This window comes from Myxine glutinosa, chromosome 5, assembly GCF_964187855.1.
Source record: "Myxine glutinosa chromosome 5, kmMyxGlut1.1, whole genome shotgun sequence".
NCBI lineage: Eukaryota > Metazoa > Chordata > Myxini > Myxiniformes > Myxinidae > Myxine > Myxine glutinosa.
Genome location: NC_136265.1, coordinates 37,442,840 through 37,587,018, shown reverse-complemented (window position 1 = coordinate 37,587,018; position 144,179 = coordinate 37,442,840). Strand labels below are relative to the sequence as shown.

Genomic DNA, 144,179 nt, shown 5'->3' with positions numbered 1-144,179 from the left:
TAAGAGTTCTCGCGCGCGATCCGATCGATCGTCAGGGCGTGGCTAGTTTCCCTTAGTCTCACTATTGCGGCTGACACTCCTTCAGATGGATCAGGTATGTAAGTGCAACATTTTCCCTCTATTATTCCGCATACCCCTCCTTTCTCTGCCAGGAGCATGTCCAAAGCCACCCGATTCTGCATCACCATTGTACGCATGTGAATTACCGTGTCCAATAGTATGTCATGAGCCGTAGCGGTGTCGTTTGCCACCTTTTCTAGGGCCAAGGCCAATTTATCTATCCGGAAGCTGTTCATGGCTGTGCCCGCACCTGGGAAGAAGAAACCTAACACCTTTTCCCATAGGCTCCCGTGTAGTTTAGTGGTTCCATCTTCGTTCATGACTGACCTCTTATGTCGCCTGTCCAAGGACTTTGGGTCTAGCTCATCCAGTATCTCAACGTCAGGAAGGACTGAACCCAGATAACATGTGCCCCCCCAATTATTTGGTAAATAGGGGTAAGCCTTGTCGCCGCATATAAACATTGTCCCATGGGGTGGGACCAGGTTAGGTGGATAAGCACTGGAGTCCCTTTATCACCCCATTAATCCTACTAACCCCCCTAGAGAATGTTATAGCCGTTATGTTGTGGTTGTGTTTATCTTGCAGTACTATTCGTAATGTAATCCCCGAGCTCCCTTGTCCCAGCTTCCCGGGGAGAGTGTAGGCGCATTCTGATTCTCCCATACGCAAGTGGCCGGAACCCTGGAGGCAGACCGTCCCTTTCTGTGGTTTGACCCAGACGGGGGCAGGCCTCTCGGCCACATGGGCAATCATTGACGGGCGATAATTAAATTGTCGATTGCAACTCTTGCCGTTGCCGACCCCTTCTCTTTCCAGCGTGGTGACTAAACATGGGGAATCGATAGGTTGTGAGCAAAGGTCGTTGAGGGACAAAGGTAGCACTATCATGTGTATTCCTGTGGTGCCTGCTTGGGGAAAGTGCATGCACGACCAGCAGTGTGTCCTATTTTGAATTGTTGCCACCTCCCTTGCCACTTTCCAATATGTGTTTTCACCCTTCTTTGGGGCCTTATCCTGGGGTTGCGGCGTGAGTATGTATTCGCTGCATCGTGTGTATTTCTTTTCACCACCGGCCGCGCCAGGGGTCCAGACGCTGCACCGGACCTGCATAGTCATGCCTTTCTCTAGGCGTGTGCGTGTTTGTAGCTTAAAATCAGGGGTTCCCCATTGGTATCCTGATTGGGCCAAGGTCTTAATGCTAGCTTGCCCGTCTTCCCGGAACTCTCGTACCTTTCGTAGTACAATGCCAACGCGTCCAGGCCCTGCCGACAGTGCTAGCCATCTTACGGTTACCCAATTTGTGTACAGGGTTTTCTGTTCGAAACATGGTAGTGATACTCTTTGTCCCCATGTTACGGTGAGGTGTCGGGTTCCGTTTTCGCATCTATTGGGATCGGAGCTTCCCCTAGCTGCTGTCGCTATCAATAGTATCGTACCTATGATTAGGCCCATCCTTACTGTGGTTGTTGTGGTGTAGTGTCTGGTGCTTGTATGGCCAACTTACAGTGCGTGGCGTGGATCCACGAGGTCTTGCCCTCGCAAAAGACTGCCGTTGGTGTAGTCAGCAACACCTGGACTGGTCCCTTCCACCTTGGTTCCAAGGCGTTCTTGCAGGTGAAGTGCTCCACGAACACCTGGTCTTTTTCCTCTGGTGGAACATGTGGTCACCAATTTCCTAATCCACTTTTTCCAAGTGGATCCAATTTTATCCAATAGTCGATTTTTTAATTCAATCCAATTTTCTCTAATCCTTCTCTCAGCATCCCATTTGCCTGTTTCCTACATCAATTTATAATAAATAAAAATAAAAATAAACGAAAATTACTTCAGCTAGAGTTTCAACTAGAATTACCACAAACAAACCACCATTAACCTCCATGAACCTCCCCCTATTATTTATTTATTTTCACGAATAAACAAATAATAGAAATAACCTGGCCTAATTCCAATTCCAATTCTGGTCAGTTCTGGTGTCTGGTCACACACAATGTTTTTCTCACCCACTGTGATTCGCTCAAAATAGATTCTCACTGTTGTTATGTCTGAAATTCGTCTCATGAAAACCCATTCAAGAGTCCGGTGTAACAGACAGACAAACACATAGACACGCTGAAGACCCCAGGGTACCCATCAAACTAGCTTGTCCCCAGATCAACAAAACAAAATTTGTAACTTACTCAATTTTTTCTTTTCAATTGTCATCCCAATTGTCATTCCCTGTGCAAATTAGAACACTCCGGACTATGTCAACAACTGAACTTCCAAGACAACAACGATAACACACACCACCTGTCATTCACAGTAGGCAACTGCATCTCCTTCCTTTCATTCATCCAAAGCAAAACTGATGACATCTACAACGGCTCAATCACCACAACCCGCTCTATCCTGACAAACTGCACCACTGAAATAAAATCCTGGCTTCAGATCAACAACAACCGACAACGATCTCAACCACCCATAACTCTGCCCTCAACATTGATGGTTTCCCAGTATCCACCTTCCCTCACATCCGGAATCTTGGCATCATCATTGACCAAACCCTCTCCTTTGACAAATACACTAAACAGATCATAAAGACAGCCCTCTTTCACCTTAAAAAACATCGCCCGTCTCCGTCCATCCCTCTTCTCCATGGCTGCAGAAACCCTCATCCACGCTTTCATCACTTCCGAATCCATCTCCACCGCCTCTTACACTTAAACAGATCACAATTACTCACTCATACACTGTTGCATCATCGAAGCTGACTACTCCCTTCTGAGACCTGCGCTTTCCGATGTTTAATCCACTAATCTGCCACGTCCTCCACTACAGGTAACTCTTCCTCAGCGAGCTTACACTGCCATATTTCCATTACCTATAGCTTATTTATGCTATATTTCACACCTTATGTATCTAGATTTACTTCCAACTTTGATCTCGTTTGGTCCAGTCAAAAGTAGACTTTTATCAACGCATTCACCATGCCGGATGACATCATGAAATCCCAGTAGGTTGTTCTTCAATCCCAACCATCATGTGATTGTCGACGTCTCCATTTATTTCGTTCCTCATGGGTTTGGTGTTTTATGGCCTTTACCTCCTACCCAATCGCACTGCACATCATCCCCCGTCCTTGATGGATATATCTGCTAGTAGTCAGTATTTACAATTCTACATCCAGATGAGCACAGCATCCCATTTTTGCATCCAAAAACATCCCCAAAACCCCTGAAACAAACCCCTGGACTCCTTGCAGGCTGGACCAAAACCCCTGGACGAGGTTGTATCCCAGTACTGACTCTGCTGTCTTCTTGCAAATCACTTCAACTCAATGAATTTTACATGTTTCGTGAACAGAACAAAACACTCTGTAATCGTCAGATTGAAACTGCCCCAAACCAGTCCATATAAACTCCATTGTTGTCCTGTCCATCTCTCTTTGTTACATCTACCTTTCCCCGATTCATTGACCTTACATCCCATGTCCAAATTTTGTGACCATTTGAGAAGCCCAGAGTTCGATTTTCAGTTCTGGCAACCTCAGCGACTGAATTTCCTTGTGGGTTTGATCCATTCCCATGAGTATCTGGGCCCAACTCGGCCCAAGGTACACAGTACTTGCCTCCATGGAACAATGATGCCTGAGCACTCAATTAGCCCTCCATAGTACCCCAGACTTACAATCAGACAGACAGACAGACAAATAACAGAGGCGTGTCACCAGCCTCAGCACAGGACATCACCTCTCCAGACAGGCACAATATAATCCACAGTATCGAAATGCCAACTCCTATCTGGAGCCTCGCAAAGCCAAAATCGGGCATGTTCACTGCATTTCACGCAATTGTAACCTCCAACCACATGGGGTGTTCCACCCTGCTCCATGCTCCATGCATGCTCCAAGCTCCACCATGCAACCCGATCTGTACTCGGTGCGCCCCCCATAATCAGCAAGTTACAATAACCACAATACACCTGGGCACCTACCTCTTGATACCACAACTTAATCCATGTTACTTGCATCTCTTTATCCTCCCAAATGTCCTCCATTTAACATGACTATCCCCAGAGCTCGATCAAACACGTCACTGTACTCGACCCGGTTAAATTAAATTCAAAGCATACTGTACCTGACGCTTCCGGTCGGCACCGGAAATCTGTTTATTTCTTGAGTCCCCTGAATCGAGACGTCAACGACAACCACAACAACAAAAACCAGAACTCGATATTCTCTGTTCACTAATTACGTACATGATTTCAGTTTTAATCAACAGTATATGTCCCTATGTTCTCTGTTCACTAATTACGTACATGATATCAGTTTTAACCAACAATATATGTCCTTTCTTTCCAGATTTAAGTTCTATATCCTACCGTTAAAGCAACACCCAGTAGACTGACAGCCTGTCGTTCTTCCAAGGTTAGTGAATTACCTCTGACCTTTTTCCCTTGCATATCTCGAACAAAGGTCAAATAAACTTCACACGAAGAAAGGTGGTACAAACGTCGAATTGGGGTAACCAGCGCTTTCATCCCACAATGGCATCCCACAATCCCACATCCAACAATTTCATCCCACAACACATCCCACAATCCAGAAAATTGTATAATACAAGTCCGGCGACATTCCCGTCCTTGCAAGAACTCCACATCCGGACAGACAAATGACCATTATTGAGGCTCTACATCGCAAAATGCCAACACCCTACGAATCAAACGACCGTCACAATCCGCCCAGGAACTTCCGTGGGAGGCGTGCTTTACAATGCAGCACCCTTACTACCTGGTGCACACCTTTCGCACATCCCTCCTCGTTTGCACACTTCATCAACACACCTCCTCGCGCCCACTCAACTGCAGCCCCAGTGCCCACCCAGAGTGCCCAATCTGCGACCCACAATCTTCTCGGGGCACACACCTCCTCCTTGAAATCCATGCCTCGGAAATATAACTCCACAAATATAACTCCACAGTATCCACAGCAATGAAACCAGGTACAGTACACAGCGAACCAGGAATGCAATCACAACCTCCGCTCTCCCTTCAGATCAAAGGTGTGTATTTCTTTCTCTGACCGCATTTCACACCATGACCTAATTTCACACCAGCAATACACAATATAATCGTTAATCGCATAATTCCGGCCATTAAATTCAAGAAACCTTTTGCCAACCATTCACGGACCTCCCACCGTGCGGGGCACATCCCTTTTGAGTAGGCAGGTTATCACCTGCACTCTGAGCAAACTGCGTATTCTAAATTCAACTTCTGAATTCAGTTCAATTGACTGAATTCTTCAATCTGCCATTGAATGAACTCTTCAATTCAAGTCAAACACACATTTCGATTCAAATTCTGAATTTAGTTCAACAAATTCCAAATTTCTGCTCGACTGCCACTCGAAAGACAAATGCAGCCCATCTTGTAACCATCTCCAAGAAACCGCTTCATATCAACGTTCCTCCGAGTGCTTTCCTGACCCGATTTATATCAAATCGCTCCCAAACAAATGAAAATCCGGACTCAGTTAAGGACCTCACCTGGTCCCTCGGATAGACGCTAAAATCGACATTCCCGGCCTGGGTTTCCCGCACGTCAAGCAGACCACTTACAAAGCTTCACACCGAAACCCTCTGCTTTGCATAGGTCATACAGACAAATACATTGGCCAGATACACACGTCAATTAATATCCCAATATACATTCATTCCTCATTCGTATACCAGTGAGTCTCCCAGACTTCGCGCGAAAATCAGATCGACTCAAATCATGCCCCTCCTCCAGTCACTCCCATGTACAATCTTTGTTCATTCATATTACGTCTCTCATTCAAGGAAAAGGATTTTTGGGACGGGTTGGACGGGGCGGGTTGAGGTGGAAAGGGAAGGCAGGGCGGGGGTGTTGGGGTGTTGCCTAGAGCCCCGGGACTGAGCTCAGGTCTTGGGGGGGGGGGTGGGGGTGGTTTGCACGGCCCAATTCTGCGGCTGTGGAGGGGGCCCCTGCATGTTCCAATTTTGGGGAGGGGGCCCTTGTGGGTTCCTGGACAAGCATTTGCAACATGTCGTCCTTCACATCGGCCTTCGCTTCAACTAATTGGTCGGTTGGCATCAGTGCGGTGTATACCCCGGCCAACAATAGGTCGACGAGGGCATTCCAATCGACGAGGGTCTGGGCCACGGTTTGGGCCGGGGGTGGTGCTACATTTGGCCAGCGTGCGTGTATTTTGGCCTGGTCCCACACCCGCGCGGGCAATACAGCCTTCCCCATGTGGCAGACATCCCGCCAATCTGCGCCTGTATCGTGTATCCACAAACGCATAAATTCCGGTATCTGACCGGGCTCGTCGGCCAGCAAGGCTCTCACCCGCTCCTGCATAGACGCCAAATCTGATTCTCTCCAGGGTATCCTGATGTTAATGGGTGCCCCCCTGTTCAGTCCTATGGTTTTTAAGGGGCACATCCCGATTGTAGGCTGTGGGTTCTCCGATTCCGTGAACCCTTCCAATGAGGGGTACAGTACTCCTAGCCCTTCTGGAGGCGCGACCCCGCTGTCCGCCCCACTAACTTCTTGTCCTCTAAATGGATTGCCCGGGCTAAGGTGGACCTGAGGGGCGGCTGGTCTAGTTTTCTGGGGGTCTAACCCCTGGGGAAACAGGGGCGGGGGTGGGAGAGGTGGCGCCTGTGGCCCGGGGACAGGGCTCAGGGCTTGGGGGGGTAGAGGCATGGTGGCTACCTCCCCTGTCGCGGGGTCTTGGTCTGGATCCTGGACCAGCGGCATCAACCGCTGATTTACTTGCTTAACTGCTTACTTAATTGTCCTCTGTCCTTGTAGCTTCAATAACTACAGCTGTAATGCTTAAATTTTCAATATTTCAAAAACCACTTCTGTCCTTCCTACCTGTGGTTACTTGGCCCCTTGCTGTGAGCCTATTTATTTTCTCTTGTTCACCTGGTCCTGGTTTGTTTCTATCTGGATTTCTGTTGCTTGCTTCCTCTGTCCCTACAGCTTCAGCAACTTTCCTGCCCTCTTGTCTCGAGCTTAGTCTCGAGCTTCCTGGCTTGACCTCGTAGTTGTCACTACCTTCTTGTCAAGCCTACCTGGTACCTGCGCATTTCCCTATTCCTGGCCATGTTCCTTTGGCCCTCTACGTTAGCCACAGCCCTTCTTTCCCTGGCATGCAATGGCATACCCCATCTTGTCTCTGGGCTTTTCCTTCCTGGAAAGTTCTCGGTCACCGGCGCAGCTTTATGGCTGTCCGACCTCACATTTCCCCCTCCTCCTTGCTAACTGTAACGTTATCCTTAGCGTTACCCGTTACCCTCTTAACGTTATCCTGGTGAATTTTATCCTTACTGATATCCTGCGCAAATTCTACCCTTAGCCTTAGCATATATATATATATGTATATATATATATATATATATATATATATATATATATATATATATATATATATATATATATATATATATATATATATATATATATATATATGTGAAGAATCAGCTCTTCGTTTGCAAAAGAAGTCCACAAATAGCCTGAAAAATGGCGCAGCTTTATTAATAACCAACTTATACGGATCCGGAGGAGACCGACGTCTACAGCAATCTACAGCAAGAACATGCCAAGTCAAGCCTTCCTGAAAACACATTGATTCCCAGTCCATTTATATAGGGACACGTTTTATCAGGAAATCTCCGAGGGAACAAACAACACTGGGAGAGGTTCCTCCCACCGTTATCATTCGGGGGAGTCAGCCCGTCCTTATCAATTGTTTTTCTGGGCTCCGAGAAAACAGAACTGTAACTCACAAAGAGAAGAGTGTATGCTTAGCCAAACAAACCCATATATTTTATGGGTTTGTGTACATGAGTAATCCAAAGCATGTATACAGAGTCATGCGTTGCTGAGATTAAAACAAAATATATATAGTTAACGATAGGTTCATGTCATTCTACTTGCATTACGCTAAAACAAGCGCATGTGGGCGTGGTTTTATGACCAGCCTCGAAAAAAGCACACGTATACCATTGTCTAGCATGACCTCATTTTAAATGAAAGCGAAGCAAAAACCTCATTGTAACTCAGGCGTCACTGTCATTAAACAAAACAGTTAATGTTTTTGGCAATTTATCAAAGGATTTATGTCTACGATTCAAGCAGCCTACCTAAGGTTCGAATACATTTTATTAACTCATGAAATAACATTATAGAACAGCATTTTATAACATAGCTTACGTGGTAATACGTCAGTCAACCGGCATTTATAATTGAGCATTAAGCAGTAACAAATCTGAGACCTGACATTCCTTCCTCTTGTCTCGTCGAGACAAAGTATCTCAAGAGACAACGTGCCACATCGGGCTTTATTGAAAGACCATCGTGTAATGCGGGTATCTCCCAAGGGCATACCGTGCGCCCAAAGCGCCTCGCCCGTGCATTTGGCGAACGTGTCGTGTGGTGCGTGCTCGGAGCCTGAGGGCTCAGAACATGAAAGTTCATTAACGTTTCGGATCCACAACGAAGACGTCTGGTCCAGATGAGGTTCTGCTCCGCCAGAGGGTGCATCACTTCCCCTGCGGAACTGGCTCCCCCCACCCTTTGCAGACGCAGTCCTTGCAGATCTTCGAAGTTAATCAACGGTCATGCCCATGAGGTCCCTCACGTGTTGCTGTTCTGGGGAATACAAAATGTTGTCAGTATCTTGTGTCTCAATTTCCTGGTCAGGGTACAGAGCGTAAAAATCCGAATCCGAATCACTTGAAGCAAAGAGATCCGCAACATGTGGATCAAAGAGATCCGAAACATTTGGATCAAAGAGATCCGAAACATTTGAAGAAAAGAGAGGGACTTCCTTTATGTCAAAGTCTCCCATGGGCGCCTGGTCGGCTTGCGGGTCTAGGACATCCGCGTCGGGTCCCTCAACCGCCAGACCCAGTGTCGCAATCAGATCCATAGTTGGGTCGGAAGGGGGCGTGCAGCTGTCAGCTTGTAATACATAAGCAGCGTTAGCCAGTACACGCAAGGGGTTTATAGCACAAGTATCACAGTCATCACATACACCGTTACAGGCAGCAGCCCGTTCCCACATGGGATCCACACAAGTATCACAGTTGTTACAAAATTCAATGCAATTTTCTGGAGCGCCGGTCGCAACTGCCTTGTTGAAGGACCCGTTCAGGTCGACGGCCTCTGTGGTCAGAGCCATAGTTGTTGTCGGCGGCTTCTTCACTTTCCATCCTGTAAAATACTTTCTCATATAGAGGAGGACTGGAGATTTCATTAGTGCCCCCCAAATTACTACCCCGATTATCACAGCCAGTGCGGTCAATAACCACTTCACTATGGTGCCCGTCCATCCCTGGAACCAGTCAGTGAGCCAGCTAAATGTATAAGAATTTTCGCGCGCGATCCGATCGATCCAATAGTATGTCATGAGCCGTAGCGGTGTCGTTTGCCACCTTTTCTAGGGCCAAAGCCAATTTGTCTATCCGGAAACTATCCATGACTGTGCCCGCTCCTGGGAAGAAGAAACCAAACACCTTTTCCCATAGACTCCCGTGTAGTTTAGTGGTTCCATCTTCGTTCATGACTGACCTCTTATTACGCCTGTCCAAGGACTTTGGGTCTAGCTCATCCAGTATCTCAACGTCAGGAAGGACTGAACCCAGATAACATGTGCCCCCCCAATTATTTGGTAAATAGGGGTAAGCCTTGTCGCCGCATATAAACATTGTCCCATGGGGTGGGACCAGGTGGGAGGATAAGCACTGGAGTCCCTTTACCACCCCATTAATCCTACTAACCCCCCTAGAGAATGTTATAGCCGTTATGTTGTGGTTGTGTTTATCTTGCAGTACTATTCGTAATGTAATCCCCGAGCTCCCTTGTCCCAGCTTCCCGGGGAGAGTGTAGGCGCATTCTGATTCTCCCATACGCAAGTGGCCGGAACCCTGGATGCAGACCCTCCCTTTCTGTGGTTTGACCCAGACGGGGGCAGGCCTCTCGGCCACATGGGCAATCATTGACGGGCGATAATTAAATTGTCGATTGCAACTCTTGCCGTTGTCAACCCCTTCTCTTTCCAGCGTGGTGACTAAACATGGGGGATCGATAGGTTGTGAGCAGAGGTCATTGAGGGACAGAGGTAGCACTATCATGTGTATTCCTGTGGTGCCTGCTTGGGGAAAGCGCATGCACGACCAGCGGTGTGTCCTATTTTGAATTGTTGCCACCTCCCTGGCCACTTTCCAATATGTGTTTTCACCCTTCTTTGGGGCCTTATTCTGGGGTTGTGGCGTGAGTATGTATTTGATGCATGGTATGTAGTTCCTTTCGCCACCGGCCGCGCCAGGGGTCCAGACGCTGCACCGGACCTGCATGGTCATGTCTTTCCCTAGGCGTGTGCGTGTTTGTAGCTTAAAATCAGGGGTTCCCCATTGGTATCCTGGTTGGGCCAAGGTCTTAATGCTAGCTTGCCCGTCTTCCCGGAACTCTCGTTGCTTTTGTAGTACCATGCCAACGCGTCCAGGCCCTGCCGACGGTGCTAGCCAATTTATGTTCACCCAATTTGTGTGCAGGGCTCTCTGTTCGAAACATGGTAGTGATACTCTTTGTCCCCATGTTACGGTGAGGTGTCGGGTTTCGTTTTCGCATCTATTGGAATCGGAATTTCCCCTAGCTGCTGTCGCTATCAATAGTATTGTACCTATGATTAGGCCCATCCTTACTGTGTTCTGGGGGTGTGGTGTCTGGTGCTTGTATGGCCAACTTACAGTGCGTGGCGTGGATCCACGAAGTCTTGCCCTCGCAAAAGACTGCCGTTGGTGTAGTCAGCAACACCTGGACTGGTCCCTTCCACCTTGGTTCCAAGGCGTTCTTGCAGGTGAAGTGCTCCACGAACACCTGGTCTTTTTCCTCTGGTGGAACACCTGGTCCACAAGTCTCCTGGGAGCGCCTGGTCTACAGGTCTCCAATTTCCTAATCCACTTTTTTCAAGTGGATCCAATTTTATCCAATATTCAATTTTTAAATTCAATCCCATTTAATCCAGTCCAATTCAAATTAAATTCCATCCTTCTCTCAGCATCCCATTACCTGTTTCCAACATCAATAAAAATAAAATTATAAAATTAATAAAAAATCAATCATCTCAACTCTCAAATCGAATCAAAAAATAAAAATAAACGAAAATTACTTCAGCGAGAGTTTCAACTAGACTTAACACAAACAAACCACCATTAACCTCCATTAACACAAACAAACCACCATTAACCTCCATTAACCTCCCCCTATTATTTATTTATTTTCACGAATAAACAAATAATAGAAATAACCTGGTCTACTTCCAATTTCAATTCTGGTCAGTTCTGGTGTCTGGTCACACACAATGTTTTCCTCACCCACTGTGATTCGCTCAAAATAGATTCTCACTGTTATGTCTGAAATTCGTCTCATGAAAACCCATTCAAGAGTCCGGTGTGACAGACAGCCAAACACATAGACACGCCGAAGACCCCAGGGTACCCATCAAACTAGCTTGTCCGCAGATCCACAACACAGCGAAACATGTAACTTTACTAAAATAATCACTTACTCATAACTAATACTCATACCACTAATTACTCATAATAGCTCATAATTACTTATGTAATTACTCATACCAATACTTACTTAAAATAATGTAATATCCCAATCTTCACCCTTTATGCAAATCGAAGCACCCCGGACAACCCACAACCAATATCAACCACTGTAGCCGCCTTCCCCTCCAGGCAGCCACACACAGCCTCATACATCTCCACCCACGTCACACAAGACAACAGCCAACCAGTGTGTCCACCACACAGAAACCTTTGGCAATGCAACAACCGAACTCCCAGACAACCAACAACAAAACCCAATCCATCTCCATGGCTCATCAAGCAGTTCCAACTTAATCCAGCTTCACATACCGATTTCCCCAAAAACTCGTGAAACTTCACCCCCATTTTGGAAAAACCCTGGACTAAACCCTGACACCCTAAATAACTTCAGACCCATCTCCAACCTACCCTTTCTGTCAAAAGTTTTGGAACGTGCTGTGGCCACTCAACTCAAACATCACCACTCTGCCAATAACCTGTATGAAACATCCCAATCCGGATTCTGCTCCAGCCACAGTACTGAAACTGCTCTCCTCAAAATCACCAGCGACCTTCTCTCTCCTCTGACGCCGGCAACCTCAACATTTTCATCCTCCTCACCTCAACGCCTCCTTTGACATCATCAATCACACCATCCTCCTCACCCTGTTTAGACCAGCTTGTGCCTATTAAACCCAAATTAGTTCACCCCCAAGCTTCACATGGACCACCTACTACTCTCAAATTATCCACTCTGGCTCCGGAATCCCAAAAGCACTCTTCTCTACAATAAACAAACTAAATAAACAACCTTTACAACGTGAACAAACTCCTCAGCTCCCTGGATACCACCACCTTGCTCCACACACCTGTTGGTGCACACCTGTGCACTCACACCTGGTGCCACCTGCACCCTCCTTCCTTCCTGGACCATTCAGGTTCAGTTCTTGGCCCCCTCCTCTTCGTCCTGTACCTATCCCCCCTTGGTCACTTAATCCGTCATGCACCATAGCCAATGCACCATGGTCTCCAATTCCACTGCTTCACCGATGACATCCAGCTTTTTCATCTCCACCAAATCGTGCTCCACCACCACCCACTCTATCCTGACAAACTGCCTAACTGAAATAAAATTCTAGCTTCAGATCAGCTTCCTCGAACTTAACTACGCTAAATCTGAATTAATCTTCATTCCCCCCAACATCGATGGTTTCCCAGTATCCACATCCGGAATCTTGGCATCATCATTGACCAAAACCCTCTCCTTTGAAAAATACACTAAACAGATCATAAAGACCTTAAACCTTAATCATAAAAACTGAAAAATGCTTCGCCATGGAATAGTCCACCACTCATGTAAATAATCATAAGAGTTCTGCGAAACATCTCCATCTTTAAAACTTAGCCAACCAAATTTAAACCACATGTTTTCCCCCCAAAAAACAAGTCACATTCTTTGTATATTGCCAACATTGTTCATCGTTTAAGTATCATCCAGAACTAAATTTTTATAAACCATCAACTTGTAGATGCATTTATTTATATCCCATTAACCCAAGAACTCTCAATTGCTTGGTTATATTTTAGTAATGTCATATATCCATATTTCTTTTCCAAATTGTTCCTGATATACACATTAATCCCATCTGTCTTCGTTTCCAGATGAACTCAAATCAGGAAATCAACACAAATCCTTATTACCTCCAATCAATTCAAAATTAAATCAAACAATTCAAAACCAGATCGGATCAGCGATCAGAAATCACTTTTCCAATCAACACATTCCAAGCAACAATTCATTCAAAGACCAAGCTTAAAAACACAACTCTCATCTTACTGTGACAAATAAGCAACCAACCTAACTTTTCATCACCCCTTTCTTCTCCACCGCCTCTTACACTTAAACAGATCATAATTACTCACTCATACACTGTTGCCCATCACCCAGTTGCCCCAGACCCAAACACAGGTTTGAAATCCCAGTAGGTTGTTCTTCAATCCCAACCATCATGTGATCCCAACATCTCTCCATTTATTTCGTTCCTCATGGGGTTGGTGTTTTATGGCCTTTACCTCTTACCCAATCACACTGCACATTATTCCCCGTCCTTGATGGATAATTTTACATCCAGATGGGCACAGCATCCCATTTTTGGCGACCCAGCCCTAAAACAAGCCCCTGGACTCCTTGCAGGCTGGACCAAAACCCCCGGACCTGCCTCCATGGAACAATGACGCCTGAGCACTCAATTAGCCCTCCCAGTACCAAAGACTTACAATCAGACCGACAGACAGACAAATAACAGAGGCATGTCGCCAGCCCCAGCACAGGACATCCCCTTTCCGGGCAGGTACAATATAATCCACAGCATCGAAATGCCAATTTCTATCCGGGGCCTCGCAAAGCCAAAATCCATGCATGCGTGCTCCATCATGCAACCCGATCTGTACTCGGTGCGCCCGGCGCCCCCTATAATCAGTGAGTTATAATAACCACAATATCTCTGGCACCCAACTCGTGATACCACAATTTAATCCACGTTACTTGCATCTCTTCATTCTCACAAATGTCCTCCTCTTGACATGACTTAAATTAAATTCCAGCGTACTGTACCTGACGCGTCCAGTCGGCACCGGAAGTCTGTTTATTTCTTGAGACCCCTGAATCGGGACATCAACGACAATTACAACGACAAACAGGACTCGATATTCTCTGTTCATTAATTACGTACATGATTTTGGTTTTACCCACAATATATGTCCCGATATTCTCCCCAGATTTAGGTTCTATATCCTGTCGTTAAAGCAACACCCTGTAGACTGACTCCGCCTGTCGTTCTTCCAAGGTTAGTGAATTACCTCTGACCTTTCCCTTGCATATCTCGAACAAAGGTCAACTAAACTTTAAAAGGTCAAACTTCGAATTGGGGTAACCAGCGCTTTATTATCCCACAAGTAATGCAAGTCCGGCGACAATGGACAAATGACCATTAATGTGGCTCTACATAGCATAATGCTAACTTCTACGAATCCAACAACCGTCACAATCCGTTCAAGGACCTTCCGTACGAGGCGTGCTTCACAATGCCCATCGCACATCCTTCCTCGTTCGCACAACGCTTCATCAACGCACCTCCTCGCGCCCACACCTTGGCACAAGCCACACCACATACCGACAGTTGAAACCTCGACCGTCCTCCTTCCTCGGATCAGCGTTCTGTTGAAAACGTGACATTTCTGCCTACCTCAATCAGAGATCTCTCTGAATCTCATTTATTCGCACTGTATCTCACTTACTGTATGAACAAGACTTTTTGGCTCCGGAAATTAATTACTCTGTCTAGAAATCGTTTAATTTAACCATCCTAAATAAATCCATCCATCTATCCATCTTATAAATCCATCTTAAATAACGTATTCGTCCTGTGACATTGCCTGGCATATATGTCACAGCCGGCCACTATTCCGACATGGCTCATGACTCATGTCTAATTCTGACAAGAAGATGAAGGATGAAGGACATGATATGAAGAAGAAGATTCTGACAAGATACTGACATGTGAACGTCCGACATCCAGCAAAGTCGAAATGACCCACAATGCATTTGGGCACACACTTCCTCTGAGAGTGGGCGAGTTATCGCCGGCACTCTGAGCAACCTCATCGCACCCGACCCCAAAATGCACTATATGACACCAATTTCAAAGGTGAGCTGCCTCAGCGATACATCCCACACATACAATCCACAATATCTGCCATTGAATGAACTCTTCAATTCAAGTAAAACACACATATTGATTCGAATTCTGCAACCATCTCCCAGAAACCGCTTCATATCAACAGTAGGTCGACAAGGGCACTCCGGGTGCTTTCCTGACCCGATTTATATCAATTCGCTTCCCAAACAACTCCCAAACAGATGAAAATCCGGACTCAGTTCAGGACCTCGCCTGTTCTCTCGGATAGACGTTAAAATGGACATTCCCGGCCTGAATTTCCCCCAAGTCGAGCAGATCGCTTACAAAGTTTCACACCGAAACCCTCTGCTTTGCACATGACACACAGACAAACACATTGGCCAGACACACACGTCAATTAACATCCCAATATACATTCATTCCTCATTCATGTTACGTCTCTCATTCAAGGAAAAGGATTTTTTGGGACGGGTTTGGACGGGGGGTGGGTTGAGGTGGAAAGGGGAGGCAGGGCGGGGGGTGTTGGGGTGTTGCCTAGAGCCCCGGGGCTGAGCTCAGGTCTTGGGGGGGGTTGGGGGCATGGTGGCTACCTCCCCTTTCGCGGGGTCTTGGTCCGGATTATGGACGAGCGGCATTAGCCGCTGATTTACTTGTTTAACTACCTCCTTAATTGTTTTGTCCTGAACTTTGCTTCCTGAACTTGCTTCCTTTGGCTCTGAAGCTTCAAATTCCTACAATGCAGCTCCTGCTTCAATTTTCAATATTTCAAAACCTAACCTGTCCTTCTCACCCTGTGGTCACCTGGCCCATTTCCTGTGAGCTTATTTATTTTCTCTTGTCCACCAGATCCTGGCCTGCTTTATCTGGACCTCTTGTCTAGAACTTAGTCTAGAGCTTCCTGGTTTGACCTCGTAGTTGTCACTACCTTCTTGTCAAACCTATGGTACCTGCGCATTTCCCTTTTCCTGGCCATGTCCCTTTGGCCTTCTAAGTTAACCTATGGCCTTTTATCTAAGTTTAGCCACAGCCCTTCGTTCCCTGGCATGCAATGGCATACCCCATCTTGTCTCTGGGCTGTTCCTTCCTGGAAAAATCTTGGCCACCTGGTTTCAACCTATATGGCTGTCCGACCTCATTTTCCCCTCCTGGTGCTAACTGTAACTTTAAGCTTACTGTTAAGTCCTTACTGGTTTATCCTTACTTGTTTATCCTGGCTTTAACAAAGCTACGTCATTCTGAGGCCTAAATGAGCCTCTACTTACAATTTCTGTTCGAGTGCAGACAGCGGGGAAGACAAGGAGACTGAACCCGCGCGAGGGAGGAAGGTACGAATTTGGAATAATAGCCCTCTGATATAAAACAACTCCCACCTTTAGTCAAATCAACGTGCCGGCGCCGGCCTCAGGTCAGCCTTCCTCCTGTCCCTCGGGCTCCGTTTCCCGTCCTCCGCGTCTGTTGACACCCCACTCCTGGTACCATCTGTGAAGAATCAGCTCTTCGTTTGCAAAAGAAGTCCACAAATAGCCTGAAAAATGGCGCAGCTTTATTAATAACCAACTTATACGGATCCGGAGGAGACCGACGTCTACAGCAATCTACAGCAAGAACATGCCAAGTCAAGCCTTCCTGAAAACACATTGATTCCCAGTCCATTTATATAGGGACACGTTTTATCAGGAAATCTCCGAGGGAACAAACAACACTGGGAGAGGTTCCTCCCACCGTTATCATTCGGGGGAGTCAGCCCGTCCTTATCAATTGTTTTTCTGGGCTCCGAGAAAACAGAACTGTAACTCACAAAGAGAAGAGTGTATGCTTAGCCAAACAAACCCATATATTTTATGGGTTTGTGTACATGAGTAATCCAAAGCATGTATACAGAGTCATGCGTTGCTGAGATTAAAACAAAATATATATAGTTAACGATAGGTTCATGTCATTCTACTTGCATTACGCTAAAACAAGCGCATGTGGGCGTGGTTTTATGACCAGCCTCGAAAAAAGCACACGTATACCATTGTCTAGCATGACCTCATTTTAAATGAAAGCGAAGCAAAAACCTCATTGTAACTCAGGCGTCACTGTCATTAAACAAAACAGTTAATGTTTTTGGCAATTTATCAAAGGATTTATGTCTACGATTCAAGCAGCCTACCTAAGGTTCGAATACATTTTATTAACTCATGAAATAACATTATAGAACAGCATTTTATAACATAGCTTACGTGGTAATACGTCAGTCAACCGGCATTTATAATTGAGCATTAAGCAGTAACAAATCTGAGACCTGAGCCTTAGCATATATATATATATGTATATATATATATATATATATATATATATATATATATATATATATATATATATATATATATATATATATATATATATATATATATATATATATATATATATATATATATATATATATATATATATATAAATATATATATATATATATATATATATATATATATATATATATATATATGATATATATATATATATATATATATATATATATATATATATATTAGGGTGGTGCTCAAAATAATTTTTTAACAATATTTACTGGGACATGGCTTTATGTTGTTCCATTTGTTCCAAAATGAAAAGACACCAAATATGAAAGCAATCTGATTTTATTTAGGGGTGCCACATCAGCCTTCAAACTAAAGGTGTCTACAAACTTTTCTATATATGGATCGAAAGCAAAACCAGAAGTTTGTTTTATGAAAATCCACCCTCCACTCACTTCCTTTGTATTCTAGCAAACACAAGTTACAATAGCTGCACAAATAGCACTATATTGCTATGAAAACTCAAATTCAATGATAACAATCCAAATGTTCAGTTCATAAAATGAAGAGACACCATATCACATAATCTATCTATAATTCCAGTAATCTCTGTGTGTATGTTTGTTTGTATGTTTGTATGTTTGTATGTTTGTCTGTGACCGCTGTTTCTCGACAACTACCGGTCCGATATACTTGAAACTTGCCAGGTATATTGCTGGGGACCCGAGGATGTGCCTTTTCAAGGTTTTAAATTAATCGCAGAAGTAGTTACCGAGCTATGTCCAAAAAACGATTCAACCAATCAGAGAGCAGCGAGCTATCACGTGTGCCGAACGTGGCGAACAGACTCTGCCTCGGATGGCACATTTGAGAGCGTATTCATTTATTTCCCGTCGGCAAACTATGTTGCCGTTAAACTATGTTTTAAAACTAATTAAAACTAATTTGCGATCGCAGAAGTAGTTACCGAGCTATGTCCAAAAAACGATTCAACCAATCAGAGAGCAGCGAGCTATCACGTGTGCCGAACGTGGTGAACAGACTCTGCCTCGGATGGCACATTTGAGAGCGTATTCATTTATTTCCCGTCGGCAAACTATGTTGGCGCTATGTTGGCGTTAAACGATGTTTTAAAACTAATTAAAACTAATTTGCGATTCTTTCGCTTTCCTGCGATATGCGACCTTCCGGAGCTCCTGTGAGAGCGTGCGCTATTACGGATAGTACGGGTACGGGCATGCCATATGTTGGCGTTAAACTATGTTTTAAAACTAATTAAAACCATTTCATGTAAATAGAGGGGGGGGGGGGGGGATTGTCACTGTACTCGCAAGCCGTTCGCCGTTCGCTTTGGCGTTGCGAATGGACCAAAACATTTCATGAACCAAACCATTTCATGTAAAGCGTTCGCCGTTCGCTTTGGCGTTGCGAATGGACCAAAACATTTCATGAACCAAACCATTTCATGTAAATAGAGGGGGGGGGATATAATTTTAGATATATATATAGTACGGGCATGCCCTAGTATTAAAAAACCCAAATATAATGAGAAATGTAACTCCTATTTCTGGGCCTGTTTCACCACTGTTGCCTTCTTGGCATCGGGGTACATCTTCCTGTGAGCAGCAACAACTTGGAGCAGAGCTTGCTTTTGCTCTTCATCCTTTGTAAGGAGCTTATTGTAGTCTTGTATCAATGCGACACCCCTTTCTGCCCTGTCGTTCACCACGACTAAGCCACTGGCGGCTTTCTTTGCTTCCTGAAAGCTGGTTTCTTGCTCCCATGAACCAGGATCCTTATCCATCCAATCAGTTGGGGTCCCTAGGATGCTGAAGAAATGCTTGGTGTGTTTTGTTATGAGGCCAGCGATTGACCGGGCGGTTCCTCGTTTGATAGCTGGTCTCTTTGGAGAGGGGTTTTCACCGTCATTTTTCAATGCTTCAATCATATTGATCTTGCTTTCTTTGTCAATTCTGGTGTCAAAGAATGCAAATGCCACTAGTACTGGGCTCATGTACCACGTGTGGCGGCCAAGTGCCTTCAAGGCTGCCTGAGCCATCTTCTGATTGATTTGTTCAAACTTTTCCAACTTCTTGAAGAGGTTAATGTCATTCAGGGGAGCCTCAATAGCTTGTGGAGCCCGAAACCAAGCCTGTACATACACAAGGCAGACAAAAATGTTGAAGGCTCGGAGTTCTCTCGCCTCTCGAAGTGTCAAGTGGAACTCTGACCGAAACATGAACACCTGTAGTGAATATAGTGCTTTTGCCATCCATCTGGCTCTGTGCATTGCTCCTGGAGCCATGATCCGGATTCCATGAGGTGGGATTCCTCCCATGTAGATGACAGTCAGTTCTAGGAGTTCACGATAATCATCTCGTGGCTGCTGATCTTTCAAACACACAAGAACGTTTTTGCTTCCAACACAGTGTCTACAGATCCCATTGAAGCCTTCCTCTCTGAGAATTGATCGTGAAGAAACTTCCTGTCCTCGGGGTTGGTGATTATGGCCTCCGAATCTGCATGCCTAAGATCAAACGTCTTCTCCAAGGAGGCCTTGAAGGATGCTTCCTTTTTCTCTTGGGTCGCACCACCCCGCTTTGCACCTTTTTGGAGGCTCCTCCATTCTTCATATAGCCTCTCCAAACGATGGATGCAGTGCTGCTTCGTCGTTGTAGGTAGGTGAGCTTTTTCCCAGAACTTCACAACCTCTTCAATGGTGAGAGTTGCACTCTCCCGGGCAGTGCGATTCTCCTTCTTCAGGTGATGGAAAAACAGGACAAGAGATTGATGCACAGTCGGGAGCTTGGCACCTTTGATGGCATCTCCAGAAGTGGACCCAATGAGATACACATTATCCTGAGCCCGAGTTTTCAATGAAACACTGGTACTAGCACATGCCATATCTGCAAAATAAGCAAGAATGTGGGTAAAATCCTGTTAATTCTTACTCCACAGGGTCACTCTCTACAAAAGAGCCACAGTCAATAAGTTAGGCCTACATATTACACACTAAAAAAGCGTACCCCTGACCCCGGGAACCTGTACAAAACATGCATGAAAATTGCCCAGATAGTGATCATAGGAAGTCTCAAAACTGTATGTATAATATATTGTATATATATAATGTATAATGTGTATTTATGTATATTTATTATTTAATGTATATTTACTATATATTTATTTTTAATATTATATTTAATGTATATATATAATTATGTATTTATTTTGTGTATATACAGCCCAAAAAATGGGAATTCCTATTTTTGCATGGGGGAAAATTCATCACTGATGTGGCACCCCTAAATATTGTAACGATTTTGAGAAGTGTGTAACGAATTTGAGAAGTGTAACGGTTTTTGAGAAGTGTAACAATTTTGGAGGAAGTGTAACGAATGTGAAAACGTTACAATGTGAACGTTTCAAACGTACGGTACCACCCTGTAATGTAAATAATGGTCGCAGTCAGCGTCCTAGTTAAATTGCATGAAAAGTACACGCAGGCCACGATATATCTTTTAAATAGTGTATTTCCTTATTCCATGTAGGCTAAGTATGTGTTTTCCCACTAGATTGACTTTGCATTGTATCAAACAAAATAAGCGTAGGCCCTTCCAATTTCCCCAAAACCTCCCTTCCAATTGCCTTCCGCATTTTGGCCGGTTTTCTTCAAACCACCATTGGCCACGAGGTAAGGTTGGGGAAGAAAGGCGTGTCTCCACCTCGTCATAAGAGGGAAGGAGTGAACCAGCCCTAACAGCCAATCAACACCGCGGTGAGTGACCCGGTAGGCGTGCCCTCGGAGTCGGCGGCTTGATTTCGCTCGAGGTGATAAAAGCGACTGCAAGGGACTGCTTTGGGAGATGAGCTGGAGATGACCCGGAGATGACCCTGGGAGAGGAGCAAAGAGGCTGCACCAAAGAGAGGCGGTGAGATGCGAAACGCTCCAAGCAAAAGAGGAGAGGTACTCGGCAAGGAGACCAGCTTTGGAGAGACGCGCTGAAAGGAGGGAGACGGCCCCACCCCAGAAGAGGAGCAGGTGTGCCGAACCAGCGCGTGCCGTCGACCACAGCGGATACACGACGAGGGTTTCCCGCCAAAACCGCGAGGAATTGCGAACGGCGGCCTCCCGACCTTGCCTCCATCTCAAGCCTACCTGCCTGCAATTATCCCCTGTGTAAGTGTGAACGTCCTGTCCTGCTCGTTTGTCTTGGGGCTAAGTAAAAATGAATAGTGTAAGTTAAGGATTCGCTGTGTTACTGCTTCTTCCATCCATTGCTTGTGTGTGTATAATAAAACCTGTTCTTCCTCCGTATTCTTCTTCTTCTTCTTTTTCCTTCTCTTTCGGTCGCTTTAGAGATTTCCCGATTGAATATCTGTGGGGCGATCGGGTCAACGTCGGGTGGAATCGGGTTTTAATCGGGGAGGAACTGTTCGGACGCGGTTAAATACACCACCGCTCGGTCAATATAACATCTAAAAGCCGCGTCAGTAACAATATTATTGGATTCCATTCAGATTTGGTGTGGTTTCCTTTGACACCAAAAGGAACAAATATAGACCATGTCCCGGAGAAAATCTGCATTTTGCTTTTTTGAAGCCCACCCTAATATATATATATATATATATATATATATATATATATATATATATATATATATATATAATATATACATATATATATATATATATATATATATATATTGTTACGGAAATGGAGTACGGCACTCCCCTTAGGGGGGGGGGTTAATCCCCCTTCTATTTTCACTGGCCGTCTCCGCTCCTGACGCTGCACAGCTACCTCCGGAAAGGCAGGTGCGCAACCCCGTTCGCGTCCGCGGACAGATGGTAATTGCCGAGCGGTTTAGCAACCGCGGCACGAACTATTAACAAGGACTGACCCGATCCTTAACGTTGGCCAAATCGTGCCACAGGTATTCAATTGGGGAAAAGACAAAGACGAAACGGATGTAAAGGAAAGAAGAACAAAGGTAGGAAATACAAATATGATTTATTTACTAACTATTTACACAATTCAAAGGAACCAAGGAAGAAGGAAGGATAAGAAAATAAAGACAGAAAGAAGCAAGGAGACACAGTGCAAATATTAGCTTACCTATAAACAGTCTTACTTAACCCAGGACAAGACACACAAAACAGACTACAAGCACACTTACACGGGGGATGATGACAGGAATGGCAGAAGGTGGATGGCTGGAGGGAGAGGCAGGTTCAGCTGGACGCTGGCTGGAGCTTGATCCCGCACGGGACGTCGGGCTGGACCTCGACGGCCACCGATGCCACCGCTATCTGGTTCCCGCTTAGCAGCGGGTCGAAGCTGCGTGGTCTCAAAGCTGCGTGGTGGATTCAAAGCTGCGTGGTGGAGTCAAAGCTGCGTGGTGGAGTCAGAGCTGCGTGGTGGAGTCAAAGCTGCGTGGTGGAGTCAGAGCTGCGTGATGGAGTCAAAGCTGCGTGGTGGAGTCAAAGCTCATCTCATCTCATCTCCTCTCATCTGCTCTCATCTCATCTCAGGTGGGGGGCGTCCCGCCGCGGGTTATATTGACCACACCCCCGAACCTTCGCGAACCTCCCCGATCATTCTCTCCCCGCCCTCTCAAGCCAAACCCCTCGCTCTTGGTGGTTGTTCGGGGCTGGCTCACTCCTCCCCTCTATGACGAGGTGGAGACACGCCTTTCTTCTCCAAGACGGAGCACGTGGCCAATGGCGGCAAATGCAGAAAACCACCCAATGCAGTTGGCAACGGAGGCTTTGGGATATGGAAGGGAACTACCTTATGTCATCTGATGCAATGCAGTGTCAACTAGTGGGAACAGAGCCTTCAACTACATAGAATAAGGAGATAACTATTTAAGAGGGTATATGATTGGCTACGTGTATGTATATGGAGTAACTAGGAGGACGACCTTTGACCTTTACACACCAAACGGAGATATTTACAAGGAATTCATTACACTTACAGAGGGTGATATTTACAACAATTCTCAAATCCACAACAATATATATATATATATATATATATATATATACACACATACATATATAAGTTCAAAACACACCTGGTCACAAGTGTGCTGCACTGACCGGGTCCTCAGTCGAGGTCCTCAGCATCATCCCGTTTTGGCCCTTCAACCTCGATATGGGCAGCTAAGGTGGGCTAGCAGGGGCACATACACATCCACATGCAGCAACTACACCTGGATGCGTACATACCCCCACCCCCAGCCAGTGCGAACGCAGACTACAACAGCAACACCTCCACATCCAGAATCCACATCACCAAACAAACAGATGTTTATGTGTATATATATATATACAGTCACGTGAAAAAGTAAGTACACCCCATGTAAAGTTTTGACTTTTTCACCATATTTCAACATACAGCTATTTGATCTTCATTTCAACAATATTGATAGATAAAGGTGATATAATATAACAAATATCATGAAACATTTACATTTTGTAGTCCATTGTATAATTTAAATAAACATAAATGCAAATTTCGCATCTGGAAAAAGTAAGTACACGCTTGGCTCTAATTGGTGGTATTGCCCCCTTTGGCAGAAACAACCTCAAGTAGGCGTTTTATATAACTGTCTACCAGTCTCTGACATCGACTGGGAGAAAATTTTGCCCACTCCTCCATGCAGAATTCTTTCAGCTGTGCGATGTTTGAGGGGTTTCTTGCATGCACAGCTCGTTTCAAATCCCACCACAACATCTCGATGGGATTTAGATCCGGGCTTTGACTTGGCTATTCCAGAACCCTCCATTTCTTTCTTTTCAGCCATTCCTTGGTGGATTTACTGGTATGTTTAGGGCCATTGTCATGTTGCAAGGTCCACCTTTGGTTGAACTTCAACTTTCTGACAGATGGCCTCACATTATCCTCCAGCACCCTCTGGTACAATGAATAATTCATAGTGGATTCTATGATGGTGAGCTGCCCAAGCCCTCATGCAGCAAAGCTGCCCCAAACCATAATATTTCCACCACCATGCTTTACAGTTGGTATCAGGTTCTTGTGGTCAAATGCTGTCTTTGGTTTTCGCCAAACATGTCTTCTGGTACTGTGGCCAAATAGCTCTACCTTTGACTCATCTGTCCAGAGCACATTGTTCTCGAAGTGCTGGTCTTTGCCTAGGTGTTCATTGGCAAACTTTAGTCTTGCCCTGATGTTCTTTTTGGACAGCAAAGGTTTCCTCCTGGCACACCTCCCATGTAGATCAAATTTGTGCAGCCTCTTTCTAAAGGTGGACTCGTGCACTTTGACATCAACATTGGCAAGAGCTACCTGTAGGTCCCGTGATGACATTCTGGGGTTCTTAGAGACTTCTTTCAGCATCTTGCGGTCTGCTCTCGGGCTGAACTTGCTGGGGCGGCCTGGCCTGAACAAGTTGGCAGTTGTTTGGAATCTTCTCCACTTGTAGATGATCTTCCGGACAGTCGAATGATTGATTTCAAATTGTTTGGAGATCTTTTTAAATCCCTTCCCAGACTCGTAGGCATCTATAACCTTATTTCTGAAGGCCACAGAGAGCTCTTTTGATCTAGGCATGGTGACGCCGCACACTTCAACAACAAAGAGCAAACCAAACTAAATGTCTGAGGTTTAAATAAGACAGGTTCCTCCAAGGTCCTCTCTAACGATGTTCTAATCATTTGCACCTGAGCTGGTGCCCCTGATTCTAATTTTAGGTATTTGAAGGAGTGATAAATGTAGGGGTGTACTTACTTTTTCTACATGCGAAATGTGCATTTATGTTTATTTAAATTATACAATGGACTACAAAATGTAAATGTTTCATGATATTTGTTTTATTATATCACCTTTATCTATCAATATTGTTGAAATGATGATCAAATAGCTGTATGTTGACATATGTTGAAAAAGTCAAAACTTTACACGGGGTTGTACTTACTTTTTCACGTGACTGTATATATATATATATATATATATATATATATATATATATATATATATATATATATATATATATATATATATATAATATATATATATATATATATATATACAGACTTGGCATTTAATATGGAATATTTTTTTTGTGGCGGTGAACTTACTTTTCAAGATGTCTTAGAACCAAAAGTTCATTGGAATTATGTTGAAATTATTCTACATTTTGTTAATGTGACCTTTAAAAGAAACAAAAACCACATTTGACATTTCGAAACAAATAAATTGATCCTTGAAAGTGATGTAAACTGATATCGAACTCAATTCATGGACAGTACTGTGTTAAACTTCTGTACGTTTTCCAGAAGTATCTCTTTATTTTGCACATTAGCCAAAATTTTTTTTAACAAAAACAAAAGTTAAATTACGACTGGGATTACGGACAGTAAAATTACAGTTCAGTACTTCGTGTAACCCCCACGAGTATTCAGGAGAGTACGTACACGTTGAGGCATGCTGTTCACGAGATTTGCCAAGGTTTGGACAGGAATCGCTTGCCATGCAGTGACAATAGCCTGCTGCAATTCATGCACAAAGGTCGGCTGCTGGTTCAAGTGGTCGACTTGACGCGTTAATTCTGCCCACAAGTTCTCTATCGGATTCATATCCGGGGACATGGCAGGCCACTCCATATGCTCTACACCATGGTCAGCAAGAAAGTGTTGGATCATGTGAGCACGATGAGGCCGTGCATTGTCATCTTGGAAGACAAAGTTTCCTCGAAAGGCTGCACAAGCAAATGGAAGCAATGTTTCTTCTAGAATGGCCCTGTACTTGAACTGGTTCAGGTTTCCATTCAGAACAACCAGGTCAGTTTTGCCCCCTGCATGAAAAGCATCCCAAACGGTCACCCCACCACCTCCAGCTTGGACTCTTGGCACTATACAATCTTTGTTGTAGGCTTTATGCACTTGTCTGCACACTCGGACGCAGCCATCTTGACGATAGACCAGAAATCTAGACTCATCACTGAAGATCACGTGATTCCAGTGTCCTGGCTGCCATTGACGGTGCTCTCTGGCCCACTGCAATCGGCGCTGGTGGTGTTGTCTGGTCAGGCGTGGCTTTCTCAGGGGACGCCTGGCACGATAGCCTGCTTGAACCAGTCGTTGGTTGACTAGCCTTCTGGATACAGGAACATTTGTCAGTTGCTGCCACTCAGCCCTAAGCCGATTAGCTGACTTGGTATGGCCTTTGCGGACTAACCGGTGCAGCTGGCGTTCATCCCTCCTTGTGGTTTTGCGGGGACGTCCTGGCCTCGGTATTGGAGTAGGGACACCCCTCTGAGCATTTCGTTTCAGGATCTTTGACACCTGACCTTGAGTGATGCCATACTGCCGAGCAATAGCACGCTGTTTCATGCCGTAATTTCGTAAAGCCACCACTCCATGACAAACAGCATTGTCGAGTTGACGGACCATCTCCAGAGGAAGCGGCAATAACTTTTGGAGATGTGCAGCAGTTGTTTTCCACTGATACAGAACGCAACAACCTTTGTATACCCGACTGTGAAGCCAATCATCAAATGCACCTGTCCGTACATTTTGCCACGCCACCTGTGATATAATCCTGTTGTTGACTTCTTGCTGCGACAGACAATCAGTGACATGGTTCTCTTAACAAATAAATCATCAAAGTGTAAAAGAAACCCACCAGATTGATATACTGAGTTAAGAAAGTAAACCCAAGCCAAGAAAAAAAAAATATTCCATATTAAATGCCAAATATATATATATATATATATATATATATATATATATATATATATATATATATATATATATATATATATATATATATATATAAAGATATTGTTGTGGATATGAGGATTGTGTTTTTTTTGTTTTTTATTGCTTTATTCTGGACCCTCCTGCCTCCAGTCTGTGTATAAAGGTCAAAGGGCGTTCCCGTAATTAATTCCATAAAACATACACGAAGGACACCATATATCCCTGTTCAGTAGTTATATCCTTATTATGTGTATTAGTGTAAGGCTTTGTCTCCCATTAATTAATACTCCATTGCACCGAATCAATTAAGAATAGCTCCCCTTCAATAATTCCATTTCCCAGCCAAACTCTCCATCTCTGGGTAAAGCAGTTCACAAGCGTGGGGTGTGCGCCCTCTCATTTCGCTGCTATAGTGAATATGTGCTCTGTGCTCTGTTTGAACAGGAGGGGCGGGGTCGCCAGGGAGAGGCAAGCCCAGGGCGCGCCACGAAGGGCGGGGCTGTTCAGCCCCATGCCCAAATAAGGAAACAAGCCCGTGGCTCGCCACGAGGGGCGTGCCGTCGGCGCCATGCCCAAATAAGGAGACAAGCCCGTGGGATTGCCATACAAGGTCACGAAACAGAGCACGGGGGGGGGGGGGGGAGGGCGGTACCAAAACCGACGAGGGCGTGTCACACCCACGCTGAAGGTATGAGAGAAGGGTGCGACGATCGCTGTGAGAAGATACACCAGAGATACGGCAGATGAGTCCAGGTGCGTAAGAGGGTTGGCAGTTCACCGGGAGAGAGTTGAGAGTTGCACCGGAGTTGCGTGAGTGGACCTGCTTGCTGTGCCCTGTGATTCCACCTGCTCATCCCTCCAAACGATGTAAAGGTGTAAAGGTGTAAAGCCGAATACAAGGAGCTGCCGGCTCCTCGCTTCCCACCCGGAGTGGACCTGCTTGCTGTGCCCTGTGATTCCACCTGCTCATCCCTCCAAACGATTCCTGCCCTTCCATCCTTTTGCGTACGTGAGTTTGTTTTGTTTGTTCTGTCCTGGGTAATAAGTTAAGCCTGTTTAGATAAGCTAGTATTTTCACTGTGTCTTTCTGGTCCGTCCCTCTTTCTGCTTTATTTTCTTATCTTTCCTTCTTCCTTGGTTTCTTTCAATCCTGTAAATAGTAATAAATAATAATCGTATTTCAAACCTTTTTGTCTCTTTCCTCTTCTTCTTCACATCCGTGTCGCCTTTGTCGTTTCCCTATTGAATATCTGTGGCGCGATTTTGGCCAACGTTCAGGAATCGGGTTAGTCGGGGTAACTGTTCGGGCGCGACGGCCATCCGCTCAGCAAACAACATCCTAGCCGCGTCCGTAACAATATATATATATATATATATATATATATATATATATATATATATATATATACATACATACATGTTGTGCATTTGTGTGAGTGGTGCATGTCATACTGGTAGGTGGTCGGCTGTTTTTTTTTTGGTGTGTGAGTGAGTGGATGGGGCTGTGGATTCTGGGAATGGAGGCGGTTTTGAAGGGGGATTGGTACGAGCGAATTTGGTCCCGAAACCCTATTTGGTGCTGTCCGGAAGGGACGTAATAGGTCTCGGGTCGCACCAGGTCATTAAAGACAGGGGGATTAATCCCCCCCCTTGATAAAGGGAGAAGGCCGGCGACAGATCCACAACAATTGGTGTCAGGAATGGGATTTGTAACCTGTGACAAAAAAATTTAGACAAAATTTTGGACACCAATTTTACATATTGGCCGCAACAATTGGTGTCAGGAGGTTGGGATAGGACCCGAAGTGCGCTTAACGCACTCCAAATTACGAGTGACCAAAATTTAGTTTTTAAAATCCAAAATTTTAATTTGTGCCATGGCTAGCCAAAGCGGTCGAATTCCGGTGGGGGTAGATGAGGAGAGAGAATCAATAACCCATGACCCCCGGGAAGAACTGGGAGAAGAGGAGGACATTGATGAAGGGCCGGCAGCAGGGGTAGAAAATGGCGGTGCCTCACACATGGCCGCGGTAGCCGAGCCCGCGGTGCCAACGGACTGGGGCCTATTTATGGCACAAATGAGGGCCTTTATGGTCAAGTCGGGTGAAGACATGAAAATGGAGGGGGACAAATCAAGAGCAGAAATGAGAGAATTGGGGGACAAATCCACCCGGGACATAAAAAAAATGGGTGATGAATTGGAAAACAAAATGGGGGGCAATTGAAAGAAATGGGGGGCTAATTGAAAGAAATGGGGGACAAATCCACCTGGGACATAAAAAAGATGGGTGATCAATTGGAAGAGGTGAAAAAGGGGCTGGAAAGCAAAATGGACAAAAAAAGAACGAATTGAAAAAAATGAGGGTGGCGTCTAAGAAGGAAATAAAAGAGGCAGGGAAGGACATAAGGTGCAGGTTGGGCGAAGAGGTCGCAAAGGGACGCGACGAGGTAAAGCAGTGCGAGAAACGCGTGGAAAGCGAGCTTGGGCAGAGCGCAGTCAAGTTGACCAAGGGAATAGAAATCGCGACTCGGGGTGTGGAAAAGCCGGCGGCCGCCGAATTGGAAAAGCAAATTTTAAGCGCACCGGCGGTTGTCAAGGAAAAGGAAATAATCATAGTTGAAATTGTGGCCGAAGAGACGGCAGAAATAGAGGAAATAGCATCGAGGGAAGAAATGGGATGCACTCAAAGTCTGGATTTGCATTGTGATGTCGTGCTTCCTAACAAAAATGAAAGTTTGCAGGTGCTGCTGGCGGAGATGAGAATCCCGAAGGTGAGTAGGGGTGTGTATGGCGCGAAAGTGTTTGGCGCGAAAAGATTTTTGGCGCGCTTTGGATCCCGACGAAACCCGGGCGCTCGTAGAAGGTCCGTGGTGTGATGTACGCGAGTGAATGGCGCACGTGTGCAAAAAAAGTGCGCACCGAAGCGCGAGTGTATGACGGAGTGTGAGTGGGAAGAGTGTGTTGAAGAAGAGTGCGATACGGAGTGTGCGATGGCCAAGAGTGAGAGCGAATGCACACCGGAGCGTGTTGTAGGGAGTGTGCAGGGGTGCATACCAGAGCGCGTGATTGGGTGTGTACCCGGAGAGTGCACACCCGTGGACGTTCGGAGTATGTAATGGAGGAGTGTGCGCAAGAGTGTACGCAAGGGTGTGCGATGGCCGAGTGTGTAACGGAATGCGCGAGTAGTATGAGTGCGCCAGGGTGTGCACAAGGATATGTGATAATGGAGTGTGCGAATGGTATGAGTGTGCCTGGGTGGTGTGCACCTGAGTGTGTAAGGGAAGAGAATGCACGGGAGAGTGCTGTAATAGAATGCATGGGGTGTATGGGAGGCGCTGGAGCGCCGCGTTGTGCGAGTGTGGAACGGGTTGCGTGGGGTGAGAACGCGGCCCGAGCATCGACGCAGACCGGGGCAGCGTTTAGCGTGACGTATAGCCGACGCGAGCCCTCGGTGTGTGGTGTGCTTTGTGTGCTGCGGGGACCGGCGGGGATCGTTGCCATGGCGGTTTCACAAGGAACGCCATGCACGATTCTTGCCGGGCCCAACCCTGTATGGTCGGTGCCGCGCCTTGGCGGGAAAGGCGATCGGCACGGTTCAAGGGGGGGTAGGAGAGTTCGGAGCTGTGTCCACTGGCAGCTGCGGTGCTCCGACCGTGGGCGGTTGGGCCATCGTGCATGGGACCGCAAGGCTCCACGTAGAGATGGCGCCTTGAAACTTGGACCAACAAAACCTCCTCCCCTGAATCGAAAATGCCGGACGGACCCAACCTACAGGCGACCAACCACTCGCATGCATTGCTCGGCTTTTCGAAGCCGAGCGGTGAAAATGTATTTCCGCACCTAGCGGCTCAAGTGGAGTGGATGAATGGCGATAGTGTTGGCGAATGGTACCCGGCGTAAGGGAGTGGTGGTTTTGCCATCCCTCACAAGTGGGGCACATGGGCAGTAGATTATGGGGTGGCAGTGTAAACTAGCCGAGGGCGGGCTAGGTTAATTGTTAGGGATTTAGTAAATGACGGTCGGGACAAGATTTAAGTAGGGACATTGGTACAGGTAGAGGGGACGTAGTTAGCGTAGGTGGATGATAATGACGAGGGAGTGCTTAGTGTAAGGGAATACAGGGGAGCACGAGTATTAGGGCGAGAAGTAGTTAGTTAGATGATGTGTGTAGTAGTAGTGTGGAGAAATTGAGCTTGAGAATGAGGCGCAAATGAGGAATTGGTTGGGGATAACCAGAGGTGGTGTATTGAGGACGAATGGAGTGTGTTGAAGTGAATTGACTTGCATGGCGTGCAAGTGGGGAACAGGTGTGTGAGCACAAGAGGTGTGCAAGAGAGCTTGGTGTGTGTGGAATAAATGGTGTGGAATGAGTGGTGTGGAATGCTTGGTGTGAGATAGAAGGTGTGGAATGCATGGTACGAAGCAGTGAATGGGGGAAGATGGACCCCTTCACGAATACCCGGGGTGGGTAGTTTAAAGTCAGGTAGAGGGTTTAGGTAAATTGTTTGGATATTGACATCTGTGGTGCAGGAAGTAGTAAGAAGTGCTTGGATGGGTGCATGAGTCTATGAAATGGCTGGGCGTGTGGGCTTTGTTGGTGCGTATGGTTATTGGAGCACTCCGCCATTGGTAGTTTGTCGGCCAGGTGAGGCTGCAGGTAGGCTCTGGGAGTCAGTCAGTTAGGGTCGTGAGTAGTGTTCAGTGGGGCCCGAGGATCCAGGAGAAGGACCCGGGTAGCCCAATGACGAGGAGGGTATCAGGGGGTGAGAGAGCCAGGAGGGGCCTTCCCCAATTTAGGTAGTCGCAAGGAGCAAGGTAAGCTCGGGTGGCGACTTCAGTGGCGGAGGTGCGCATGTAGGTAGACCTGCTAGTGGAGCCACATGACCCAGCCCCGAAATTGTGCAAAGGCACAGTAAGAAAAATTGGGGAGTGAGACCCAAATTCGTAAGGCACCAGGTGGTCAATAGGAATTGGTTTTTAGAACCACATCGTGTAAAGAGGCCGATTGGCAGGGCATGACCCCGGGTAGTGTAAATGAGTTAATGTCGTTAGTGTAGTTAGGAAGAGAATTCCCTTCGCGCCATCCACATCCATTCACCAAGGTGACAAAACTCCACACCAGCACCAAGGCTTTGTAAATGATTTGAGTGAGTAAGACGCATCTCGACGTGATGTGACATTGTGTGTTATTCCATTCCTTCCTTCTTGGGAGGGATGAATTTGGCTTAGAGGGGGATATGGGAGACAGGACGTAGAGACGGATTTGTAATTTGTAGATACAAGGAGGGGCCAGGGTCGTGTAAGCTGACATCGGGGGGGGGGGGGGTACGAACGGTTAGGGATGAGCTTGCTCTGCTCGCTCTCCCACGCCCCTCATGCTCCATTGCCTTGATTGATGTGTACCCTTGCGCCCTTTTATTTGCTGACTGTGCTTTGTCTTCCTCCCCACCCATGGACCCACTTTGGAGTTGTGCAGCAACCTCGAATTGCGCAGCTGCACCTTGCTACACCTGTGCGGCTGCACCTTGCTACGCATGTGCAGCACCCCCTGCTGCACATTTTTACACCTGTGCAGATGAACTGCGTGGTGCTTTGCTGCCGTACTCTTTATTATAACTTTGCTGCACATGCACAGACACTTTGCTGCACCACATTACACAATCATGGACCACACGTTTTGTGGCTTTACACTTTGCTGAGCAGTCATTTGCTGCAAACGTACCTTGCATCTTCGGACCACTGGTTTTAAGTGGCATCAATGTCACGCAGTTGGACCACATAGGGTTGGCCCTGCTGACAAATAAAAACGACAACACGGGTTCTTGTACATTTTATTATTGGTGTGCCAGGAAAGAAGAACTTTAAGTTTTTATTGCACACAGAAGATGAAGCAAGACGAAGATGCGGCCCAGCTGCAAATGGTGAACTGTGAACTTTTTGAACTGTGTTATGTGTATTGGTGCATTGCTGTGCTTTCTCTCCCCTCCAATCTTCTTTCCACAAAAAGAACAGGTCCTGGGTTATAGAGATGTAAATAATTAGGTTCTGTGATTGTAAGTAAGATGCTACCCACCGGCTTTATGTGTAGTTTGAGAATTAATTCCTCAATTTGGTTAGTTGTGGGTGCGAGTCTGTTAGTTAGTGACACAACGCAGTAGGTGGGACATATCTAGTGTTGTAAAACTGTCACATACACGGGTTAGAGTAAATGTTAGGGGGATCCACATCTAAGTGTCACACATAATTAAAAAGTAGTCCCAAGTCTTTCTCAAAACCGGTCGCTTCTACTTGGGTAGGTTCGACTCGGGGACGAGTCTGATGAGGGAGGGGGGCAGTGCTACGGTTTTAAGATGTGTAAAGTGAGCTTCATAAAGGTTAAAGGTTTGCCCCCCATAGATAGTCACACGTGCAACATGTAGCCTCATTTGTAATATAGTTATGTCTTAGTATATGTGAGAGTAGGCCCCTTCCAGTGTTAATCCTGCGTTGTGTAAAGACAGGAGAATAGGTCCTACTCCGGAAAACCATCCTACCTCGACTCCGGAAAACCATCCTACCTCGGTAGGCGCAATCCATTTTGCTGCCCTTTGCTCACTCACTAGTCGAGTTAACACGAGGTAGGCCTAAAAGGAAGGGTGGGGCCAGCGTTGAGGTCTAGGCGGAGTCGAGGCAGAGCGTCAGAGGCGATGACGGTAAGCATGAGCTACCAATCAGGGCTCACAGCATGTGGCTGCAGCACTGCGTCACAGAGCGTGGTTGGAACATCGATCGGGCTAAGAGGGTTGGCAATAAAACCGATTGTGTGAAGCCCCCACCTCAGTTATGAGAAGGGAGAGGTGCTCGTCAAGTTATGAGAAGGGAGAGGCGCTTGAACAGTCTGAGAAGGGAGAGACGCCTGAACAGGACTTGCAGAGGATAAGCGCGTTGTGAAGGACTTGCCGAGGACTGGCAGAGGAGAGAGAGGACGCGCTTGAAGAGGATCACTCGCACTGTATGAACTTGGTTACGAGGGATACGTGGGTGCAGCCAGGGCGTTGATAACCTGCACGGTTCAGCCAAAGCAGGTGAACGTGGCTGAATAACCACCAGCCGCACTAAGTCCGCCCTCTACCGTTCGCCCGGAGATTACCCGTTTGTTCGAGCGACACGATACGAGTTCCTGCCTTCGCCTACCTCCATCTCCGCGGGACGTGCCGGGGACCGTGGAGAGCCGGACGGGGCCGATCCTGGACGACCACCACGGTGCTGGAGAACTCCTGCCCATCTGCAATCCCCGTGTGAGTGTGTCAGACGGGCCCATTGTCTTTGGGTAGTAAGAATAAGACTGTATAAGGATTTCCCTGTGTCTCTTCGTCCTGTACTGTATATACGTGCCATAATTAAATCTATCTGTTCTTTCTTTTTTCCTTATTCAATCGTCTTTGTGATTTCTCCATTGACTATGCGGGCATGAGTAAAACCGCTTGAATCGGGGTCTATTAATTATAACTGCGCAGGTCACGTGTACGCAAACCGCTCGGCGTATTACCATCACACGTGGTTCGTGCGAGGCTTATTTCCTCGCTTCCAGGGCAGCACTAGTACTTAGGTACGAGCGAATTTGGTCCCGAAACCCTATTTGGCGCTGTCCGGAAGGGACGTAATAGGTCTCGGGTCGCGCCAGGTCAGTAAAGGCAAGGGGATTAATCCCTCCTTGATAAGGGGAGAAGGCCGGCGACAGATCCACAACAATATACAGACTTGGCATTTAATATGGAATATTTTTTTTGTGGGGGTGAACTTACTTTTCAAGATGTCTCAGAACCAAAAGTTTATTGGAATTATGTTGAAATTATTCGAGATTTTGTTAATGTGACCTTTAAAAGAAACAAAAACCACATTTGACATTTCGAAACAAATAAATTGATCCTTGAAGGTGATGTAAACTGATATCGAACTCAATTCATGGACAGTACTGTGTTAAACTTCTGTACGTTTTCCAGAAGTATCTCTTTATTTTGCACATTAACCAAAATTTTTTTAACAAAAACAAAAGTTAAATTACGACTGGGACTACGGACAGTAAAATTACAGTTCAGTACTTCGTGTAACCCCCACGAGCATTCAGGAGAGCACGTACACGTCGAGGCATGCTGTTCACGAGATTTGCCAAGGTTTGGACAGGAATCGCTTGCCATGCAGATACAATAGTCTGCTGCAGTTCATGCACAGAGGTCGGCTGCTGGTCCAAGTGATCGATTTGACGTGTTAATTCTGCCCACAGGTTCTCTCTCGGATTCATATCCGGGGACATGGCAGGCCACTCCATATGCTCTACACCACGGTCAGAAAGAAAGTGTTGGATCATGCGAGCACGATGAGGCCGTGCATTGTCATCTTGGAAGACAAAGTTTCCTCGAAAGGCTGCACGAGCAAATGGAAGCAATGTTTCTTCCAGAATGGCCCTGTACTTGAACTGGTTCAGGTTTCCATTCAGAACAACCAGGTCAGTTTTGCCCCCTGCATGAAAAGCAGCCCAAACGGTCACCCCACCACCTCCAGCTTGGACTCTTGGCACTATACAATCTTTGTTGTAGGCTTTATGTACTTGTCTGCGCACTCAGACGTGGCCATCTTGACGATAGACCAGAAATCTAGACTCATCACTGAAGATCACGTGATTCCAGTGTCCTGGCTGCCATTGACGGTGCTCTCTGGCCCACTGCAATCGGCGCTGGCGGTGTTGTCTGGTCAGGTGTGGCTTTCTCAGGGGACGCCTGGCAAGATAGCCTGCTTGAACCAGTCATTGGTTGACTAGCCTTCTGGATACAGGCACATTTGCCAGTTGCTGCCACTCAGCCCTAAGCCGATTAGCTGACTTGGTACGGCCATTGCGGACTAACCGGTGCAGCTGGTGATCATCCCTCCTTGTGGTGCTGCGGGGACGTCCTGGCCTAGGTATTGGAGTAGGGACACCCCTCTGAGCATTTCGTTTCAGGATCTTTGACACCTGACCTTGAGTGATGCCATACTGCCGAGCAATAGCACGCTGTTTCATGCCGTAATTTCGTAAAGCCACCACTCCATGACAAACAGCATTGTCGAGTTGACGGACCATCTCCAGAGGAAGCGGCAATAACTTTTGAGGAGGTGCAGCAGTTGTTTTCCACTAATACAGAACGCAACAACCCTTGTATACCCGACTGTGAAGCCAATCATCAAATGCACCTGTCCGTACATTTTGCCACGCCACCTGTGATATAATCCTGGTGTTAACTCCTTGCTGTGACAGACAATCAGTGACATGGTTCTTTTAACAAATAAATCACCAAAGTGTAAAAGAAACTCACCAGATTGATATACTGAGTGAAGACATTAAACCCGTCAAGAAAAAAAAAATATTCCATATTAAATGCCAAGTCTGTATATATATTGTTGCGAATATGGAATTTGGCCTCCATATCCGCTTGTAAATATTCCCCTATTTTCCCCAATACTCCCCAACTATCCCCAATCCCCCATTCCCTAGTCCCATTGTCTGTAAACAACAATCAGTAGAGCCGACCTTCCCCTTATTCCCCCATTAAATGTCGTGCCCAGGTCCACCGCACCACACGTAGACGACTTTCGGACATCTTGCTAGTTATTCTTAGTCTATGTCAGTTAAGGCCTCGTTTCCATTAATTATGACTCTTCGTTGCACCAGAATGTGATTATATGGCATCAGTAGTGAGTTTAGGACCTTTCCCATACCTCCTTCCATCTTCTTCCCCAACAATTACAACAACAACAGAGGAGATGGCGGCGGCGCGGGGGAGGATGCGTCCTCACACCGGCTCGATTAGCGCCATTGACCACGCGCTCCACGGGGTTACCACGGAGGGGCTGGCTGTCAGCTCCTCCTCAAGGGCGGAGCCTGGTAACCCCCCGCACCCAATCAGAAGGGCGGACCGATTCCATCTGGGGCGGCGCTAACGAGCCGAGGGCGTGTCACTCCCCGCCGGATATACGCGGCCCCGCGCCGGATGTGACGAGAGATGCGCCCCCAGCTGGAGAAAGAGGTACCTGCGAGCGCTGAGTCAGATGCGCCCCGCCTGAGAAAGAACGTTGCCTGCGATCGCTGAGAGAGAAAGACCCGCCTGAGAAAGAACGTCCCCTCCGAGCGCTGTGACCTCCCCGCATCTTTGGACCGGACTGTACCCTGCTTTGAGCCAAGAGTGCACCTTGAGCCATCGATACCCGCTTTCCTGCCATCAACCCCCGTGTGAGTCAGCCTTGTCCCGTTTACCTGTCGTCTGTCCGGGGATAAGATAAGCCTGCGTCTAAGTGCCCATCTTTTCTGTGCTTTACCTCTAGCCCCTGTAATCTAACCTTTCCGTACGAATACAATTGAGAATCGAAACATTGGTGTCTGTCATTATAACCCAGCCGGGTGTCTTCTTTTTCTTATTGAGCCAGCGTAACGCGACTTCGTCAACGTCGAGTATAATCGGGTAATTTGTGCGGACACGACGGCCATTCCGCTCGGCCCACTTTAACATCAAAGTCGTGTCTGTAACAATTGGTGTCGAGGAGTGAGATTCGGACCCGGGACTAAATTAGTTAGGCCCAAATTTTGGGAGGGAAAATCGATTCGGAGCGCGTACTGCGCTCGACAAAATCGAGCCGGAGCGCGGTCCCGCGGTTACTGCGCTCGCCGAAATTATAACGAAAAAAAAAAAATTTGGATTTGTTTTACGAAACTCGAATTTTGCAAGTCGCGCTATGGCGGATCAAGGCGGCTGGGGTCCGGTAGCGGAGAGTGAAGCAGGGTCGGTCCAGGACCAAATTGAGGGACATGAGGGACATGAGGAGAGCGAAACAGCGAGGGTAGCAGGCACGCAAAATGGCGCCTCGCAAGAGCGCGCGGTAGCCGAGCCCGCTGTATCAACGGGCTTTAACATGCAGCCGATTGACATACAGGCCCTCATTGCGCAGCTACAGGCAGCTGTACAGATGAGTATGGGGAGCCAAATTGAGCGATTGGGTGAGCGATTGGAGGGCCAAATGGGGGTAATGGGGAACCGGATGGAGGCTCAGAGTGAGCAAATGGGGGTAATGAGGGACGAAGCGAGGGGTACCGGTGAGGGGTTAGACAACGGGATAAAAGAAGTGAAAAATGGGTTAATGGGGGTAGAAAATAGAATGGCTGCCCAGGAGAATCAGATAGAGGGAGTGAAAAATGGGTTAGAGGGGTTAGAAAACAGTATGGAAGGCAAATTGAGGGACATGAGGGACCAAGCGGAAAGGGAAGTTAAACAAATGGAGCAGCAGATAGAGGGGGTCAGAATGGGGGTAGAAACGAAATTGGATGCTCACAGGGAGGAAATGGAGCAGATGAGGGTGGCATCTGGGCAGGAGATGCAAGTGATGGGAGAAGAGATCAGAAGAGGTGTGAGTGAGGAGGTCGGAGGAGTGCGCGAGGAGGTGAGGCACTGTAAGGAGCACATGGAGAAGGAGGTGAGAAAGGGGACTGTAAAGTTACAGGGGGGCATAGAGGTCCTGACGCAGGAGGTGGAACAGCTGACGGAGGGACAAAAAGAACTAACGGAGCAGGTTCAAAGGAACACTGCGGTATTAGGAGGTTTAAAAGCGACACAAAACGACATAAAAAACGACTTGATAGCGACAAAGAGGGAATGTCAGATGGTACGTGAGGGACTGACAACGAGGTTGGACGAGGTGATAGAGGTAATGGAGACGAAGGACCGGCAGGTGAGGACGCACCTGGAAACGGTCAAGGTAGCCTTAGAGGATGAGCTTGAGGAGACGTACCGGGGAATAAAAGAGGTGAAGGACAAATTAGAAGAAGTGGAAGAAGGGGTGAGCGAAATTAAGAAGCGACGGAGAGGGGATAAGAAGGAGATAAAAGAGGAGATAAAAGAATTGGTCCAAAGTCTGTGTTTGGATCGTGATGATGTGCTCATTAACCGGATGAGGGATTCGCAGGTGATGGAGGAGAAACGAAGAGGAAGAGGACCCGGTGTAAGTGGTGACCAATATGGTCGTGCGTATGATGCGCCAGGGGATTTAATAAGCTTGGGGGTCGAGATGGACCCGGGTGTTCGTGAGAGGCCATTGGTGAAGTGTGCGACAGGTCTGGTGTGCGAAAAAAGAGGTGTGCGAGAATGTCCGACCATGGGGTGTGTGCGGAAAAAGTGCACGCCGAGGAGTGAGTGTGCCGTCAAGAGTGAGTTGGTCGAAGCGCGTGTGCGAGGGGGCACAGGGAAGCGCGGTGTGGTGAGTGTTACAGAGGGTGTAACGGGAGAGTGTGCGCGAGAAAGGTGTGTGACGGACAGGTGCATGAGGAAAGAGTGCGCTGTCAAGAGTAAGGGTGAGTGCGCTGTCAAGAATGGTGGTGAGAGTATTGAGAGTGACAAGGAGCGTGAGTTAGTTGTGACAGGTGAGCGAGGATGTACACCTGGGATGGAAGGATGCACACCTGGAATGGTAGAGCGTGAGTGGGAATGCACGCTGGAGTTGGTGGTGAGGCACGTGGTTGGGTGTGCGAATGAGAGCACACCTGTGATTGTCACAGAGGAGGTGACGGAGGAGGGGGCGCGAAGCGGTGTATTGGTGAGGTGTGCGAGCAACGAATGTGTGCCAAAGTGTTCGGTGGTCAGGTGTGTGACCAAGGCTGTGAGTGGAATGGGTGTACCGAGGTGTGTAAGGAAAGGTACGAGGGGCATGGAAACGGCTGGATGTGTGAGCAAGGAACGGGCTGCGGGGTGTAAGCGTCCAGGTGAAGCATCGACGTTAGATGGGGTAGAGTTGAGAACGACTTATAGCCGAATCGGGCCCTCGGTGCGTGCTGGGCCTCGCTTTGAACGGCCGCGTCCGTGCTCCATTAGGCGGAGCGGGCGGCCCGATAGAAAGGGTCGTCATGGCGACCACTTTTTGTTGAGGCATTCCGGCAGGTCGAGATCGGGACATTGGATGGCTCCGTGCCGAGATGGTGCGTGGGATCTCGGCACGGGTAAACCCCCGTCCCTGCACCGAGTGCCGGACGCATCCAGCCGCTGGCACAAAACAACCAGCATCCATTGCTTGGCTTTACGAAGCCGGGCTTTGGACAGGGATTGGCGCACCGAGAGGTATTAGTGAGTCGACTGGGTGATGAGGTTAGTGTTTTGGACCCAAAATTAGAGAAAAACAAAATTTGACGATTGGCAAGGGATTGGCAGTAGTGATTGGCAGATGATGGGCAGTGATTGGCAAATTTTTGATTTATTGAAATTTGATGTGCAAAATTGGTAGTGAGAGACCCCCGATGTGGTGGGATGGCAAATCCACCATCCCTCACAGAAGTGGGGGCAAAGGAGCTATAGCTTATGGGGTGTATGGCAGTGAAAACTAGCCCGGGTGGGTTAGGATATTGTGTGTAGGGATCTAGCGAAGATGACAGTAGGTAACGTTAAGGTTAGTTAGTGACTGATACCTGTAGTGGGGACGCAGGTAGTTTAGTGTGGTTGATAATGACGAGGGAGCGCAATAGTTAAAGGGACGACTGGGAAGCGCAAGTTTCAGAAGGGAGTAGTTAGCTGAGATGATGCTGTGTGTGTGAGGATTGAACAGGTGTGATTGCACAGGTGTGCAACTGGACAGGTGTGTGGGGCAGTGTATGAGTAGTGAGTGTTGTGGATCAGCGCGAATGCGCTTGGGGAGAGAAGGGTGCCGGTGGCACCAGGTGTGAGAGCACAGGTGTGCAAGTACAGGTGTGTGGAGAAAGTTGGAGTAAGTGGTACGGAGTGGTGTGCATGGTGCGAAGGTGTGGATGGGGGAAGAGTGGACCCCTTTCACGAGTACCCGGGGCGGGTAGTGTAAGTGCTAGGTAGAGGGTACAGGTAAGTTGTGGTTGGATATTGGCATTTGTGGTGCGGTTGCAGAATGGTGTTGTGAATGGGTGCATTAGTGTTGTGGAAATGGTGGGGCGTGTAGCCTGTTAGTGTGTGTAGTTGGTTGGGCACTCCACCACTGTGAGGATGTCGGCCAGGTGAGGCCGCAGGTGGGCTCTGGGAGCCGGTAGAGTTGTGGATGGGGCCCGAGGATCCGGAGGATGGACCCGGGTAGCCCAGTGCCAGAGAGGGCACCGAGTGGGGAGAGTGCCAGAGGGCCTTCCCCAGGTAGTTAGGTTAGGGCAAGGAGCAGGTAAGCTCGGAGGCAACTGCAGTGGTGGAGGTGTGCAGGTGGGTAGACCCACTGGGAGAGGTACACGCCGCAGCCCAGAAATTGTGCGAGGGCACCGGGAGATGAATCGGGGGAGTGAGACCCCAAATTGAAGCGCACCACAGTTTGGCCAATGGGAATTGGTTGTTAGAACCCATAGTGTAAGAGGGCCAATGGTTTGGCCGGAGAAATACCCCGGGTAGTGTAAAGTTGTTAAAGTCATTTAGGAGATAGTTAGGATTGATGAACCTGTCGCACCATACGCAGCCACTTACCTGTGGTGATGATGATGACTCCACACCTGTGTTTTCTTTGTTTTGTTGCAGGAAATGAGATTGCTGTGGATTTGTGAGACGCATCACGACGTGGATGAGACATTGGGGTGATTCCATCTCTCCCTCCCTAGGAGGGACTGATGATGAATTGGTAATGGCAAATTTTGATGTGCAGTTGGAGATGGCAAATTTTGATGAGAGTTGAAAATGGCAAATTTGATTGGTTAGGAGGGAGAGAAGACGAATTTGGTTTATGGGAGGAACGGGGAAGACAGTAGGGATGTTTGTTGATTTGTAAAGTAGATGTTTATGGGTAGTGTTGTGTTTTGTGGATACAGTAAGGGGTAAGGGAGGGGCCATGTAGGTTACCTGGTGGGGGGGGGGGGGGGCGTACGATAGGAACGTACCTGTCTCACCTGGTTCCCATGTGCCCCCAGTGTGCATCACCTTACATTGCGTGCACTTTTGCGCCCTTACCACCTTACTCACTTGTCTGCTTCTTTTGTCTCCCACCTCCGAGGATCTGGCTTTGGGGTAGAGAGAGAGGAGAGAGAGGTGCTGGCTGTGCAGTTGTGGGCCTGCACTTTCGCTGTTTGCTGCCGGGATCGATACACCATATGGACCGCAATGTTTGTGGCCACCCACAATGGACCGCAGTTCGTTTGCGGCCAAGCACCACCCGGGGATGGACCTATGGGTCAACGTGGCACCTATGCCATACAGGTGAACCACTTTTAGTTAACACCAAGTGCACCACAAGAAGAGCAAGAGACACCTGCAGGGTTAGGGGTTGTCGAATTTATTTTTATTCCAATGAACAATGGTGACTGCACCGATTGGTGGTGGGGTGGTGCTTTTGATGCTCGGGAAGGGTGCTCTGCACGTTATTAAAGGCCGTCGGCCACAGAGCACTCGTGGGTTGGTGTATCGATGTTGGCAAGCGCGCTCTCTCTATGCATAACATCTGCATGTGTTCCTCCAAAAACAGGTCCTGGATCGTAGTGTAAATAGCAGCGTAGTCTTGTAAATAATGCTCCCTACCGGCTGTATGTGTAGTTTGCGAATTCTTTCCGGATTCGGTTATCCTGTGGGTGTGTTTCTGTGAGGAGAAGGGTGCAACGTCGCAGGGGGACATATTTACTCATTTGTGAATATCTGTAAAACTGTCGCACTCAGGGTAGAGTTAATAGTAGAGGGAACTACATTGCGTGCCACACTAAAGTAGGTAAAAATTTATCGGGTCGGGACGCCCCGAGGGTAGAGAAGGGTGCAATGTTGCGAATATGGAATTTGGCCTCCATATCCGCTTGTAAATATTCCCCTATTTTCCCCAATACTCCCCAACTATCCCCAATCCCCCATTCCCTAGTCCCATTGTCTGTAAACAACAATCAGTAGAGCCGACCTTCCCCTTATTCCCCCATTAAATGTCGTGCCCAGGTCCACCGCACCACACGTAGACAACTTTCGGACATCTTGCTAGTTATTCTTAGTCTATGTCAGTTAAGGCCTCGTTTCCATTAATTATGACTCTTCGTTGCACCAGAATGTGATTATATGGCATCAGTAGTGAGTTTAGGACCTTTCCCATACCTCCTTCCATCTTCTTCCCCAACAATTACAACAACAACAGAGGAGATGGCGGCGGCGCGGGGGAGGATGCGTCCTCACACCGGCTCGATTAGCGCCATTGACCACGCGCTCCACGGGGTTACCACGGAGGGGCTGGCTGTCAGCTCCTCCTCAAGGGCGGAGCCTGGTAACCCCCCGCACCCAATCAGAAGGGCGGACCGATTCCATCTGGGGCGGCGCTAACGAGCCGAGGGCGTGTCACTCCCCGCCGGATATACGCGGCCCCGCGCCGGATGTGACGAGAGATGCGCCCCCAGCTGGAGAAAGAGGTACCTGCGAGCGCTGAGTCAGATGCGCCCCGCCTGAGAAAGAACGTTGCCTGCGATCGCTGAGAGAGAAAGACCCGCCTGAGAAAGAACGTCCCCTCCGAGCGCTGTGACCTCCCCGCATCTTTGGACCGGACTGTACACTGCTTTGAGCCAAGAGTGCACCTTGAGCCATCGATACCCGCTTTCCTGCCATCAACCCCCGTGTGAGTCAGCCTTGTCCCGTTTACCTGTCGTCTGTCCGGGGATAAGATAAGCCTGCGTCTAAGTGCCCATCTTTTCTGTGCTTTACCTCTAGCCCCTGTAATCTAACCTTTCCGTACGAATACAATTGAGAATCGAAACATTGGTGTCTGTCATTATAACCCAGCCGGGTGTCTTCTTTTTCTTATTGAGCCAGCGTAACGCGACTTCGTCAACGTCGAGTATAATCGGGTAATTTGTGCGGACACGACGGCCATTCCGCTCGGCCCACTTTAACATCAAAGTCGTGTCTGTAACAATATATATATATATATATATATATATATATATATATATATATATATATATATATATATATATATATATATATATATTGTTGCGGGTTTGTAATAAAGGTTAATTCCCCCTCTTAGTTACACTACAACATGTAGCCTCGCTTAAGTTCAGTTATTTCTTAGTAAATGTAAGCGTAGTCCTTTCCTGTGTTAGTTTTGCGTTGAGTAGGCCAGTGAAAATTAAGTGTCCTTATGGCGCTTTGGTTTGGTATTGGCGCTGAAATACCACGCGGCAGGCCTGACCAAGTCGACCGAGGCGGAAGGAAGGCGGAGGAGGAGCCATCGGTAAGCACGAGCCACCAATCAGGGCTCGAGGGGAGTGACTTACCACTGCGGCAAGAGGCGGGGTTTGGAACATTCGAGTCGGGCTGGGGCGGGGCCATATAACCCCGTGCCCGAGCCCCCCCGCCTCAGATCGGGGACGAGTTCAGTTGAGGTCCGGAGCAGATGAGTGGAGGATGCGCGTCAGTATTGTCATATTGTATGAACTGAATTACCCTGTTGTACACGAACTTGCCCTGCTCCCCACGCTCAGCGCAGTATTAATCGCGCGCTGTAAAAGACGACCCACGCCGGGCCACAGACGCGCGATTTTCCTCATGCCTGCCTTTGCTTGAATACGCGCTGTGAGTATTTTCCCTCCTGCCTGCCTTCGCCGGGATACTTGCTGTGACCGCCAGAGGGCCACGCCGGGTGAGCTGTTCCTGGAGCGACCGAAGCAGGCGCGTTTGGGCGCGAACATCCTTTCCTCCAGCTCCCCGTGTGTGTAAGTGGGCCCATTGTCTGGGTAGAAGTATAAGATTGATTAAGTTCTGCCCTGTGTCTCTTTCCTTCTACCAATTCCTGTGAATAGTGTAAATAAATCTGTTCTTCCTTCTGATTCGACCGGTTCGTCTTTTCCATCATTGGTCTCGCATGGTACGAATTAGATCGCTCTAATCGGGTTCCTATAGAAAGGTAACAGCACGAGTCACGTGGTACGCATGCCACTCGGGCGTACTCAATCACGCGTGGTTCGTGCGAGACTCGATCCCCGCTGCCGCTGCGGCGTGTGTACTCAAGGTACGTGTGAAATTGTCCCGAAACCCTTTTCCACGTTTGCCCAGAAGTGGCGACTCTGTCTCGCGGTTTCGAAGACCCAAGGAGAAAAAGGGGCTTAATCTCCCCTTTGTAATGGGAACGGGCTTCGAAGATCTGCAACAATTTGGTGTCAGTGGAGTGGGATTTGAACCCTAAAATTTTTTGGGCGAATTGGCTCCAAATTACGAGCGAACGAAATTTAGTTTGTAAAATCCAAATTGTATTCGTACCATGGCTGGCCAAGGCGGTCGAATGCCGGTAGGGGTAGAAAAAGTAGAATTGATAACCCAGGACCTGCATTCACAGTTGGTATTGGAAGCTGAAAAGGGTGCGGCAGCTGGTAACAAAAATGGAGGCGCCTCATACATGGCGGCGAGAGCCGGGCCTGCAGTGCCAATGGATATGGGCCTATTTATGACACAAATGATGGCCTTTATGGTCAAGTCGGGTGAAGAAATGGAAAAGATGAATGGGAAGATGGACGCCCAAAGTGACAAATCCACCCGTGAATTGGGAGAAATGAAAAATGGGTTGGAAAACAAAATGGACACTCAGAGAGACGAAGCAAGGTGTGATATGGAAAAATGGAGGGCAGAATCAAAAAGGGACATGAAAAGGTGGGGGAGGACATTAGGCGCGGGTTGAGCGAGGAGGTCGCAGTGGTACGCGACGGGGTGAAGCAGTGTGAGGAACGCGTGGGGAGCGAGCTTGAGCAAAGGACAGCCAAGTTGACCGGGGATATGGAAATCGCGACGCGGGGTGTAGAAGAGCCGACGGTCGCCGAATTGGACAAATACATTTCATGGGCGCCGGCGGTCGTCGAGGAAAAAGAAACAATTGGGGGAGGAGAGACAGAAGAACCAGAAAATAAATCACGGGAGAAAGTAATGGAATGCGCGCAAAGTCTGTATTTTCACCGTGATACCGGGCTTGCTAACTCAATAAAAACTTTGCAGGTGCGGCCGGGGAAGGAGGACCCCGAGGTGAGTGGAAAAAATGGCGCGAATGTGTTTGGCGCGAACGGGTTTTTGGCGCGCTTGGGAGAGAGACGAGACCCGGGCGTTCGCGGAAGGTCCATTGTGCGGTGTACGAGGGCGACTGCCACGGAGTATGAGAGGGAGTGCGTGGAGCGCGAGAGTGTAGGAAAAGAGTGTGTTACAGAGTGTGTAACGAGGGAGTGCGCACCTGGGGGTGCGGAAAAAGAGTGTGTGATGATTGAGTGTGCGATGATTGAGTGTGCAAAGGAGGAGTGCACACCCGAGAGTGTGGAAAACGTGTGCGATGGCCGAGGAGAGTGAGCGAGAATGCACAACGAAGTGTGTGGGGGGCGCATGTGTGCCTGGTTGTGCGGTAAAGGAGTGTGTGAAGGAAAAATGCACACCAGACTGTGTGTGGGAAAAGTGTGTACTGAAGTGTATGAAAGGTGGAAGTGCGCCGAGGTGTACAGGTACGAGTATGGAGTGTGAGGGAGAATGCACACCAGAGGATGTGGAAGGAGAGTGTGCAGTAACGGGATGTGTGGAAGGCGCGGGGGCGCCTGGGTGTGCGAGTGCGGAGTGGGTCATGAGTAGTGAGGACGCGGCTCAAGCATCGACACCGACCGGGGGGGGGGGGGTAGCGCCTAGCGGGACGGGTAGCAGACGTGAGCCCCTGGTGAGTTTGTGTGCAGCAGGGACCGGAGGGAATCCATGCTGTGTCGGTCTCCCAAGGACCGGCTTGCACGATTCGTACCGGCCCCCGCACTGTGTGGTTGGTGCCATGCCGTGGCGGCAAAGGCAATCGGCGAGGTTCAAGGGGAGGTAGGAGATTTCGGAGCCGCGCACCCTATCGGGTGCTGTGCTCCGGCCGTGGCCGGTTGGGCCATCGTGCGTGGGACCGCGAGGCCCCGCGCCGGGATGGAGCCCTGCACCTTGGCCCATCCATATCTCCTCCCTTGGATCCAAAATGCCGGATGGACACCCCATACAGGCGACCAACCACCCTCATGGATCGCTCGGCCCTTCGGGGTCGAGCCGTGACAATGTACCTCCAGAGATGGAGAGGCTCAGAGTGTAGCGGACTGTGGAGAGCAGTGTAACCCACGTGGGGGAATGGTGGTGTCACCATTCCTCACACAACAGGGCCCATGAGCATTAGTTTAGGGGGATGGCAGTGATAGGCACATGGAGGTGCCAGCAATGGTTGCCTCCATGGGGCACCGAAGCTAGCCGAGGGAGGGCTAGGATAATGTTAGGGTATTAGAAGACCTTAGGGACAGAGATTTAAGTAGTGACACCTGTGCTGCAGTGGGGACGTACGTAGTTTAGATGGTTGTTAAAGAAAAGAGAGTGCATAGTTTAAAGGGATGACGGGGAAGCACGAGTATTAGGGGAAATAGTCAGCTAGATGATGCTGTGTGTGTGAGGAATTGTGTTGAGACAAATGGAATTGCATTGAGGTGTATGGAAAGTAGTGTGTGAGATAAAAGGTGTGTGAGCACAAAAGGTGTGCAAGATATTTGGTGTGTGAAAGTAGTGGTGAGTGGAAATAATTGGTGTGCGAGATAAGTGGTGTGGAATGCTTGGTGTGGAATAGAAGGTGTGGAATGCATGGTGCGAAGTAGTGAATGGGGGGAGGTGGAACCCATTCACGGACGCCCGGGGGTGGGTAGTGTAAAGCCAGGTAGAGTGCATAGGCAAAATTTGTATGGATATTGACACCTGTGGTGTGGGTAGTGGAAACGAAGTGTTTTGTTGGGTGCATGAGTATGTGGAATGGCTGGGCGTGTGGCTTAATTGGTGCGTATGGTTATTGGGGCACTCCGCCACTGGTAGTTTGTCGGCCAGGTGAGGCCGCAGGTAGGCTCTGGGAGCCGGTTAGTTGTAGTTTGAGTGGGGCCCGAGGATCCAAGGGAAGGACCCGGGTTGCCCAATGCCAAGGTGGGCATCAGGGGGTAAAGTGCCAGGAGGGGCCTTCCCCAGTTAGGTAGTCGCAGGAGCAGGTAAGCTTGGGTGGCGACTTCAGTGGCGGGGGTGCGCAGGTAGGTAGACCTGCTGGTAGAGCCACATGACCCAGCCCCGAAATTGTGCGAGGGCACAGGGTGAAAATTTGCGGGAGTGAGACCCAAATTTCAAGGGCACCGCAGTGTGGGCAATGGGAATTCGGGTTCTTAGAACCACATCGTTTAAAGAGGCCGATTGGCAGGGTACGACCCCGGGTAGTTTAAATGAGTTAATGTTACTAGAGTAGTTACGATATGAGAAATCCCTTCGCACCATCCACAGCCAGTCACCAAGGAGGACGAAGCTCCACACCAAGGCTCTGTAAGCCATTTGAGTTGTAAGACGCATCATGATGTAATGTGACATTGTGCTTGTTCCATCCCTTCCTTCCTGGGAGGGATTGGAAGACAAATTTGGAGATAGAGGGGGATATGGGAGACAAGACGTAGAGACGGATTGTGAATACAAGGGGGGCTAGGGTAGTGTAGCCGACGGGGGGGGGGGGGGTATGAACGGTTAGGGACGAGCATGCTTTGCTCGCTCTTCCGCATCCCTCGCACCGCGTTACCTTGTTTTCTATGTGCCACTGTGTGCTTTCCGCTTTGCTTGTTGTGCCTTGTCTCTCCCCCCACCCCAGGATCATTTTGGAGGTGGAACTGTGTAGCACCATCGATCTGTGCAGCATTCCTTCTGCACCTTGCTATATCTGTGCAGCCGAACTGCACAGCACTTTGCTGCCATATCCTTTTGCTGCACCCTTGTTGCACCTGTGCAGCACTTTGCTGCCAACCCCTGTGCTGCACCTTGTTGCACGCATGGACCACAAGCCTTGTGGCCTTGCACCTCTGCTGTGTAGCATTTTGCTGCAAAATCATCTTGCACCTTCGGACCACTTGTTTGAGTGGCATTAATGCCACGCAGTCGGACCACATGAGGTTGGCCCTGCTGGCAAAATAAAAGCATTTTTATGCATTTCATTGTGGTGTGCTCGGCATGAGAAGATGTGTAAGTTTAGATAGCCCTGAAGATTAAAATGGCCTGTATGCCGGTCCGGGGGCTAGCCGGTTTGATATATGCACACAGAAGAAGCAAGAAGCAAGATGCAAGAAGCAAGCAGCAAGTGTCATGATTTATGAGTGTGATTTTGCTGTGTTTTCTCTCCCCTCCAATCTTCTCTTCCAAAAAGAACAGGTCCGGGTCATAGAATTGTAAATAAAATTAAGTTCTGTGTTTGTAAATATAAGAATGCTGCCCACCGGCTATGTGTTTAGTTTGAAATTCCGGAAATACTTGGGTAGTTGTGGGCATTAATCTGTTATGAAGCTGCTCAACGCAATAGGAGGGACATATCTAGTGTTTAAAACTGTCGCACACATGGGTCAGAGCAAATGCTAGGGAGAACCACACCTATGTGTCACATTTAAATGTAAGGTTAATTTTGCTGCACCTTGTTGCTGCAATTAATTTAAATGTAAGGTCATTCTCTACCGGTCGTTCCATTGGTGCTTTCGACTCGGGACGAGGGTGACGAGGGAGGGGTGTAGTGTTGCGGTCTTGTAATAAAGGTTAATTTCCCCTCTTAGTTAGTTACACTACAACATGTAGCCTCGCTTAAGTTCAGTTATTTCTTAGTAAATGTAAGCGTAGTCCTTTCCTGTGTTAGTTTTGCGTTGAGTAGACCAGTGAAAATTAGGTGTCCTTATGGCGCTTTGGTTTGGTATTGGTGCCAAAATACCACACGGCAGGCCTGAACAAGTCGACCGAGGCCGAAGGAAGGCGGAGGAGGAGCCATCAGTAAGCACGAGCCGCTAATCAGGGCTTGAGGGGAGTGACTTACCACTGCGGCAAGAGGCGGGGTTTGGAACATTCGAGTCGGGCTGGGGCGGGGCCATATAACCCCGTGCCCCGAGCCCCCCGCCTCAGATCGGGGACGAGTTCAGTTGAGGTCCGGAGCAGATGAGTGGAGGACGAGCATTAGGATTGAGTCATATCGTATTAACTGAATTACCCCCGTTGTACACGAACTTGCCCTGCTCCCCACGCTCTGCGCAGTATTAATCACGCGCTGTAAAAGACGACCCGCGCCGGGCCACAGCCGCGCGAATTTCCTCCTGCCTGCCTTTGCTTGAATAAGCGCCGCGAGGATTTTCCCTCCTGCCTGCCTTCGCCGGGATACGTGCTGTGACCGCCAGAGGGCCACGCCGGGTGAGCTGTTCCTGGAGCGACCAAAGCAGGCGCGTTTGGGCACGAACATCCTTCCTCCATCTCCCCGTCTGTGTAAGTGGGCCCATTGTCTGGGTAGAAGTATAAGATTGATTAAGTTCTGCCCTGTGTCTCTTTCCTTCTACCAATTCCTGTGAATAGTGTAAATAAATCTGTTCTTCCTTCTGATTCGACCGGTTCATCTTTTCCATCATTGGTCTCGCATAGTACGAATTAGATCGCTCTAATCGGGTTCCTATAGAAAGGTAACAGCACGAGTCACGTGGTACGCATTCCGCTCGGGCATACTCAATCACGCGTGGTTCGTGTGAGACTCGATCCCCGCTTCTGCTGCGGCGTGGGCACTCAAGGTACGTGTGAAATTGTCCTGAAACCCTTTTCCACGTTTGCCCGGAAGTGGCGACTCGGTCTCGCGGTTTCAAAGACCCAAGGAGAAAAAGGGGCTTAATCTCCCCTTTGTAACGGGAACGGCTTCGAAGATCCGAAACAATATATATATATTATATATATATATATATATATATATATATATAAATATATATATATAGTATATATATATATATATATATATAGGTGTGTGTGTGTGTGTGTGTGTGTGTGTGTGTGTGTGTGTGTGTGTGTGTGTGTGTGTGTAATGTTACCGATAGACTCCTAAACGGAGAGGCTTACGTGCTTGATATTTGACATAGACATGGCCATTGAGCGTGGGACGAACATGGCCGAACTCAAAATATTTGACGATCCATATTTTTATTCATATTTACCTCAGCGCATTTCAGCGAAGTACCCGCTAATCTCAGCCGGTTCCAGAGCAGCTCGCTGATTCGCTCAGAGCGAATGTACGGGTTGGGAATGTGCGGGTCTCCCTTCCCCGCCCGGCAACGCCGGTACTGGAGGACGTCACAGGATCGGTGAGTCTCCAAAATCCGCTTCGTGCTGTTGCGAATATGCAGGACTATGTCCGATTGTTGTGCTGCTCTCCGACCATGAGAACTGCAACGTCATTGTTGACTGGCCATCCCCTTCCCTCCCCCTTCCCCCTCCGTCCCCCCTTCCCTTCCCCCTCCACCCTACCCCTCCCTTCTCCCCTCCCCCTCCATTTTTCCCCTCCCCCTCCTTTTCCCCCTCCCCCTCCCTTTTCCCCCTCCCCCTCCCTTTTCCCCCTCCCCTCCCTTTTCCCCCTCCCCCTCCCTTCCCCCTCCACCCATTTCCCCCTCCCCCTCCCTTTTCCCCCTCCCCCTCCCTTTTCCCCCTCCTCCTCCATTTCCCCCCCTCTCCCTTTCCCCCTCCCCCTCCCTTTTCCCCCTCCTTTTCCCCCTCCCTTTTCCCCCTCCCCCTCCCTTTTCCCCCCTCCCCCTCCCTTTCCCCCCTCCCCCTCCCTTTCCCCCCTCCCCCTCCCTTTCCCCCCTCCCCCTCCCTTTCCCCATCCCCCCTCCCCCTCCCCTTCCCCCTCGCCCTTCCCCCCCTCCCCTCCCCCTCCACCCCTCCCCCTCCTACCCACTCCCTCTCCCCCCTCCCACCCCCTCCCATCCCTCACCCTCCCCATCCCCCCCTCTTCTCCCTCTCCCCTCCCCCTCCCACTCTTCTCCCCTCCCCCCCGTTCTCCCTCCCCTCCCCTCCCCCCCGTTCCCCTCCCCCCTCCCCTCTTCCCTTCCCCCTCGCCCTTCCCCCCTCCCCTCCCCTCCACCCTACCCCTCCCCCTCCTACCCACTCCCCCTTCCCCCCTCTCCCCCCTCCCACCCCCTCCCATCCCTCACCCTCCCCATCCCCCCCTCTTCTCCCCTCTCCCCTCCCCCTCCCACTCTTCTCCCCTCCCCCCCCGTTCCCCTCCCCCTCCCCTCCCCCCCGTTTCCCTCCCCCCCGCCCGGCAATGCCGTGTACTTCTGCTAGAAGAGAAGTACCTGCTTTGTACCTGATTTGAAGGAGGAGCGGGTACTTGCGAAATTTTACTTGCCAGCCTTTTACTTGCCAGCCATTTTTATCAAATGCGGTTTAAATTAATGCAAAATCCCCAAAAATCACAATATTTGACCTTGGAATTCAAAATTGAGGGTGGCATCCACCTACATGTTCTTCCTCGTCATACGAATGATTGATCTAATATGGATACCTGCCATTAAAAAAACAATGCCGTTAATTGTTTTTTTTCTGGAAGACTTTCTAGTTCGGCTGCCATCACGTGTGTCATTCAGTTTTCTTATTTCTTCTGCAACTTCAAAGGACCCGCATTCTCCATCTTTGGTGGCTTCGCTAGGTCACCTATCGGTGTCTGTTTACCTCAAAAAGAAGGTTTTACCTTTTTTTACCTTCTATACCTTTTTTTTAAACCTTTTACCTTCCCCCCCCCCCCCCCCCTTTTTTACCTTCTGTTTACCTTTTTTTATTTTACCTTGCTTTACAACTTCAAGGAACTCCATGTTGAATAATCTCTCAGGAACATGGACACAGATAATCTGTAAAACAATCAAATCAAATCAAATGAAGGGAGTTGTCTTTAACGCGAAGAATCTTTACTTTATTGATGCTTTATGGATGAGTTTAATCGACAGCCACTCAATATTTGACCCAAATATAAATAAATCAAGAACTCTTGTAATTGGTTAAACTTGCATTGCAGGTGTCAAATGTCTAAAATATTGAATATCGAAATAAACATGATTATTGTTTCATCGTCATTGTTATATGTATTGTGTCATGGAAATGCACATCATTGCATAACTGGTTCATTACAACATGTCACGGCATGCTCCACACATCATTCAATTAAAAAATATATATCTACAGGAAAAACAAAATCTAATTTGCCCACAAACTTTTTCAGCCCCAAATTTCTAAAGCGCCGTTTTCCGAGTGGCATCCGGCCTTGCGCCGTTGCGTCGCCATCTGCAATACAAACGAAGCCCGGATGCCGAGCGGTAACATTATTAGGCCTAAAATTCCTTAACGAAGCATGTATTCTGGGTCTACTGAAGAAGGAATATAGATTCCTCATAATCCATTGTTTCACTTAGCAGCCCAACTTCTGAAGCTAATTAACACTCTTCGCTTCTCTATCAATTTCCAAGCTCTCGAACCCTGCACTCGTGCACTATCTATCACTTCTCTATCGATTTGTACCCCTCACGCGCGAAGCGTAAAGCAGGGTTAAGCGATCGGTTGAATGTGTACGTGTCTGCGTTTTTTCTCGGCAAACGTTGAGATCCGATTGACGTGTAAATTTGCAACGTAGGAGCGCCTCCTCCTGTAGAAACATTTGGTGATAAATACGACGTCATAGGTCACGTGGTACAGACGCCATCTTGGAAAGTCGTCGCACCTCCATATCTCCGAAACCGCTCGATGGTAAAAATTTAAACAAGGCTCATTGTCCAGTACTCACCATGGACGTGGACGTGGAATTTTCCCCATAGGAGCGCCGCCACGGACCACGTGGTACAGGCGCCATCTTGGAAAAACCGAAAAACGTTGCATCTCTATATCTCCGAAACCGGTCCATGGAAAAATTGGAACATGGCTCATTGGCAAGAACTTCCGCATGGGGAATAGGTATCGTTAACGATGACGTCACTAGTGCCTTAATCACAACGTCATAATTCAACAAGTACAAGGCTTAGTCTGATAAGTTTTAAATTTATAGAGTGTGATCTATGCAACAATTATATTGGAGAATGTAAATGTGTGATGTCATTGGTCACGTGGTCTGGCAGCCATATTGGATCAAAGGAAAAGAAAACCTTAAAAAAACAAAAAACAGAAGAGTTGGCTCGCACCAAGATGTTTGCGCGAGGTAAGTATTCTATGAATACCATCTAGTTTGATCTGTAGTAGTGCAGGCCAGGGCAGTCTTCTGAAACAATCAAATTCTGCCTCTCAAGTTGGAAAAAATAAATAAATAAAACTTCTACCGACTTGCTGCTTGGCGTAAAGAACGTTTGCAGGAGGCGATGTTCCGTTGATTGCGAAAAGAGCAAATGTGGATTGGATCATAAAGTGTTTGTCTGTTCAACATGACATTTTCACAAGCTCACCCAAAGTGAACAAAGGACCATAACAAAAAGGTCACACAAACGGTGTACAATTCCCCAGTGTTCTTTTACAGGCATACAGTGTTATTGGAAACAGTTCGACTGTTTAAAGTTTGCACAAAGTAGGAAAGACCACATGGAAAAAGCAATATCTGCAGCAGTTTATAAAATGTCAAAATGCCCTGAGAGGGAGCAGGAGGGAGAGATAGAGAAAAGTAAAATGAAAGGTAAAATCACTCGATCAGCATTTTTGAAGGCATTGACCACGGAGATCACACGAGGTCCAGAGGCAGCTGCTCACTACTGCATGGCAAAGACACAGGTTAAGGTAACCCTGAGGTGAGAGAGAGAGAGAGAGAGAGAGAGAGAGAGAGAGAGAGAGAGAGAGAGAGAGAGAGAGAGGCAGTAACTCCAAAATCTCAACCAAGCATCAATGGCCTCATCCGACATGTTGACTTTTGGGTTACCAAGGACGAAGACTCTTGGTCTTTCCTAATCCTGGTGCATACAAAATATCTAGAAGATGTGAACAAAGGGAATAAGGTTGAGTGCAAGCCATCAATTGGTACTTGCCTATTGGTGTCATGTTTCACACTTTGACCATGACATGCCTCGAAAACCATGATAGCGGCACGACCATTGTACACGTCATTGGGTGTGCTGATGCTGAGAAGTCTGAGAATCCTTTTTTCGAGGAGTAATGGATGATAAGCTCCTGTGGAGCATTCCCTCATCCACAAGTTCTGGTGATAATGGCACAAATCTGTGAACCGAACTGAAGGGAGAAACTCGTATGCCTCAACTTCATCACATAGCCAAAGCATCAGCATAAGTCCTGAGGAGAAAAGAGAAAAGCAATATGAGACCTGATCATCATCATCATTTTGTATGCAGCCTATGGCTACACACACACACACACACACACACACACACACACACACACACACACACACACACACACACACACACACACACACACACACAAACACACACACACCTAAACACACACACACATACATATACACACACACACACACACACACACACACATACACACGCACATACACACACATGAACATACATACACACGCACATACATACATACACACATACACACGCACATACATATAAACGCACATACATACATACACACACATACACACACACACACACACACACACACACACACACACACACACATACACACGCACATACACACACGAACATACATACACACGCACATACATACATACACACATACACACGCACATACATACACACACATACATACACACACATACATACATACACATACATACATACACACACACACACACACACACACACGCACATACATGCACACGCACATACATGCACACGCACATACATGCACACGCACATACATACACACGCACATACATACATACATACATACACATACATACATACATACACTCACACACATACATACATCCACAGTGGCGTAGTGATTGGTCGGGGGGGGGGGGGGGGGCGACCACACCAGGCACGCAGTGGATGGGGCGCCAAATGAGACCCTCAAAAAACTGTTTCATGCTCCATTTGTTTGTATTGTACATACATTATAATACAACTAGAACGCCACTCAGTAGAGCGCATACTCCCGCCGTGGGTGGCCGCTGCTGAGCCCTATCTTCCAATGGTAAAAAAATCCTTCAAAAAATTCCTGGATCCAGAATAATATCCTGAGCTTCACCAAAAACGAATCAATTCTTCCTTATCCCAAGGGCAATCATCCCACCAACTTTCATCCAAATCCGTTCGGAACTTTTCCATATATCTTGTTCACGAAAACACAAACATATGAACACACACACACACACACACACACACACACACACACACATGGACGGACACGATCGAATGCATTAGTCCCTGGCCATTAACCATTAACCGATTCAAACGTTTACCGGATTCGAACCATTTACAGATTCAAATGTTGACCGGATTCGATTTTATTTTACCGGATTCAAACCTTTACTGTGTTCGAACCATTGCCCTATTCACGTCTTACATTATGTTTCTCAGGCCTTTACAGGATTCGAACCATTTATCGGATTACCATAGTCCATAATTTACCCTATTTACGCATTCGCCTTTTGTACAAAGAAATCCACAACATCCCCCATTTTTGTAATGGTACAATCCTAACTTTGAATCGGGTAAAGGATAAAGGGTGCTAACTTCACGGACATCTCTCATTGTAAATAAATCCGTGTTCCGGTGTTGCTGCTGCGTAGATCTCTCATCTTGTATAATGAGATTTAATATGCACTCGGTAACATGGAGATCGCCCATTGGCCCAAGGGATGGATGGGTGCAACTGTTGGACATTTGTTATTTAATTACGTCGATCAAATCTCGATATCTCACGGTGTATGTTCCAATCAGCAACGGCCAGGATCACGGGTCAAGTGAGTTCTTTAACTTCCTTGTCTTCCTCTGCTGCTCTGTCTCATCAAGCTCTAGTCTCTATGCCATAGAAATACCACACCTTGCTACATGCATGTTTGATGTAGTTTTTGTTAACTACCTTGTAGCATACCTATCTGCTCTAGAGTCCCTGTATAAAGAGAGTTGCGCCATGCGCTGACCCGAGATTTCTGGTCACGTGATTTCGTGGCGCCATTTTGTGTCTAACTTCACCGTGCGTGAACGTCAGCTTGGTACGGGAATGTTGTTTATTGCCAAACAAAATGACTGGTTGTTCTGCTTTTGGTTGTTCAAACCAATCTGGGAAATATAAGATGTATAGATTTCCATGTATAGATGAAGTGTTGGTCTGGTCAGAGTGTTGTATTACGGGCAGAGTTTTCTTACGGTCTGAATGTATGAATCATGTTCTGTACTGAATGTATGAACCAAGTTTTGTACTGAATGTTTACTGTGTTGGCCTCATCGTGTTCCTGGTGAAATTAAACAAGTTATGGTGAATACGACGTCGTATCTGTGCTTTTCCATATCTGTTCGACTAGACGAACCGTGCACACTGCAGGTATTTTTAAAAGTTTTTTCTCTGTTTAATTACGGCTTGGCGCAGTCGAAAATTAAGTGTTAATTAAGTCGCCAGCTATGAAACATATTAATCGATCAGGCAATATCCATCAGAGTTCTGGGCAAGGGTGTAGTAATAAATGAACGTCCGAAATGTAATAAATGTAATAAATGTAATAAACCGAACGTCCGAAATAATGTAAACGTCCGAATGTAATAAACCCGGCCAAAGCGCCCCCTGGCGATCGGCGGCGTCCGGGGTGCAGGGATGCCAGGTGGGATGCCCCTGGCTGCCCCTTGGATGGGTGCAGGACCGGGGGGCGGCGTGGCGGCGGAGCTGGGCGGTGCCGGGGGTCCGCCCGCAGGGGGGCGGCCCCGACGTGGGGGTCGGGCCACTGGCGGTGGATGGTCCACGTCGAGGTGGGCCGGCTTGAGGTGGTCTACCGAAACGCGGTCGGGAGTACCGCCGATGTCCAGGGTGAAGTGCTTCGACCCGGTCTCCAGCACGCGGAAAGGCCCGTCGTACGGGGGCCGCAGTGGTGTCCGGTGGGCATCGTGGCGGACGAAGACGTACTCCGCCGTGCGAAGCTCCGGGGCGACGTGCGGCGGTGGGTGCCCGTGGCATGCCGTTGGCACCGGGGCGAACCTCTGGGTGGTCTCTTGCAGAGCGGAGCGCTGCTGTGCCGCGGACCATGGTGCCGTGGAGTCGGGGAGGAACTCGCCCGGCACCCGCAGCGGTTGCCCGAAGACCAACTCTGCCGCGGATGCGCGCAGGTCCTCCTTGGGCGCCGTCCGGAGGCCCAGCAGGACCCAGGGGAGCCTGTCGACCCAGCCACCGTCGCGGAGGGTGGCCCGGAGCGCGGCCTTCAATGAGCGGTGAAATCGCTCACACAGGCCGTTAGCCTGGGGGTGGTAGGCCGTGGTTCGGTGCAGCCGGACCCCGAGCCCCTGCGCGACCGCCCCCCAGAGCGCCGAGGTGAACTGGGGGCCGCGGTCGGACGAGATGTCTGAGGGGGCGCCGAACCGGGCGACCCAGGTGGCGATGAAAGCCTGCGCGACATCGGCCACCGTTGTCGACGCCAAGGGCACGGCCTCCAGCCACCGGGTGGTGCGGGCCACCATGGTGAGGACGTGGGTGAAACCCCGCGAGGGGGCAGAGGTCCCACCAGGCCCACGTGGACGTGGTCAAACCGGCGTTCCGGCACCGTGAACGGGGCCAACGGGGCCTGGGTGTGCCGGTGCACCTTGGCGCGCTGGCACGCGAGGCACGTCCTGGCCCAGCCGCGGACGGCCTTCCGGAGGCCATGCCAGACGAACTTGTCGGCGATCAGCCTTTGGGAGGCCCTCGCGCCCGGGTGGGACAGGCCGTGGATGGCGTCAAACACCTGGCGCTGCCAGCCCGCGGGCACGATGGGGCGAGGACGCGCGAGGGAGACGTCGCACAAGAGGGCCGCGCCCGCGCCGTCGAACGGCACCTCGGTGATGCGGAGGCCCGTGACGGCGGTCCGCAAGGCCTGGACGTCGGGGTCAGCGGCCTGGTCCGCTGCCATCCGGGCATAGTCGATGCCGAGGTGGACTGCGTGGGCGACGGCCCAGGAAAGGCAATCCGCCACCGGGTTGTCCTTCCCCGCGACGTGCTGGATGTCCGTCGTGTACTCGGACACGGCTGAGAGGTGACGCTGCTGCCGGGCCGACCACGGCTCGGTGACCTTGCCCATCGCGAAGATCAGCGGCTTGTGGTCGACGAAGGCCGTGAACGCACGGCCCTCGAGCAGATGGCGGAAGTGCCTGACCGCCAAGTGAAGCCCGAGCAACTCGCGGTCGAAGGTACTGTAACGGCGTTCGGGCGGGTGAAGCTGCCGGCTAAAGAACGCCAGCGGTTGCCACGCTCCATGCACCCATTGCTCGTGCACCGCGCCCACCGCGTAGTCCGAGGCATCGGTGGTGAGGGCGATCGGTGCATCGGGCGCCGGGTGCGCGAGCATGGTGGCGTTAGCCAAGGCGAGCTTCGCGCCCGTGAACGCCGTGTCCATCTGCTCGGTCCAGGTAACGTCGCCTTTGCCCGGCTTACCTCGGAGAGCTTCGTGCAGGGGGCGCAGGAGCTGGGCGATACGGGGCAGGAACCGATGGTAAAAGTTCACCACGCCCAGGAACTCCTGCAGCCCTCTGATCGTGCGGGGGCGCGGAAACCCCTTCACCGCCTCCACCTTGGCCGGCAGGGGGACGGCTCTGTGCCTGGTGACACGGTGCCCCAGAAAATCGATTATGGCGGCGCCGAACCGGCACTTTGCGGGGTTCACAATCAGGCCATGCTGGCCCAGGCGTTCGAAGAGCGTGCGGAGGTGGCGTAGGTGCTCTTTGCGGGATGCGCTGGCGACGAGGATATCGTCCAGGTAGACGTAGACAAAATCCAAGTCGCGCAGGACGCTGTCCATCAGTCGCTGGAACGCCTGAGCCGCATTCTTCAGACCGAAGGGCATGCGCAGGAACTCGAAGAGTCCGAATGGCGTGATGACCACCGTCTTCGGGACGTCCTCCGGCCTGACGGGGACCTGATGGTAGCCGCGTATGAGGTCCACCTTCGAGAAGAAGGACATACCCGCCAAACGGGCGGAAAAGTCCTGAATGTGCGGGACGGGGTAGTGGTCAGGAGTCGTGGCGTCATTGAGACGGCGATAGTCCCCGCACGGTCGCCATCCCCCGCCGGGCTTCGGCACGATGTGCAGCAGCGACGCCCAAGCGCTCTCTGAGCGCCGAACGATGCCGAGTCGCTCCAGGGTAGCGAACCCCGCTTTTGCCACCGCCAGCTTCGTCGGCTCGAGGCGGCGTGCCCGGGCGTAGACCGGTGGCCTGACGGTGGGGATGTGATGGGCCACCCCGTGCTTGACGGCCCCCGCCGAGAAGGTGGGCCGCGTGAGGGCCGGGAAGCCGGCGAGGAGGCGGGTGAATGCGTCCGCTGCCGGAAGCGTACAGACCAACGTGGCCGGAACCGAACCGTTCGGCAAGCCGCTTGGCAAGCCGCTCGTTGAGCTGCTCGACGAGCTGGGCAACGCACAAGCGAGCGAGCTGAACGTCTTGGCCTGGACAAGACGTCTGTGCTTGACGTCGACCAGGAGCCCATTAGCGCACAGGAAGTCCACGCCAAGCAGTGCCATGGGCACGTCGGTGGTGACGAACGTCCATCGGAAAACCTGCCCTCCGAACCGCAGAGAGAGGCAGCGTTTTCCGTACGTACGGATGGGCGTCTCGTTCGTGGCAAGCAGCGCGGGGCCCCCACCCGCGGCATGCTTGTCTGACGTGCCGGCGGGAACGACACTCACCTGCGCTCCCGTGTCGCACAGGTAACGGCGCCCGGAGAAGGTGTCCGTTATGCACAGCAGGCTGCTCGAACGGCCGGCGCTCATCGCCACTATTGAGTGCCGGCCCGGGCGTTTCCCGACCTGTTGAAGGAGCATGGCGGATGACACTGCCGAGCTTCGTGGCCGAACTTGGCGTGGAACCAGCACCAAGTGGTGGAGCTGGAGCAGCGCGGCTGGCTCCGCCAGGCCGGTGGAGTTGGCGGGTTTCCCCGCGGTGGCGGTTTTCGCCACGGCGGTGGGCGGGGCGTGGCGGCGGTCACGAGGTGCGTATCAGCATGCTGCGTATGCTGTATAAGCTGATGCTGTGGATCAGCAGCATCAGCAGCATCAGCAGCATCAGCCACGAGGGCCGTGACGGCCACGCCGACTCTCGCCCGCGTGTCCGAAGCGGCGAAGTACTTGTCCGCCTCGGCTGCCAATGCTCGGGGTTCCGTTAGCCCGGTCCCGGCCAACGCGAGGCGAACCTGCGCTGGAAGTTGGCGACGGAAAAGCGCCCGGAATAGAGAACCGGGGGCTTCGTCGCCCAACAGTGACAGCATATGGTCCATTCGGACCGATGGGCGCGTGTCACCGAGCTCGGGGAGATCCAGGAGGCGGTCGGCCCGTGCGTCGTCCGTGAGGCCGAACGTGGCTAGGAGTAGCCGCTTGAGTGCCTCGTACTTGTGGCCGTCCGGTGGGTGGCGAAGGACGGACACAACTCGAGCGGCCGTGCCGGGCCCGAGGGAGGCGACGACGTGGCAATAGCGCGTGTCATCGCCGGTGAGGCGCCGAAGCTGAAATTGGGCTTCGGCCTGGACGAACCAGACTTCGGCCTGAGCCTCCCAAAATTCGGGAAGTTTGATGAAGTTGGCCATGGCAATGGTGTCGCATGTGGAAGGATCGCTCCGGCAGATCCAACGTCGAGGGGGTCACCAGTAAAGCGCGGCGTTACGCACGCTGCTTGCGAGCAAGGAGGAAACAGACAAGCGGTAACTTATAAGCGTCTTTATTTCAGGAGCTCACTGTAACACTAGCCCGCTCTGGGCTGCGCGCCCCGTGTATATCCTCAGGCCACGCCTACCCCTCGGGCGTGGCCCTCGCCCACTTGGTGCGCGGAATGATGTCACCACGCCAGTGGGCTTTTGTGTCCGCCACAAACGTTTCAATCTTACTAGATGCCGATGACGTTTTCCTTATGTCAGAGACAGAAGCTGACTTGCAGCTTGTTAAATCATTACAATGGAAATTGAATATAAATGTCGATAAAACTAAAGTTGTACACTATAGAAATATGGCAATACCACGTACAGAATTTGTTTTAAGTGTGTTAGACTATATGTCGGCTGGAAGTCCTACACCGGAATTGCTCTCGGCACCCTTTAAAAAATATTGGATATGCCCACACTCCTTTCTAAAAGTTATTAAAATTCAGAGAACGACAGCATTGGTTTGTCTTACTTATAATGTTAGCTCTTATATGCAGTGTTGGCTTGTAATATGCATTGCCATACCACTTTTAATATCACCACACAGCTCTTTTTCACGGCAATAGCTGAGTTTTTGACAAAACAAATATCACCTGTATGTAATAATAAGACTAAATATGTGTAGTAAATTTTTTTTTAGCAGGTTTAGAATATATCACCCCATATCGCGAATGTACATGTATATCTAATCCGACACACTTAGACACAAAATGGCGTCCAAATTTGAGTTGACACAACTCTCTATATACAGGGACTCTAGTCTGCTCTACTGCTTCAGCACTAGTTTACCTTTCACCAAGCCCAGGTCTGCTGGGACCAGGGCGGGGACTATACGTTCGTTTTATTATTGCCAAATGATACGAATACTATTATTGTTGTTAATATTATTAGTATTAATAAATGCTTTGTTGCAATGTTATCATTGTTTTTGTTATTTCATTTTTAATAGGAATACCATGCCATGGAAGGACCTATTAAACTACTCTATACACCTTAAAATGGCGCGTGTTTAGAGACATTGGAATTCTTCCGGATTCTTTGTAGTTAATAAGACGAATCATCTCAGGAGATCATCTCTATTATATTAGCCGTAGGTGATTCTGTCTGTCTGTTGGACGTCTGTCCGGGGGTGTGGCTTACTCGGTTTGCACTTGCAGAGTAGCTCCACCCACTCCTTCTCGAATAGCTTTGAGGCCTGTTTAGTTAGGCCTGTGCTGTCTTTCTATCTCACACGGGTTTATTTCAATTCTAATTCGATATATCATTTCATTTTTTGCAGTCGCTAACATAGTTTTAGACTCGGTTGAAAAAAAACGGGAAGAAAATCCGATCCGATCCTTCGGATCTTGAGTCTCTCTCACGCCTTTATCTCCAATCTAACTCACCATCTGATTTCATTTTTATTGATGGTTTTAGACTCGGTGTCAGCAACGCGGGAAAACGCAGAGATATATTTTTTAAAATACACCATATCACCGCCCAACAGCCAACAAGTATCATACACCGCCCAACATGACACAGACGGCAACATGTCGACATTATCGCTTTTTCTTTAAACCGAGTGAACCGAGCCGAACCGAATAAACCGAGTGAATTCACCGAGCGAATTTCATCCAATTCCACCGAGTTTCATGAAATTACCGAGAGATATTTCTTCGTTTTTATTTTATTAGTTACCAGCAGAAGTACCCAGCGTTGCCGGGCGGAGGAGGGGGGAAGGGCACGTACACTTTAAACATGTATATACATGTGGGATGTGGGATATATACATGTGGGACATGTGTACGTGTGTGTGTGTGTGCACGTGCATATATGTGTGTGTGCATATATGTGTGTGTATGTGTATGTAGGCTAACCCCCGCTCTAGCAGGGAAAATGGCCTTAAAATGCATGTTGTTGTTGTATGTGTATATATATGTCTGTGTGTGTGTGTGTGTATATATGTGTGTGTGTGTGTATATGTGTCTGTACGTGTGTGTGTGTGTGTGTGGAGATGTATATGTGTATAATGTGCATATATGTGTATATATGTGGATACATATGTGTATATGTGTAATGTGTATATGTGTTTGTACGTGTGTGTGTGTGTGTGTGTGTGTGTGTGTGTGTGTGCATGTGTGTCGATGTACGTGTATATGTGTGTGGGTGTATGTGTGGGTGTATGTGTGTGTGTGTGTGTGTGTGTGTGTGTGTGTGTGTGTGTGTGTGTGTGTGTGTGTGTATGTAAACATGGGCCGGTGTGTGTGTAAAGTGTGAGGAGGTATTGGAGAGGAAAATGCAGAGATATATTTTTAAAACTCGCGCCATGATGATAAACGAAAATACACCGCCTAAAATAACAGTCGACATATATTTAAAATTCGTCACACACATCCATGCCCGTGGGATTCCCACGGGTGACCCCGCTAGTAACTAAATATACTCTCATTTTGAACAGGTTCGAGGGCTCTGCTGCTGATCCCGCTGGGGAAGTTTAGAGCTTTCATATGGCCCCTCAATAGGAATTTCTGACTATGTCAGTGCCTGCAGGGGGCATGATTTTTGGCCTTCGCCCCGAGCGCCACAAACCATCACTACGCCACTGTACATACATGCACACATCCATACACGCACACATACATATACACATTCGCATCCATACGTATACACACACACACGCACGCACACACACACGCACGCACACACACACACACACACACAAACACCCACCCACACACACACCTCCCCTATCTTGCAGTAAAGATAATTATCATTTCTAGGTCACATTGAATATGGGTCGTTTTTGAAAGTGGAGATTGTGGTATATTTGAAAGTGAATATAGTATTTATAAGAAGAGGGAAAATTGCTTTGCAATACATGTCCTCTACCGATCCCAATATTTTGCACAGTCAAGCCGTAAATAAAATTTTAATTGATCAATTGCCCCGAAACTCAAACTTGTTCTGTAACTTGTCATAATAAAGGCATGTACCAAGTTTCAGTTGAATATGTTAAAGGGTAAGGGGAAAAGTCTGGAATACACAGAGTTGTGCTATCTAGGTAGGTGGGACAGACAGACAGACAGACAGACAGATGGAGAGCAAACTTATAGTCCCCTCCGGTGAAACCACTAGAGGATTAATAACGAGCACCTCATGCTGCTGTTCATTCAGTAAACAGTTAAATATTCAAAACTGTCTCAAACAGGTTTTAAAATCCCACTCCTGCTTGTACGTCAATTCCCGACAACACCGTCTGATCATCCAAGCTGCCAAAACAATCAAAAGCAAACTACTTGGCAAGCAACAAAGTGTCTGTTAACCTCAATCTGAGCCTCCATTTCTCCCCAAACACGACCAGTGCCAAACATGCCACATTAGCCAATGCCAGTTTCCGTGATGCGTACCTATGAATCCAGATGAGGGAGGGTTTCGAGGAAGTTCCTCATTTAAGTTCTCCCGCAGTATGTCCCACAGGCCCCAGTAGAAAGCTGGGTGGATCAAGTAGAGGTATTGATTCGGTTGCCGCTGTCGTCGTCGAAGAAATGTCGGGAAAAAATCAAAGTCGGGATGGTGGAACCACTAAGAAATGCAGATGAGCTGGAGGTTAGCATTCGCAGAAGCACAACTAAGTTACAATTAATATTAGGGTAATTATTACGTAAAAACTGAACTGAACAATATGAACGTATTGAGTATGACAGATTACGCGGGGAACATATTGTGATGGTATCGGCCCAAATCAAAGTGAGTGTACCATACTCAGATCGAGAGGGCATTGTCAATGTGACCCCAACACAATATAAAGCACAAAGTGAACAAAAAAGCATATGCAAAACTGATGACAAATCGGTGTCAGGAACGAAAGGGGGCTAGCATGATCTCCACAACCCCAAAACACAGTGCCAATTTGATACATACACCTGAATGAAGAAGTAAATGTATTTTTTTGTCAGATGTAGGGCGCCCCTTTATATGAACTTTTCTGGAGCATTACTTGGTTCTTCCGAAGAACACAAAGGTAGTACAGCATGCACACGATATTTTTTGAATGTCCCTTCGTCTCTATTGTTCGACATTTTCTATAAGCTATGGAATATCCCTGCTTTTCTCTACTTTGCCACATGGCACATACCCTTTTATAAACGGGACTTTTCTGTGCCCCTGGCATTTTACCCAAGAATATAATATACCAGTAGAAGCCAGCAAACAAATTTTCAGTCCCAATGTTAAAGTTGCATACACAAAAACGATACCATAAAATGGAGGGGAAGTTTGCGCCTCCCTTTGATTAATCAAGAGAGACGATATAAAATACTTCAAAAAGTAAGAAGAAAAAAATTACTCAACCCAGATGGGACTCGAATCAACACCACTGAGCTTAGGAGTCTGATAACTTATCCATTAGACCATTAAGCCAGCACATTAGATTTGGGTAATAACATTTTGAAGAGTTATAAAGTATTGTTGTGGTTTTTAGAACCCTCCACTTTGTAAATATCTGTAATATTCCCTTATAAATAATCCCCTGTAAATATTCCCATTTTTGGTGTAAAGGTCAAAGGTCGCACCCTAGTTAGGCCACGAGCAACACGTAGCACACCACAGGCTTCTTCTTTAGTTATTTCATTAGTATGTGTTTCAGGTAAGGATCTGTTTCCAATAGTTGAATCTGCGTTGTATTAATCAAATAACCTAGGCCCCTTCAATTATCCCCAATCTCTCTCTCTCTCCAAGTGCCAATAGCACCTTCAACGGGGCTTGTCCTTCCCAATGCTGCCACATAATCGTATTGCCGTCGTCGCTGCCTTTTGGTTTGTTCCTGCCCGCCGCCATAAGCCACGTGGCAGAGTGGGAGAAGAAGGGAGGAGCGGCCAGGAACATAGGCGTGTCCCCATCAACGCGTCACGAGGGGAGGTACCAATGAACCCTCGCGACTAATCCGGGCCGAGGCGTGTTCACGAGTAGGCGGAGCGAAGCGGACGCAGCTTGATACGCAAGGCTTGTAATAAAAGTGCCGCCGCGGACTACTTCGGCAGATGGGCAGATGCAGGGGAGATGAGCGAATGATCGGCAGATGGAGATGATCGGCAGATACTGAGAATACAGCGCAGAAGCGGCGGATGATAAGAACACTACGCAGAGGATCGCTTGGAATGATCGTTTGATACGAACTGCCATTTGATTTTGAGAGCGTTCGGCACGCTATACGTACGCCGCATTCCAGCCCCTCGCATATGTAAGGTCCGGTCGCGCGCCAACGATACGCGAAGCTGCCTGCCGTTCTTCGCCCGTGGACCCGGAGCCTGGACGGATCCCATCACCTGGAACCATCTGCCTGGACCTTCCTCCCCTACCAGCCACCAATCCGTGTGAGTCTGTCCGTTTGTCCTGGGGTCGTGATAAGTTAAGACTGTTTAGATAAGCTTGCCCTATGTCCTTTTATTTCCTTCTTTTGTATATTCTTGCCTTTCGTTTCCTCTTTTAGTGTAGTTAATAAATCATATTTGTTCTTCCTTCACCCTTCTTATTCTTTGGTTCCTCTCATCCGATCGCTTGCGTCCTGTCCCCAATTGAGTACCTGTGGCACGATTTGGCCAACCGCTTTTAATCGGGTGTAGTCCTTTTGTTAACGGCTCGGATCGTGGATTGCTAAACCGCTCGGCAATTACCATCACATCCGCGGTTCCAGCAGGGACTCATCTCCCTGCTTTGCGGATCGATTGGTGAAGGTATTTGGGAAACCGTTGACCAATCAACCTGGCCAATCTCACCCCGCAAAGGAGCGGGATAGTTCCAGGACCGGAGACCGCCAGCTTAACAAGACAAGGGGATTAACCCCCCCCCCCCCTCTTGCTAACGGGAGTGCCGTACTCTGAAATCCACAACAGTAAGTATATATTTTTATATATTTATTTCTGTACATATATTTTTATACATTTAATTTTAAAACAAAAACTATAGCACTTAGGTAGAATTTGTTTCGAAAGCCATTAACTAGACCTATTGGCCGATGTATATTCCAAGTTTCAGCGAGTTTCAATGTATAGCCCTTGAGATGTGAGCACCAACACATTTTGGTGGACGGACAGACAGACAGACGGACGGACGGACGGACAGACACCAACGTGATTTCGAGGGTTTTCTAAATAAAACTCAAGAATGTGGAAACAGATGTTGCTGAAATTTGTAACATATTACCTCAATGTACAAATAATTTACTTCTGAAATTTGCAGCCGATGTCATCCAGTAGAAGCTGAGAAATGTATTTTCAGTCCCCATACAGAGAAACGATCCCTTATATAAAGGGAGGGGCGCCTCCCTTTGATACAGAGTTATTAGCACATGGAATGGTCTTCCAAGGAAGGTGGTAGAAGTAACAGGTTCTGTTGATATGTCTGAATTGGAATTGGATTTGGATTAGAATTACTTCGAAGCAATGGGCACAGGTTTTAAAATGGCGTGCAGGAATGTTACTTGCCAGAAGATGAGCCTGGAGTGAAGGCTAAGTTGGAGATTGCACATTTATTTGCATGCCATGGCAGGTGGGATTGTGTACATAGGGTGAGGGGTGGGGCAGGGGTTGGGGTCATGGTAGAGATCTGACATTGGCTCGATGGGGTCATGTGATGTCCTCCTGCATCTCATTTTGTTTGCACATGGAGACGCAAGCTAGTGTTTCATTGTCGAGTCTAAACTTACATCATTGTGAACAAGTTATTCAAACACTTCCTCCTATTACTGAACTTAATCTTATTTTCGTTTCACAACTATTCAAGGGGTCGATTTGCTCTTTCTATCCAGTTTTAAGTTACTAAGACAACTTGATGCGATGCCAACATTGAAAGCCAATCTGTACAGTACGAGAGAAAAAGTAAAGAGAAAAATTTGTTTCACTAATCTGTCCTTTACATTCTCAAGTCTATCTCGACTTTTCCATCCTCTAACTATAGGGCTTGGGGAAACTGCAGCCAATATGGAGGAACATCTTGTTTAAGCTTCTAACAGCAAACAAAAAAAAACCAACAACGACTCACAAACAACGACTAATGACGACAAGCAACATAAAGATAATTATTCGTATAATATTTACAAGGGATTATCTCAACAATACTCGTTACCGTTTAACAAATGTGATCAGTGCTTCAGATCTATTGGTATTAGAAATTGATCAAGATGATCTTGTTCTCTGGATTCCACAAGACTTTGTTCTCTGGATTCCAGATGACTCTGTTCTCCGGATTCCAGATGCCTTTGTTCTCTGGGTTCCAGATGCCTTTGTTCTCCGGCTTCCAGATGTCTTTGTTCTCCGGGTTCCAGATGTCTTTGTTCTCCGGATTCCAGATGTCTTTGTTCTCCGGATTCCAGATGCCTTTGTTCTCCGGGTTCCAGATGACTCTGTTCTCCGGATTCCAGATGCCTTTGTTCTCCGGGTTCCAGATGCCTTTGTTCTCCGGGTTCCAGATGTCTTTGTTCTCCGGGTTCCAGATGACTTTGTTCTCTGGCGTCCATATGACTGTGTTTTTCTGCATTCCAGATGACTTTGTTCTCTGCATTCCAAATGTCTTTGTTCTCTGGGTTCCAGATGACTTTGTTCTCTAGGTTCCACAAGACTTTGTTCTCTGGGTTCCACAAGACATTGTTCTCTGGATTCCAGCTGACTCTGTTCTCTGGATTCCAGATGCCTTTGTTCTCTGGGTTCCAGATGCCTTTGTTCTCTGGATTCCAGATGCCTTTGTTCTCTTGATTCCAGATGCCTTTGTTCTATGGGTTCCACAAGACTTTGTTCGCTGCATTCCAGAAGCCTTTGTTCTCTGGGTTCCAGATGCCTTTGTTCTCCGGATTCCAGATGCCTTTGTTCTCTGGATTCCAGGTGACTCTGTTCTCCGGATTCCAGATGCCTTTGTTCTCTGGGTTCAAGATGCCTTTGTTCTCCGGGTTCCAGATGCCTTTGTTCTCTGGGTTCCACAAGACTTTGTTCTATGCATTCCAGATGACTTTGTTCTCTAGGTTCCATATGCCTTTGTTCTCTGGGTTCCAGATGCCTTTGTTCTCTGGGTTCCACAAGACTTTGTTCTCTGCATTCCAGATGACTTTGTTTCCTCGGTTCCATATGCCTTTGTTCTCTGGGTTCCAGATGCCTTTGTTCTCTGGATTCCATATGATTTTGTTCTCTGGGTTCCAGATACCTTTGTTCTCTGCATTCCAAATGTCTTTGTTCTCTGGATTCCAGATGCCTTTATTCTCCGGGTTCCAGATGCCTTTGTTCTCTGGGTTCCAGATGACTTTGTTCTCTGGGTTCCAGATGACGTTGTTCTCTGGGTTCCATATGACTTTGTTCTCTGGGTTCCAGATCACTTTGTTCTCTGGGTTGCAGGTCACTTTGTTCTCTGGGTTCCATATGACTTTGTTCTCTGGGTTCCAGATCACTTTGTTCTCTGGGTTGCAGGTCACTTTGTTCTCTGGGTTCCATATGACTTTGTTCTCTGCATTCCAGATGCCTTTGTTCTCCGGGTTCCAGATACCTTTGTTCTCTGCATTCCAAATGTCTTTGTTCTCTGGATTCCAGATGCCTTTGTTCTCTGGGTTCCAGATGCCTTTGTTCTCTGGGTTCCAGATGACTTTGTTCTCTGGGTTCCAGATGACGTTGTTCTCTGGGTTCCATATGACTTTGTTCTCTGGGTTCCAGATCACTTTGTTCTCCGGGTTGCAGGTCACTTTGTTCTCTGGGTTCCATATGACTTTGTTCTCCGGGTTGCAGATCACTTTGTTCTCCGGGTTGCAGATCACTTTGTTCTCTAGATTCCAGATGATCAGCACTGATTGGGAGATAGTTATTCAGGTGAACAGGTAGACTTACTCCCAGGTGCCTGACACTCAGGGTGTTTAATTACATTGTGCGAGGAACCTCAGTGAAATTCTTCATGAATGACCCAAAGATGTATTTTCAGTGCAGTAATTATTATTCTGCCATGAAAGTTCTCCATCATTAAGCAGAACCATCCCCCTCCCCCCCCCCCCCCCCACACCCCAACAAAAAGAACCACACGTGTGTTTGACCAACCAGGTATTTACAATATATCAGAATAGTTTTTATAACATTAATCAAACATATAGCCTACCTTGATTTGGATTTGGAAGGCCATTCCCATAGCTCCAATTTAATGCTTTATAATTATTGACCGTGTTAAAATGCTTTCCAAATGAGCAAATAAGTGTGTTTTCTTTCAAGTAACAATGTGTGGTATTCAAACTGCATACTTTTAGAACAATGTCATAACTACTTAAGCTTTCAAGTGTTCTTGACAATCTGCAGAATCAGCACAAGATGAAGCACGTTTGCATTTCAATTTGCTTTCATTGCGAGCATGCACAGCGATGGAGGCCAAGAATGACGTAATTTCATTACAACCGAGCCAAGTAAAGCTATAGGCCTGTTCCAAAGAAATCTGAACAAACGGGCAGCAATCCCAGCAGCAGATGCCAGGCCATCACTTTCCTCTTCAATTTCCAGCTGTATGCCTATTTGCTGAATCATAACACTTGGCATCATGTTGGCACAGAGAAAAACCTGCTCATAAAGATGGCGTCCTTGTGGTAGATTTTGATACAATATACAGATATGTGATTGTTAGCCGCGTCGCAGACGCTGCTCATAGAGTGCCCTCTGCTGTTGCTGTTGTTGTTGTTGTTGTTCTTCTTCTTCTTCTTCTTCTTCTTCTTGTTCTCGCAGAGAAGACAAAACCTCAAAGCTCCACCCATTCTGGGAACCATAGCTCCACCCATTCTGGGAGAGCCTTCATATAAACAAATATCCACCATTTTATTAACTCGCATAGCTTTGAGGCCTGTTTTGTAGGCCCGTGGTGTCTTCCTCTCTCACACAGTTTTATTTCAAATCAAATTCGATATATCATTTCATTTTTCACAGTCGCTAACATAGTTTTAGACTCGGTTGAAAAAAAACGGGAAGAAAATCTGATGAAAGTTGCCCTTTATAGAACAAAATGAATTCTCAAAGGCCTGTAACTTCAAGTCCATTGAGATATTTTTTTTTAAATCGCGGCATGGTCAGTCATACACCGCCCGAAATAAGAGACGGGAAAATGCCGAGATATATATATTTTGTTTAAATCGCCGTATGGTCAGTCATACACCGCCCGAAATAACAGACGGGAAAATGCCGAGATATATTAAAAATTCGTCCATTTGATGACAATCGTCACGATGAAATATTTAATTTATACGTCGTCACAATAATGTGGAGAGAGGAGCATAGCTTCGTTCACGTGTCGCCACACACGGGAAATTGCCGAGATATATTTTTTTAAAATCGCGGCATGGTCAGTCATACACCGCCTGAAATAACAGACGGGAAAATGCCGAGATATATTAAAAATTCGTCGCCACACACGGGAAATTGCCGAGATATATTTTCACTTTGCACAAAAATAACATCAAGTAATCGAATCAAAAGGAATGTCCTGTGCCTATAACATCGACGTTATAGGCACAGCTGCATCTAGGCATTGTGTAACATCGACGCGGCTTTTGTTTTAATTAAAACTTTTTGTACTTGTTTTTACATATCAAGCTGTATTGAGAGCATCTCAGGAGGTCATAAGTGTTCTAAGTAGGTATTGGATCTCCTGCAAAGTTTTATCGCTTGTACACCTGTCCGAAAGAATGAATATGCGCTGACAGATTAATGGAAGGACCCCAGCCTCTAGCCTTTCCTTCCTAATTGCACATAAGGAACTGGGATAAATAAATAAATAAATAAGAGGGAGAATTGCTTTGCTGTACATGTCCCCGACCGATGTGATATTTTCTAAGTCAAAAAAGGGTTCCGTGTCTGATAGAAGGATGTGTAATTATGTTGGAACTTCAATTATGTCATTCACAACGATGATCAATATAATTATGTAAATCACAACAATGATAATAACACCCAAATTGTCAATACAATTATGTAAATCACAACAAGGACAACACAAAACTGTCAATATAATTATGTGAATCACAACAATGATAATAACACCCAAACTGTCAATATAATTATGTAAATCACAACAAGGACAACACAAAACTGTCAATATAATTATGTAAATCACAACAATGATAATAACACCCAAACTTTCAATATAATTATGTAAATCACAACAAGGACAACACAAAACTGTCAATATAATTATGTGAATCACAACAATGATAATAACACTCAAACTGTCAAATAAATAATGTAAATTACAACAATGATCATAACACCCAAACTGTCAATACAATTATGTAAATCACAATGATAATAACCCCCAAACTGTCAATATAATTATGTAAATCACAACAATGATAACACTCAAACTGTCAATTAAATGATGTCAATTACAACAACGATCATAACACCCAAACTGTCAATTCAATTATTATGTAAATCACAACAATGATAAATAACACCCAATCTATCAATACAATTATGTAAATCACAACAATGATCATAACACCCAAACTGTCAATTAAATTATGTAAATCACAACAATGATAATAACACCCAATCTATCGATACTATTATGTAAATCACAATGATAATAACACCCAAACTGTCAATACAATTATGTAAATCACAACAATGATCATAACACCAAAAATGTCAATACAATTATGTAAATCACAACAATGATCATAACACCCAAAATGTCAATACAATTATGTAAATAACAACAATGATTATAACACCCAAAATGTCAATACAATTATGTAAATCACAACAATGATCATAACACCCAAAATGTCAATACAATTATGTAAATCACAACAATGATCATAACACCCAAAATGTCAATACAATTATGTAAATCACAACAATGATCACAACACCCAAAATGTCAATACAATTATGTAAATCACAACAATGATAATAACACCCAAACTGTCAATACAATTATGTAAATCACAATGATAATAACACCCAAACTATCAATACAATTATGTAAATCACAACAATGATAATAACACCCAAACTGTCAATACAATTATGTAAATCACAATGATAATAACACCCAAACTATCAATACAATTATGTAAATCACAATGATAATAACACCCAAACTATCAATACAATTATGTAAATCACAACAATGATAATAACACCCAAACTGTCAATATTGTCGCGCGGACCCTCCCGGTTAATACCAGGGACCCGCGGAAGGCAATTATGCAAATCACAACAATGATAATAACACCCAAAGTGGAACATGGTCAAACAAGTGGAACATGTCTTTCAATTCTGACAAATCCCACACTCTTACTATGTCTCTCCGAAAAGACCGACTGGACAATCCTTCCACCTACTTTCTCAACAATCCCCTCCAAGAAGTTCTGTCGCTCAAGCTTTTGGGTCTCACTATCTGCCATGATCTTTCTTCGGAAAACCACATTTCCAAGCTGGCCTCCAAAGCCAGTCGCCGACTGGGCATCCTCCATCGTGCGAAGTCCTTCCTTGGCACACCTGAGCTCCTCACCACATACAAGGCTTTCATCCGCAGCTCAATGGAATACTGTTCCCCCCTCTGGGCCGGTGCTCCTGCCTCACACCTAGCTCGGCTTCACGCTATTGAAACCAAAGCGTTCAGAATCATTGGAATCTCCCGCGATGAAGCTAACTCCGAGGGCCTTTCACTCACTCACCGCAGGCAGGTTGGTGGTCTTTCTGTCTTCTACCGACTCCTCTCCGGCCTTGCTCCCCCAGCTCTCTCTGTGCTCTGTCCCCCAAATATTCCTACAGGTCGCACAAGATCTGCCTGCAACCCTCTTATGGTTAAACTGCCAAAATCAAGACTCTCTGCTCACCTTCACTCCTTCATTCCTCTTTTCTCCCGCCTCTGGAACAAACTCCCCCAGTCCCTTCAATCCCACTCCTCCCTCCAGGTCTTTAAAACAGCTGTTCACTACCATCTTATCTTTCCCCATGCAAAACCTTGATTTTTTCTACCCCCGCTAATTCACCCCAGATACACTTTTTTTTTGAAATTCCAACTTCTTTCCTGGAAGTCCTTGTATTGTCCATATGTTTATACCTCTCCCACCCCCCCCCCCCAAGCCCTCTCCCTCCCACAGCTCTCTCGATGTCCGTGCTCTCAAATGTTGTGTTTGTGTCCTTCCCCCTCTCTCCCCATCTTGTCTTCCGCTCCCCTTATTTTGTGTTTTATGTGTCGGTTTGACTTTTTGTGTGATTCATGTTAGCTCTTTCATGAGCCTCGATCTTGTATACGAAAAAAACCAAAAACTGTCAATACAATTATGTAAATCACAACAATGATCATGTCAATACAAGGGGTGATATTATAACGCAAATGATTCAAGCATTGATAAATTAGTGTTCATATCCCTTTGAGTATCTGAAATTCCATGAATTTCCATGACTTTCCTTGACTTTGCCCCGACTCCTGACTGATTTTCCATGACCCTACACAGGCATATTTTACTCACCCCCTACCTCAAAACACATCAGCAATATTATGCAAATTGTATCTGGGATTTAAAGTTGACCACTATCCTGCTTCAGTTGACTAACAGATTCGGTAAGTCACTGTTAACATGACAATGTGGTGGGTTACACATAGAAGACCTGCAAAGAACAAAGCGGGATAGATATCAAAACCTGACGATAGATGAGAATCCTTAGTTGAGCTGTCCTGATCTGCAGTTGTCAATGGGAAAATTATCAATGGGAAATTGCGTTCCGAGTACGGAACGAAAGATTTAGGAACGATTCTCAGGAACGTAGCTCGTCCGTACACATTTGTTTTATTCTGAAAAATAACAGAAAACACACTCGCTTTCAATTTCCACGATTTTCCATGACTTTCCAGGCCTGGACAAGCATTTTGTTAAATTCCATGGCTTTCCAGGATTTCCATGACCCGTACGAACCCCTTGTTTGGCGCAATGGATACCACATATTAAATCCACCAAAGCTTAGTATCATGTATGTTCCATGAAATTTTGTTGGATAGTGTAGTTATAAGAGAAAAATGGTACACAGTAACAGAATAACAAGATTCTTAAACCATATACTCCCTCTATCAAAGGAAGACAAGCTTCTGACTATGTAGACATTAAGACATGGCACAAAGAAGATGTTGCCGCTCACTACAACTCCTTACATAGGTTGCACTGCAGCGTCATGAACACGACAACATTACATTACACTCTTAACATGTATCGGCCAGCTTGCTTGGGAGAGGGGGTATGTCTGGGGGGGAGTAAGGTAGCTTGGGGGGGGGGGGGGGTGGGTAAGGTAGCCGGAAACAGTTTGTAAATTTTTCCCCTTCCCCAGGTGAACTAGATTGTACAGGGGGGGGGGGGGGTAAGGTAGCCGGAAACAGTTTGTAAATTTTTCCCCTTCCCCAGGTGAACTAGATTGTACCGGGGGGGGGGGGGGTAAGGTAGCCGGAAACAGTTTGTAAATTTTTCCCCTTCCCCAGGTGAACTAGATTGTACCGGGGGGGGGGTAAGGTAGCCGGAAACAGTGTTTGTAAATTTTTCCCCTTCTCCAGGTGAACTAGATTGTACCGGTTCAAGCTTGTCTCATTGACGCTGCAGTGCAACCTCCCTCGTGGGGTTGTAGCAAGTCACAGGTCAGCGAATAAAGAACAAGAAATAAAAATAAATCGCGATTTAATAGTTGCGACTTTTTAGGTATTTTTTGTTTGAGGCGGGAGGATAAAAGTAAAAGTCACCCAGTGATCTTTGCAAAGTAATGATGAATAATTGAATTACGTGTTTCAGACCTGTTTGAGGTCGAGACTTTGGGGCGCGGGGTCCCAGACCAGCAAGGGAATGTTTTTGTAAAGACTGCTTTTGGTAAAATTGAAACTTTTCTTTGCCAATATCTGGAAAAAGGAAAAGGGTAAAAAAAAAAGTTGGATTGACAGGTGAGAAATGGAAGGCACAACATAACAAGTCACTGCAGTAGAATTACAGAGGCAATTATTGGGGAAATAGGAAAGGTGAAAATGCTGCAGAACAATTAAATGTGCTAGTAGCAAGTGAACAAAACAAAAGAGAAGGCAAATAAAACATAACAATTTCACTTCATGCACATTATTCAACGTAATCTAAGATGAAGTTTTTGATTCAAAAAATTAATATAATTCACCATTCATATGAAGCTACCCCTAATCAGCCACAGATTGCTACAGCAACAGCGCTGCACAATGAGGGACGATATGATTTACCTTTATAATCAGCTAATCTTAAGCCAAAAACAAATCTAAATTGTTGGAAGGAAGGAACGATTCATCTTCCTATAATTCACCAAATGTCTGCCTGTCTGTCTGTCTGTTCCCAGGTACCGCTAAAACGGCTGAACCGAACGCAACGAAATTTTGGGTGGGTAATCGTGGGACCCCCTGGAGTAAAATAGACTATATTGTTTTTCCAATGAGGAATTTTTTCCCAATTTTCAAATTTTTCCAAACACGATGGAATAATATTTACGGATATGAACAGTGATGTGGCTTTTATTGAAATTCTACAAATACTGTTTAGATTTTGATGATTTGCGTGTGATATGATTAACGGATGTTTATATGAATCGTTTAAAATTTTAAAAAAGCCTTCAATTTCTGATATTTTGCCTTTTCATTTGGGGCTCCCAATTGAAGCCCCGCCCGTAGGGCGGGTACCGTTGCTAGTCATAATAATATGACAGAGCAAAAATTACAAGATGGAGCAAAAAGCAGGAAATACGAGGAAACTTTTACAGATAAAGTAAAAACTCTTTTATCCAGAAATCCAAACACCGGAAACACCAATTATCTGGGAAAAAATAATCATGGCATCTCATGCATTAACGATTATGCGCAAAATCATTCATCTTTCGGAATCGCCACCGTAGTTCCGGTAGCCATCTGCTCCACCATGCGGTGCTACAGTTGGTAGTATAATTAGTGCTGTAAGTGAAGTGGGTTTCCGAACTGCAACTCACCGGTGTATGCACTTCCGCACTGAGCTGGGCCTTGTGGCCAACCCGAGGTTGACTAACTCTGAAAAGCACTTGGTAAATGAGTTGCTGTCCTCAAAGCCAAACATATTTGCCGAATACCTTAAGTTTATTTGCCACCGTTGGACTTAGTCTGAAACGGGGGCTTATGGATTGGGTCTCGTCCGTCCATGTGTCCGCAATCATATCTCGAATATGTATGGCCTGATTTTGTTCATACTTTGAATAAAGACAATACATGATAGCATACATAAGCACATCATTTTGTTTCGCGATGCGATCAAAGATGGCCGATTGGCCGCCATTTTAGTTGCAAAAGACCCGATGTTGAACATGTCCTCAACCATTTCTCAGACATGCATTTACCGATGTTGTTCAAGCTTGGCACACAGATAACGAATGATGGCTTACACATGCACGTCATTTTTTTTGGACATCAGATTGGCAGCCATTTTGTTACTTAAACGTGCCCCCAACCATTTCTTGAACATGCATGGTCTGTTTATGTTAAACTTGGCAGATGCACAGTACATGATGGCATACACGTGCACCTCACTATATTTTGCGATATAATCAAAGATGGCCGACTGGTGGACTCACGGCCATTTTAGTTGTAAATAACCAGATATTGACCACATCCTCAACCATTTATCGGACATGCATTTGCTGATGTTGTTCAAACTTGGCACACAGATAATGAATGACGGCTTCCATATGCACGTCATGTTCTTTCGAGATCAGATCCAAGATGGCAGACAGGCGGCCAATTTGTTACTTAAACGTGTCCCAATACAATACAAAGCCAGTACATGAGAGTGGAGATGTCTCAGATTAGATATTAGGATTTATTTTACCTCAACATTTATTTTATTCCCATGCTTTATTTCATTAAATTCATTATTGTGCATTTCATTTGTTGTGTTGTTTATTCGTTTTGTGGGTTTCGGATAAAACCTCATGAGCCCTGTGCAGGTAAGCACTTTGGTTCCTTCGGTGCCGCACGCACAATAAAAAAAGTACCGCCAATTTTCGGCCGACCGGTTATCCATCTAAGGCTGGTTTTCTTCGGCTACGGACTTCACAGTATCGAGAGCTATGGAGTAAGAGGAAAGATGGACAGTTGGAGTTGAAAGTGGAAGAGACTGGATAAAGGAAGTAGATGTTACTTGCGAATTCATGAGGCGAATTGATGTTTTCCTTCCAACATCTTTTTCAAAGCCAGCAGTAGGTGCAGAATTGAATCGCATGACATAATCATGTGTATCTGAATGATAAAAAGGTTCATCAGATAATTATTGTCAACTACAAGTTAAATATCTCGTCACAGGAAATTAACAGTTGAAGCAGCCATGAAAAACTTGATATAAGCTCAGCTCGCCATATTGTGAATTACCATCCGGCATGATATATACCGCCTTTAGAGGCCATTATCCGGCATGATATGATTTGTGATATATAAAACAAGAAATATGTTATGATCGCCACACCGTACACACCCAAACCCACACCCTACACACTCAAACCTTCCTCCTCACTTCATCACAACCCAAAGCCTCACTTTGCCCCCAACAAAGCCTCCCCCCATCCTGCACCTTCCCAACGCCTCCTCCTCTATCTTTAACTGCATCGGCCTCAAGCGTCAGAGGTCTCGGCTCTAACCTGACAGATCTCTCAATGTAGGCTACTGCTGACAAACCAGACATCATCTGTTTAACAGGATCCTTCCTCCCACAGGACGTCCCTAACTCCTTATTGTCTCTCCCAGGTTATTGTCTCCTCCAATTTAATAGGCCTGAAACATGCCCTGGCGACGGAGTTGCACTTTACATCAATAACTCAGTTTCTCACTGCCCTTGTACTGATCTTACACATCCCAACTCTGAGGAGTACCTCTGGCTGCGACTTCCACACCACACCCACTTCTTGTTCATCTGTGTGTTGTACTGTCCCCCTAACAGTGACAATTCCATCTACATCTCTCTCTCAGACAACATAGACAAACCTTTAACCACTGATCCAAACTCTCTCTCTCTCTCTCTCTCTCTCTCTCTCTCTCTTTCCTCATACATGGTGATTTCAACTTGGTTGGTTGTGGGTACCTCTCTCACCAACGGTGGCACTTCAGCAAAGGACTGATGGGAATGACTCAATATGTGAACTATCCAACACGGATTTCTCCCAATGGCAAATCCTCCCTTCTGGACTTGGTGACTGCTCTTCCTCTGCTCCAATGGGTTCATCTGATCATATGTTTGTGAAAGTCACCATCTCTCTGGCTATTCTCAGAGAGCCGCCTCAGTGCCGGCAAGTCTGGCATTTCACTCAAGCAGATTGGCAGGGGCTGCAAGCAGCTATCTCTCTTCAGGACTAGTCTCCCATATATACTGACCCTGATCAAAAACTTGGAATATGACTTTCAATCCTGACAAATCACACAATGTCATGATCTTTCTCCAAAGGACTGTTTGGCAAACCCTCCTATCTATTTTCTTTATAATCCACTTGAGGAGGTTCAGTCATTCAAACTTCTTGGTCGCACTATCAGCCATGATCTTTCTTGGGCAAACCACATTTCAAAGTTGGCCTCTAAAGCCAGCCGTCGATTGGGCATCCTCTGTTGTACAAAGTCCTTCCTTAGCACACCTGAACTCTTATCCACCTACAAAGCTTTCATCCACAGGTTGATGGAGTACTGCTCTCCCCTCTGGGCTGGCTCTCCTGCTTCACATCTTGCTCAGATTGATGTGAACACCAAGGCTCTCAAGATTATTGGAATGTCCCATGATAAAGCTGAGTCTATGGGCCTATCACTTGGCCATTGCAGACAGCTCAGTGGTCTCTCTGTCGTCTCCCGTCTCCTTTCTGGTCTTGCACCCTCTGCTCTTTCTGTGCTCCCCCATCTCCCAGATTTATGCACGGCTCACATGGTCCACCATCAACCCCCTTCTGGTGAAACCACCTAAATCGGGGATCACTGCTCACCTCCATTCATTCGTTCCTTTTATGTCCCACCAGTGGAACCAAGTTCCACATGCTCGTCAATCTCATTCTTCCCTCCAGGTCTTCAAGACAGCTGTTCACCACCATCTCAGATCGTCCTCAAAGCAAAACATGACCTTTTCTACCCTCAAACATCTACTCTCCCTACCCACCCTGCAATCCCTCCTTCCAAATTTCCAGTTTCCTTCTGTATCCAACTTGTCCACTCCATGCATCCTCTCCTGCCCCCCATTATCTATCTGCACCCCTCTGTCTTGGGGTTCGTATATACTGTTGGTGTTTCCACCCTCTCTCTGCTGTTTCTTTTGTACTGTTGCATCCTGATTCCTTCAGCATACTTGTCCTAGCTCTTCCATGAGCCTCGACTATGTATACCAAAAAAACAAAAAAAGAAACAAGAAAAAGAGCAATCAGAGATTGCAAACCCTCACCAGGATGTATTTTCAGTGGTTTTTTAAGGTTGTTGTGTTAAAACAAATATGGCGGCCGAACGACGTGATCGATGACGTCATTATTTTTTCTCCACCAAATTTTTGCCTACATGACGCTCAAGAAATTTCATCTTGATGGGATGTTTTGTACTTGTCGAATTATGACATCATAATGGAGGCATCATCATAAAATGGCCTCTAAAGGTGGTTATTTTTTTTATATTTTAATGGAGGCACCTATGACATCATCAGTAACATATTTTATTCCCCATGGAGAGTTCTTTACAAGGAGCCATGTCTCAATTTTTTCTATTCAGCGCTTTCCGAGATATAAAGGTGCAAATTTTTTCGATTTTTCCAAGATAGCGGGCAAACCACGTGACCTATGACGTCATAATTATCATTAAAAAAATTATACAGGTGGAGTTGCACCTATGGTGAAAATTCCCTGTCAATCGGACCAACGGTTGCAGAGAAAATCATATTTATTCTGTGCGGACAAACAGACAAACAAACGGACTCAAATGCAATACCCTCTCCTCTGGCGAGGGTAAAAACAACAAATACAAACACACCGATTTCAGAGCCGAGGTTGGAGCCAAGCAGAGCACCAGCCGAAGAGACGACAGCACAGGTGCGATGGTCATCCTGGTTTGCTCCCATCGCCTTGTCCAACCTTGGCTGCTTTAGTGCATTCACCCAGCTGGACATCTTTGAAAATGGCGGTTCACTGCTATTTATTGTAAAAGGTAAGGAGGAAAGTTTGCGGAATATCTTGCAAGCCAGCTGGTGCTGCATGGCTGCTGCAGTCCTTTTATTGCTGGTGTTAAACATTCCAGAAGACATCACCTTCATGGCAAACGAATCCCGTGCTTGCTGACTACCATTGTATATGTGTGAAGACAAGATCCAAAGATGGTGGCCGATTTGGTTCCAATTTAAATATCCTGACATCATGGAACATGTGACTATTGCAAAAATGGTGGAAAAAAATAGAATGAAATGAAGTCCTCTAAAGCTATGGAGGTTTGGCGACCGTGGCCGCAGAGGTCTGGCGTCAGTCATGGCTTTATTGCTGAGGTGAGGGGGAAGAAAGGGGGGGGGGGGGGGAGAGGGAAGCGTAAATCAAGAAATCCTTCCAAGGTCTTCTATTTCAAGGCCTAATGCTATAATCATACTTTCACACCAACCAATCTGATTATTCACTACCCTGACAGCAGAGTAGCTTCGCCAGCCTGAGAAGTCTTCCATCCCTCACCATTCCATGTATTCACCCACACACACCAACCGAGCCTCACCGAGTTACTCACCAAGGATCTTGGCTCAACGCACCTCATCCCAAGATTGTGAAAAGTCATGGTCAAAACCTCTTCTCTCAAAAAGCCTGAAAAAAAGATCAATCGAACCAATGACCGATAACGTTATAAACATTTCAGCAAGGGTTCTATTCAAGACATTCAAACTCAAAATGCTGGTATTTTGAATAAAAATGGCGAGGCTTATGGAGGAACAAGAGGGACAAAATGACTGAAAGAAACAAGAAACGCAGTGTGACGCAGGGGCAGTTACATTTCAATATGAGTCTGCGAGGGATAGGCAGGAAGGAAAAGCATTGGTCAGTTTTGAAACCCTACTGTAGGGGAAAAGATAAATCAAAACAATGATTAACAACCACATTTGTAAAGCAAGACTCATGATGGCAGCCACCCCGCACATTCATATATTCCTGAATCACAGTTGATACAAATAGAATGGAGAGGGAGATATCTCTCCAAAGAACAAATGAAGAATGACAACTAGAAGGGCACTCAGTAGAGCGCAAACCTCTGCCTGGCTCACCTGTTTACGTTTTGTACCACACGATGCTGAAAGCATAACCTTGGTCCACCTTCGGTGGCAGAGGTACTAACTTTCTAAAGTCTATGGAAGAGATTTGCTCAGTAATTAGATATGAATGGGTCTATCTTCTACTGATGCAATGTTCCACCAGGACTGTAGCATGAACTTCCAAAACATGAAACAAATTCCATGGGAGCAAAGGACACCAACCACCTTTAGAGGGCATTTTTTTCCCCGCAGGGCAGGGGTTGGCCTTTTTTTGGGCACCGTGGTCCTATTTTTGAAGCAAAGTTTTATGGCCGGATACCCTTCCTGCCGCCAACCCTGTTAGTCGCCTCTTGCGACACGCAGGGAATTACCAGTGAACTGGTACTCAATTTGCGGACCTCGGAAGGATGACGGGCTGCGTCAACCCCCCTGGTGTTAATTCGGCGATCGACCGGGATTCGAGCCCAGGATCCTAGGATCCCAAGCCGGCACCCTAACTGCTACGCCAACACCAGGCTGAGCTATGAGCAAAGGACACCACACAAACAAAAAAGGGAAGGTAGGCCACACGACACAGAGCTTTCACGGTGGTAGTTCAGTACCTACAAGGAAACAATGATGATTTTTTGAGTGACTGATAATTATCAACCATTTGGATTCTTAATTTGTGGTGGCATCATTGGCTGAGGGTGTGGCTATGCCCTCTGCTGGTTAGGGCAGAAATTTAGAATCCCTTCATCGTGCCGGAGATGAGTCGCCTATTCTTCACGAAGGACACCATGGGATCTTTAACATCCACCAACTAATGCTGGTAGACGGGACGCCCATGCAGTTCAATGTCCAACCAAGGGATGAACCACACATGGATGAATCATCTTGCCTGTGAAACACCGGGATGACACTTTATAACTGGGTCGGGATTCAAACCCAGGCTAGACAGCTTAGAGACAAGTGTGCGTACCTCTAGGCCATCCTGTCAGCCCGACCATTTGGATTCATCTCCATGAAATCCAGACTATTGTATCATTCTGGTGACAAAGTTGTTAGACTTAGTCCAAAATGGGGGCTTATTGATTGGGACTTGTCCGTCCGTCCGTGCGTCTGCAACAATATCTCGGAAAGGTGTGATCCGATTTTGTTCAAACTTGGCATACCTTTTGGACCTTTTGGACCCGAGGACCTTTTGGGTCCTCGGGTACATGATGACATACAGATGTGCCTCACTTTATTTTGCGATCTGATCAAAGATGGCCGACTGGTAGACTGGCAGCCATTTTCGTTGTAAAAAACCCGATATTGAACACGTCCTCAACCATTTCTCGGACATGCATTTCCTGATCTTGTTCAAACTATGAACGCAGATAATGAATGATGGCTTACATATGCATGTCATTTTTTGAGATCAGATTCAAGATGGCTGACTGGCAGCCATTTTGTTACTTAAACGTGTCCCCAACCATTTCTCAGACATGCATGGTCTGATTTTGTTCAAACTTAGCACAAAGACAGTACATGAATATACATATGAAGATTTTGAAGATTTTGCTTTGTAATCCAAACAAAGATGGCCGACTGACGGCATTCAACTCCGTACATCAAAATTATTAAAACCATGGGGTATATGGCATTTTATGTCTTTTTCTTCTTGTTTTTGCTGAAATCAATGGGAAATCCCATGTTGTTACATCTAGAGGCACAGCTGAGACTAGTCTCCATGATTTATCCTCTGTGCCGATGATTGATGATCCTGGAGCAGATAAAATGCATACCTTATCAACGACTGTGCAACTATCAAACAGGGCTTGGATATCAAACAGGGTTTGGATTTTATTCCACAGTCACTAAAGCGTCTTCTCCAATTTATTACGTTTGGAAAGGATACAAATCTCAAAGTTGCATCCATTGGTCAAGCTACAATACAACCTGCAAGGCCAAGAGTTGTTTTAGCCCCACTGCACATAGGGCTTGGCTTGCAACTGCACCGCCATTTTGGATCAAGGTTTATAATTGACACTTTCTATCAACATGGCCTTTGTAGCTCCTACAAAGAAGTAAAGATGTTTGAAAGAAGTGCAGCTGTCACACGCAAGCCCTCAATATATCCGACTTACCTCCCGGGACAGTTTGGTCAATATGGAGCCGATAATGTTGACCACAACACTTGGAACACTGATGTGCTGAGCACCTTCTGTGCAGTAGCGATCATCACCACCACAACACCAGGATCCACCACTTGTAGTAGAACTGTTCCAAGAGTTGTTTTAACCAAAGATGACAAAGTAGAAGTTGGAAGAACTGAGATTCTCCAATTTAAACAGACTGTGCAATGGCCTTGATTCTGTATAGTGGACAAAATCGGTCCATACATCTCCAAAACATGGTTGTGGACGGACGGACGGAACCAAATCCATAAGTCCCCATTACAGACTAAGTCCAACGGGGGCTAATAAAATCACCAGGCCATTATGGCCAGTTATGACACACGCTGCCAAAAGAGATCGTCCAGGTAAGTCAACCATCCATCTCTTGCTGATGACCAACCATCCAACTCTTGCAACCATCCATCTTCTGCTTGTGAGTAAACAGACTAGCAAATATGGCTTCACACCCATGACCCATCATTACGCTTGACCAGCCTTTGTGGCGGGAGGCAATGGCAATTGTCGTGAGCAAACCAGAAGACAGTGATCCAAAGTTGATTGTGCTTTGGCTTGGTGCGCGACATGTCCAAATGAGTTTCTTGGCTTGCATTAGCCATTTGATGGCAGCGTCTGGTTTGGAGGAAGTCCTTCAGGTAAGCCTATGCTGTAAAATTACAGTGGAAAACATGCTCAGTGGTGAAACAATTTCCAGAGTAATCTGTGGTCGCTTTCTTGTTTATGCACATTGATTACCCTCAACACATTGATTGCCTCAGCTGCATTTGAAATACCATACATTTAGGATACACTAGGGGGCCCGTTGGTCCATTGGACTAAATTTTCATTGGTGTGCATGGCCTTGTAGCATACCTGCCTGCCAGACTCGGGGGTATTTTGGGTCCTGGGAGTCTTTTGGGTGCTTGGGAACTTTGTGGTCTTTTGGGTCCTCGTGGACTTTTGGGTGCTCTGGGTCTTTTAGGTCAGTGGGGACTTTTGTGTCTTCTGGGTCTTTTGGGTCCTCGGGAACTTTGTGGTCTTTTGGGTTTTCGGGGACTTTTGGGTGCTCTGGATCTTTTAGGTCAGTGGGGACTTTTGTGTCTTCTGGGTCTTTTGGGTCCTCAGGAACTTTGTGGTCTTTTGGGTCCTTGGGGACTTTTGGGTCCTCTGGGTATTTTAGGTCAGTGGGGACTTTTGTGTCTTATAGGTATTTTGGGTCCTCGGGAACTTTGTGGTCTTTTGGGTCCTCGGGGCCTTTTGGGTGCTCTGGGTCTTTTGGGTCCTCTGGGTATTTAGGAGTCTTTGGAGTTTTAAAGGGTCTTCAAAAGTTGAAGGGGTCTCATAAGTCTAAAAGTTAAAAGGTATATTTCAATGCTACGTAATACGTAATTAATTAATAGACGTATGCAATTAATAGACACGAAAATATGCCTCACCAACGCTCACACACACACTCATCCGTTTATAGTAGACGTACCTGACTTTGTGGGTGCAGCAAATACTGACAAGAAACAGTGTGTATCCGCCAATCTTGAAAGATTATGCATGCTGAAATGTGGCGTAAACAAAGATGTTGTTGTAGCACCTGTTTTTCTTGATACGTTGCCAGATAAGTTGGCATGCATTGAGCCATCACAGTTACCTCGGGTTCGTGAAAATATATGCCATAAATTATAGCAGGTCAAGGCATCCATGAGTCACGACCGCACAACTTTGTTGTGGCTTCAGTATATGGATATTGTTATGGTTTTGTGGGGTTCAAAAGAGCTCCTCACATAGTTAAAGTTTGTTATTTCATATTAATGTATACTGTATTGTTTAGTTTAACTATCTAAAGTCCATGTTGATTAATCTGCGTTGCGATTGTGTAGTTAGAAATCCAATATGTGTAATTTTCCTTTTATACAAGCCATTTGCTTTATTATCTCTGGAGCAACTCAAATAAAAAAGAAAAAAAGAAAAAACGAAGAGTACAAAAATATATAAATAAACAAGCCTTACGCCTAGGTCCCCCGTCGGGGAAGTGATGTTAGTTGACAAAGTGGAAGACGCAGAAAACATGCTATGATATGATATTTCGCTCACAAGGTTCAGACATACATGGAGGCGGCCATCTTGGATTTTGACGTGGCGACCCAATTTCCAATAGCGTTCTTCCTTATGCCGAGATACACCCACACACCAGATTAGAAGTTGGTACATACTTCGCTTATTATTCAAGATATTCCGCTCACAAGGTTCAGACATACATGGCGGCGGCCATCTTGGATTTTGACGTGGCGACCCAATTTTCAAAGGCGTTCTTCCTTATGCGTAGATACACCCACACACCAGATTATAAGTTGGTACTTCGCTTATTTTTCAAGATATTCAGCTCACAAGGTTCAGACATACATGGCGGCGGCCATCTTGGATTTTGACGTGGCGACCCAATTTTCAATAGGGTTCTTCCTTATGCCTAGATACACCCACACACCAGATTAGAAGTTGGTACTTTGCTTATTTTTCAAGATATTCCGCTCACAAGGTTCAGACAGACATGGCATCAGACATACATGGCGGCGGCCATCTTGGATTTTGACGTGGGTTGCACCCACACACCAAATTCGAATGCGGTCCTTCGCTTATGCACGCACGCATGTAAGCATGCACGCACGCACGCACGCACGCATGGACAGACGGACGGACGGATGGACGGACGGACACACGGACGGAGGGGAAAACCATAGTCCCCCTTTCGCTCCGCGGTGCGACGGGGGACAATAAAACTCGATAGCTATGTTCTCTGGCAGCACAATCCCGACCAAGTGTTTCTTTTTGGCACTTTCCTTTGCGCTTGATCTATGCCTCACCACTCACTATCTTATCTTCACTATTTGTTGTTCGTTCTTTCTGGAATTTCCTATCTGTCCTTTCATTATCTTCCTTATTTACTCGCGCTTCTGCCCTTGTTCATCTTCTCCATCACGTGCTGCGTTGCTGGACCCTCCATCTACATCACCCGGGCATCCTGTAAAGGGACGCATTTAAGACATTCCGCGAGGGAAGTCACTGGCCCTCCGGGAAACCCCAGAGGCACAGCCATACAAGAAGCGGGAGAGGAGTGAGAAGAGTTCCAGTTTCAATCAAGAAGTGGGACCCACAATCAACAAGCAACACCGGCCCCACTGCACTGGTATGAGGTGTTCAGGAGTCCGTACTGTCCTCATCTCATCGTACTTGCCAATCACTCATCTCTCCCTTCCACAATGGATGCATGATGCTGATCTACTGTAGAGTGATAAGTCACCGTTAAGGTTCCGAAGGTGGATATATCAGATAGCCCGTAGGGGATATTTTAAGAATGTATACGTGCTGAGATTAATTGTTGTACATTTCTGCCACTTGATTGTTTTCTCTCCTTGGATAGTACTTGCATACTTGAATACTTGCATTTCTATTACTGCCACTAAAAGCGATTTCCTCAAGAAACTGTATCCTGACTTGTTCTGTGTGTTTTGATGGCAGCATGAAACCAATAGTAATTAGTGATCGAAGTTAGATCTCAGATGCGGTTCGCAATGTTGGTTCTGCTAGGATCTGTTGCGTGACCTCCGGCATAGTACCCGCTCGCACTCGGGCTTTTGTGTATGGCAACACGACTCTAGGCGTGGGATCCTGCAGGAAATTCCGGGTCAACTGGTATTCCTGGTCTCTTAAGGACACGCCGTCTTTTCAGAGTAATCCAGAGGCGACATCCGTCGCAATATGATTGATATTATACGTCAATTTATCAAGGCTGAACACAAGAAATTGGAGACTACTTCTTCATGCTGTCATAGAAATGCTGCCATATTTAGCTGCATCCGGGTCCATGACTAACGGGTCCATGTACATGACAACCAGTGCAAAGTGGTATTTAATGGCGACTCAGCCACAACTTCTATGAAAGACGTCACTCAGAGGTTGCACAGTTAGTTGAACAAAATGAAATTTGAAACATTATCTAGAAGATGAAAAAAGAACAGTTTTTGTCAACCATGATTATGAAGCAAAGATTCATTGCAGCACTCTGTTTCACAATAGAATGTTCCAGAATCCAAGCAAAACAAGATGCAGATCTCCTTTTTCATCAAACTGCAGTCCAGGCATCATATAAAACTAGGGCATGCCCGTACTATATATATATCTAAAATTATATCCCCCCCCCTCTATTTACATGAAATGGTTTGGTCCGGTGGCAATCCCCCCCCCCCCTCTATTTACATGAAATGGTTTGGTCCATTCGCAAAGCCAAAGCGAACGGCTTGCGAGTACGGTGACAATCCCCCCCCTCTATTTACATGAAATGGTTTGGTCCAAAGCGAACGGCTTGCGAGTACGGTGACAATCCCCCCCCTCTATTTACATGAAATGGTTTGGTTCAAAGCGAACGGCTTGCGGAGTTTGGTAAAGAAATCGCCATAGCTCGGTAACTACTTGTCCGATTAATATGAAACCTTGAAAAGGCACATCCTCGGGTCCCCAGCAATATACCTGGCAAGTTTAAAGTATATCGGACCCGTGGTTGTCGAGAAACAGCGGTCACAGACAAACATACAGACATACATACACACAGAGATTACTGGAATTATAGATAGACTAGGTCGTGCCCGTACGTGGGTGCCCGTACGTGCGTGCAAAAAAGCATGCGTGCAAACAACAACAACAAAAAAAAACTTTGAAACCACGTGGCAGTAACGACCACAGAACCCCCCCTCTATTTACATGAAATGGTTTGGTCCATTCGCAACGACCACAGAACCCCCCCCCCCCCCCTCTATTTACATGAAATGGTTTGGTCCAAAGCGAACGGCTTGCGGAGTTTGGTAAAGAAATCGCCATAGCTCGGTAACTACTTCTCCGATTAATATGAAACCTTGAAAAGGCACATCCTCGGGTCCCCAGCAATATACCTGGCAAGTTTCAAGTATATCGGACCGGTAGTTGTCGAGAAACAGCGGTCACAGACAAACACACACACACACACACACACACACACAGACACACACACACACAGAGATTACTGGAATTATAGATAGATGTCAACTGCGGGTGTGGGTGATGATACCGATCTCCCAGTGCTTCTATTTTACCATGCACTTTTAAACAACATCAATGTTTATTTCAGGCCAGAACTAAAAAAGGTACAGGAATGTCGAAGACTTTCGACATCAAGCAAATCAAGAAACTCTCGGCACTGAGGTTTGCAGGTTTCTACTTCACGTATGCCATACTAGGACGTGACCTATATGGATTTGGCAAAGCTGTAGCATTGAAAAAGAGAAGGAACGTTGTTGTTGTTGTTGTTGTTGTTGTTGTTGTTGTTGGTGTTGTATAGTGCCGAACAGTTCTCTCGAACAAGCCGGCAGCACGGATACAGCCGATTCTACATTTCTTGCCAATTACTACGTGAAAATTTTGTGTCAATCGGACCAACGGTTGCTGAGACCATTAATTTTAAATTTTTTAAAAGTGAATGACTGGAAAATACGAATTTTTTTCGGTAAAGGTAAAAGAAAAACTCGGTAAAAAAGAAAAAATTTCGAAAGAAAAAGAAAAACTCAGGGAATAATAATAGGTATTCCTCTGCATTTAAATGTCAATAATGAATTATCAGCAAAAGTTAGGATCGATTCCTAGGTCTTTGGATGGACATAAAAGTAACAAAAAACGAAACAATTAGGGGAGAGGCAGGTTAGTTGATGCACTTTTCAGTTATGTTGGCCTATAAATGAAGACTGTTAGCTCGACAGGATTCATGAATTGTCCAAAATAAATATCAGGGTCTTGTACATATCTGTGAAGCATGCCAGATCCGCTGCATTATCAAACTTGGAATGGTGGCTCACAAAAAACTGTTTGTCAAACATATCATCTGACCTGACCAAGTGGATTAGTTGATACACCTTCGTAGGTTAGATGATACATTGATTTATATGGTGAATGAGTTAGATGATACATCGATTTACATGGTATTTCTGCCAATGGTAACAAATCAGCATGCACATAATTACAGATACACATCAAACATCATTTCTGTGTAATATTTGTACTAATGGTATTTTCAGAGTCAATGAGCACTGTTAATTAAAGCTGTTTATTTGTTATTTATTCAGTTGTATACCTTTTTTTTGTATACAAGATCGAGGCTCGTGAAAGAGCGAACATTAATCACACAGAAAGACGAACAGACACATAAAACAAATAACATCGGGAGCGGTAGACAAGATGGGGAGAGAGGGGGAAGGACACAAACACAACATTTGAGAGCAGGGACCGAGAGACATGGAGACATCGAGAGATCTGTGGGAGGGAGAGGGCTTTGGGGGGGAGGCAAGTGAAGGGGGGCGGGGGGGTGGGAGAGGTATAAACATATGGACACTGCCAGGATTTCCAGGAAAGAAGTTGGAATTTCAAACAAGGTGGATCTGGGGTGAATTAGTGGGGGTAGAAAAGATCAAGGTTATGGATGGGGGAAGATAAGAGATGGTGGTGAACAGCTGTTTTAAAGACCTGGAGGGAGGAGAGGGATTGAAGGGAGTGTGGGAGTTTGTTCCACAGGCGGGAGAAAAGAGGAATGAAAGAGTGAAGGTGAGCAGAGAGCCGAGATTTCGGCAGTTTAACCATCAGAGGGTTGCTGGCAGATCTTGTGCGACCTGTGGGAATATTTGGGGGACAGAGCACAGAGAGAGCTGGGGGAGCAAGGCCGGAGAGGAGTCGGTAGAAGACAGAAAGACCACCTACCTGCCTGCGGTGAGTGAGTGAAAGGCCCTCAGAGATAGCTTCATCGCGGGAGATTCCAATGATTTTGAACGCTTTGGATTCAACAGCGTGAAGCCGAGCCAGGTGTGAGGCAGGAGCACCAGCCCATAGGGGAGAACAGTATTCCATTGAGCTGCGGATGAAAGCCTTGTATGTGGTGAGGAGCTCAGGTGTGCCGAGGAAGGACTTCGCACGACGGAGGATGCCCATGACAATCATGGTTCCCTTTTGAGGCAATGTTTTTATGGCCGGATGCCCTTCCTGACGCCAACCCTGGGTCACGCTCTTACGATGCGCAGGGATACGGTGTACCTATTCTAAATCGGGGTACACACCGTGATCATTCATCCCAGCAAGCTGGTACTCAATTTGCCGACCTCGGAAGGATGACAGGCTGAGTCAACCCCCCTGGCGTTAATTCAGCGATCGACCGGGATTCGAACCCAGGATCCTAGGATCCCAAGCCGGCACCCTAACCACTAAGCCAACACCAGGCTTATGTATACATAGGTAATGTCAAGTATATCTAACAATAGGGATAAAGGTTAAGTTAGAGAGAAAAAAAAGATCTGCCAAACAAATGAATCAGTAGGCATGAAATATCAGGAAAGGAACAAGATTCACAACTCAGATGGACACAACTCTTATATTCTAAAGATGTACAGTGTAGGCTATATCGGCCTACATATATTATGATATATGAAGCCCAGTTATAAATGGCTACAGCATTGTCTTGTAAAAAAACAAAAATGAATGGGTTACTTGATACAGATCGGTAGGGTTAGTTGATACGCGTATCAACTAACCTACTCAGACTGTATCATCTAACCCAGCATTTCCCAACCTGGGGGAAATTTTAGGATTCCAGGGGGGAAACTTATTCCAAGGGAAATACAATATTAGCATTCGTGTAATATTGTGCTTTCGTGAATAAATCTCAAATCTTTAATTCTTTTGTTCTTCGACTTTTTATTTAACATCAACATTTATAACATCATCGGTAGGCCTAAATATAAATTTATATACAATAAAAAAAATTCATAAAATTTATATGTGTGAGTATGTATGTGTCTCTCTGTGTGTGTAGGTTTGTATGTAGGTGTAGGAGTGTGTGGATGTGTGTGTGTTGCTATATTTTAATGTTATTTATTATGTTATTTATGTTATTAAGTGACTACATTTTGTGTTTTGGCTACTTTTTTCCTTGTTCATATATATATATATATATATATATGGGGGGGGGGGGGGAGGGGTGGGCTGGAAATCCGGACGGTTGAACTGGTTGAAGGGGGAAACGACAGAAAAAATGGAACAACTGATCTAACCCATCCATGGGTTTTTTGAAACACATGTTGCCCACATGCTTCCGTGTATTATCCTGGCAATCAAAGCAGCGAAGGCTGAAAGCCACTTTCGCAAGGTATAATCAACCAATGAGAACTCATGTGAAATCTATGTAGTATCATCACAATAAAGGATCTTAGGAGGACACAAATCAGGTTTTTTTGGAGAATCACACCGTTTCTTTGTAACTTCTTGACCTACTTATCAATGATATGTAATGCAACTATGCAATGAATGGATTTCTCTCATCTCCCCTTCCTGTTCAGGCTGGAGTTCCCCAAGGCAGTGTGCTGGGCCCTGTGCTTTTTCTGGTCTTTATCAATGATCTCTCCGACTCTCTGGAAAATCCTCTCTATCTCTTTGCTGATGACTCCACTCTCTGCCGCTCCATTCCTCTTCCCTCAGATCGGCAGTCTGCAGCCTCCTCACTCTCTGAAGACCTGGACAAAATCACAGACTGGTCAAACAAGTGGAACATGTCTTTCAATCCTGACAAATCTCACACTCTTACTATGTCTCTCCGAAAAGATCGACTGGACAACCCTCCCATCTACTTTCTCAACAATCCTCTCCAAGAAGTTCTGTCGCTCAAGCTTTTGGGTCTCACTATCTGCCATGATCTTTCTTGGGAAAACCACATTTCCAAGCTGGCCTGCAAAGCCAGTCGCTGACTGGGCATCCTCCGTCGTGCGAAGTCCTTCCTAGGCACACCTGAGCTCCTCACCACATACAAGGCTTTCATCCGCAGCTCAATGGAATACTGTTCTCCCCTATGGGCTGGTGCTCCTGCCTCACACCTAGCTCGGCTTAACGCTGTTGAAACCAAAGCTTTCAGAATTATTGGAATCTCCCGCGATGAAGCTATCTCTGAGGGCCTTTCACTCACTCACCGCAGGCAGGTAGGTGGTCTTTCTGTCTTCTACCGACTCCTCTCCGGCCTTGCTCCCCCAGCTCTCTCTGTGCTCTGTCCCCCAAATATTCCTACAGGTCGCACAAGATCTGCCAGCAACCCTCTGATGGTTAAACTGCCGAAATCTCGGCTCTCTGCTCACCTTCACTCCTTCATTCCTCTTTTCTCCCGCCTCTGGAACAAACTCCCACACTCCCTTCAATCCCACTCCTCCCTCCAGGTCTTTAAAACAGCTGTTCACCACCATCTCTTATCTTCCCCCATCCAAAACCTTGATCTTTTCTATCCCCACTAATTCACCCCAGATCCACCTTGTTTGTAATTCCAACTTCTTTCCTGGTAGTCCTGGCAGTGTCCATATGTTTTATGCCTCTCCCACCCCCTTTCCCATGCCTCCCCCCAAAGCCCTCTCCCTCCCACAGATCTCTCGATGTCTCCATGTCTCTCGGTTCCTGCTCTCAAATGTTGTGTTTGTGTCCTTCCCCCTCTCTCCCCATCTTGTCTACCGCTCCCGATGTTATTTGTTTTATGTGTCGGTTTGTCGGTTATGTGTCGGTTTGTCGGTTTGTCTTTCTGTGTGATAAATGTTCGCTCTTTCACGAGCCTCGATCTTGTATACAAAAAAAAAAAAAAAAACAAACAAAAAAAACTAGCTGACAACAGAGGGCAGCATTTATACTAGTTTCATTTCTGAGGCCTAGGAGGAAGGTTGTATCAACGAACCTGCCTCTCCCCTATGTGTACATTTAATTAATCGGAAGGGTAATAGGTCAAAGCTAAACCACAGAACCTTCATGAGGCGGCTCGCTGGTATTCCAAATATTTAAATTAAGAGATAATGTATAAAATCAATTCCTTCAACTTAATTTGCCGCAAATGTGAACATGGAGATTCCTACCAAGTTAGAATATGTTTCTACTGGAGGAAAGCATAATATCATGTTTTTAAACTGTTAAACTCTCTCTTACCAGGCACAATCTCTCTCCACCAATATAATACACCCTTTCACCACTCACCAAATTAATGGAAAGCGCACCTACTACGCAGGTTCCCACATGCTTTCCTTCACCGCAACATGAAACCACACGGACTGCTTCTTGCAATATATCACACCACTTGTCTGTTGCACAAACAACCACTCCCTATATTTCGTCTCCTCGATTCCGAGAGCGGAGCCACTCCCCCAAAATCAGATGCCTCATTATAACCGGTCTTTTGCCCTTTCCCTTGTTTTAAGCACAACAGCTACTAAACACTCAATTCGTACCCACTTCTCCATCTTTTCAATGCAATGCTCTCTTCAAGCTAATCATTTCTCTGTGGCATCCTCTGCATCGCCCAATCAACATAAATTTCTTATCATCGATAAAAGCCCACACCAATCATGGCCCTTCTTCATCTTTTTTCAAATTCATTATTATAAGATACTTGCGCACAGACCGGGATCGGACCAGGAACTCACCGAGCATGGTGAGCAAACATGCCGGAGAGTCTGGTGAGCACCATGGGGTGACGACAGACTCCGGCGGCTCGAACAGAACCGCGGCGTCGGAGAACAGAGAGAGAAACAGAATGCACACGGATGGGAGGAGGAATGAGAAAAAAATAAAATATGGGAGGAGAGGGAGGAGTATAGACAATGAATAGGAACAAAGAGGATGGAGGATGGGGGGTTTGGAGTGGAAGCGTACGAATTAAAACAGGATAATGGAGAGGAAAGCAAGCCTCTGGGACATTCTTCGGTTCTGTTTCACAGTCGCGTGTCGAAAGAGAGCTGTGCAGTGCTACATGGTGGAGTATTTCATTCTTTGGATGGGAAGGAGAGGACGGGCATTGTAACCTGACCTAAAACATTTTTTTATTTTTTTCCATTTACCTGCTTTTTTCTGGAAATGATGAAATGTATTATTTACCATGCAGGGACTGTGGGCAAAACATCAATTGACCTCGCCATGTTTTTTTTATGCAAAATATGCATATCATGATGATGTACGCATGAGGACGTGTGACAAATTAAGGAAATTAAAACAGTAAAAGAAAACAAAAAGCGGATTATATTTGGTCAAATTTTATACATAAACAGAAGGCTCCTGTACTGTCAAGGCTGATGCTGATAGCACCAGATATCACAAGTATCTCCATTATTGATACATACTAGCGTCACTCGGCGCGCTCCGCACGCCTCACCACACGTCGTTTCAGAGGGGTAGGCATCTTTGTCCATTTCAGTGTCTTTTGGGTCTTCATGGTGTTTTGGGTCTTCAGGGCCATTTGGGTCTGCAGGGTCTTTTGGATCCTCTGGGCCTTTAAGGGTATTTTGGGTCTTTGAGGTGTTTTGGGTTTCAGGGTATTTTGGGTCTTTAAGGGTCTTTGGATCTTTTTGGGTCTTCGGGGTCTATTGGGTCTTCAGGGTATTTTTTGTCTTCGGGGTCTTTTGGGTCTTCGGGGTCTTTTTGGTATTCGGGGTCTTTTTGGGTCTTCAGGGTATTTTGGGTCTTCAGGGGTCTTGGTGGTCTGAAGGGTCTTGGGGGAATGAAAGGGTCTCAAAGGTCTGAGGGGTCTCAGCAGTCTTAACGCAATTAAGAGGGGGGTAATTTTATTTGAAGAAGAAGAAGCCGTTATCGTTGCATATAAACATAGCGACATACATAACCATATACGTTTGCTCTATTATAATAAGATTATAATAAGATATCTACCCAGGCGCGTCGAGAGCCAGCCCGGCCCCCGAGGCAAACAACCTTGGGGCCCCCACCACCACCCTTTCTCTCTTTTGTAACTTTTTAAGGAACTTTATTTCATGGAAAAAAAAAAATTTCAACAAAAGGTTACTTTTATTTAGCCATATGATCGGAAATAAAGGAGATAGCTGGACGTTTGGACCGATCGAATCAATTCGCACCCTCGACTGTTGAAAACTATTTCTCCATACGATTGGCAAAAAAAAAACGTGACCGGACCGTGACGTGACCAAAAAAAGATCAATCGAACCAATGACCGATAACGTTATAAACATTTCAGCAAGGGTTCTATTCAAGACATTCAAACTCAAAATGCTGGTATTTTGAATAAAAATGGCGAGGCTCATGGAGGAACAAGAGGGACAAAATGACTGAAAGCAACAAGAAACGCAGTGTGACGCAGGGGCAGTTACATTTCAATATGAGTCTGCGAGGGATAGGCAGGAAGGAAAAGCATTGGTCAGTTTTGAAACCCTACTGTAGGGGAAAAAATAAATCAAAACAATGATTAACAACCACATTTGTAAAGCAAGACTCATGATGGCAGCCACCCCGCACATTCATATCCCTGAATCACAGTTGATACAAATAGAATGGAGAGGGAGATATCTCTCCAAAGAACAAATGAAGAATGACAACTAGAAGGGCACTCAGTAGAGCGCAAACCTCTGCCTGGCTCACCTGTTTACGTTTTGTACCACACGATGCTGAAAGCATAACCTTGGTCCACCTTCGGTGGCAGAGGTACTAACTTTCTAAAGTCTATGGAAGAGATTTGCTCAGTAATTAGATATGAATGGGTCTATCTTCTACTGATGCAATGTTCCACCAGGCCTGTAGCATGAACTTCCAAAACATGAAACAAATTCCATGGGAGCAAAGGACACCAACCACCTTTAGAGGGCATTTTTTTCCCCGCAGGGCAGGGGTTGGCCTTTTTTTGGGCACCGTGGTCCTATTTTTGAAGCAAAGTTTTATGGCCGGATACCCTTCCTGCCGCCAACCCTGTTAGTCGCCTCTTGCGACACGCAGGGAATTACCAGTGAACTGGTACTCAATTTGCAGACCTCGGAAGGATGACGGGCTGCGTCAACCCCCCTGGTGTTAATTCAGCGATCGACCGGGATTCGAGCCCAGGATCCTAGGATCCCAAGCCGGCACCCTAACTGCTACGCCAACACCAGGCTGAGCTATGAGCAAAGGACACCACACAAACAAAAAAGGGAAGGTAGGCCACACGACACAGAGCTTTCACGGTGGTAGTTCAGTACCTACAAGGAAACAATGATGATTTTTTGAGTGACTGATAATTATCAACCATTTGGATTCTTAATTTGTGGTGGCATCATTGGCTGAGGGTGTGGCTATGCCCTCTGCTGGTTAGGGCAGAAATTTAGAATTCCTTCATCGTGCCGGAGATGAGTCGCCTATTCTTCACGAAGGACACCATGGGATCTTTAACATCCACCAACTAATGCTGGTAGACGGGACGCCCATGCAGTTCAATGTCCAACCAAGGGATGAACCACACATGGATGAATCATCTTGCCTGTGAAACACCGGGATGACACTTTATAACTGGGTCGGGATTCAAACCCAGGCTAGACAGCTTAGAGACAAGTGTGCGTACCTCTAGGCCATCCTGTCAGCCCGACCATTTGGATTCATCTCCATGAAATCCAGACTATTGTATCATTCTGGTGACAAAGTTGTTAGACTTAGTCCAAAATGGGGGCTTATTGATTGGGACTTGTCCGTCCGTCCGTGCGTCTGCAACAATATCTCGGAAAGGTGTGATCCGATTTTGTTCAAACTTGGCATACCTTTTGGACCTTTTGGACCCGAGGACCTTTTGGGTCCTCGGGTACATGATGACATACAGATGTGCCTCACTTTATTTTGCGATCTGATCAAAGATGGCCGACTGGTAGACTGGCAGCCATTTTCGTTGTAAAAAACCCGATATTGAACACGTCCTCAACCATTTCTCGGCCATGCATTTCTTGATCTTGTTCAAACTATGAACGCAGATAATGAATGATGGCTTACATATGCATGTCATTTTTTGAGATCAGATTCAAGATGGCTGACTGGCAGCCATTTTGTTACTTAAACGTGTCCCCAACCATTTCTCAGACATGCATGGTCTGATTTTGTTCAAACTTAGCACAAAGACAGTACATGAATATACATATGAAGATTTTGAAGATTTTGCTTTGTAATCCAAACAAAGATGGCCGACTGACGGCATTCAACTCCGTACATCAAAATTATTAAAACCATGGGGTATATGGCATTTTATGTCTTTTTCTTCTTGTTTTTGCTGAAATCAATGGGAAATCCCATGTTGTTACATCTAGAGGCACAGCTGAGACTAGTCTCCATGATTTATCCTCTGTGCCGATGATTGATGATCCTGGAGCAGATAAAATGCATACCTTATCAACGACTGTGCAACTATCAAACAGGGCTTGGATATCAAACAGGGTTTGGATTTTATTCCACAGTCACTAAAGCGTCTTCTCCAATTTATTACGTTTGGAAAGGATACAAATCTCAAAGTTGCATCCATTGGTCAAGCTACAATACAACCTGCAAGGCCAAGAGTTGTTTTAGCCCCACTGCACATAGGGCTTGGCTTGCAACTGCACCGCCATTTTGGATCAAGGTTTATAATTGACACTTTCTATCAACATGGCCTTTGTAGCTCCTACAAAGAAGTAAAGATGTTTGAAAGAAGTGCAGCTGTCACACGCAAGCCCTCAATATATCCGACTTACCTCCCGGGACAGTTTGGTCAATATGGAGCCGATAATGTTGACCACAACACTTGGAACACTGATGTGCTGAGCACCTTCTGTGCAGTAGCGATCATCACCACCACAACACCAGGATCCACCACTTGTAGTAGAACTGTTCCAAGAGTTGTTTTAACCAAAGATGACAAAGTAGAAGTTGGAAGAACTGAGATTCTCCAATTTAAACAGACTGTGCAATGGCCTTGATTCTGTATAGTGGACAAAATCGGTCCATACATCTCCAAAACATGGTTGTGGACGGACGGACGGAACCAAATCCATAAGTCCCCATTACAGACTAAGTCCAACGGGGGCTAATAAAATCACCAGGCCATTATGGCCAGTTATGACACACGCTGCCAAAAGAGATCGTCCAGGTAAGTCAACCATCCATCTCTTGCTGATGACCAACCATCCAACTCTTGCAACCATCCATCTTCTGCTTGTGAGTAAACAGACTAGCAAATATGGCTTCACACCCATGACCCATCATTACGCTTGACCAGCCTTTGTGGCGGGAGGCAATGGCAATTGTCGTGAGCAAACCAGAAGACAGTGATCCAAAGTTGATTGTGCTTTGGCTTGGTGCGCGACATGTCCAAATGAGTTTCTTGGCTTGCATTAGCCACTTGATGGCAGCGTCTGGTTTGGAGGAAGTCCTTCAGGTAAGCCTATGCTGTAAAATTACAGTGGAAAACATGCTCAGTGGTGAAACAATTTCCAGAGTAATCTGTGGTCGCTTTCTTGTTTATGCACATTGATTACCCTCAACACATTGATTGCCTCAGCTGCATTTGAAATACCATACATTTAGGATACACTAGGGGGCCCGTTGGTCCATTGGACTAAATTTTCATTGGTGTGCATGGCCTTGTAGCATACCTGCCTGCCAGACTCGGGGGTATTTTGGGTCCTGGGAGTCTTTTGGGTGCTTGGGAACTTTGTGGTCTTTTGGGTCCTCGTGGACTTTTGGGTGCTCTGGGTCTTTTAGGTCAGTGGGGACTTTTGTGTCTTCTGGGTCTTTTGGGTCCTCGGGAACTTTGTGGTCTTTTGGGTTTTCGGGGACTTTTGGGTGCTCTGGATCTTTTAGGTCAGTGGGGACTTTTGTGTCTTCTGGGTCTTTTGGGTCCTCAGGAACTTTGTGGTCTTTTGGGTCCTTGGGGACTTTTGGGTCCTCTGGGTATTTTAGGTCAGTGGGGACTTTTGTGTCTTATAGGTATTTTGGGTCCTCGGGAACTTTGTGGTCTTTTGGGTCCTCGGGGCCTTTTGGGTGCTCTGGGTCTTTTGGGTCCTCTGGGTATTTAGGAGTCTTTGGAGTTTTAAAGGGTCTTCAAAAGTTGAAGGGGTCTCATAAGTCTAAAAGTTAAAAGGTATATTTCAATGCTACGTAATACGTAATTAATTAATAGACGTATGCAATTAATAGACACGAAAATATGCCTCACCAACGCTCACACACACACTCATCCGTTTATAGTAGACGTACCTGACTTTGTGGGTGCAGCAAATACTGACAAGAAACAGTGTGTATCCGCCAATCTTGAAAGATTATGCATGCTGAAATGTGGCGTAAACAAAGATGTTGTTGTAGCACCTGTTTTTCTTGATACGTTGCCAGATAAGTTGGCATGCATTGAGCCATCACAGTTACCTCGGGTTCGTGAAAATATATGCCATAAATTATAGCAGGTCAAGGCATCCATGAGTCACGACCGCACAACTTTGTTGTGGCTTCAGTATATGGATATTGTTATGGTTTTGTGGGGTTCAAAAGAGATCCTCACATAGTTAAAGTTAGTTATTTCATATTAATGTATACTGTATTGTTTAGTTTAACTATCTAAAGTCCATGTTGATGAATCTGCGTTGCGATTGTGTAGTTAGAAATCCAATATGTGTAATTTTCCTTTTATACAAGCCATTTGCTTTATTATCTCTGGAGCAACTCAAATAAAAAAGAAAAAAAGGAAAAAACGAAGAGTACAAAAATATATAAATAAACAAGCCTTACGCCTCGGTCCCCCGTCGGGGAAGTGATGTTAGTTGACAAAGTGGAAGACGCAGAAAACATGCTATGATATGATATTTCGCTCACAAGGTTCAGACATACATGGAGGCGGCCATCTTGGATTTTGACGTGGCGACCCAATTTCCAATAGCGTTCTTCCTTATGCCGAGATACACCCACACACCAGATTAGAAGTTGGTACTTCGCTTATTATTCAAGATATTCCGCTCACAAGGTTCAGACATACATGGCGGCGGCCATCTTGGATTTTGACGTGGCGACCCAATTTTCAAAGGCGTTCTTCCTTATGCGTAGATACACCCACACACCAGATTATAAGTTGGTACTTCGCTTATTTTTCAAGATATTCAGCTCACAAGGTTCAGACATACATGGCGGCGGCCATCTTGGATTTTGACGTGGCGACCCAATTTTCAATAGGGTTCTTCCTTATGCCTAGATACAGCCACACACCAGATTAGAAGTTGGTACTTTGCTTATTTTTCAAGATATTCCGCTCACAAGGTTCAGACAGACATGGCATCAGACATACATGGCGGCGGCCATCTTGGATTTTGACGTGGGTTGCACCCACACACCAAATTCGAATGCGGTCCTTCGCTTATGCACGCACGCATGTACGCATGCACGCACGCACGCACGCACGCATGGACAGACGGACGGACGGATGGACGGACGGACACACGGACGGAGGGGAAAACCATAGTCCCCCTTTCGCTCCGCGGTGCGACGGGGGACAATAAAACTCGATAGCTATGTTCTCTGGCAGCACAATCCCGACCAAGTGTTTCTTTTTGGCACTTTCCTTTGCGCTTGATCTATGCCTCACCACTCACTATCTTATCTTCACTATTTGTTGTTCGTTCTTTCTGGAATTTCCTATCTGTCCTTTCATTATCTTCCTTATTTACTCGCGCTTCTGCCCTTGTTCATCTTCTCCATCACGTGCTGCGTTGCTGGACCCTCCATCTACATCACCCGGGCATCCTGTAAAGGGACGCATTTAAGACATTCCGCGAGGGAAGTCACTGGCCCTCCGGGAAACCCCAGAGGCACAGCCATACAAGAAGCGGGAGAGGAGTGAGAAGAGTTCCAGTTTCAATCAAGAAGTGGGACCCACAATCAACAAGCAACACCGGCCCCACTGCACTGGTATGAGGTGTTCAGGAGTCCGTACTGTCCTCATCTCATCGTACTTGCCAATCACTCATCTCTCCCTTCCACAATGGATGCATGATGCTGATCTACTGTAGAGTGATAAGTCACCGTTAAGGTTCCGAAGGTGGATATATCAGATAGCCCGTAGGGGATATTTTAAGAATGTATACGTGCTGAGATTAATTGTTGTACATTTCTGCCACTTGATTGTTTTCTCTCCTTGGATAGTACTTGCATACTTGAATACTTGCATTTCTATTACTGCCACTAAAAGCGATTTCCTCAAGAAACTGTATCCTGACTTGTTCTGTGTGTTTTGATGGCAGCATGAAACCAATAGTAATTAGTGATCGAAGTTAGATCTCAGATGCGGTTCGCAATGTTGGTTCTGCTAGGATCTGTTGCGTGACCTCCGGCATAGTACCCGCTCGCACTCGGGCTTTTGTGTATGGCAACACGACTCTAGGCGTGGGATCCTGCAGGAAATTCCGGGTCAACTGGTATTCCTGGTCTCTTAAGGACACGCCGTCTTTTCAGAGTAATCCAGAGGCGACATCCGTCGCAATATGATTGATATTATACGTCAATTTATCAAGGCTGAACACAAGAAATTGGAGACTACTTCTTCATGCTGTCATAGAAATGCTGCCATATTTAGCTGCATCCGGGTCCATGACTAACGGGTCCATGTACATGACAACCAGTGCAAAGTGGTATTTAATGGCGACTCAGCCACAACTTCTATGAAAGACGTCACTCAGAGGTTGCACAGTTAGTTGAACAAAATGAAATTTGAAACATTATCTAGAAGATGAAAAAAGAACAGTTTTTGTCAACCATGATTATGAAGCAAAGATTCATTGCAGCACTCTGTTTCACAATAGAATGTTCCAGAATCCAAGCAAAACAAGATGCAGATCTCCTTTTTCATCAAACTGCAGTCCCAGGCATCATATAAAATGTCAACTGCGGTTGTGGGTGATGATACCGATCTCCCAGTGCTTCTATTTTACCATGCACTTTTAAACAACATCAATGTTTATAGTGTAGCAGCATAGCAAACCTGTTATGCATTTTGTGATACAAGCACCAAATTTGGCACAAATGTACATTAATATGTTGCGAACATTTTCAGATATTGGCCCACTTGAAATTCCGTAATTTTTTTTTTCAAATTTTTTCAAATTTCGTAATTTCAAATTTTTCGGGTGACACCGTCACAATTTCGGTCTTCGAGGCCGGCCGATATAGTGGGGTGGCTTAGCCCAAATATTCAAAAGAATTGTGCATTTTGTGATACAAGCACCAAATTTGGCACAAATGTACATTAATATGTTGCGAACATTGTGTGGTCAGCAATGAAGACGAGAGTCTGAATTACATGTATGCAAAAGACCTTGTGAACCAGTGAAGCAAATACACGGGTAAGCATGAATTAAATCTAGGGCATGATATAATTTCCATGATGTTTACCTCTACACTCAATGGTGGAAGGAGGTAATGTTTTGATCCCAGCTTGTCTGTATGTCTGTTTGTCTGTTAGTCCACAAAATTCCAGACAAAGCTTGTAGTAGTGGTAGTTGTAGTGGTAGTGGTGATAACAGAAATTGTTATATAGAACTGAACTTATATTATTATTATATGCAGAAAATAACTTCATTTCTATATGCCCTGCAGTGGACAGGTTAATTGGTTTATGCACTGAAGGGGTCACCCTGGTGTGCACTGCTGTGTTCTGCCTCACTGAGTTGTTCAGGTATGATGTACTCAGCACAAGCTTCCGGTCGGCCCGGAGGTGGGGGTGCGAGGCCTGTCACGGAACGTCAAAACAAACGGCCTGCCGGGGCCGCCCAAAAGTCGGGCGTGAGGGGCGCGTCCACTAATGGAACGCCTCTCGCTTCCCAGATCGAGGGCCACGTGGTCAGGAGAACCTCGTCCCTTCCGGTCACACTTTGCCTATCGGCCGGCCTCGAAGACCGAAATTGTGACGGTGTCACCCGAAAAATTTGAAATTACGAAATTTGAAAAAATTTGAAAAAAAAAATTACGGAATTTCAAGTGGCCCAATATCTGAAAATGTTCGCAACATATTAATGTACATTTGTGCCAAATTTGGTGCTTGTATCACAAAATGCACAATTCTTTTGAATATTTGGGCTAAGCCGCCCCACTATTATTTCAGGCCAGAACTAAAAAAGGTACAGGAATGTCGAAGACTTTCGACATCAAGCAAATCAAGAAACTCTCGGCACTGAGGTTTGCAGGTTTCTACTTCACGTATGCCATACTAGGACGTGACCTATATGGATTTGGCAAAGCTGTAGCATTGAAAAAGAGAAGGAACGTTGTTGTTGTTGTTGTTGTTGTTGTTGTTGGTGTTGTATAGTGCCGAACAGTTCTCTCGAACAAGCCAGCAGCACGGATACAGCCGATTCTACATTTCTTGCCAATTACTACGTGAAAATTTTGTGTCAATCGGACCAACGGTTGCTGAGACCATTAATTTTAAATTTTTCAAAAGTGAATGACTGGAAAATACGAAATTTTTTCGGTAAAGGTAAAAGAAAAACTCGGTAAAAAAGAAAAAATTTCGAAAGAAAAAGAAAAACTCAGGGAATAATAATAGGTATTCCTCTGCATTTAAATGTCAATAATGAATTATCAGCAAAAGTTAGGATCGATTCCTAGGTCTTTGGATGGACATAAAAGTAACAAAAAACGAAACAATTAGGGGAGAGGCAGGTTAGTTGATGCACTTTTCAGTTATGTTGGCCTATAAATGAAGACTGTTAGCTCGACAGGATTCATGAATTGTCCAAAATAAATATCAGGGTCTTGTACATATCTGTGAAGCATGCCAGATCCGCTGCATTATCAAACTTGGAATGGTGGCTCACAAAAAACTGTTTGTCAAACATATCATCTGACCTGACCAAGTGGATTAGTTGATACACCTTCGTAGGTTAGATGATACATTGATTTATATGGTGAATGAGTTAGATGATACATCGATTTACATGGTATTTCTGCCAATGGTAACAAATCAGCATGCACATAATTACAGATACACATCAAACATCATTTCTGTGTAATATTTGTACTAATGGTATTTTCAGAGTCAATGAGCACTGTTAATTAAAGCTGTTTATTTGTTATTTATTCAGTTGTATACCTGCTATGTGTACATAGGTGAATGAATGAATGAATGATCGTTTTTAAGGCCATGTTCCCCGCTAGAGCAGGGGTTAGCCTTGCAGGCCCCATGACAATCATGGTTCCCTTTTGAGGCAATGTTTTTATGGCCGGATGCCCTTCCTGACGCCAACCCTTGGTCACGCTCTTACGATGCGCAGGGATACGGTGTACCTATTCTAAATCGGGGTACACACCGTGATCATTCATCCCAGCAAGCTGGTACTCAATTTGCCGACCTCGGAAGGATGACAGGCTGAGTCAACCCCCCTGGCGTTAATTCAGCGATCGACCGGGATTCGAACCCAGGATCCTAGGATCCCAAGCCGGCACCCTAACCACTAAGCCAACACCAGGCTTATGTATACATAGGTAATGTCAAGTATATCTAACAATAGGGATAAAGGTTAAGTTAGAGAGAAAAAAAAGATCTGCCAAACAAATGAATCAGTAGGCATGAAATATCAGGAAAGGAACAAGATTCACAACTCAGATGGACACAACTCTTATCTATCTATAATTCCAGTAATCTCTGTGTGTCTGTCTGTGTGTCTGTGTGTCTGTGTGTTTGTCTGTGACCGCTGTTTCTCGACAACCACGGGTCCGATATACTTGAAACTTGCCAGGTATATTGCTGGGGACCCGAGGATGTGCCTTTTCAAGGTTTGAAATTAATCGGACAAGTACCTACCGAGCTATGTCCAAAAAACGCTTCAACCAATCAGAGAGCAGCGAGCTATCACGTGTGCCGAACCGTTAATGCAATGCAAGCGTTAATGCGTTAATGCAAGGCTTTTCTTTTTTTCCCTCTTCTCTTTCTACTTTTCCTTGCGATTAAATTGCAAACAGCCAAAATACGTTGGCGCTAATTGAATAATTGGCCATTAACACTAAAATAATCGTAACTGCGATATGCCAACTTCCGGACAGTGCAGCCTTCCCTGTTGTTGTTGTTTGCAGCAGCTGTTTGCAGCAAGGCAAGGCTTTTCTTTTTTTCCCTCTTCTCTTTCTACTTTGCCTTGCGATTAAATTGCAAACAGCCAAAATACGTTGGCGCTAATTGAATAATTGGGCATTATGTTTTACAACTAATAAAAACGAATTTGCGATTCATTCGCTTTCCTGCGCGTTTGTGTACGCGATGGCGATTTCTTTACCAAACTCCGGAAGCCGTTCGCTTTGGACCGAACCATTGCATGTAAATAGAGGGGGGGGGATTGTCACCACTCGCAAGCCGTTCGCTTTGGACCAAACCATTTCATGTAAATAGGGGGGGGGATATAATTTTAGATATATATATAGTACGGGCATGCCCTAGTATTCTAAAGATGTACAGTGTAGGCTATATCGGCCTACATATATTATGATATATGAAGCCCAGTTATAAATGGCTACAGCATTGTCTTGTAAAAAAACAAAAATGAATGGGTTACTTGATACAGATCGGTAGGGTTAGTTGATACGCGTATCAACTAACCTACTCAGACTGTATCATCTAACCCAGCATTTCCCAACCTGGGGGAAATTTTAGGATTCCAGGGGGGAAACTTATTCCAAGGGAAATACAATATTAGCATTCGTGTAATATTGTGCTTTAGTGAATAAATCTCAAATCTTTAATTCTTTTGTTCTTCGACTTTTTATTTAACATCAACATTTATAACATCATCGGTAGGCCTAAATATAAATTTATATACAATAAAAAAAATTCATAAAATTTATATGTGTGAGTATGTATGTGTCTCTCTGTGTGTGTAGGTTTGTATGTAGGTGTAGGAGTGTGTGGATGTGTGTGTGTTGCTATATTTTAATGTTATTTATTATGTTATTTATGTTATTAAGTGACTACATTTTGTGTTTTGGCTACTTTTTTCCTTGTTCATATATATATATATATATATATATGGGGGGGGGGGAGGGGTGGGCTGGAAATCCGGACGGTTGAACTGGTTGAAGGGGGAAACGACAGAAAAAATGGAACAACTGATCTAACCCATCCATGGGTTTTTTGAAACACATGTTGCCCACATGCTTCCGTGTATTATCCTGGCAATCAAAGCAGCGAAGGCTGAAAGCCACTTTCGCAAGGTATAATCAACCAATGAGAACTCATGTGAAATCTATGTAGTATCATCACAATAAAGGATCTTAGGAGGACACAAATCAGGTTTTTTTGGAGAATCACACCGTTTCTTTGTAACTTCTTGACCTACTTATCAATGATATGTAATGCAACTATGCAATGAATGGATTTCTCTCATCTCCCCTTCCTGTTCAGGCTGGAGTTCCCCAAGGCAGTGTGCTGGGCCCTGTGCTTTTTCTGGTCTTTATCAATGATCTCTCCGACTCTCTGGAAAATCCTCTCTATCTCTTTGCTGATGACTCCACTCTCTGCCGCTCCATTCCTCTTCCCTCAGATCGGCAGTCTGCAGCCTCCTCACTCTCTGAAGACCTGGACAAAATCACAGACTGGTCAAACAAGTGGAACATGTCTTTCAATCCTGACAAATCTCACACTCTTACTATGTCTCTCCGAAAAGATCGACTGGACAACCCTCCCATCTACTTTCTCAACAATCCTCTCCAAGAAGTTCTGTCGCTCAAGCTTTTGGGTCTCACTATCTGCCATGATCTTTCTTGGGAAAACCACATTTCCAAGCTGGCCTGCAAAGCCAGTCGCTGACTGGGCATCCTCCGTCGTGCGAAGTCCTTCCTAGGCACACCTGAGCTCCTCACCACATACAAGGCTTTCATCCGCAGCTCAATGGAATACTGTTCTCCCCTATGGGCTGGTGCTCCTGCCTCACACCTAGCTCGGCTTAACGCTGTTGAAACCAAAGCTTTCAGAATCATTGGAATCTCCCGCGATGAAGCTATCTCTGAGGGCTTTTCACTCACTCACCGCAGGCAGGTAGGTGGTCTTTCTGTCTTCTACCGACTCCTCTCCGGCCTTGCTCCCCCAGCTCTCTCTGTGCTCTGTCCCCCAAATATTCCTACAGGTCGCACAAGATCTGCCAGCAACCCTCTGATGGTTAAACTGCCGAAATCTCGGCTCTCTGCTCACCTTCACTCCTTCATTCCTCTTTTCTCCCGCCTCTGGAACAAACTCCCACACTCCCTTCAATCCCACTCCTCCCTCCAGGTCTTTAAAACAGCTGTTCACCACCATCTCTTATCTTCCCCCATCCAAAACCTTGATCTTTTCTATCCCCACTAATTCACCCCAGATCCACCTTGTTTGTAATTCCAACTTCTTTCCTGGTAGTCCTGGCAGTGTCCATATGTTTTATGCCTCTCCCACCCCCTTTCCCATGCCTCCCCCCAAAGCCCTCTCCCTCCCACAGATCTCTCGATGTCTCCATGTCTCTCGGTTCCTGCTCTCAAATGTTGTGTTTGTGTCCTCCCCCCTCTCTCCCCATCTTGTCTACCGCTCCCGATGTTATTTGTTTTATGTGTCGGTTTGTCGGTTATGTGTCGGTTTGTCGGTTTGTCTTTCTGTGTGATAAATGTTCGCTCTTTCACGAGCCTCGATCTTGTATACAAAAAAACAACAAAAAACAAACAAAAAAAACTAGCTGACAACAGAGGGCAGCATTTATACTAGTTTCATTTCTGAGGCCTAGGAGGAAGGTTGTATCAACGAACCTGCCTCTCCCCTATGTGTACATTTAATTAATCGGAAGGGTAATAGGTCAAAGCTAAACCACAGAACCTTCATGAGGCGGCTCGCTGGTATTCCAAATATTTAAATTAAGAGATAATGTATAAAATCAATTCCTTCAACTTAATTTGCCGCAAATGTGAACATGGAGATTCCTACCAAGTTAGAATATGTTTCTACTGGAGGAAAGCATAATATCATGTTTTTAAACTGTGAAACTCTCTCTTACCAGGCACAATCTCTCTCCACCAATATAATACACCCTTTCACCACTCACCAAATTAATGCAAAGCGCACCTACTACGCAGGTTCCCACATGCTTTCCTTCACCGCAACATGAAACCACACGGACTGCTTCTTGCAATATATCACACCACTTGTCTGTTGCACAAACAACCACTCCCTATATTTCGTCTCCTCGATTCCGAGAGCGGAGCCACTCCCCCAAAATCAGATGCCTCATTATAACCGGTCTTTTGCCCTTTCCCTTGTTTTAAGCACAACAGCTACTAAACACTCAATTCGTACCCACTTCTCCATCTTTTCAATGCAATGCTCTCTTCAAGCTAATCATTTCTCTGTGGCATCCTCTGCATCGCCCAATCAACATAAATTTCTTATCATCGATAAAAGCCCACACCAATCATGGCCCTTCTTCATCTTTTTTCAAATTCATTATTATAAGATACTTGCGCACAGACCGGGATCGGACCAGGAACTCACCGAGCATGGTGAGCAAACATGCCGGAGAGTCTGGTGAGCACCATGGGGTGACGACAGACTCCGGCGGCTCGAACAGAACCGCGGCGTCGGAGAACAGAGAGAGAAACAGAATGCACACGGATGGGAGGAGGAATGAGAAAAAAAATAAAATATGGGAGGAGAGGGAGGAGTATAGACAATGAATAGGAACAAAGAGGATGGAGGATGGGGGGTTTGGAGTGGAAGCGTACGAATTAAAACAGGATAATGGAGAGGAAAGCAAGCCTCTGGGACATTCTTCGGTTCTGTTTCACAGTCGCGTGGCGAAAGAGAGCTGTGCAGTGCTACATGGTGGAGTATTTCATTCTTTGGATGGGAAGGAGAGGACGGGCATTGTAACCTGACCTAAAACATTTTTATTTTTTTTTCCATTTACCTGCTTTTTTCTGGAAATGATGAAATGTATTATTTACCATGCAGGGACTGTGGGCAAAACATCAATTGACCTCGCCATGTTTTTTTATGCAAAATATGCATATCATGATGATGTACGCATGAGGACGTGTGACAAATTAAGGAAATTAAAACAGTAAAAGAAAACAAAAAGAGGATTATATTTGGTCAAATTTTATACATAAACAGAAGGCTCCTGTACTGTCAAGGCTGATGCTGATAGCACCAGATATCACAAGTATCTCCATTATTGATACATACTAGCGTCACTCGGCGCGCTCCGCACGCCTCACCACACGTCGTTTCAGAGGGGTAGGCATCTTTGTCCATTTCGGTGTCTTTTGGGTCTTCATGGTGTTTTGGGTCTTCAGGGCCATTTGGGTCTGCAGGGTCTTTTGGATCCTCCGGGCCTTTAAGGGTATTTTGGGTCTTTGAGGTGTTTTGGGTCTTCAGGGTATTTTGGGTCTTTGGTGTCTTCAGAGGCTTTTGGGTCTTTAAGGGTCTTTGGATCTTTTTGGGTCTTCGGGGTCTATTGGGTCTTCAGGGTATTTTTTGTCTTCGGGGTCTTTTGGGTCTTCGGGGTCTTTTTGGTATTCGGGGTCTTTTTGGGTCTTCAGGGTATTTTGGGTCTTCAGGGGTCTTGGTGGTCTGAAGGGTCTTGGGGGAATGAAAGGGTCTCAAAGGTCTGAGGGGTCTCAGCAGTCTTAACGCAATTAAGAGGGGGGTAATTTTATTTGAAGAAGAAGAAGCCGTTATCGTTGCATATAAACATAGCGACATACATAACCATATACGTTTGCTCTATTATAATAAGATTATAATAAGATAATTGCTGGGTTTTGGGTCTTGCTGGCGACGGTTCGTTTTTTCGCAGGTCTCCACGCTCTCCATCGAAATCGAAGTTAAGTCATTGTTCCAATTTGTATTTTCGTTATAACTGTATTTCTTTTATGGTGTATGTACGTATATTGTCCCGTCAAAGATTTTCGGTGCAAATCTTTCATACCTGTATTGAAAATCGCGTTAATTCGTGTCGTCTCGAGGTCTTGTACAGTGTACACTGTACAACCTTGAGGCTTTGTTTTTCTCTCAGCGCCTGTCGTTTGTGATCCAGTAACTTTCGTTCTCTGTTTTCGCAGTCTTTCCACCCCAAAGCCTACTTCCTTATGTAAATCTCAACTCAAAAAAAAACAAAAAAAAAAGACTACCTTCTCTGTGCTCATTCGTTTATTCATTCTTATTCGTTCGTTCGTTCTTCGACCACGTGTTTCTCCCCCATTTCCCCAGATAGATTGTCAAATTTCAATTCGTTATTTTATCGTCCATGTGATATTGTTTGATTATAGTTAGTTTTGGTTTGAATTTCCTGTAACTCGTAATTAATTAATCGTTTTCTGTCCTTGTGTGTGGCCTTGTAGTTGTACCCCCGTCGGTGTTTTGTTAACTTAAGTGTGTTTTGCTTGGCTCTTGGTTTTTTCCCTTCTACCCCGAACATAATACTGTCTAACGTTCTAATTCCCCCCCCCCCCCCCCCCCCAAAAAAAAACAAACAAAAAAAAACAAAAACATTTATTTTATTTTCTCCACGTGTACTGTTGTCTCATCCTGTATTTTCTGTCCAGGTGTGCTGTTCGCCACACCCCCATTATCTCCTTGCCATCCACCGTTTGCCCTGTTCACGTGACTCGTGGTGGTCCCTCTCGGCTCTCCCCCCGTTGGTATTTTTGTGCATATAAGATTGTTCATAGTTCTGTTTAAATATTTTTAAATATGTTTAACCTTTCCCCTTCTGTTTTTTATTCAGTGGTATATTACAACACGCTGTTTTTCTTCCTATTTAAAAGGCTTTTCTCAATTTCCTCTCCAACTCATTCCACTTCAAAAAAAAGAAATTCAATATCTTATACGTCTCCCTCACTACATGGTCTAAATTCACATTCATTCCATCCCTCCTCCATCATCCTGAACCGGATTGCTAACTTGAAAATCACAACAAACCCAATTTGTTATCAATGTTCGTCTTTCATTAATCATCCACTTTCTAAACTCCCCTCTTGCCCCTCCCATCCAAATCCCCCCCCTTGCACCTACACTCTGAAACTTCCCCCTTGCCCCTCCACTCTTAAACTCCCCCCTTGCCCCTCCACTCCTGAACTCCCCCCTTGCCCTTCCCCTCCTAAACTTCCCCTTTGCCCCTCCCCTCCTAATCCCCCCCCTTGCCCCTCCACTCCTGATCTCCCCCCTTTCCCCTTCCCTCCAAAACTCCCCCCTTGCCCCTCCCCTCCTAAACTCCCCCCTCACTCCTCCCCTTCAAAACTCCCCCCCAAACCCTCCCATTCAATTCTCCCCCCATACCATTCCTCTCCAATTCTCTCTCCTCCCCCCTCCTCCTCCAAGCTGCCTCCTCCCCACTTCGTCTCCCTTCTATCTCATACCTCCACCCCCCCAAACCTTCTACTTTCCTCTGCCCCCCCTCAAACAACCCCTCACTGTGCCGCATCCCTTCACCAGCAAACCTTTCATCCTCCTCATCCTTCCCTCTCTTGGAACTCTTCTGCAACATCTGAAACACTATCAACTGCTCTCCCTACCTCCCCCTCTCATCCTTCATCTTACCCTACTCCTCCCCTCCCCTGTCCTGTACCCGATGCTCCCCCTCTCTCTTCATTAACGGTATGGACCTCAAACATCCGGGGCCTTCGCTCAAACCTGACTGATCTCTCCATACAGGTTGCTTCTGACAATCCAGACTTGATCTGCTTAACAGAGACTTTCCTCCTTCAAGATGTCTCTGATTCCTTAATAACTCTTCCTGGTTACTCCCTCCTCCGGTATGATAGACCTGAGCCTCGGCCTGGTGGTGGGGTGGCTATCTTTGTCAAAAACTCTCTTCCTCACTCTCCTTGCACTGCTCTCTTTCCTCCTCACCCGCAGGAGTACCTCTGGTTACGGCTTCCTCTCCGCTCCCACCTTTTGTTCATATGTGTTCTGTACCGTCCCCCAAACAGTGATGACTCCATCTACATTTCAATGTCTGACAACATGGACCAACTTCTATCCACTCATCCCAACTCTCTCTTCCTCATATGTGGTGACTTCAACTGTCATCATGCCACCTGGTTGGGTGTGGGTTCCTCTCTCACTAGTCATGGCACCTCAGCAAAGGACTTCTGTGACTCACTGGGATTGACACAATCTGTCAATTTCCCGACCCGGATCTCAGCCAATGGAGTATCTTCTCTTCTAGACTTGGTTATGACAAACTTCCCTGCTAATGTCTGCTGCTCTTCTTCTGCTCCAATCGGTTCTTCTGATCATGTGCTTGTCAAAGTGGACATCTCTCTGGCCATTCTCAGAGAGCCTCCTCAGCGTCGACGAGTCTGGCATTTCACTCAGGCCGACTGGGACGGTCTTCAAGCAGCCATCAATCGTCTGGATTGGTCTCCCATCTCCACTGCCTCTGACATCAATTCTTCCTGGGAATTCTTCCAAAGCAAACTGATCTCTCTCATGCACAGATTTATCCCATCTCGCCTTCAATTGTCTTACCCTTCCTCCCGTCCATGGTACACTGAATCTTGTGGTGAGGCAGTTGCCCTGAAACAACTTGCCTTTGCCTCTTGGAAGGCTAATCCAACTGAAGGAAATCTCAGTTCCTTCCACCAAGCTCGGAACAAGTGTGTGTCTACCCTCAGGAGTGCCAGGAAGCACTATCTCTCCTCACTCAAGAATGAACTCTCAAACCTGTCTCCTTCCTCCAAATCCTGGTGGCGTCTGGTCAAATCCGTTTCTGGTGTTTGTTCCCCCTCCATCCCCTCCCTTACCTCAAATGGCCACACAGTTGACATCGCACGTGACAAAGCCGAATGCCTCAACTCTGTGTTCGCCTCGAAATCCTTAGTCCCAAACCCATCTCTCTCTGTTCCCACCTTTCCCAGTCGAACCCAAATGCTCCTGGACTCTGTGTCCTTCTCTCCTGACAAGGTGGAGGAGTTTTTGTCAAACCTCGACTCTGATTCTGCAACTGGACCAGACGGCATCAGCCCACGGGTCCTAAAATCCTGCTCTGCCGCTCTATCTCACCCTCTCTCTGTTCTTTTCACCCTATCTTTTGCTCAAGGTCATCTGCCAGCATCCTGGAAATCAGCTAACATTACCGCTTTACACAAAAAAGGTGCAAAAACAGATCCTTGCAACTACAGACCAATCAGCCTGCTCCCAATTATCAGCAAAGTCATGGAATCCATCATTGCTTCGGATATGAAATCTTTCCTCTTCTCCAATGGCTTGATCTCTGATCATCAATTTGGTTTCAGACCAGGTCACTCTACTCTGGACATGCTGCTTCTGCTGTCTCAACAATGGATGGAGGTCCTGAATGCCAAACAGGAAATCAGAGCTGTCTCCCTTGACATATCAAGGGCCTTTGATACGGTCTGGCACCCAGCTCTCCTCACCAAACTCTCCTCCTATGGTATCCATGGAAATCTCCATGCATGGCTTGCGGACTTCCTCTCTGGTCGTAGTCAACGTGTGGCCCTGAATGGATTTCTCTCATCTCCCCTTCCTGTTCAGGCTGGAGTTCCCCAAGGAAGTGTGCTGGGCCCTGTGCTTTTTCTGGTCTTTATCAATGATCTCTCTGACTCTCTGGAAAATCCTCTCTATCTCTTTGCTGATGACTCCACTCTCTGCCGCTCCATTCCTCTTCCCTCAGATAGGCAGTCTGCAGCCTCCTCACTCTCTGAAGACCTGGACAAAATCACAGACTGGTCAAACAAGTGGAACATGTCTTTCAATCCTGCCAAATCTCACTCTCTTACTATGTCTCTCCGAAAAGATCGACTGGACAACCCTCCCATCTACTTTCTCAACAATCCTCTCCAAGAAGTTCTGTCACTCAAGCTTTTGGGTCTCACTATCTGCCATGATCTTTCTTGGGAAAACCACATTTCCAAGCTGGCCTCCAAAGCCAGTCGCCGACTGGGCATCCTCCGTCGTGCGAAGTCCTTCCTCGGCACACCTGAGCTCCTCACCACATACAAGGCTTTCATCCGCAGCTCAATGGAATACTGTTCTCCCCTATGGGCTGGTGCTCCTGCCTCACACCTGGCTCGGCTTCACGCTGTTGAATCCAAAGCTTTCAAAATCATTGGAATCTCCCGCGATGAAGCTATCTCTGAGGGCCTTTCACTCACTCACCGCAGGCAGGTAGGTGGTCTTTCTGTCTTCTACCGACTCCTCTCCGGCCTTGCTCCCCCAGCTCTCTCCGTGCTCTGTCCCCCAAATATTCCTACAGGTCGCACAAGATCTGCCAGCAACCCTCTGATGGTTAAACTGCCGAAATCTCGGCTCTCTGCTCACCTTCACTCTTTCATTCCTCTTTTCTCCCGCCTGTGGAACAAACTCCCACACTCCCTTCAATCCCTCTCCTCCCTCCAGGTCTTTAAAACAGCTGTTCACCACCATCTCTTATCTTCCCCCATCCATAACCTTGATCTTTTCTACCCCTACTAATTCACCCCAGATCCACCTTGTTTGAAATTCCAACTTATTTCCTGGAAATCCTGGCAGTGTCCATATGTTTATACCTCTCCCACCCCCCCCCCCCCTTCACATGCCTCCCCCCCTTCACATGCCTCCCCCCTTCACATGCCTCCCCCCCAAAGCCCTCTCCCTCCCACAGATCTCTCGATGTCTCCATGTCTCTCGGTCCCTGCTCTCAAATGTTGTGTTTGTGTCCTTCCCCCTCTCTCCCCATCTTGTCTACCGCTCCCGATGTTATTTGTTTTATGTGTCTGTTTGTCTTTCTGTGTGATTAATTTTCGCTCTTTCACGAGCCTCGATCTTGTATACAAAAAAAAAAAAAAAAAAAAAAAAAAAAAAAAATGATATCGACCCAGGCGCGTCGAGAGCCAGCCCGGCCCCCGAGGCAAACAACCTTGGGGCCCCCACCACCACCCTTTCTCTCTTTTGTAACTTTTTAAGGAACTTTATTTCATGGAAAAAATTTTTTTTCAACAAAAGGTTACTTTTATTTAGCCATATGATCGGAAATAAAGGAGATAGCTGGACGTTTGGACCGATCGAATCAATTCGCACCCTCGACTGTTGAAAACTATTTCTCCATACGATTGGCAAAAAAAAAACGTGACCGGACCGTGACGTGACCAAAAAAAGATCAATCGAACCAATGACCGATAACGTTATAAACATTTCAGCAAGGGTTCTATTCAAGACATTCAAACTCAAAATGCTGGTATTTTGAATAAAAATGGCGAGGCTCATGGAGGAACAAGAGGGACAAAATGACTGAAAGCAACAAGAAACGCAGTGTGACGCAGGGGCAGTTACATTTCAATATGAGTCTGCGAGGGATAGGCAGGAAGGAAAAGCATTGGTCAGTTTTGAAACCCTACTGTAGGGGAAAAAATAAATCAAAACAATGATTAACAACCACATTTGTAAAGCAAGACTCATGATGGCAACCACCCCGCACATTCATATCCCTGAATCACAGTTGATACAAATAGAATGGAGAGGGAGATATCTCTCCAAAGAACAAATGAAGAATGACAACTAGAAGGGCACTCAGTAGAGCGCAAACCTCTGCCTGGCTCACCTGTTTACGTTTTGTACCACACGATGCTGAAAGCATAACCTTGGTCCACCTTCGGTGGCAGAGGTACTAACTTTCTAAAGTCTATGGAAGAGATTTGCTCAGTAATTAGATATGAATGGGTCTATCTTCTACTGATGCAATGTTCCACCAGGCCTGTAGCATGAACTTCCAAAACATGAAACAAATTCCATGGGAGCAAAGGACACCAACCACCTTTAGAGGGCATTTTTTTCCCCGCAGGGCAGGGGTTGGCCTTTTTTTGGGCACCGTGGTCCTATTTTTGAAGCAAAGTTTTATGGCCGGATACCCTTCCTGCCGCCAACCCTGTTAGTCGCCTCTTGCGACACGCAGGGAATTACCAGTGAACTGGTACTCAATTTGCAGACCTCGGAAGGATGACGGGCTGCGTCAACCCCCCTGGTGTTAATTCAGCGATCGACCGGGATTCGAGCCCAGGATCCTAGGATCCCAAGCCGGCACCCTAACTGCTACGCCAACACCAGGCTGAGCTATGAGCAAAGGACACCACACAAACAAAAAAGGGAAGGTAGGCCACACGACACAGAGCTTTCACGGTGGTAGTTCAGTACCTACAAGGAAACAATGATGATTTTTTGAGTGACTGATAATTATCAACCATTTGGATTCTTAATTTGTGGTGGCATCATTGGCTGAGGGTGTGGCTATGCCCTCTGCTGGTTAGGGCAGAAATTTAGAATTCCTTCATCGTGCCGGAGATGAGTCGCCTATTCTTCACGAAGGACACCATGGGATCTTTAACATCCACCAACTAATGCTGGTAGACGGGACGCCCATGCAGTTCAATGTCCAACCAAGGGATGAACCACACATGGATGAATCATCTTGCCTGTGAAACACCGGGATGACACTTTATAACTGGGTCGGGATTCAAACCCAGGCTAGACAGCTTAGAGACAAGTGTGCGTACCTCTAGGCCATCCTGTCAGCCCGACCATTTGGATTCATCTCCATGAAATCCAGACTATTGTATCATTCTGGTGACAAAGTTGTTAGACTTAGTCCAAAATGGGGGCTTATTGATTGGGACTTGTCCGTCCGTCCGTGCGTCTGCAACAATATCTCGGAAAGGTGTGATCCGATTTTGTTCAAACTTGGCATACCTTTTGGACCTTTTGGACCCGAGGACCTTTTGGGTCCTCGGGTACATGATGACATACAGATGTGCCTCACTTTATTTTGCGATCTGATCAAAGATGGCCGACTGGTAGACTGGCAGCCATTTTCGTTGTAAAAAACCCGATATTGAACACGTCCTCAACCATTTCTCGGACATGCATTTCCTGATCTTGTTCAAACTGGTTAAGATGGCTAATAATTTTTTTTGTTTAAATGTACTGTTTAAAAAAAAATACAGGAGAACCACGGGCCCCTCAACGGACCCCGCGCCCCAAGGCAGCGACCCCCCCCCCCCCCCAACCTCTCTTCTCGACACCCCTGTATCTACCATCTAAAACAAATTGTCAGTTTGTGTGTTTTTACAGGCGTCTGTCCCTCTTCATAAGGGTAGGTTTTAAAGGCCAATCTTTTGACACGAATGTGTGTTCAGTACAGTATATTTGTTAGGATAAAACAAACTCGAAAAACATTTTCCATAAAAGAGTAATTTGGTCTCTTCTATTGGAATTGTAGATGGTGGCTTGCCAACTGAGCCTCAAGGGCAGTGTACAGAAGAGTTAAAAAAAAATACAAGGCACAGGGAGTTAAAATTCGCTGCATGTGATGTGCACACTCACAGAGTAAAACAAGTGTTCATTTACATACAAGTGGCAGCTCCGATCCTGCAGGGGATTAACTCAAACGAACACGGGTTTAACAAGGGATGGAAAGTAATGCAAGGGTTTATTTTAAATAAAGGTCGGGACAGGGAAACACGATGATAAATCTAATAATGATCCTAAATTGGGATCCCACACACCGACTTCCAAACACGAGACAGGGGAAAATGAATTAACAAAAGAACACGTTCGTCGTGGGTTTGTGTAATGTGGTGCGAGCTTATCTGTCCGTCGTCCAACGCAGCCCCGTCCAGCTCCAAGCTTTGGCGCGAGGAAACCCTCCGTTCGCCCGCTCGCACACTTCGCCAGGCCCCGCGCAGCCCGCACCGCTCCAAGCTCCGAGTCGATCGCACACGAGGCCCCAGCACCACTCCAAGCTCCGAAACCACCGAGAAGGACCGCTCCAAGTACCACGCAGATGGCGAACCAACGACCACCAGGACCTCTCAAGACGAAGAGCCAAGAGCCAAGGACGAACAACGACAAGCGAAGAAGCCAAGAGAGAGAGATCTTCAATACAAAGGGGTCCAGCACGAAGAGAGCTAAGAGACAAAATGTCGTCCAGCGAGCCGTTTTGTAGCTTTGCCATGTGACGTCAGTTCTGGCGCGCCACCAACCAGAGCCTCGTAGCTTCCTGCCGTCCACCGAACCTCCTCGCGCCTTCCGCGCTGAATGGTTCCAGGTTCGCGCCTTCCGCACCAACCAATCACAGTCCTCCTGGGCATGGTTACAGCTCGTCTCACACGATGTTGCTAGGCCAGCTGGTGGTGCGGCTGGCGGCGGCCATCCGGCGGTGCCCCAATCTGGCTTCCTGCCTGTGTTCTTCCAAGGTCATTGTAAGGGAAGGGAACTAATTAATGTGTGCACTAAGGACCTATCTAAGTGTTTATATGAGTGCGTTGCCATAAGGGACAAAGGAATGATTACCAGGTCTGACACACAGGGGTTTATCTTAGTCCCTACAACTATTTAACACACGAACATCCTTGTATGTTCACAGGTATACTCTTACCCCGACAAACCACCTAAAAACACAGAACTTATTACAGGGTAGATTCCCTATCGCGACAGTCGAAGCATGTTACCTATACAGATCTACCTGGCTCTAGATATTCCTTTACCCCCCGACATAACAATACGTAGGATGTCAAATAAATAAAGAAGATATAAGCATGTTACCTATACAGATCTACCTGGCTCTAGATATTCCTTTACCCCCCGACATAACAATACGTAGGATGTCAAATAAATAAAAAGATATAAGCAGGCTTCAGACTTTGGCACGCTCACGAGGCTGCACCGTCGAATAAACTGTTCCAATCCATCATTTTTGATGGGCTTTTATACTTGTATAATATCGTTGTTTGTCAGTGTTTGTCCATTTTAAATGCTGAGCGTCAAACATGGAAGCAGCACGTACCATTTTTAAAGCCTTTTGCAGGATTCGGCCGGGATTCGAAACACCGACCTCCCAGACTCATAACGGATGCTCGAACTGTTACGTCACCGTAACCGAGCTTGGTTAACTTCGTGTCCAGTGAGGTGAAAGGGTAGTGTGCACAACACCCCTCCAAGCACGTGTTTACATGGGTCGACAGGGAACCCCGGAAGTTACCTTGGAATACAAAGGTCGTGGTGCCGAGAAATGAAGCGGAGAGCGAATGCTTCCCTTACTTCAAGGAATTCAGGGCACACGAGATGATCACGTAAACCGTTTAATTTAACCGCAAACCTCCACGCAGCCATTCCTTACCATGACGTGCAAACAGAACCCACCTTCATGCTCATGACAGCCACACGTTCACGACACCAAACACATCCAGCAGCAGCCAAAAATACATCAGATCATCAGTAGCCCGGGAAACAATCGGATCATCAGCCCGAACAGCAATCAGATCAACTTGCAGCACAGGCAGCAACAGATCAACCTGCAGCACAGGCAGCAACAGATCAACCTGCAGCACGGACAGCAATCAGATCAGCAGCTCGTACAGCAATCGGATCAGCAGCTCGTACAGCAATCTGATCATCAGCAGCCGGACAGCAATCAGATCAACTCGTAGCACAGGCAGCAACAGATCAACATGCAGCACGGACAGCAATCAGATCAGCAGCTCATTCAGCAATCTGATCATCAGCAGCCGGACAGCAATCAGATCATCAGCAGCCAGACAACAATCAAATCATCAGCAGCCGGACAGCAATCAGATCGTCAGCAGCCTGGACAGCAATTCGATCAACCTGCAGTCCGTACAGCAATCTGATCACCATCAGCCCGTACAGCAATCTGATCATCAGCCAGCACAGCAATCTGATAATCATCAGCCCGTACAGCAATCTGATCATCATCAGCCTGGACAGCAATCAGATCATCAGCAGCACTGATAATAGTCATATCATCAGCCCATACAGCAATAGGATCATCATCAGCCCGGACAGCAATCTGATCATCATCAGCACGTACAGCAATCAGATCATCAGCAGCCCTGATAGTAGTCATATCATCAGCCGGTACAGCAATAGGATCATCATCAGCCCAGACAGCAATCTGATCATCATCAGCCCGGACAGCAATCAGATGATCAGCCCGGACAGCAATCTGATCATCATTAGCCCGGACAGCAATCTAATCATTAGCAGTCTGGACAGTAATCTGATCATCATCATCCCGGACAGCAATCATATCATAAGCAGCTCGGACAGCAATCATATCATAATCAGCCTGGACAGCAATCATATCATAATCAGCCTGGACAGCAATCTTATCATCATCATCAACCCGAACAGCAATCTCATCATCAGGAGCCCGGACAGTAATCTGATCTTCAGCCCGGACAGCAATCATATCATAATCAGCACGGACAGAAATCTGATTATCAGCCCGGACAGCAATCTGATCATCATCATCATCCTGGACAGCAATCTGATCATCATTAGCAGCCTGGACAGTAATCTGATCATCATCAGCCCAGACATCAATCATATCATAATCAGCCCGGACAGCAATCAGATCAGCATCAGCAGCCCGGAAAGCAATCTGATCATCATCATCAGCACGGAGAGCAATCTGATCATCAGCAGCAGCCCGGACAGCAATCTGATCATCATCAGCAGCCCGGACAGCAATCTGATCAGCATCATCAGCCCGGACAGCAATCTGATCATCATCATCAGCCCGGACAGCAATCTGATCACCAGCAACAGCCCGGACAGCAATCTGATCATCAGCAGCAGCCTGGACAGCAATCTGATCATCAGCAGCAGCCCGTACAGCAATCTGATCATCATCATCAGCCCGGACAGCAATCTGATCATCATCATCATCAGCCCGGACAGCAATCTGATCATCATCATCAGCACGGACAGCAATCTGATCATCATCGTCATCAGCCCGGACAGCAATCTGATCATCAGCAGCAGCCTGGACAGCAATCTGATCATTATCATCATCAGCCCGGACAGCAATCTGATCATCAGCAACAGCCCGGACAGCAATCTGATCATCATCATCAGCCCGGACAGTAATCTGATCATCAGCAGCAGCCCGGACAGTAATCTGATCATCAGCAGCAGCCCGTACAGCAATCTGATAATCATCATCAGCCCGGACAGCAATCTGATCATCAGCAGCAGCCCGGACAGTAATCTGATCATCATCAGCCCGGACAGCAATCATATCATAATCAGGCCAGACAGCAATCTGATCATCATGAGCCCGGGCAGCAATCTGATCATCATCAGCCCAGACAGCAATCTGATCATCAGCCCGGACAGCAATCATATCATAATCAGGCCGGACAGCAATCTGATCATCATCAGCCTGGACAGCAATCTGATCATCATCAGCCCAGACAGCAATCTGATCATCATCAGCCCGGACAGAAATCTGATCATCATCATCAGCCCGGACAGCAATCTGATCATCAGGAGCCCAGACAGTAATCTGATCATCAGCCCGGATAGAAATCATATCATAATCAGCCCGGACAGCAATCTGATCATGAGCCCGGACAGAAATCTGATGATCAGCCCGGACAGCAATCTGATAATCATCAGCAGCCCGGACAGCAATCTGATAATCATCAGCAGCCCGGACAGAAATCTGATCATCATCATCAGCCCGGACCGCAATCTGATCATCAGGAGCCCAGACAGTAATCTGATCATCAGCCCGGATAGAAATCATATCATAATCAGCCCGGACAGCAATCTGATCATGAGCCCGGACAGAAATCTGATGATCAGCCCGGACAGCAATCTGATAATCATCAGCAGCCCGGACAGCAATCTGATAATCATCAGCAGCCCGGACAGAAATCTGATCATCATCATCAGCCCGGACCGCAATCTGATCATCAGCAGCCCGGACAGCAATCTGATTATCATCATCAGCCCGGACAGTAATCTGATCATCAGCCCGGACAGTAATCTGATCATCATCATCCCGGACATCAATCATATCATAATCAGCCCGGACAGCAATCAGATCAGCATCAACAGCCCGCACAGCAATCTGATCATCATCATCAGCCCAAACAGCAATCTGATCATCATCAGCAGCCCGGACAGCAATCTGATCATCATCATCATCAGCCCGGACAGCAATCTGATCATCATCAGCAGCCCAGACAGCAATCTGATCATCATCAGCAGCCCGGACAGCAATCTGATCATCAGCAGCAGCCCGGACAGCAATCTGATCAGCATCATCAGCCCGGACAGCAATCGGATCAACTGATCAGATTCTGATCATCATCTGATCTGATCAGATTCTGATCAGATTCTGATCAGGACAGCAATCTGATCATCATCATCATCAGCCCGGACAGCAATCTGATCATCAGCAGCAGCCCGGACAGCAATCTGATCATCATCAGCAGCCCGGACAGCGATCTGATCATCATTAGCAGCCCGGACAGTGATCTGATCAGCATCATCAGCCTGGACAGCCATCTGATCAACATCATCAGCCCGGACAGCAATCTGATCATCAGCAACAGCCCGGACAGCAATCTGATCATCAGCAGCAGCCCGGACAGCAATCTGATCATCATCAGCAGCAGCCCGGACAGCAAACTGATCATCAGCAGCAGCCCGGACAGCAATCTGATCATCATCATCAGCCCAGACAGCAATCTGATCATCATCAGCCTGGACAGCAATCTGATCATCATCATCATCAGCCCGGACAGCAATCTGATCATCAGCAGCAGTCTGGACAGCAATCTGATCATCATCATCATCATCAGCCTGCACAGCAATCTGATCATCATCATCAGCCCGGACAGCAATCTGAGCAACAGCCCGGACAGCAATCTGATCATCATCATCAGCCCGGACAGTAATCTCATCATCAGCAGCAGCCCGGACAGTAATCTCATCATCAGCAGCAGCCCGTACATCAATCTGATAATCATCATCAGCCCGGACAGCAATCTGATCATCATCAGCATCAGCAGCAGCCCGGACAGTAATCTAATCATCATCAGCAGTCCGGACAGTAATCTCATCATCAGCAGCAGCCCGTACATCAATCTGATAATCATCATCAGCCCGGACAGCAATCTGATCATCATCAGCAGCAGCCCGGACAGCAATCTGATCATCATCATCAGTCCAGACAGCAATCTGATCATCATCATCAGCCCGGACAGCAATCTGATCATCATCATCATCAGCCCGGACAGCAATCTGATCATCATCATCAGCCCGGGCAGTAATCTGATCATCAGCAGCAGCCCGTACAGCAATCTGATCATCATCATCATCAGCCCGTACAGCAATCTGATCATCATCATCAGCCCGAACAGCAATCTGATCATCATCATCATCAGCCCGTACAGCAATCTGAACATCATCATCAGCCCGGAAAGCAATCTGATCATCACCATCAGCCCGGACAGCAATATGATGATCATCATCATCATCAGCCCGGACAGCAATATGATGATCATCATCATCATCATCAGCCCGGACAGAAATCTGATCATCGACAGCCCGGCTAGCAATCTGATCATCACCATCAGCCCGGACAGTAATCTGATCATCATCATCAGCCCGGACAGCAATCTGATCATCATCAGCCCGGACAGAAATCTGATCATCATCAACAGCCCGACCAGCAATCTGATCATCATCATCAGCCCGGAAAGCAATCTGATCATCACCATCAGCCCGGACAGTAATCTGATCATCATCATCAGCCCGGATAGCAATATGATGATGATCATCATCATCAGCCCGGACAGAAATCTGATCATCAACAGCCCCGGACAGAAATCTGATCATCAACAGCCCGGCCAGCAATCTGATCATCACCATCAGCCCGGACAGTAATCTGATCATCATCATCAGCCCGGACAGCAATATCATGATCATCATCATCATCATCAGCCCGGACAGAAATCTGATCATCGACAGCCCGGCTAGCAATCTGATCATCACCATCAGCCCGGACAGTAATCTGATCATCATCATCAGCCCGGACAGCAATCTGATCATCATCAGCCCGGACAGAAATCTGATCATCATCAACAGCCCGACCAGCAATCTGATCATCATCATCAGCCCGGAAAGCAATCTGATCATCACCATCAGCCCGGACAGTAATCTGATCATCATCAGCCCGGATAGCAATATGATGATGATGATCATCATCATCATCATCAGCCCGGACAGAAATCTGATCATCAACAGCCCGGACAGAAATCTGATCATCAACAGCCCGGCCAGCAATCTGATCATCACCATCAGCCCGGACAGTAATCTGATCATCATCATCAGCCCGGACAGCAATATGATCATCATCATCATCATCATCATCAGCCCGGACAGAAATCTGATCATCATCAACAGCCCGGTCAGCAATCTGATCATCATCAACAGCCCGGCCAGCAATCTGATCATCAGCAGCAGCCCGTACAGCAATCTGATAATCATCATCAGCCCGGACAGCAATCTGATCATCATCAGCAGCCCGGACAGTAATCTAATCATCATCAGCAGCCCGGACAGTAATCTAATCATCAGCAGCAGCCCGTACAGCAATCTGATAATCATCATCAGCCCGGACATCAATCATATCATAATCAGCCCGGACAGTAATCTAATCAACAGCAGCAGCCCGTACAGCAATCTGATAATCATCATCAGCCCGGACAGCAATCTGATCATCATCATCAGCCCGGACAGCAAGCTGATCATCATCATCAGCCCGGACAGCAATCTGATCATCATCATCAGCCCGGACAGCAATCTGATCATCATCAGCCCGGACAGCAATCTGATCATCATCATCAGCCCGGACAGCAATCTGATCATCATCATCATCAGCCCGTACAGCAATCTGATCATCATCATCAGCCCGAACAGCAATCTGATCATCATCATCATCAGCCCGCACAGCAATCTGATCATCATCATCAGCCCGGACAGCAATCTGATCATCATCATCATCAGCCCGGACAGCAATCTGATCATCATCATCATCAGCCCGGACAGTAATCTGATCATCAGCAGCAGCCCGTACAGCAATCTGATCATCATCATCAGCCCGTATAGCAATCTGATCATCATCATCATCAGCCCAAACAGCAATCTGATCATCATCATCATCAGCCCGCACAGCAATCTGATCATCATCATCAGCCCGGACAGAAATCTGATCATCGACAGCCCGGCTAGCAATCTGATCATCACCATCAGCCCGGACAGTAATCTGATCATCATCATCAGCCCGGACAGCAATCTGATCATCATCAGCCCGGACAGAAATCTGATCATCATCAACAGCCCGACCAGCAATCTGATCATCATCATCAGCCCGGAAAGCAATCTGATCATCACCATCAGCCCGGACAGTAATCTGATCATCATCATCAGCCCGGATAGCAATATGATGATGATCATCATCATCATCATTATCATCATCAGCCCGGACAGAAATCTGATCATCAACAGCCCGGACAGAAATCTGATCATCAACAGCCCGGCCAGCAATCTGATCATCACCATCAGCCCGGACAGTAATCTGATCATCATCATCAGCCCGGACAGCAATATGATCATCATCATCATCATCATCAGCCCGGACAGAAATCTGATCATCATCAACAGCCCGGTCAGCAATCTGATCATCATCAACAGCCCGGCCAGCAATCTGATCATCAGCAGCAGCCCGTACAGCAATCTGATAATCATCAGCAGCCCGGACAGTAATCTAATCATCAGCAGCAGCCCGTACAGCAATCTGATAATCATCATCAGCCCGGACATCAATCATATCATAATCAGCCCGGACAGTAATCTAATCAACAGCAGCAGCCCGTACAGCAATCTGATAATCATCATCAGCCCGGACAGCAATCTGATCATCATCATCAGCCCGGACAGCAAGCTGATCATCATCATCAGCCCGGACAGCAATCTGATCATCATCATCAGCCCGGACAGCAATCTGATCATCATAATCAGCCCGGACAGCAATCTGATCATCATCATCAGCCCGGACAGCAATCTGATCATCATCATCATCAGCCCGTACAGCAATCTGATCATCATCATCAGCCCGAACAGCAATCTGATCATCATCATCATCAGCCCGCACAGCAATCTGATCATCATCATCAGCCCGGACAGCAATCTGATCATCATCATCATCAGCCCGGACAGCAATCTGATCATCATCATCATCAGCCCGGACAGTAATCTGATCATCATCATCAGCCCAAACAGCAATCTGATCATCATCATCATCAGCCCGCACAGCAATCTGATCATCATCATCAGCCCGGACAGCAATCTGATCATCATCAGCCCGGACAGCAATCTGATCATCATCATCATCAGCCCGGACAGTAATCTGATCATCATCAGCAGCCCGTACAGCAATCTGATCATCATCATCATCAGCCCGTATAGCAATCTGATCATCATCATCAGCCCAAACAGCAATCTGATCATCATCATCATCAGCCCGCACAGCAATCTGATCATCATCATCAGCCCGGACAGCAATATGATCATCATCATCAGCCCAGACAGAAATCTGATCATCATCATCAGCCCGGACAGCAATCTGATCATCAGCAGCAGCCCGGACAGCAATCTGATCATCATCAGCAGCCCGGACAGCGATCTGATCATCATTAGCAGCCCGGACAGTGATCTGATCAGCATCATCAGCCTGGACAGCCATCTGACCAACATCATCAGCCCGGACAGCAATCTGATCATCAGCAACAGCCCGGACAGCAATCTGATCATCAGCAGCAGCCCGGACAGCAATCTGATCATCATCAGCAGCCCGGACAGCATTCTGATCATCAGCAGCAGCCCGGACAGCAAACTGATCATCAGCAGCAGCCCGGACAGCAATCTGATCATCATCATCAGCCCGGACAGCAATATGATCATCATCAGCCTGGACAGCAATCTGATCATCATCATCATCAGCCCGGACAGCAATCTGATCATCAGCAGCAGTCTGGACAGCAATCTGATCATCATCATCATCATCAGCCTGCACAGCAATCTGATCATCATCATCAGCCCGGACAGCAATCTGAGCAACAGCCCGGACAGCAATCTGATCATCATCATCAGCCCGGACAGTAATCTGATCATCAGCAGCAGCCCGGACAGTAATCTCATCATCAGCAGCAGCCCGTACATCAATCTGATAATCATCATCAGCCCGGACAGCAATCTGATCATCAGCAGCAGCAGCCCGGACAGTAATCTAATCATCATCAGCAGCCCGGACAGTAATCTAATCATCAGCAGCAGCCCGGACAGCAATCTGATCATCATCATCAGTCCAGACAGCAATCTGATCATCATCATCAGCCCGGACAGCAATCTGATCATCATCATCATCAGCCCGGACAGCAATCTGATCATCATCATCAGCCCGGACAGTAATCTGATCATCAGCAGCAGCCCGTACAGCAATCTGATCATCATCATCATCAGCCCGTACAGCAATCTGATCATCATCATCAGCCCGAACAGCAATCTGATCATCATCATCATCAGCCCGTACAGCAATCTGAACATCATCATCAGCCCGGAAAGCAATCTGATCATCACCATCAGCCCGGACAGTAATCTGATCATCATCATCAGCCCGGACAGCAATATGATGATCATCATCATCATCATCAGCCCGGACAGAAATCTGATCATCGACAGCCCGGCTAGCAATCTGATCATCACCATCAGCCCGGACAGTAATCTGATCATCATCATCAGCCCGGACAGCAATCTGATCATCATCAGCCCGGACAGAAATCTGATCATCATCAACAGCCCGACCAGCAATCTGATCATCATCATCAGCCCGGAAAGCAATCTGATCATCACCATCAGCCCGGACAGTAATCTGATCATCATCAGCCCGGATAGCAATATGATGATGATCATCATCATCATCATCATCAGCCCGGACAGAAATCTGATCATCAACAGCCCGGACAGAAATCTGATCATCAACAGCCCGGCCAGCAATCTGATCATCACCATCAGCCCGGACAGTAATCTGATCATCATCATCAGCCCGGACAGCAATATGATCATCATCATCATCATCATCAGCCCGGACAGAAATCTGATCATCATCAACAGCCCGGTCAGCAATCTGATCATCATCAACAGCCCGGCCAGCAATCTGATCATCAGCAGCAGCCCGTACAGCAATCTGATAATCATCATCAGCCCGGACAGCAATCTGATCATCAGCAGCAGCCCGGACAGTAATCTAATCATCATCAGCAGCCCGGACAGTAATCTAATCAGCAGCAGCAGCCCGTACAGCAATCTGATAATCATCATCAGCCCGGACATCAATCATATCATAATCAGCCCGGACAGTAATCTAATCAACAGCAGCAGCCCGTACAGCAATCTGATAATCATCATCAGCCCGGACAGCAATCTGATCATCATCATCAGCCCGGACAGCAAGCTGATCATCATCATCAGCCCGGACAGCAATCTGATCATCATCATCAGCCCGGACAGCAATCTGATCATCATCAGCCCGGACAGCAATCTGATCATCATCATCAGCCCGGACAGCAATCTGATCATCATCATCATCAGCCCGTACAGCAATCTGATCATCATCATCAGCCCGAACAGCAATCTGATCATCATCATCATCAGCCCGCACAGCAATCTGATCATCATCATCAGCCCGGACAGCAATCTGATCATCATCATCATCAGCCCGGACAGCAATCTGATCATCATCATCATCAGCCCGGACAGTAATCTGATCATCAGCAGCAGCCCGTACAGCAATCTGATCATCATCATCATCAGCCCGTATAGCAATCTGATCATCATCATCATCAGCCCAAACAGCAATCTGATCATCATCATCATCAGCCCGCACGGCAATCTGATCATCATCATCAGCCCGGACAGAAATCTGATCATCGACAGCCCGGCTAGCAATCTGATCATCACCATCAGCCCGGACAGTAATCTGATCATCATCATCAGCCCGGACAGCAATCTGATCATCATCAGCCCGGACAGAAATCTGATCATCATCAACAGCCCGACCAGCAATCTGATCATCATCATCAGCCCAGAAAGCAATCTGATCATCACCATCAGCCCGGACAGTAATCTGATCATCATCATCAGCCCGGATAGCAATATGATGATGATCATCATCATCATCATTATCATCATCAGCCCGGACAGAAATCTGATCATCAACAGCCCGGACAGAAATCTGATCATCAACAGCCCGGCCAGCAATCTGATCATCACCATCAGCCCGGACAGTAATCTGATCATCATCATCAGCCCGGACAGCAATATGATCATCATCATCATCATCATCAGCCCGGACAGAAATCTGATCATCATCAACAGCCCGGCCAGCAATCTGATCATCAGCAGCAGCCCGTACAGCAATCTGATAATCATCAGCAGCTCGGACAGTAATCTAATCATCAGCAGCAGCCCGTACAGCAATCTGATAATCATCATCAGCCCGGACATCAATCATATCATAATCAGCCCGGACAGTAATCTAATCAACAGCAGCAGCCCGTACAGCAATCTGATAATCATCATCAGCCCGGACAGCAAGCTGATCATCATCATCAGCCCGGACAGCAATCTGATCATCATCATCAGCCCGGACAGCAATCTGATCATCATCATCAGCCCGGACAGCAATCTGATCATCATCATCAGCCCGGACAGCAATCTGATCATCATCATCATCAGCCCGTACAGCAATCTGATCATCATCATCAGCCCGAACAGCAATCTGATCATCATCATCATCAGCCCGCACAGCAATCTGATCATCATCATCAGCCCGGACAGCAATCTGATCATCATCATCATCAGCCCGGACAGCAATCTGATCATCATCATCATCAGCCCGGACAGTAATCTGATCATCAGCAGCAGCCCGTACAGCAATCTGATAATCATCATCAGCCCGGACAGCAATCTGATCATCAGCAGCAGCCCGGACAGTAATCTAATCATCATCAGCAGCCCGGACAGTAATCTAATCAGCAGCAGCAGCCCGTACAGCAATCTGATAATCATCATCAGCCCGGACATCAATCATATCATAATCAGCCCGGACAGTAATCTAATCAACAGCAGCAGCCCGGACAGCAATCTGATCATCATCAGCAGCAGCCCGGACAGCAATCTGATCATCATCATCAGTCCAGACAGCAATCTGATCATCATCATCAGCCCGGACAGCAATCTGATCATCATCATCATCAGCCCGGACAGCAATCTGATCATCATCATCAGCCCGGGCAGTAATCTGATCATCAGCAGCAGCCCGTACAGCAATCTGATCATCATCATCATCAGCCCGTACAGCAATCTGATCATCATCATCAGCCCGAACAGCAATCTGATCATCATCATCATCAGCCCGTACAGCAATCTGAACATCATCATCAGCCCGGAAAGCAATCTGATCATCACCATCAGCCCGGACAGCAATATGATGATCATCATCATCATCAGCCCGGACAGCAATATGATGATCATCATCATCATCATCATCATCAGCCCGGACAGAAATCTGATCATCGACAGCCCGGCTAGCAATCTGATCATCACCATCAGCCCGGACAGTAATCTGATCATCATCATCAGCCCGGACAGCAATCTGATCATCATCAGCCCGGACAGAAATCTGATCATCATCAACAGCCCGACCAGCAATCTGATCATCATCATCAGCCCGGAAAGCAATCTGATCATCACCATCAGCCCGGACAGTAATCTGATCATCATCATCAGCCCGGATAGCAATATGATGATGATCATCATCATCAGCCCGGACAGAAATCTGATCATCAACAGCCCCGGACAGAAATCTGATCATCAACAGCCCGGCCAGCAATCTGATCATCACCATCAGCCCGGACAGTAATCTGATCATCATCATCAGCCCGGACAGCAATATGATGATCATCATCATCATCATCAGCCCGGACAGAAATCTGATCATCGACAGCCCGGCTAGCAATCTGATCATCACCATCAGCCCGGACAGTAATCTGATCATCATCATCAGCCCGGACAGCAATCTGATCATCATCAGCCCGGACAGAAATCTGATCATCATCAACAGCCCGACCAGCAATCTGATCATCATCATCAGCCCGGAAAGCAATCTGATCATCACCATCAGCCCGGACAGTAATCTGATCATCATCAGCCCGGATAGCAATATGATGATGATGATCATCATCATCATCATCAGCCCGGACAGAAATCTGATCATCAACAGCCCGGCCAGCAATCTGATCATCACCATCAGCCCGGACAGTAATCTGATCATCATCACCAGCCCGGACAGCAATATGATCATCATCATCATCATCATCAGCCCGGACAGAAATCTGATCATCATCAACAGCCCGGTCAGCAATCTGATCATCATCAACAGCCCGGCCAGCAATCTGATCATTAGCAGCAGCCCGTACAGCAATCTGATAATCATCATCAGCCCGGACAGCAATCTGATCATCATCAGCAGCCCGGACAGTAATCTAATCATCATCAGCAGCCCGGACAGTAATCTAATCATCAGCAGCAGCCCGTACAGCAATCTGATAATCATCATCAGCCCGGACATCAATCATATCATAATCAGCCCGGACAGTAATCTAATCAACAGCAGCAGCCCGTACAGCAATCTGATAATCATCATCAGCCCGGACAGCAATCTGATCATCATCATCAGCCCGGACAGCAAGCTGATCATCATCATCAGCCCGGACAGCAATCTGATCATCATCATCAGCCCGGACAGCAATCTGATCATCATCAGCCCGGACAGCAATCTGATCATCATCATCAGCCCGGACAGCAATCTGATAATCATCATCATCAGCCCGTACAGCAATCTGATCATCATCATCAGCCCGAACAGCAATCTGATCATCATCATCATCAGCCCGCACAGCAATCTGATCATCATCATCAGCCCGGACAGCAATCTGATCATCATCATCATCAGCCCGGACAGCAATCTGATCATCATCATCATCAGCCCGGACAGTAATCTGATCATCAGCAGCAGCCCGTACAGCAATCTGATCATCATCATCAGCCCGTATAGCAATCTGATCATCATCATCATCAGCCCAAACAGCAATCTGATCATCATCATCATCAGCCCGCACAGCAATCTGATCATCATCATCAGCCCGGACAGAAATCTGATCATCGACAGCCCGGCTAGCAATCTGATCATCACCATCAGCCCGGACAGTAATCTGATCATCATCATCAGCCCGGACAGCAATCTGATCATCATCAGCCCGGACAGAAATCTGATCATCATCAACAGCCCGACCAGCAATCTGATCATCATCATCAGCCCGGAAAGCAATCTGATCATCACCATCAGCCCGGACAGTAATCTGATCATCATCATCAGCCCGGATAGCAATATGATGATGATCATCATCATCATCATTATCATCATCAGCCCGGACAGAAATCTGATCATCAACAGCCCGGACAGAAATCTGATCATCAACAGCCCGGCCAGCAATCTGATCATCACCATCAGCCCGGACAGTAATCTGATCATCATCATCAGCCCGGACAGCAATATGATCATCATCATCATCATCATCAGCCCGGACAGAAATCTGATCATCATCAACAGCCCGGTCAGCAATCTGATCATCATCAACAGCCCGGCCAGCAATCTGATCATCAGCAGCAGCCCGTACAGCAATCTGATAATCATCAGCAGCCCGGACAGTAATCTAATCATCAGCAGCAGCCCGTACAGCAATCTGATAATCATCATCAGCCCGGACATCAATCATATCATAATCAGCCCGGACAGTAATCTAATCAACAGCAGCAGCCCGTACAGCAATCTGATAATCATCATCAGCCCGGACAGCAATCTGATCATCATCATCAGCCCGGACAGCAAGCTGATCATCATCATCAGCCCGGACAGCAATCTGATCATCATCATCAGCCCGGACAGCAATCTGATCATCATCATCAGCCCGGACAGCAATCTGATCATCATCATCAGCCCGGACAGCAATCTGATCATCATCATCATCAGCCCGTACAGCAATCTGATCATCATCATCAGCCCGAACAGCAATCTGATCATCATCATCATCAGCCCGCACAGCAATCTGATCATCATCATCAGCCCGGACAGCAATCTGATCATCATCATCATCAGCCCGGACAGCAATCTGATCATCATCATCATCAGCCCGGACAGTAATCTGATCATCATCATCAGCCCAAACAGCAATCTGATCATCATCATCATCAGCCCGCACAGCAATCTGATCATCATCATCAGCCCGGACAGCAATCTGATCATCATCAGCCCGGACAGCAATCTGATCATCATCATCATCAGCCCGGACAGTAATCTGATCATCATCAGCAGCCCGTACAGCAATCTGATCATCATCATCATCAGCCCGTATAGCAATCTGATCATCATCATCAGCCCAAACAGCAATCTGATCATCATCATCATCAGCCCGCACAGCAATCTGATCATCATCATCAGCCCGGACAGCAATATGATCATCATCATCAGCCCAGACAGAAATCTGATCATCATCATCAGCCCGGACAGCAATCTGATCATCAGCAGCAGCCCGGACAGCAATCTGATCATCATCAGCAGCCCGGACAGCGATCTGATCATCATTAGCAGCCCGGACAGTGATCTGATCAGCATCATCAGCCTGGACAGCCATCTGATCAACATCATCAGCCCGGACAGCAATCTGATCATCAGCAACAGCCCGGACAGCAATCTGATCATCAGCAGCAGCCCGGACAGCAATCTGATCATCATCAGCAGCCCGGACAGCATTCTGATCATCAGCAGCAGCCCGGACAGCAAACTGATCATCAGCAGCAGCCCGGACAGCAATCTGATCATCATCATCAGCCCGGACAGCAATATGATCATCATCAGCCTGGACAGCAATCTGATCATCATCATCATCAGCCCGGACAGCAATCTGATCATCAGCAGCAGTCTGGACAGCAATCTGATCATCATCATCATCATCAGCCTGCACAGCAATCTGATCATCATCATCAGCCCGGACAGCAATCTGAGCAACAGCCCGGACAGCAATCTGATCATCATCATCAGCCCGGACAGTAATCTGATCATCAGCAGCAGCCCGGACAGTAATCTCATCATCAGCAGCAGCCCGTACATCAATCTGATAATCATCATCAGCCCGGACAGCAATCTGATCATCAGCAGCAGCAGCCCGGACAGTAATCTAATCATCATCAGCAGCCCGGACAGTAATCTAATCATCAGCAGCAGCCCGGACAGCAATCTGATCATCATCATCAGTCCAGACAGCAATCTGATCATCATCATCAGCCCGGACAGCAATCTGATCATCATCATCATCAGCCCGGACAGCAATCTGATCATCATCATCAGCCCGGACAGTAATCTGATCATCAGCAGCAGCCCGTACAGCAATCTGATCATCATCATCATCAGCCCGTACAGCAATCTGATCATCATCATCAGCCCGAACAGCAATCTGATCATCATCATCATCAGCCCGTACAGCAATCTGAACATCATCATCAGCCCGGAAAGCAATCTGATCATCACCATCAGCCCGGACAGTAATCTGATCATCATCATCAGCCCGGACAGCAATATGATGATCATCATCATCATCATCAGCCCGGACAGAAATCTGATCATCGACAGCCCGGCTAGCAATCTGATCATCACCATCAGCCCGGACAGTAATCTGATCATCATCATCAGCCCGGACAGCAATCTGATCATCATCAGCCCGGACAGAAATCTGATCATCATCAACAGCCCGACCAGCAATCTGATCATCATCATCAGCCCGGAAAGCAATCTGATCATCACCATCAGCCCGGACAGTAATCTGATCATCATCAGCCCGGATAGCAATATGATGATGATGATCATCATCATCATCATCAGCCCGGACAGAAATCTGATCATCAACAGCCCGGACAGAAATCTGATCATCAACAGCCCGGCCAGCAATCTGATCATCACCATCAGCCCGGACAGTAATCTGATCATCATCATCAGCCCGGACAGCAATATGATCATCATCATCATCATCATCAGCCCGGACAGAAATCTGATCATCATCAACAGCCCGGTCAGCAATCTGATCATCATCAACAGCCCGGCCAGCAATCTGATCATCAGCAGCAGCCCGTACAGCAATCTGATAATCATCATCAGCCCGGACAGCAATCTGATCATCAGCAGCAGCCCGGACAGTAATCTAATCATCATCAGCAGCCCGGACAGTAATCTAATCAGCAGCAGCAGCCCGTACAGCAATCTGATAATCATCATCAGCCCGGACATCAATCATATCATAATCAGCCCGGACAGTAATCTAATCAACAGCAGCAGCCCGTACAGCAATCTGATAATCATCATCAGCCCGGACAGCAATCTGATCATCATCATCAGCCCGGACAGCAAGCTGATCATCATCATCAGCCCGGACAGCAATCTGATCATCATCATCAGCCCGGACAGCAATCTGATCATCATCATCAGCCCGGACAGCAATCTGATCATCATCATCAGCCCGGACAGCAATCTGATCATCATCATCATCAGCCCGTACAGCAATCTGATCATCATCATCAGCCCGAACAGCAATCTGATCATCATCATCATCATCAGCCCGCACAGCAATCTGATCATCATCATCAGCCCGGACAGCAATCTGATCATCATCATCATCAGCCCGGACAGCAATCTGATCATCATCATCATCAGCCCGGACAGTAATCTGATCATCAGCAGCAGCCCGTACAGCAATCTGATCATCATCATCATCAGCCCGTATAGCAATCTGATCATCATCATCATCAGCCCAAACAGCAATCTGATCATCATCATCATCAGCCCGCACGGCAATCTGATCATCATCATCAGCCCGGACAGAAATCTGATCATCGACAGCCCGGCTAGCAATCTGATCATCACCATCAGCCCGGACAGTAATCTGATCATCATCATCAGCCCGGACAGCAATCTGATCATCATCAGCCCGGACAGAAATCTGATCATCATCAACAGCCCGACCAGCAATCTGATCATCATCATCAGCCCAGAAAGCAATCTGATCATCACCATCAGCCCGGACAGTAATCTGATCATCATCATCAGCCCGGATAGCAATATGATGATGATCATCATCATCATCATTATCATCATCAGCCCGGACAGAAATCTGATCATCAACAGCCCGGACAGAAATCTGATCATCAACAGCCCGGCCAGCAATCTGATCATCACCATCAGCCCGGACAGTAATCTGATCATCATCATCAGCCCGGACAGCAATATGATCATCATCATCATCATCATCAGCCCGGACAGAAATCTGATCATCATCAACAGCCCGGCCAGCAATCTGATCATCAGCAGCAGCCCGTACAGCAATCTGATAATCATCAGCAGCTCGGACAGTAATCTAATCATCAGCAGCAGCCCGTACAGCAATCTGATAATCATCATCAGCCCGGACATCAATCATATCATAATCAGCCCGGACAGTAATCTAATCAACAGCAGCAGCCCGTACAGCAATCTGATAATCATCATCAGCCCGGACAGCAAGCTGATCATCATCATCAGCCCGGACAGCAATCTGATCATCATCATCAGCCCGGACAGCAATCTGATCATCATCATCAGCCCGGACAGCAATCTGATCATCATCATCAGCCCGGACAGCAATCTGATCATCATCATCATCAGCCCGTACAGCAATCTGATCATCATCATCAGCCCGAACAGCAATCTGATCATCATCATCATCAGCCCGCACAGCAATCTGATCATCATCATCAGCCCGGACAGCAATCTGATCATCATCATCATCAGCCCGGACAGCAATCTGATCATCATCATCATCAGCCCGGACAGTAATCTGATCATCAGCAGCAGCCCGTACAGCAATCTGATCATCATCATCATCAGCCCGTATAGCAATCTGATCATCATCATCAGCCCAAACAGCAATCTGATCATCATCATCATCAGCCCACACAGCAATCTGATCATCATCATCAGCCCGGACAGCAATATGATCATCATCATCAGCCCGGACGGAAATCTGATCATCATCATCAGCCCGGAAAGCAATCTGATCATCACCATCAGCCCGGACAGTGATCTGATCATCATCATCAGCCCAGACAGCAATATGATCATCATCATCAGCCCGGACAGAAATCTGATCATCATCATCAGCCCGGACAGAAATCTGATCATCATCATCAGCCCGGACAGCAATCTGATCATCATCCTCAGCCCGGACAGTAATCTGAACACGAGTCGGACCGAATGAAGCAAACGAAGCGAAACACCAAATAGAAATACCTGATCGCCGTGAACCGCACGGATCGCCGCCACTTGTTGCTTTGTTAAAAGTTATTTTCTGTTTCTGCGTCTCGTTCTTCACTGCGAGTCTCCTCAATGCATTTTCCCTCCTCGTTGCTCCATTTTACTGCCTGTTATTTCTGAACCAACAACACCGCGTATCCCCCTCCTCCCTCGCAGGTCGCAGCTGCATCCCGAGACCGCCCACTCACTCACCCCATCCCTTTCCTGCCTCCACAGGAAATGTCATTCCATTAACTTATGGAGTCGCAGCCTCGGCAACGTGAACGACAAAGAGGGGATAATAAAATCACTCATGGAGCGACGACATTTGGCGAAACAGAACGATCTAGAATCTAGAATCTAGATCGTCACTCGGTGGAGCGGGTACCTCCACCTACCTCCGCTAGGTAAACAGACCGTTAGCTTTTCTATCCCACTGATGGGTCATACCTGGATGATGGATCCGACATGGCACAAAATGTAATCAACATGTTTTTGTCACCTTACCAACTCATCCACCAAGTTTTGCCATTAGTCGTCCACAACTTTTGAGATATCATGTTCACAGACAGACACTCCAACCTTCGTCCACCTTCGGTAGTGCAGGTAACGAGCGATATCTCAAAAAGTCCATGCTGTGCTGAAAATGTCATAAATATTATCATTGATAACGTGCTCTAATTTCTCTTTATTTCATAATTAAACTTAATAACAAAAAATCTTGCTGCTATTTTTATGCCTCCGCCGACGCAGTCGCCTGTAATCTATATATATAAAACACAGTTTGTGTGTGTGTGTGTGTGTGTGTGTGTGTGTGTGTGTGTGTGTGTGTGTGTGTGTGTGTGTGTGTGTGTGTGTGTGTGTGTGTGTGTGTGTGTGATCTATCTATAATTCCATTAATCTCTGTGTGTATGTGTGTTTGTATGTGTGTATGTGTGTATGTGTGTATGTGTGTATGTTTGTCTGTGACCGCTGTTTCTCGACAACTACCGGTCCGATATACTTGAAACTTGCCAGGTATATTGCTGGGGACCCGAGGATGTGCCTTTTCAAGGTTTCATATTAATCGGAGAAGTAGTTACCGAGCTATGGCGATTTCTTTACCAAACACTGCAAGCCGTTCGCTTTGGACCAAACCATTGCATGTAAATAGAGGGGGGGGGGGTTCTGTGGTCGTTACTGCCACGTGGTTTCAAAGTTTTTTTTTGTTGTTGTTGTTTGCACGCATGTTTTTTTGCACCCACGTACGGGCACGCCCTAGGATGTTTACACACACACACCCCTACACAAATTTTTTTTTTTTTTTTTTTTTGGCAAGGAACGGGCACCCACGTACGGGCACGTCCTAGCTTATATATAGTACGGGCATGCCCTAGTCTATCTATAATTCCAGTAATCTCTGTCTGTACGTTTGTACGTCTGTTTGTCTGTGACCGCTGTTTCTCGACAACCACGGGTCCGATATACTTTTAACTTGCCAGGTATATTGCTGGGGACCCGAGGATGTGCCTTTTCAAGGTTTCATATTAATCGGACAATTACTTACCGAGCTATGTCCAAAAAACGATTCAACCAATCAGAGAGCAGCGAACGATCGCGTGTGCCGAACGTGGCGGACACACTCTGCCTCGGATGGCACATTTGAGAGCGTATTCATTTATTTCACGTTTGCAAACTATGTTGGCGTTAAACTATGTTTTAAAACGAATAAAACCGAATTTGCGATTCATTCGCTTTCCTGCGCGTTTGTGCACGCGATGGCGATTTCTTTACCAAACTCCGGAAGCCGTTCGCTTTGGACCAAACCATTGCATGTAAATAGAGGGGGGGGATTGTCACCGTACTCGCAAGCCGTTCGCTTTGGACCAAACCATTGCATGTAAATAGAGGGGGGGGATTGTCACCGTACTCGCAAGCCGTTCGCTTTGGACCAAACCATTTCATGTAAATAGAGGGGGGGGATATAATTTTAGATATAGATATAGTACGGGCAATGCCCTAGTCTATCTATAATTCCAGTAATCTCTGTCTGTACGTTTGTACGTCTGTTTGTCTGTGACCGCTGTTTCTCGACAACCACGGGTCCGATATACTTTTAACTTGCCAGGTATATTGCTGGGGACCCGAGGATGTGCCTTTTCAAGGTTTCATATTAATCGGACAATTACTTACCGAGCTATGTCCAAAAAACGATTCAACCAATCAGAGAGCAGCGAACGATCGCGTGTGCCGAACGTGGAGGACACACTCTGCCTCGGATGGCACATTTGAGAGCGTATTCATTTATTTCACGTTTGCAAACTATGTTGGCGTTAAACTATGTTTTAAAACTAATAAAACCGAATTTGCGATTCATTCGCTTTCCTGCGCGTTTGTGCACGCGATGGCGATTTCTTTACCAAACTCCGGAAGCCGTTCGCTTTGGACCAAACCATTGCATGTAAATAGAGGGGGGGGATTGTCACCGTACTCGCAAGCCGTTCGCTTTGGACCAAACCATTTCATGTAAATAGAGGGGGGGGGGGGGATATAATTTTAGATATAGATATAGTACGGGCAATGCCCTAGTCTATCTATAATTCCAGTAATCTCTGTGTGTTTGTTTGTACGTTTGTACGTTTGTACGTTTGTCTGTGACCGCTGTTTCTCGACAACCACGGGTCCGATATACTTGAAACTTGCCAGGTATATTGCTGGGGACCCGAGGATGTGCCTTTTCAAGGTTTGAAATTAATCGGACAAGTACTTACCGAGCTATGGCGATTTAGCCGTTCGCCGTTCGCTTTGGCGTTGCGAATGGACCAAACCATTGCATGTAAATAGAGGGGGGGGGTTCTGTGGTCGTTGCGAATGGACCAAACCATTCATGTAAATAGAGGGGGGGGTTCTGTGGTCGTTACTGCCACGTGGTTTCAAAGTTTTTTTTTGTTGTTGTTGTTTGCACGCATGTTTTTTTGCACCCACGTACGGGCACGCCCTAGGATGTTTACACACACACACCCCTACACAAATTTTTTTTTTTTTTTTTTTTTGGCAAGGAACGGGCACCCACGTACGGGCACGTCCTAGCTTATATATAGTACGGGCATGCCCTAGTCTATCTATAATTCCAGTAATCTCTGTGTGTTTGTTTGTTTGTACGTTTGTTTGTTTGTACGTTTGTTTGTTTGTCTGTGACCGCTGTTTCTCGACAACCACGGGTCCGATATACTTTAAACTTGCCAGGTATATTGCTGGGGACCCGAGGATGTGCCTTTTCAAGGTTTCATATTAATCGGACAATTACTTACCGAGCTATGTCCAAAAAACGATTCAACCAATCAGAGAGCAGCGAGCTATCGCGTGTGCTGAACGTGGCGAACACACTCTGCCTCGGATGGCACATTTGAGAGCGTATTCATTTATTTCACGTTTGCAAACTATGTTGGCGCTATGTTGGCGTTAAACTATGTTTTAAAACTAATAAAAACCCCGGGGGGATTGTCACTGTACTCGCAAGCCGTTCGCCGTTCGCTTTGGCGTTGCGAATGGACCAAAACATTTCATGCACCAAACCATTTCATGTAAAGCGTTCGCCGTTCGCTTTGGCGTTGCGAATGGACCAAAACATTTCATGGACCAAACCATTTCATGTAAATAGAGGGGGGGATATAATTTTAGATATAGATATAGTACGGGCATGCCCTAGTATATATAAAACACAGTTTGTGTGTGTGTGTGTGTGTGTGTGTGTGTGTGTGTGTGTGTGTAATGTTAATAATAATAATAATAATTCATTTATTTTGTATAGCGCTTTTCCAGAAGCCCAAAGGCGCTTTGACAGAGTGGCAAACATAATGCATAACAATACATGAAAACAACAATTGCAAAAAGACAAGAATCAATAGGGAAATATTTAAAGCAAAAGGAGGGAGAAGGAGAAGAGATAGTCAGGGGTTAAATGCTGTGGGTTGAATGTTGAATGCAGTGTTGAACAGGTGGGTCTTTAGTGATGTTTTGAATGTGGTGAGTGAGGAGGAGTCTCTGATGGTGTGAGGTAGTGAGTTCCAGAGGGTGGGAGCAGCGATGGAGAAGGCCCTGTCCCCCCAGGATCTGAATTTGGTCCGGATGGAGGGGGTCAAGAGGTTGGTACCAGCAGAGCGGAGGTTGCGGGTGGGAGTGTGTCTGGAGAGGAGGTCAGCCAGGTAGGATGGGGCCAGGTTATGGAGGGCTTTGTATGTCAAGAGGAGGATTTTGTACTGGATTCTCTGGGGGATGGGGAGCCAGTGAAGCTTGTAAAGGACGGGGGTGATGTGGTCACGGGTCCGGGAATGGGTGAGTAGACGGGCAGCGGAGTTCTGAATGTATTGGAGTTTATTGGTGATTTTTGAGGGTGAACCATAGAGGAGGCTATTGCAGTAGTCCAGACGGGAGGTGCTGAAGGCGTGGATGAGGGTTTCTGCAGCCGTGGAGGAGAGGGATGAGCGGAGACGGGCAATGTTTTTCAGGTGAAAGAAGGCTGACTTTGCGATCTGTTTAGTGTATTTGTCGAAGGAAAGGGTTTGGTCAAAGATGACGCCAAGATTCCGGATGTGAGGGGAGGTGGATACTGGGATACCGTCGATGTTGAGGGCAAAGTTATGGGTGGATTTTGTGAGCGTTTTTGGGCCAATGATGATTATTTCAGATTTATCACAGTTAAGCTTGAGG

At 46.7% G+C, this 144,179-nt stretch overlaps 1 protein-coding gene across 14 annotated transcripts; it reads right to left on the bottom strand.

Moving 5' to 3' along the window:
• Positions 1-53,065: 53,065 nt before the first annotated feature.
• Positions 53,066-139,701, bottom strand: ST6GAL2 (ST6 beta-galactoside alpha-2,6-sialyltransferase 2). 14 transcript variants are annotated; one of them, XM_078777920.1, is made up of 10 exons: positions 139,488-139,666; positions 121,322-121,473; positions 120,966-121,160; positions 82,684-82,757; positions 81,949-82,448; positions 79,109-79,206; positions 76,729-76,830; positions 65,346-65,520; positions 55,176-55,437; positions 53,066-54,784 (listed from the first exon to the last, which is right to left on the bottom strand). In XM_078777920.1, the coding sequence occupies exons 5-10, from the start codon at positions 82,436-82,438 to the stop codon at positions 54,775-54,777; spliced, it is 1,137 nt and encodes a 378-aa protein (XP_078634046.1). In that variant the 5' UTR covers positions 82,439-82,448; positions 82,684-82,757; positions 120,966-121,160; positions 121,322-121,473; positions 139,488-139,666; the 3' UTR covers positions 53,066-54,774. The 14 variants fall into 14 exon arrangements, with proteins under 14 accessions (XP_078634046.1, XP_078634041.1, XP_078634044.1 ...); XM_078777915.1 differs by lacking the exon at positions 120,966-121,160 and adding an exon at positions 86,816-86,886 and having other exon boundaries at positions 53,066-54,936; XM_078777918.1 differs by lacking the exon at positions 120,966-121,160 and having other exon boundaries at positions 139,488-139,701.
• Between the last annotated feature and the right edge of the window lie 4,478 nt (positions 139,702-144,179).

What these genes read in the sequence shown, in the direction of transcription:
- ST6GAL2 (XM_068117337.2), bottom strand. Translation starts at nt 82,438, where the DNA reads ATGACTGACGCCAGACCTCTGCGGCCACGGTCGCCAAACCTCCATAGC. An exon ending in CAACCTCGGCTCTGAAATCG is followed by an intron (nt 79,207 to 81,948) that starts GTGTGTTTGTAT and finishes TTTATCATTCAG; the next exon opens with ATACACATGATTATGTCATG. An exon ending in TCCCTCATCTGGATTCATAG is followed by an intron (nt 55,438 to 65,345) that starts GTACGCATCACG and finishes TTTTCTCCTCAG; the next exon opens with GACTTATGCTGATGCTTTGG.